Genomic DNA, 144,179 nt, shown 5'->3' on the forward strand with positions numbered 1-144,179 from the left:
AAACCTCGTTGGTTATGTCTCTGTGTATGCTGCCTGTGTCCAATACCAAACCAAGGACATTACACTGTCTATTCTCCAGAGAAATCTGGGAAACATTGTTATTTCCCAAGGCACAATGTCTTCTGAAACTGTAATTGGACATGGCACCCCTAAGCAGGAAATCTCCAGAAAAAGACAGTGTCAGGAAAGGAGCAGAAGAGGTGTTTCTTTCTTGATAATCAGCTCCTTGAAGGAGTTTAATCTGACACTTCCTTTTCCAAAAGAGCTTCCCATATAAATTGATTTTTCTGGAGATATGCAGCACAGTCTCCTATGTAATACTGCCAGCAGTGAGAAATAAGTTAAAAAAAAATCCATCTTCTTTTACCGAAGGCTTAATATTTTATTGCTGATGGCTGAGAAGCAGAGCTACATTTTACAAACAGAGCAATTTTCATAAATTCACTATTTATACTACTGAACTACGTGTGCTACATTGACAGAGTGGGTAAGCAGAAATTGGCCACAGAGAGTTCCAAATTCCCACCCCTTACCTTGAGGTGAAGATCACTCCTACTGCCTTTGGGAAGAAAGGAATTCACCCAGAAATCATCCCAACATCATTATCAGTAACACACACCTAGCTTTATTAGCAACAGTTACTTTGACCAGCCAACAAGCAGTGCCTCCTCAGCATTACTTGCCAAACATGGCCTCCTTCCTTAATGACATGCTAAACTATATCATAGGGAGCACTTTATGTATACTTTGTGTCACAAAAGGTTGGAAGGTATGGGTTTTGATCTGTGTTATAATTTTGGAACTCCCACACACAGGGGGAATTCAAAAAGCAGAAGAGAGATCAAAAATGCTGATTTGACCCAATCACATGATTTTTAAAAACTCTTGGCATTCATGATACTGCTGGTGATATGTTAGATTATGACAGTTGGCTGGCAGAACTTTGCAAATGAAAATTGTCGGAAAAAAATTCAGCTCTTGCTTTCTGTTTGGGTGCAGCAAAGTCAGATACTTTATTCTGTTTAGCAGCTACAGCAGGAAGAAAGTGCACTAGGTCATAGGGTTTCCCCTTCCTAGACAGGTCTCTCAACAGGTAAACAATTACAGCAGCATTTATATTTTTGTTACAGACAATAATAAGCAACAGCTGCATTATGTTTATACGTAGGTCATCCTGATATCTTGTTTTTCTCACTTAAGAGACTCGTGTCTATGTTTCGTATTATCTACACAAGGTTGAAAAACAACTTCTCACACAGTTCTTTTTCCACTCGCCTCATACAATCCTCGCTTCTGCAAATCTTGCGTTATTAGGGTTACAGTTAGCCTAACTCTTGCTAACAAAGACTGTCATGCATTAAGATCCCCTACAAATCCCTGTCAGTTCTTTCTGTACTTCCACACTCCTCCCTTTTGTACTTCTAGTACAACAAATATTTTCAAACCTCTATTTGCATTAAGCCATGGATTTCAGATTTTACATCAGATGTTTCAACCTTAGGGGTTTTAATTGGATGTAATTACAATGTGTGATTAGCATGGACATGAAAGGTATCACTATTATCACGTCTTTTACAACAACAATAACATAATCCTAAACTAACTAACAGCAATACAAACAATAACATTCCCATAGCGATAATATGATGGGGTTGTACAGTTTTGATCACAAAGCACACATCATACTTAGTACACAAAGTAGACATTCTATAAGCTGTAGGAAAGACATACTTTTCAACTTGATATATATTTTGAAGCATGTAAATTTGCCCTTGTATTTCAGAGATTCTTTGAACCTCTGGTAACAATGAAAGCAAATTTTGAAATCGATCAGGTACTAAGCTGGTCCAATTAAAGGTTATCTGGAAACTAAGGGCTACTTGCAAAATTCTATCTGCACGCCAGTAAACAATACAATTGCCTGCAGTGGTAATCAGATTAAAATGTATGTCTTGCAATGTGGTGGTTTTAACATACACACAGCTATCATTAGCTTGAAAAAGTAGGTGTCCTGTCAGGATAGTTCCTTGTCCTCTACCCTCCCAGATAACGCAGTCATGAACAGTGACAACTTCTCCTGGCTTCAATTACAGATACACTGAAGTTGTGGAGGTTCTAATAGGCAAAATGTCCATTAACTCCCTATTCCTATCCAAAATGTCAGGTGTTATTCTAGGGGCACTGACTATAAATTAGTTAGGTATACCAGGTGGTCTAATCTCCCAGATGTCACGGTGAATAATCCAGTCCCACATGCATCCTCCCCATGGACCCGGCAGGATTCAGTATGTGGGAGCCCACACCCCCCTAACCGGTCCATATGCTTGGAAGGAGCACTGTGAATGTCCACACTTCTACCCAGAAAGTCTCCAACTATGTCTCCATGGCCACAGATCAGATGGTACTCCTGATGTGTCTGTAAGGGCAGTGGGCCAAGTCTGTTGCTCAAGTTCACTCTGAATGGCCATCAACTGGTCATTCAGGAAATCCTGAATTTCTAAACATACTAGATCCCACTGCAATGCCTTCCCAGCCTCAGTGATATTCAGCACCATCTCTGTCAGCAACTTCTGGGTCATTGAACTAAGGGTGGAAAAAACATGTAACTCACCAACTCCAGCCTGTACTTGGGTTAGCTGAACTCCAGAAATAAGGCTAGTGGCCTTTTCTAGTTGGCCCAATTTCTCATCATGTTTTTGCTTTTAAGAATATTCCAAATGGCTGCTGCACTATTGGCCCCATCCCATAGGGATCCAGTCAAGTCTCTCTTCTTCCAGAGGAAATAACCCCGGCCCTCTGTTGTGCTAATCTAATGGCAGCCCCTTGTGAGCAATTTGGGTATGTAGAGGTGATCTGGAAACTGGATAAGGGCAATGTAAATTTGACAGTCCCTAGTGTTATATTAATCATAGTCCATTGATTTCCTAATACATCTCTCTTTGGTGTAGTACTATATCACATCTGTTATTTAACTATTCTCAGGTACTTTCAAAAGGCATTAACATTAATAGCATAGGAGGGGGTGTATTGCAATAAGGTACAGGTTACATTATTAGTCACTGGAATGGTTTCAATATAAGTAAAATTTCCAGTGGCAGAACAAACTCTTTGGGTATTCATTTGATTAATCACTAATTGGGTGACCAAATAACAATAAGGGCCTCTTTCATGTAACACAGTACAAATTCCAGGAATAGCCAGCATATCTACTTCACTATAGAACCCATCAGTTTCAATTAAAGATTCTTGGAGTTCATTTGTAATGATATCATAGATTTCTATTTCCACTGATCCATTTATTCTCCACTCAATTGTTTGCTTATATGGGATATCCTGAACTTTAAACATATTTTTTTCCAAGCAATCTTTAAATAAATTACTAAAGTGTGAGGGCCTTGGCCATTGGTTTTATCAAATAGATGGCATTGTCTGTATTTGGATGTATTACAGGGGTAATAGTGTAATGGAGGAGATGGCAGGGGCAGTGGCAACAAAGTGCCTTTGGTACTTGTCATTTAAAATCCAATTAGAGAGAGCAATACATGCTGAAGGATTTATCCAAAACACAGGGTGCAGCCTGTAGAATAAACCCCCAAATCCAGTCAATACCACATTCCCAAGCATAGGTCCCACAAATTTCTTCCTGCCAGTGTATAATTCTTTGTTTCGTCACCAGGATCAGTTCTTAATGTCCTTTTTAGTCAGGAATTCCTGGACTTTGGCAATTTCAGTGGAGTGAGTGTTCCTTCTTCTTTCCCAAAACAGTCGTGGTTCAGCATCCTACAGGGGAGAGGTTACCAGCACATCACCCTGTAATGGTTTTGCTGCTTCTAGAAAAATCCAAAGGCACAGTAGGTCTGTCAGTGGACAAGGGAGAGGTTACTAGCATTTCACCTTGTTCTTTTTCCCTGCTATCCAGAAGTCACAGCAGAGCTAGAAGGAGAAATAAGCTAATCATCAGTAGGAGAATCCTCCCGAGGTGGAAGGGTCTTTTTGCAGTGAGAATCATGGGTCCAAGCAGTCAGTCTTTGGCACTTCACAGCGGTATTGGAAGTCAGCAGGACTTAATAAGGGCCTTTCCAGCATGAAGCCAAAGCAGTCTTTTGTTGGTGGACCTTTATATAGATCCAGTCTCTTGGTTCCAGGGAGTGGCAGGGCTGCTAGGGTCTTTGGGTAGCGCTTCTTTACCTGTGAGAAAAGAAACCTAACACATTTCATTAGTGCCTGGCAGTGTTTTGCAAATCTCAAAATTCAAGGCCCCCTTTTTCTTGGTTGTCAGCCAAGTCTTAGCTGTGAGCAGTGTCCTTGAATGGGGCCAGTGTCTTATCTTTAGACTGAGCATGCTAGCTATTTTTTCCCCCCAATTAATTCATTCTGTTCTTTTTCCTTCTCCCCTTTTTGGGTTCTTTTAACCTACAAAGGAAACTTCCATTCTTCGCTCATACACCTTTTCCCAACCATGAACACATAAACGTTGCCATTATACAGTACATTAGCCTTATTATTCAATGTATGCCACATACACCCTTCCACTAAAATAACTTTATTACAGAGCTTTGGAGCAACAAGCCAGGACAAGCACACCCATTTTGAGGAGTTCACTCACTACAACCTCTAGTCCAATAGCTTTCTACCCTCCCCAACCCTCTGGCTAGAAATCTGAGGTAGCCAGAAGGATCCCATGTACAATATGGGGAGTGGGTTAGCTTTTCATGTCCTTGCTTCCAAAGACTGTTGGTATGCAAATTTTAAAAACAATTTTTTCAATTACAATCTGGCCAAGGCAGTTTCTTTTTCTTACTTAAGCAAATGTATTAGACTTTAGTATATCACATTTTTCTGATTTATCCAAACACTTTGTATTCCAAGTTGAATAAAACAAGTATCTAAAACAAGTATCTGCATTTTAATTTAACCCTTCTGTTTGATTTTAAACTAGCTTATCCTATGAAATTATTAAACACAACAATTCTGGCCACGAGACAAACACCACAAGACAGGACATAGAACACAAAACATAATTCCTATTGTGCCAGTAAATGCATGGTATGTTGAATGCTGTTCAGCTGGCATCAGTTTTCTCTGATTATCTGAAAGACAAAAAACAGAGGTCTACCCCTTCTGGGCAGTCAATCATTGCTTAAAATATACAAATACCCCATATTTTCTTGTATTTGTTTCATAGGCAGTCCAGGTTTCAGTGGCTCTTACCTTATCAGTTAGATAATTTGCATTAATAGAGATGCTTTCTGGCTTGCTTCTGGATCCAAAGCTATTCACAGCTTAAAGATTCTTACCTTAAAAGGGACATAATTAACTTTACCACAGTTTTGATGGCTTTTTACTTCTAACTCCTGCTTTCAATCGCTGAAAGAAAAACACTTCTTCTAGTGCCCCTTAGAGCCTAATAGGATTTCAATTGCATAGTACTGTATACATTCTTTAGCTAATTTGACTAAATTGTTCATAGCCAAATAATTGCAATCTAATAATTTCTTGCCTGGATTTATTTACAAACATTTCAAAGACACCAAGAACTTTCCTCTTTAGCATTTTTACAAAGTTCAACTGCCGTTCCCTCCAGCAACTACAGAGTTAACTTCTCACTTCTTTCCTTAAATCACTTGCTTATCTCCCAACAGTCACTTTTATCAACTCAAATCACCATTTCAAGTATTTCTCTTTATCTCTGGGCCAAGATGAATTTCAAATTAACCCGTTCCTTTCCTCAATAGACAAATTACTCACACTGTGTCAGAGGCTTTTTGGTGATTAAAACTCCTCTGAGATGTATGATCTTATCTAGATAGAAGATACCTTCTAATGGGCATTTTTTAGATGGATTTTCATGCGTATAAAGATTCCAATTCTCTAAATACCTGCAGGTTGTTGGACCATAATGCATGTACATGTAACATGGGGTACCCTAAGGGGGTGAGGTGCAATGTTTAGACTGTCCCCCACCCATTTTCCAATCACACACACATAGGGGGGATGTCATGTCCGCACTAGCAGCACATAAACTAAGGGTCTCTCCCTACAGAGTACTCACACAGGAGAGACTAACGAGGATAGCCACGACTCTCCTACATCTCCCTTCAGCAAAGATCATCGGCTAGTCTCAGGGAGACGGTGCCGCTTACTCTAATTGCATCCAGTGAGATGATCAGACTATCAGTAGCCCACAAGGAAAGGAAAGGGGAGGAAAGATGGTTTCACACGCTCCTAGACCCAGGTAGCTTCCTCGCTGGACGATGCCAGGCTGAGTCAGCCCACCATGGGTCGGATCTTCTAAGATCCTCTAGTTACCAGGCTTGTGTTAGAGTAGTCCTGGTCACGAGCTTTCGCTTCGCAGAGTACTCTGGGCGTCTTCCGGTAACAGTCACTCACACTGGTGTACACACACCGAGGCCTTTATTTCCATATACCACGATGCATCTGTACCTTACATCCAGACCCAATACCATGAAGCGGTATAACAACTCCTCTTGAGGCGGTAAAAAACCCCTTAGCACTGGTGCATACCTAATGCCTTTCCCTATGCATTAACCTTGTTGGCCAACCAAGCAGTTCCCCAGTACTGCTTCAACCTAACCTTGTTGGGGGTGGCAAAACTGTTCCCCAATACCACTCTGCCTGATCTTGCTGCACAGTCAGTAAGTTCAGATGACTTAAGCCCAACAGGGACAGAAGGCCCCACGGACAGTCCTCCTCCAATACCCCAATAGAGATTTCAAAAGGTCTCATACCTCTCTTGTGGCACCATGGGTTCGAAGGGGAACGATCCGTAGCAGCTGCCTGTGTCTCAGTAGGCGTTGCCAACCCGGACGAGCCCCCAAATTGTCGGAGAAAAACTCAGTTCTCGCTTTTTGTTTGGGTGCTGCAAAGTCAGATACTTTTTTCTGTTTAGCAGCTACAGCAGGGAGAGAGTGCACTAGGACATAGGATCTCCCCTTCCTAGACAGGTCTCTCAACAAGTAAACAATTACAGCAGCATTTATACTTTTGTTACAGACAATAATAAGCAACAGCTGCATATTGTTTATACATAGATCATCCTGATATCTTGTTTTTCTCACTTAAGAGACTCCAGTCTATGTTTCGTATTATCTACGCAAGGTTGAAAAACAACTTCTCTCACAGTTGTTTTCCACTCGCCTCACACAATCCTCGCTTCTACAAATCTTGCGTTATTAGGGTTACAGTTAGCCTAACTCTTGCTAACAAAGACTGTCATGCATTAAGATCCCCTACAAATCCCTGTCAGTTCTTTCTGTACTTCCACAAAATGCACTTTCTGCTGCAGATATTTGCATTGGTTGGATATAGGATTTAAATTCTGTCCTTGATGTGCATCAACCAATAGTGCTAACACCTTATTACCTTTTAAAAACGTCACTTGTAGTTGAAGCTTTAGACAGATTAGATAAAGTTACCTGGCAATATTGCTTCACCACTATCTGCTTTGCTTTCAAATTAAGGGCCTGATCCCAAGAGATTCTGAGCATCTGCAATTTACATTGGCATCAATGTGAGGTGTGGGTGCTCAGCACTTCTCAGAATCTGGCCTTCAATCAGCTTTGTTCAAGCAAGATGTTCATGGTTGGTTTTCTAAATCCTCAGGTTTGTTAGATATACACTATATATTTTAAGGTCATGCTACCAACTCAGCCCTTACCAGGTAGCAATATTTCTTTCTTTTCTGCACTTTATTTCACTCCCTCACAACCTGGGTCACTTTGCGTCTGACCATTTTGAATGACCAATGTCTTACTAACTAGTTGTATAACAATTCCCCCCATGGATTTAATATTGTAGTCTAAATTCATAAGAAAAAGCAGAATTGAGCCTGGGTCTGCCAAATCCCATGTGAGTGACCTAATCACTGAGGTATTGGCTATTCTGGGCTGAAAAGGGGTGTGTGTCTACTTTTTCTTTAAATTTTTTTAAAGGTTTGGGTTTTGTTCCACATCGGAACAGAACAAAATATCAAAACTGATTTTGTTGTGAAACTAAGCCAAATTCAAGGCCGTTAGCTATTGTTCTTGAACCACAAAACACATTAATTTCTGAAATATTAATACCTGGCATTTACCTTATTCTTTGTTTAGACATTTTAAATGGTGAATTTTAAGACTCAGAGACTTTAAGGCCAGAAGGAACCATCATGATCATCTAGTTTGAGTGCCAGTACCTTGCAGGTCACAGAACATCACCCACCTACTCCTATAGACTACTCATTAATACATCACTTCCTTCTCATCTTTCAGAACTGTTCTTATTTCCAATCCTCTTGACTAGTTTATAATACAAAGCTTGCTTGAGACTTCCTTGTCTCCATTCCAAGATAACTAGGATTTTGTAATCTCAGAACTCAACATTATAATTTCAACACCTTTAAAAAGAATCTTTCTATACTTGCAGTTCATTATGGATGTTTCATACTTACTTTGGTAAGTTTGTCAACATGTATTTCTACATCTGTATACATCTTATGGGAAAGTGGTGACAATGTTTCAAAACTATACATATTTTTAACAGGTTTATACTCCACATTTATGGAATACTTTTTAAATGCAAGAATTTGTACATTCTTGATGGTGACTAGAAATGTCTTGACTAATGTTGTAATTAGGTCTGGGAGGAAAGCAAGAATTCCAGTTTGCAAAAAAAAATTGAAGTTTTGATATTTGTTTTCAATCTACATCAGAACAAAACTAGAACCTTTCAAAAATTTTCATGAAATCAACCTATTTCAAAATAGTCTCTCACCTTGAAAGTGGGAGACCCAGGTTCCAGTCGCTGTTCTAAATCGGGAAGAGGGACTTGAAGCTGCATCTCCCACATCTCAGGCCCTAAATGCTTTGGTATGGGTCCCTCTCTCCCTGGATTTGGTGAGAAATTCCATCCTGGACCATCAAAACAAATAGATTTCCACAAAGTTTTGGTTTTGACTTGCTGGATTTTTTGGATGAAAAAATGTCAAAATATTTCCACTGTCTCTATTGTAATCTATTTCTGTTTCCCTAATCTTCTCTGTATAGTCATCTATATATCTCTCCTGCCTGTTATCACTTTTCAGGTGTATATTATTGGTGATAATTGACCATTGAGCCCTAACCTGGATAGTTCTATTGAAAAGTATAGAACTATATGAGCTCAGAGTCATTGTGCTCAAAGATTGTTTGTTTAAGAGTGAAAACCTGTCTCAGTAATGTCTGGCAGAACTGCCAATAATATCACTAGGGCTAGGATTTCACCCTAAGCACATTCTAAGCTTTGTTTTAATTCCTTGTCTTTTTAAATAAGTTCCTTCAATGATATTTAGTTCTGCCTTAATTAAAGTGAGAATCACTGTTCATAATTATACTCAAGAACCTAGGTAGCACCCTTCACCCTCTTGTTTTTGCATATTTGGATTGTCTCATTTCAACCCTGCTCTGGGAGCACAGTATGTCCTAGACTTAGGTAAATATAATTGTACACTTTCAGATTCAGGACTCTGACCAGAAGTGGATTTTTATTTTTTTTCTTTTGCTTCATATATATGTGGCTTTCCAGACACATCATCTATATGCTGCAGAATTTGATTTGAATTTCTCTGATGCCTTCAAAAACTTAGATGAATGATCTATGGAAAACTTGTGTTGCCACATTATTCTAAAGGCAGTTGAAGTTGAAATGTAAAAACATTTTTGAAATTGTTACTTAATATCAGCAGCCAAATTCATGAGCTCACAGCAAGGAAGCATAAAATAACCCTGGAACATTTGCTAGTGATTTCCTCAGCCAGTTATGTTGTCTTTGCAAAGCAGAAGGTTGACGTGTGGGATTTAAACTGACCTTCGCGTTTCTTGCATCCCCTTAGTGACAAGTGGGTTTGCCCATTTTATGAGTTGTTGTGTATCTTGGATCCCCTTCCAAGCTTCTTCCACTTATTTAGAATGATTTCTGTTCTGTTTAGTTCCTTTTCAAATTTTCCCTCAGAATGACTAGTAATTTTCCATGGGAAATATACTCTGGCTGGAATTGATTTGTCATTTCTTCTGTCTAGGGACCCAGTACTATGGAAAACCTATTCATTTAGGCTTAAATACACCCTTGTTTAGAGGGCTAGGACAAAAGCCTTCTGTCCCAGTCTTAAACTGGACACAACTCTTGCCCTGGACTCTGATCAGTCTTTGGCTTCTCCTTGTTTGCTGGGTAGCTGTGTTCCCTCACAGAGAGAAAGTTGAGTCTGTTCAACATCTAGCACCATGTGGGGTTTCTCCCCAGCTCCAAAGCATGCGCTGTCATGCCCAGTCTTTACAAGGAGGTTTGTTTCCTTGACTGAGGTAAGCATACAAACAACCAAACATTCTTAACTCATTCCTTAGCCTCAGGCTTCTGGGCCACCGCTCCCAGAATCTCTGGCACTACAGCTCCCAGTCTCAGTCAGCTCTGCTTCCCTTCTTGGAGCAATAGTCCCAGGGCTGCTTCCCTGAGCCCCTACCTCCTTGCTTCAGAGACCCACCATAGGAGTTAGTGCCACTCCTCTGTAGTTATCCCTCCCCACGGCACAGCCTATGTCAGCCCCTTCCTCAACTGCACATTAGCAGCTCTTTAATTGGCTGGATTGTATTCACCTGCTCTGATCCAGAAGAGCTGGGTTCAGTGTATCCACAGGGACCAATTATCCTGTGACATACTCTCGCCTCACATTTCCAGGAGAAAAAAATATATATATTTTTCCTTCTATGAGATGCCTTTCAAGGCTACTCTCACCCCCTCTCAGCGTAAAACATAATATCATTTTCCACAAGTCCCACCCAATCACCCAATTCTCTGAGTCCTAGAGACCATAGCCAGGGTTCCCTCAGGTAGTTCTACCTGGATTCCCATGGTACCCTTTTGAATTTGGGATTCTATTTGGGTCAGCATCATGTTCTGCAGGGCTTATGATTTCATTTTGGCCTACCCAGTGTCCCGCCAAATCGGGGACTCCATCTGGGTCTCTGTGGTATGCTGCTGAGGCTGGGATTCCATCTAGCTCTCTATGGCACCCTGTTGAGTTTTCTCTATCTGGGGCTGGGTCAATTCTTCCTGTAGGGCCAAGTATTGTTGCTTTTCCCCCCTAGTCCTCCCCTGAACCCAGGCCAACTCTTGTTCTACCATGACCAGCTGGTTGACGATTTCCCCCTGTGAAATGGTTATATTGTCCAACTCTTGTTCAACCTTCAGTCCTTGGGAAAGATTATAATTTCCCTCTTGGCATCCCTTTGCCATCCTTACTCTGGTCTCTACCCCTTTCACTTCCTTTCCTAGTCAGTCCCAGACCGTCTTTGGTTTTGGGTTGTTATTCTAGCCCTTTTTTGTATGAGGGCTGAGAAACCCACCCAGTTTATGGGCCAAGGCAGACCGTTGACCATCCTGACTGCAGTCAAGCTCTTTGACCCTGAACCTCCAGATCAACTTCTGCAGTGGGTAGACTTGGGTCTTACTTTGGATACAGGAGATGTACTGGAAGATGTTAGTCCAGGCTATTTCCCTCACCTGAGCTTCCTGAACTGGAGTGAACCCACAACTTGAGTCTACAAGAGCCTGAACTATGTTCTGCCCACCCTAACTGCTACTACAAACAACAGGACACCTCCAAATTTTGGAGTTGGCCCCAACTGCCTGATCCCATTGTAGTAACAGATTAGGTAATCACATTCCATAACTTGGCAATTCCTTTTAATATGTTTGGACTGGCCACACCAAAATGATGAAGCAAACCACAAGGCCCTTGATTGCCTTCCACCACTATCTCCACTGAACTGCAGGACTACTCGGGACCCTTGTAGGTCCTGTGTATCCCCTGACTTTTGGCCACTCAAGGTCTTTCTCCCTTGAGAGCTTCCCTGGGTTAAACGCTGGGGAGCTCTCCTTTGTTAACTGCACTGCCCTGGCTTCTCATGTCCTTCAGCCTCAAAAAAGTCTTCATCCAATTCCATAGCTTCTCCCACTGAGGCTGTCTAAAAGCAGCTTACCTAGCTCTGCATCTCTCTGGGTAGAACCTTCAGGCACTACTCCAGGATGGCTTGATCCAGGACTTTCTCAATTGAACTGGTCTCTGAGCAGAGCCACTGCAAGGCAAAGTCACCTAATTTCTGGGCCACTACCATGTGTGGGCCTCTCACAGGAATGGTTCTACCTGAAATCTCTGTCTATATGACTCAGGAATCAGCCCTAAAAGGCCACGGTGGTGGCCTTTTGTCATAAACAGATAGCTAAGGTTTAATGTTCTTTTACCTGTAAAGGGTTAACAAAGGGAACCAAACACCTGACCAGAGGACCAATCAGGAAACGACTTTTTCAAATCTGAGTGGAGGGAAGTTTTGGGTGTGAGTTCTTTGTTCGTTGTCTTGGTTCGGTGACCCTCTCGGCTCTGAGAGTGATCATTCTATCTCCAGGCTTTCTAATCTTCTGTTTCCAAGTTGTAAGTACAAGGATAGTAAGACAATAGGTTTATATTGTTTTTTTTGTATTTACATGTGTGTAGTTGCTGGAATGTGTTAAATTGTATTCTTTTTGGATAAGGCTGTTTATTCATTTTTTCTTTTAAGCAATTGACCCTGTATATTATTACCTTGATACAGAGACCATTTTCATGTCTTTTTCTTCCTTTTTATATAAAGCTTTCTTTTTAAGACCTGTGGATTTTTTTTTTAGTGGGGGCTCAAGGGGATTGAGTCTGCAGCTCACCAGGGAATTGGTGGGAGGAAGAAGACGGGGGGAAGAGAGAATCTCTTTGTGTTAGATTTACTAAGCCTGACTTTGCATACCCTCTGGGTGAGGGGAGAGAGAGATTGATCTCTCGGTACTTGTGTTTCAAGGACTTGAAGCAGGGAATATCCTAGAGTACCCAGGGCGGGAAAATCTGGGAGGAGGTAATAAGATATAAGATCCAAGCTGGTAATTAAGTTTGAAGGTTTCATGCTAGCTTCTCATGTTCTGAACTCTAAAGTTCAGATCTGAGTAGGAGAGTTATGACATCTTTACACTGGATAAAAGGTGTCTATTCATTACTTATTTTCCAGTAAGTTGCCTGCACCTTGCCCATCAGTAACGGTGCTATGTGAACTGTTTAAGTTGATTCCTCTCAGTCTGCTGCCTTTGCCACCCTCTCAAATGTATAGGATAATCTTCTGGTCAAAGCTTCACCAGGCCTGGAACCAACCAGCCTCCAATCTGATCACCAACCACATTACCAGGCACGGCTCAGCTCAACTGCTTCTGTATCCACTCCTGTTGTTTGGAGTGGACATCTTGCTATTTCTGTTGTGCAACAACTGGGCCTCCTGATGTTTTTGTTGATTTTCCATCAGTTGGGTCTGGGTCTGCTGCTGGTGCTCTTGTTGGTGCTGCATAGCAGCCACCTGCTGGTGCTGTCCTGCTACTAACAGGCACATCATCTCCTCTATCCTTCCCCTTATTCTGGAAGGCCAGAATCCTACTTCTGGTACCCCGTGTCACCAGCATGCGCTTCTCCCCAGCTCCTAAGGATCACTGCTATGACCAGTCTTTTGCATGGAGGTTTATTTTCTTAACAGAGGTTAATAAACAAACAAAAAGAAAACAGCTATTTAACTTGTTCCTTATCCTCAGGTGTCAGGCCACCCATCCTAGGGTGTCCTGCTCATGGCAATTTCCCAGTCATCTTTGCTCCCTTCCTGGAGCAACAGCCTCAAGGCTGCTTCCATGAGCCCCTTGTTCAAGGAACCCACCATGGGAGCTAGCTCCACTCCAGTGTTGGCCTCTCCTCCCCAGGGCACCGCTTGTCTCATCCTCCTCTCAACTGCCCATTAGCAGCCCTTTATAGGCCTATGTGCAGCCTAGCCCTCTTTTGTTGGCTGGATTGGGCTAGGGTGACCAGATGTCCAGATTTTTATAGGGACAGTCCTGATTTTTGGATCTTTTTCTTATATAGGCTCCTATTACCCCCCAACCCGTCCTGATTTTTCACATTTGCTGTCTGGTCACCCTAGATTGGGCTCACTTGCAATGGTCCAGAGGAGCTAGGCTTAGTCTGTTCACAGGACCAGGTACCCTGTGACAACACCTTACAAACACACTCCTCTTATTTTCTCCACATGCGGTGGTGAACTAAGTGTAGCACAAGTGCAGTTGAGCCCCAACTGTAGAAGCCTGTAGAAGTCACTAGAAGTCACTAGCGAAGTTTGGACACACGTATCTAACATCTACTATAATGACATGAAGTTTTGCCACATAGAAATGTTTTTGTAATGTTGATAATTATTCGGATCTCTAATATCTTAACTTCACTGTGTGAAAAATATGGATGCAGTGTCCTCTATAGAAGGCCATCAAGTTTGGCTCATTTCTGCTCCATCAGGACCTCTGTTTCCACATTGGAGGCATCTTCCTTAGGTTAACAGGATAATCTCAGTGCTTCGGCCTCCTAAACAAAGCAGAAGTCCTTTCCTCCTAGTGCAAACCAAGAATCTAAACAACACAAATCCAAACCATAAATGAAACTACATAACTTTGAAAACATTATTAATGTTGCAAAGTCAATCATTCAAAAAATAAGAAATGCCCATGCAACTTTCTCATATATCAAGCCCTTTATTTTGTGATACTGTGCATTAAGTAAGAGTGATATAAATTCATACATTCTAGGTCTCCTGCTAGGGTAATTTTCTTCATAGTTTCTTATTAAAGGTATACTCTAGGTTAAAAACAATCTGTTTCTTTACCTACCTTATAAATAACCCCTTAAACACTAAGGACTCTTCCAAAAAATTCCCATTGTTGCTAACACCTACACCAGTTTAAGCAATGTTGATAGCTGTAGTGCATATGGTTTTCTCTGTCTTTGACAGGAAGCCAAAATTCTCCCATACAAACACGGAGTTTCTAACTCATTTTGTTTCACACACATGCACCACCATGACTCAGCAAGAGCAAAAGTTATCCAAGGAACTTAAGTGGAAGCAAATGATTTTTTTGGACAGGGAGGGTAGCAGTTAGTTAAAGTCAGACTTACATCACTTAGACAAATACTAGATTTGCATATATTAGGAAAGCTGGAAAACCCCTCAAAAATCCCAGTTACTCCTACAATGATGAAAAGTAAGAACTGCTGTGAATTTCATCTTATTAGTTAGCTATAGGGCAACAAATAACTCTAAAAGCGTGAACATTTTGAGTGAAAAACATACAATATGGGAATGAAGTTGCAGTTAGAACTGGTCAAACGATACATCTTCTCAAAGAAACCCAGCACTAAATTCAGTTTTTTCAATTTTATTGGAATACATTTCCATGTACAACTAAGCATTCAGCATATGACGGCTATAAATGTGAATATATGCAACTAATCCAGAACATCCTGGAGCATGCTAGGGAAATAAGAAGCCAGGTAACTTGCAGGATTGGTACAGAAATCGCTATATGATCTTTGCATTCTTAAATTTGTTGTACACTTAACATTTACATCAACCTAGCTGTGTCATTCAGGAGTGTGAAAAATTCACGCTCCTGAATGCCATAGTTAAGTTGACCTAACCGCTGGTGTAGACACAGCAAGGTTGATGGAAGCATGCCTCCATCGATCTCACTACCACCGCTTGGAGAGGTGGATTGCCTACAGCAATGGAAAAATCCTTTCTGTTGGTATAGAAAGTATCTACATGATGGTGATACAGTCGCACAGCTACAGAGCCATAGCTGTGTTGATGATGGGCGATCACTTGTTACCGAGTATGATCATCTTCCAGAGTTATGGGTCCTCAGGTGGCGAACAAGGCCCATCTTTGAACCACAAGTTCTATTACAATGAGGGCAGAAGTTTTCAGGCTCAGCAGGAGGCTGGTGATCATGACTGGAAGCCAATCTCTCCTTCCTCCTATGCCTCTTGTCCTATTCAGTTTGTCGGCGAGCAAGTTCAAAATGCAGGGACCATCACATAGGACTTCACTCCATTTTAAGTGATCCTGGGCAAGTATCTCCCAAGTATTAATGTCAATATTAATATTATTATTATTGCTTCATGATAACATGAAAGCGACTGTTTTGAGCAGCATTGGCTCCCAGAGTGAACCTTTTAAAGTACACACATGAGTCAAACAGGGCTTTATCATTGCTCCAACAGAAAAAAATGTGCTGCTGTAGCATTTATTGTATAGACATGGCTTTAGTTTAACTGCTTTTCTTCTATTTTGAAATTATTTTTTTTCCAAACTAGAAAAGCCAATGCTCTGCTTTGCAGGGCCCAGGTCTGTAAATTAAGAGAATCTATTCATAGATCCTGTAATTCTGAAGGTAGCAATTATAATATAGCCACATTCTTAGGTCCATGCATCTGTCTAATGAAGATTGGAATGCTCCAGAGCATAAAATTCTACAGCCGTTTCACAGTCAACCACTAGATGTCACGTATCTGCAGGTGATACAAATTACTATTGTCCTCAATCATCAGTTACTGTTTGGTCAGACTGAACAGAAAGAAATAAAATAATAAATACTCCCCACCTCTAGTGAAGACAGTGAGTGTGTATTGGAGTAACTAGCACCTTCAAGAAGAAGTGAAGGTAATTAGCTCTTCTCTATAGACTTGTTTAATAGATTCACAATTTCAAAGACAAATATGCTGTTGAACTTTTTCTGTAAATGAAAAATCAAGGACTATATTAAATGAATTGGGTTCTGTGTAGTTAGCAATGAACTGACATATAGATCACAGAAAAGACCACCATACTTTACATAAATGAAAATGCTGGCAGACTCGTCTGAGAAGCAAAAAACTGAATGGGCATGGGGCTGTGCTCAAGGTCAAAGTGAGGCACATTTGTGAGGAAGCTTGTACACCTGCTACTCATGCTGTATCTGTTCTGTGAATAAATGCAAGACTTCATTTTTCCAGGGTGCCAATGTGGCACCTTTTGTAAGTACAAAATTTCACACATAAAAAGCAAAAAAGTAAATGTTGTGGTAGCAGGAAGTATGCTATTTTGAAGAGCAACCCACGTTTCCTACACAAATGGGAAGAGCACATGAAAAGAAAGAAGAGAGTATTCACCACTACTATCTTGAAATAGAAGGATAAACTAAAAATAATTACATTGCTCTGGTTAACCATTGAAAAAACATAACTTTTACCCCGCTGTGCATACAGAGCCAGATTTAGCACCGCTGCTTTGGATCAGCATAGCTAGCACGATTAGGTTCCAGGCCAGTGTAAGGCCTTCACCATCCTGGTGAATAGCATGGGTACAGGAGACCTCTACACTAGACATGCAGCCATCTCTGTGCACCTGGTGCAGGGATTGTTCTGAGGTGGGAAGGATAGAGAAGGGAGGAGACATGTCGTTGTTTCCTCTATGAAAAATTTAAAAGTACATACATAAATTAAAAGATTTACCAAAAATGTGAAACAATTCAAAATATAAGTAATAAAACAAAACAAACAAAAACAAAACAATGATATGAAGAACTAAGCGGAGGAAAAGAAGGGAAATAGAGAAGGAAGAGAATAATTGTGACAGGATAAATGGAAGAATATGGGAGTAAAGAGCAGGCATGACTGACATTACTAAGTTGTATGCAGTGCTGTTGTAGTCGTTAGTCCCAGGATAAGAGAAACAAGGTGGGTGAGGTAATATCACTACTGTTGCCAGTACTGCAAAGCAATCCAGGCAAACCAATGTCTGCTCTCATGAGGAGTTCCATTGAAACCAATGGGACTCCCCACACATCCGAGTGTAGACATCCAGTTCCATTTGCAAGGTCAGGCAGTACTTTGGAAGAGGCAGCAGTAGCTGTGTAATATCTTGTACGAGATTCCAGGTAAAATAGAATAAATTCAGGGTATCATTTCTAGTTGGTGTAACTTTTTCTATTGTAAACGTTATGTGATCCAATATTTCCAATCACTGTGAGAAGAGCAGTGACAAAGGAGGATTCTTTTTAAAAGAGGTAGCACTGTTAAAAATGGCTTTGAAAGATAATTTGGAAAGGGCGTATGCACATCTCAATCCAGAAACTGAAAATGATGTAGAGAAATTTACTGCAGTGGAGATAAGATTACATAGAACATCTCTATCCACAGAGAAGCGATTTTATCATAGTGCCAAAGTATAAGAGATAAATACGTAGAGGAATGTTGACATTTGAAACCCAGCAGAAATTGAAAGCCTGCCTGAAAAGTGTCTTGCAGGAATCCGGTAATATCTTTTCAGGATCTTATTTTGTAGTAGATGGAGAGAGGATGAAGATGGTGTTAACAATAAATTGTGCCAAATGCTTAGTCAGCTTCAGGGTAGGGTGAGATTGAGATCAGTATTTCATTTGACTCTAGAGGGATGAGAGGGTGCTATAGAGAAGTGTATTTGTTCAGTCTGACAGGATCTCATCTAAAAAGGGTATGTCTTCCCCAAAATCCTACTTGCTAAAGGCCAATACAAAGTAGTGGTGTAGCTTCTCTGCAGTTGTCTTGTCTTCCTTAACTACTCCCTGTACTACCCAATAGTCAAACAGCTCTCAAGTACTCACATAGGTTTCAGTCAGTCCAACTGAAATCAGAGGGACTATTCAGTGACTAAGGAAGCAGAATTGGGCCCTACATGATATTTAACAAACAGGCATAAATGCAGAGGGATGTTTAGATGAGTCTGTGAGGCAGGTGAAGGGATTTACTTTCATGGTATCATACTCTGCCTTGGTCAGGTAATGGTATGGTGACATCCACCAACTGTCACTCTCAACTGCTATGGAACAGTTTGACTCCAACGTTCCATCTGACTTCTAAAAACGGTCCTTGCTCTAAAAAAGTATTTTCCTTCTGTTTCACAATCCACTGCTCTAGAATAGTTATGCTGTCTTTTAAAGCAAAAAGAATTATGTTCTTTTACTGCTTTGAATTGTCACAAACCTTCTCTATTTTAAATTGTCCTCTTGCTATGTGCTTCCTTGAGTTGCTAGGAATACTTGAAACTCCAGGCTGCTTGCTTAAGGGAAAGAAATCCTGGTTGGGGAGTCAGACATATGCCCTGAGACTTAACCAAGGCCTTTTCTAACACCTGCTGGCTTGATTTTATTCTTTCCTATGAGTCTAAACTGTTTTGGACTCATGAAAGGGGATGGAGGATCCCTTAGGACAAATTTGTACTGCCCTGTGATGAGCACCCGCTGGTGATATTAAGTCATCCCTGGATTCCTTCCAAAGTGTTCTTGTTCAGAGGGGTAAGGTGATTAACTCCTATTCTTTCTAAACAAACTGGTACTACCACTAAACACTTGATGAACACCCACACTGGATGCCTCCACAAAAGTTGTAATACCGCTTCCTTGTTCTGTGTCAGGAATATATTTATAGGCTTATGAGATGCAAGTATCTATCAGATCCACCATACAACCAGTCTCTGTGAGTCAACACTGGAAAAACTGTTCTCAGAAACAACATTTGGACAAATGTTTTTTGGTCAGAAATTGGATTAATGATTCAGGATGGGTTTCATCCCATCGAACTTTCTGGGCATGAGGAAGGACAGCACTGGGAATAACTACCCTCTAGCTTTTTCTATCAGTAGCATTTGATGTTCTGAAAGTTTCAATTCTGTTCAGGAGGGGATTCTTTCAGGTACTTGATTTTTAAAAATACAATGGGATTTCTGTCTGTCCACCTACAGTCTGATTTCATGGCTCTTTGCAACAATGCCAGTCGCTCACATCCACACCCGCTGTGTGGTTGTAGAGCCTACATCAGTCATCCTAGCTGGGATCCAGGCTAATCCCATCTCCACTGGCTGTTTTTTCCTGACTTCGTGCACTCTGACAAGCTTAATTACGTAAACCATTATGACTCCAGTAACTAAAGGAGAACTGGGTATTGAGGCATAACCATGAATTTGCAAAACGCTTCCAGTGGCGGTGCGCTGTCACTTTGCAGGTTTCTTGGGTAATGATGCCTTGGTAGGGCTAAAAGCCCCCGTGTAGAAGAGGGGCAAGGAGGTAGAAGGCAGGCCGAGAAAAGGCGGTTGTACAAAGTTTTCCTTCGAAGGCGAGAGGGCTGCTGGCGAACGGCCCGGCCTGGGGCAGGGGTAGCTCCCGAAGGCTGAGGTGCACGAGGCCCCGCCCCTGTAGCGCCCGCAGCCTCCCTTTAGCCAGGGCTGTGCTGGGCAGAGCGGCAGGTGCCGGGCAGCAGCCGGAGCCGCCCCCGCTCTTCGAAAGCGCCCGAGCCGGCTCTCCCGCCGCGGCGCGGCCCCAAGGGAGGCAGCAGCCACCTCCCGAGTATTTAGAGGGGCCGGTCCCGGGTGAGGCTGCCCCTGGCCGCAGCTGAGCGCGGACGGCATCGCTATGAAGCAGCAAGGCATCGCGAACCTGGCTTTCGAGCCCTCCAGCCCCGACCTCCGTCTCCAGTCCAGGGTGAGCGTCAGCCGCCCACGCCCGGCCCTCGGCCGCCCCCCGCCGGAGTGTGACGAGGGGCCGTGCGGCTGGGGCAGCTTCACCCCTAGGGCTCTGCAGCTGTGCAACAACCCGGAGGGCTACCTGAGCGCCTACAGCCTGCTGGCCGTCTTCCAAGGTAACCCTCCCCTGAAGGGCGATCCCTGGGGGCAGCCCTACCGTGCCCCGGGGGGGGGCGGGAAGGTGGAGGAGAAGGGTGGGATGAGATCATGGGCTAGGGAGGCTGTGGAGGGGACTTTGACTCTTGGGATGAGAGGCACCCGGGGGTGTGAGCTCCAGCAGGGTTGGTGTCAGCCTAAAATGTGACAATCTTGTGACTTCATCAGGCTCCATGTTATGCATATTCAGGCTCTGAACTAACGTGACCTAGATAATGCCAGATTCTCAAGTGATTTCCCACTACCCCGCCACCCTTTTCTTTACTTATTCTGAAACTTGTCTGAATCCCTGAGTACCTCTCTAGTCAATCGGTTTCGCACCCTTTCTTGTGCCACTTCACTATAATACTGGGAAAATGCTCCCACCTTTTTTTTTTAACATGGCAAATAAATGGGGTACAACTTTTACTTTATATGACTTTATAAATAAATCAGATGTTAACTCAACAATAAATGTGTGGTGGTTAAGCCATGGATAATGCAACTAGCTCTGTTCCAAGCAAGTCAGCCACTATTTTTCATCAGATTGGTTAGTTTAGCTACAAAATTAAAGTATATTTTCAGACCCTTGTATTTGTTATTCTAACAATGGTTTAGTACTGAAAACTTCCAGCAGTCAAACCTGAGAGCCCAGTGCATCAGTGAGTGTGCAGTCATGACTACACACAGGCCCTGATCCTGGAAACTCTTAAGCAGGTACTTACCTTTATGCATGGAAGTTATATACATGTGTAAATTTCTGCAGAGTTGGGACCATAATCAGGATAACTTAACTTTTTTTTACAAATTTTTTTTGAACAAATGTTTTCTAGGTGTCACTGATTCCAGTAAAACAATTTTTCCTGTTGCTTGAGTCCAGTAATCACTGAGTTCTAAGACTAAATCATAAAACAAAGAAATAGCTGAAAAACTTGCAACATGCAAGCTTATTTTGCTTGTAATGTTCACAGTGCAGTTCTAGAGATCAAGAATCACCTTCGGAGATGGCACCAGCCTCTTCCCAATTGGGGTGGGGGGTCTGAGGCGACAGAGCCAGGAAGTTGGGGTATGTGCGTGCAATACATCTTGTGGGCACTGGTCACCCTTCCTTCTGCAATTCTCTGCCACCAGCAGCAGCACATAAGTAAGAGTGGCAATACCATACATGCCACCCTTACTTCTGTGTAATGTTTGACCTTTGGATTGGGACAGATAATTTTCAGTCAGTATTACATTTCCTTAAAACGCATTTGTGGAATTAATGATAATTTTGCCTTGATCCTGCAGAGAGCCATGCCAGGTAGCTGTGTGAATAAATGCTCTTTCACTTGATTGACATGCTTACCAGATTGCACCTTCCCCTGTCCACTAAAAAGAAAGCAGGAGGGGGCACTAGCCTCTTGCCCAGTATTTCAGTGGTTACAGCAGTGGTTCTCAACTGGTATGCAGAGGTTTTCCAGGGGATACAGCAACTCATCTAGGTATTTGCCTAGTTTTATAACAGGCTACGTGAAAAGCACTAGCAAAGTCAGTACCAACTAAAATTTCATACAGACAATGACATGTTTATACTGCTCTATATACTAAAGCAGTGTTTCTCAACCCCAGGGCTCACAACTTATTTTAGACTTGTATGGTAAACATGAGAAAGTAAGCAATTTTTCAGTAATAGTGTGCTGTGACACTTCATATTTTTATGTTTGATTTTGTAAGCAAGTAGTTTTTAAGTGAGGTGAAACTTGGGGTTATTCAAGACAAATCAGCCTCCTGAAAGGGGTACAATAGGCTAGAAAGGTTGAGAACCACTGGGTTAGAGCACTTGTAGGACAGTGGTTTTCCACCTGTGGTCTGCAGACTCCTTGGGGACCGCAGACAATGTCAAAGATTTCCAAAGAGGTCTGCACTTCCACTCAGAATTTTGTAGGGGTCTGCAAATGGAAAAAAAAGTTGAAAACCACTGTCCTGCGGGATATGAAAGGCCTGGGTTAAAATCTATGCTCTTTATAATGTGGAATAGATCTTTCATATCCCAGGTGAATGCCCTAAATGCTCGGCCATAGAGTGTCTTTCTGGCCTGATGAATTGTCAATTATTTTATACAAAGTGGAACAACTTCAACAGGAGCAGTCAAGAGAAACCCCCTCCAAAATACTCCCACATCTTCAGTGAGTGCTTTAGCCACTGGGCTTCTGGATAAAAAGGCATCTAAGCGCAGTGGTTCTAACTCTAGGAGAGGGTTTCTGGCTGAATCCTAAATGTAGGGAGGTGTCTCTTCACCTGGACTTGGGCACTTAACTTCCTCTTCTCAACATTTCCTACTGGCTAGCTTCAGCAGCACCCCTTCAGTGTGCTGGCATCAGTGAATTCCTTTTTTAGGTGTCCAACTCTCCCTATGCATTGTACAAGGAGTCTAGGCCAGGGGTTCTCAAACAGGGGGTTGGGACACATCAGAGGGTCATGAGGTTATTACATGGGGGGGCATGTAATCCACCACCCTCCTAGTGAAATAGTGTTTCCTAATATTCAACCAAGACCTCCCCCGCTGAAACTTGAGATCATTGCTTCTTGTTCTGTCATCAGTCACCACTGAGAACAGCTTAGCTCCATCCTCTTTGGAACCCCCCTTCAGGTAGTTGAAGGCTGTTATCAAGTCCCCCCTCACTCTTCTCTTCTTCAGACTAAATAACCCCATTTCCCTCAGCCTCTCCTTGTAAGTCATGTTCCCCAGCCTCCTAATCATTTTTGTTGCCCTCCGCTGGACTCTCTCCAATTTGTCCACATCTGTTCCATAGTGGGGGAGACCAAAAGTGGACACAATACTCAGGGGTGGCCCCAGGCCCCATTGGGGCAGCATGCCGTGGGGGGTGCTCTGCCGGTCACCGGGAGGGCAGCAGGCAGGCAGCCTTTGGCAGCATGCCTGCAGAGGGTCCGCTGGTCCCGCAGCAGGCCTGCCTGAGGTCCACTGGAGCTGCGGGACCAGTGACCAAAGGAGCGCCCCCCACGGCATGCCGCTGTGCTTGGGACAGCGAACTGTCTAGAGCCGCCCCTGACAATACTCTACGTGTGGCCTTATCAGTGCTGAACAGAGGGGAATAATCACTTTCCTCGATTTGCTGGCAATGCTCCTACTAATATAGCCCAATATGCCATTGGCCTTCTTGGCAACAAGGGCACACTGCTGACTCATATCCAGCTTCTCATCCACTGTAATCTCTAGGTCCTTTTCTGCAGAACTGTTGCTTAGCCAGTCAGTCCCCAGCCTGTAGCGGTGCATGGGATTCTTCCTTCCTAAGTGCAGGACTCTGCACTTGTCCTTGTTGAACCTCATCAGATTTCTTTTGGCCCAATCCTCCAATTTGTCTAGGTCACTCTGGACCCTATAATGCTGCTTGCTTCTTGTTTTCAGTGTCACCTGAAAGTGAGAACAGGCATTTGTATGGCACTGTTGTAGCTGGTGTTGCAAGATATTTGCATGCCAGATGCATTAAAAATTCATATATCCGTTGATACTTCAATCACCATTCCAGAGGACAGGTGTCTGTGCAGATTACAGGTTCTGCTCAATAACTACCCAAAGCAGTGTGGACTGACGCATGTTCATTTTCATCATCTGAGTCAGATGCCACCAGCAGAAGGTTGGTGTGTGGCTGGTTTTTTGTTTTTTTTTTGGTGGTTCGGGTTCTGTAGTTTCAGCATCAATGTTGCTTTTTTAAGACTTCTGAAGGCATGTTCCATACCTCATCCCTGTCAGATTTTTGAAGGCACTTCAGATTCTTAAATCTTGGTTCAAGTGCTGTAGCTATCTTTAAAAATTTTCCATTAGTATATCTTTTCATTTTGTCAAATTTGCAGTGTAAGTGTTCTTAAAACAAACAACATGTGCTGGGTCATCATCCGAGACTACTATAACATGAAAAATATGGCAGAATATTGGTAAAACAGAGCAGGAAACATAGAATTCTCCCCCAAGGAGTTCAATCACAAATTTAATTAACACATTTTTTTAACTAACATCATTAACATGGAAGCATGTCATCTGGAATGATGACCGAAGCATGAAGGGGCATATGAATGTTTAGCAAATCTGGCACATAAATACCTTGTAATGCCAGCTACAAAAGTGCCATGTGAATGCCTGTTCTCACTTTCTGGTCTTGTAAATAAGAAGTAGGGAGCATTATCTCCTGTAAATGTAAACAAACTTGTTTCTCTTAGCGATTGGCTGAACAAGAAGTAGGACTGAGTGGACTTGTAGGTTCACATTTTGCATTCTTTTGTTTTGGAGTGCTGTTATGTAACAAAACTACATTTGTAAATTGCACTTTCATGACAGATTGCACTACAGTACTTGTATGAGTTGAATTGAAAAATACTATTACTTTGATCATTTTTACAGTGCAAATATTTGTAAAAAATGATATAAAGTGAGCACTGTACACTTTGTATTTTGTGTTGTAATTGAAATCAATATATTTGAAAATATAGAAAACATCCAAAAGATGTAATAAATTTCATTTGGTATGCTATTGTTTAACATTGCGATTCATTTTTTTATCATGATTTTTTTTTGAGTTAATTCCATGAGTTAACTACGATTAATCGAATGTCCTAGTAAAAAGTTAAAATAGTAGTGACTAGCTTTAATAAAGTAAGTCAAAGATTAATGACTTGCAACTAACATCCTAGTTCTTTGGGGCAATACCTCTTGTGGACCACATTGTGGACTAGCCTTCACATACTGTAGAAATTCAAGTAGTTGAAACACTGTTCTTTAGCTAATATTTACTCGGGTGCTAAGAACTCTTGAAGTAAGACCTGGGAGTTGCCAACAGTATAGTGTCTGGATCAACAGGCTTCCATCTCTGCTAAAGCAACTGTGTTGCTCCTTTTGTAATAAGGAGCCATTGACCATTATTTTGCCAGTAATTACATTTAGCACTAAATTATTATTTAAACTCTTATAAATGAATTTGCTTGTTATTTTAGTCTGTGATTGAACGTAGGTAACTAAACCAATGACCAATTACAATAAGAATGTTTAACAGTTTTTTGTAATCAGTTACTGACCTACTTCACTTTTGTGGTGTACAGGTATATAACTCTTGTGAGCTAGTTTCCCATCTTTAAAATATAAAGATGCTTACCTACTTCATATGACTGCTCATGAACCTAAGTAGATGTTTGAAGTGCTATACATAGGCCAAAAAAAAATGACAAAAGCAGAAAACCAGCTTGATATTTGCTCATTCCTTTAGGTCATTAAGGCCTCTAGTCACCACTGTGTTTGGTGTACTCCTTCCCCCCACTCCCTCAAGTAAAAAACAACCCATCACGCCAACAGTTTGTCATAGTGGCCTTGAATACTGGAATTCCTCTCCCGTCCCCTCAGTACTCCAACATATTAATTAAGTAGCTTGGATATTACAGTTCATAGGGTGAGCCCTTCTCCAGGCCTTTTATGCTAGGTGTGGCAATTAAGTTGCTCTCCCTGGCCCAATACTAGGCTTTAAGGATTTCCCTCAGAAGCCTTGCAGTAATGGATATGCTGGGTGTGGGGCTAGCAGCAGGAAGGGTATGCTGCAGATGGTCTGAGTAGTGTTTCTGAATATAGGGCATTCTTGAGAGGCTGCTATAACAAAAGTTTGTCTATGCTTACAGCTGTGTGTAAAGTACAGACACTGCATGCCTAGCTAGTACAGGTATAAATCACATGTAGATGGTGAAGCACTGTTTAGGCAAGTAGAGTACAAGCACTCCTGAACCTTGTGAGTACATACTGGGTAAATACCATGGGTATATAATCACCGAAGCAGTATCTCCCCACCTATCCTGCTACAGGAGTTTTTCCCTGCCACAGGGAAAGGCTTCTGTAGCTCCCTGCAGTGGGGAAAGGCTCTGGCATCTCCTTGCTGCCCAGCCGTTCCCTGCTGCCTCTCCCCTGCTAGAGCCTTTCACTGACTTGTATAGCTACACACAACAGTGTGGATTCAGCCTGCTTTTCAAACAATATATGTTGTCACAAGAGGTGTGCAGTATAGATGGAGCCTTAGGACATATATCCTATATGGCTCTCTACATGCTGGAGCAGCACCTCCTCTGTGTATGCTGCTATTTTTAGCAATGTTACTGTCCTGCTAGAGCCCTTACAGTGCCATGTGTAGCTACACAACACACTGGGGATGCAGTCTGCCTTTCACTGAAACATGTAGCTACACAGCTGTGTGCTGCTGCAAGTAGAGACAAGACTTAAAGCAGTCCTGAGAGTTTCTGCAGCTCCAGATCTAGAGGGCACAAAGGTGCCTTGAACCTGAATCTGGATCTCCCACATCCTGGATGCGTGCCCTAACAACTAGGCTAAATACTAGATGGAGGGTGGCAAAATCTCCTCTTCGCTAGTAGTTTCAGGTCAGTCAAAATCTTTCTGTAAACTGTTCATCTGCGGAAAAAAAAAATTGCCCAGTGCTAAGGTCTGAATTAAATTCTTTGCTGTCATGATCACTAAACTCTCTCTCAAAAGAGCTGAGCGATTGAATGGCAAGATTGAATTTGAACTAGCACATGATCCAGCGGTAAGATTACACAGTAGTTTTTCAAGAAAATAATACTTATTTGGTTTGTCTAATTGTCTTTCTCTCTCTCTTTTTTTTTTAATAGGTATTGTGGTGAATGGCCTAATAAATGTTAGTATTTCCACTATTGAAAAACGTTTTGAGCTGAACAGTTCCCTCACTGGTGTCATCTCTGCAAGCTATGACATTGCTTTTTGTGTATTGTCACTGTTCGTATCTTTCTTTGGAGAAAGAGGGCACAAACCAAGATGGCTTGCCTTCTCATCATTTATGATAGGATTGGGATCACTTGTATTTGCCTTGCCACACTTTGCTGGTGGAATATACCAATTTGGATCTAAGCTTGAAGGTAAGCTCATATTAGTATTTTTGGTATTTTTCTAACAAAATGAATAGGATAACTGAATGTGCACAGAGTTGTGTTAAATAGATTCCTATGTATTTGAATATGAAAGTGCATTATCTAGATTAGGGTATCAAGTGCAGAGGAAGGTGTGGGATATGTTCCCTTTTTTTGTTTTGTAGCCACATAGTATTGCTTACTGAGGCTTTGGGTGTGCTTACAGTTGTACCCATCTCATAGGTGTGTGTGTTTTTGTTTATTTATTTTTTTTTTGCCTTATTAAGGTCTCTGGACAGACTCTTGGGCTCCCTACCGATGTAGATCAATGCCTTCTTTATGTGCTGCAAAGTATGAGGCACGATTAAATTGCTGGTGGTATCTTCTCCATTAAGGTCCCATCTTGATGTTAAACTTTACTAACTGCTACCATATCTCAATTTTCTGTTTTTTAGTAGGGCTGTTGATTAATCATAGTTAACTTGTGTGCTTAACTAAAAAAAATTAATCACTATTAAAAAAGTAATTGCAATTAATTGCACTGTTAAACAATAGAATACCACTTGAAACATATTAAATATTTTTGTATGTTCTTCTATATTTTCAAATGTATTGATTTCAGTTAAAACACAGAATACAAAGCTTACACTGCTCACTTTTATATTTTTGATGAGATAGCATTTTTCAGTTCACCTCAGACAAGTACTATAGTGCAATCTCTTTATTGTGAAAATGCAACTTACAAATGTAGATTTATTTATTTTTTGTTACATAACTGCACTCCGAAACAAAACAGTGCAAAACTTGAGCCTACAAGTCCACTCAGTCTTACTTTTTGTTTAGCAAATCGCAAAGAGAAACAAGTTTGTTTGCATTTATGCAAGATAATGCTGCCTGCTTCTTATTTACAAGATCACCAGAAAGTGAGAACAGGCGTTTGCATGGCACTTTTGGAGCTGGCATTGCAAGGTATTTATGTGTCAGATATGGAACACTTATTCAGCCTGTTTGGGAGTACTTAAATTGCAATCTCTCTGCACTGTTTCTTTACAGCATCTAGCACAACAGGGTCCTGGACCATGGCCAGGTCCTATGTTAATAGAACCAAAGTCTAGGAAAATTTGGCTTCTAACAAAGTATTGGAAATTGACTTCTGGCATGGGTCGTTCTTACAACGTTGAGGAGGGAAAAAGGCAAAGTGTTTGTTTGTTTTGTGCATATGTGGATTTGTAATTTGATCTGTCTCTGACACTACTGCACTGGAGATGGTATTGACCTTTTCTGTGTGTGACTTTATCCCTTCAGCAACTCTGCTCTTTCCTTCTAGCAGGTAATGCTGGGGAAACGTCTTTCAAAGTGTCCATCATTGTTGAAGTTCCTGTTCTGTGTATATGTGATACACTTCTGTCACCTCATTAAATCAAGATTCTGCACTTGATGCTTTCTCAGTGCTTGCTGGAATTACACATGACACTTGGTGTCAGAATACCTAGCACTGTGAAGTGTCAGGAAAACCTTCATGTCATGTTTCTAGGCTGACATGCAATGTGGCTCTGCCATTTTTTTTATTAAAGTGAACATATCAAACAAAATGATTAAATCTTTCCAACCACCACACCCTATCATGTATTCTCCATCATAAAACTGATTTGGTTGAATTTCCACTTCCTTCAATTCTTACTACTTTTGTAGCGGGGTCTAGTGGGCTTGATGGACTATACTGTTGCTTCCTTTAAAATATGCTGTAGGCCTAGTTTTTTCACTTAAAAAAAATTCTATACTAAGTTACCATCTATAACGCTGTGCTGTTGTCTGGCATGTCATATCTTGCAAGGTGAAATGGCTGCAGATGCTGTGCACAGGCCATGAAGAATTTCTTAATTCAGGCTAAGCAAATGTTTTGCAAAATCTGTATTTCTATTTCATGATGCATGTGTCCTTAAAAACTCTACCCCCCCCCATTAGTAACAAAGGGCTGAAGTCCCCCATCATTTGCCTAGTACTCTGGAAAGCCACTTAAGCACATCTAGGCCAATACTTATCGGGCAAAAATGTTCTGTGTAGTAACAAATGATGCTTCTTGCCTTCAGGGCTGAGCATGCTTCTGCCACAGTGTTCCCCACACCTATTGGCTTTGAGAGAGATATGTGAAGGGACATGTGCAGACATGGCTTTACTCTAAATTATTTGACTCAGGAAAGCGAAGTACTAAGGTAAACATAACAGTGCGATTAACATCAAAGTTTAGTTATGCAAAGTTGTTGAAAAACTTTGATGGTGGCATTCATCATGATTCATGGGTAAGACTAGAGGCTATTGCACATTAGGAAGAAATCTAAGACTGCAATCACACTAGCATGAAACTGTAGACCTATTTTTAAACAACTTGTATTTAGAAGATCTTGTTGCCAAAAATATAAGCACAGCACCTCTCCTCTCTGACTTGACTCTTTTTTTTCCCATGCTACATTTCTAGTAACCCACCTCCGTCTTTGGTGTGCCCTACTCAAAGCTAGAGAACCTAGGATATGAGGACCCTGAAGCCAAAAGTCAACTACCTCTGTGGGTAGATCAGCCCCAGAAATAGTTGTTCATCATTAGTTTGTCCACACTTAATGCTGACTTATACCATCTCCTACTGATATTTTGGAAGGGAGAAAGATAGTAGAAAAGTACTGTTTATTTTTTCTTAAAATCTTTTGTTTTCCATCTTTCTAAGACTTTTTTTTCCCCCCTATGCATGTCTTGACTTGTGTGCACCAGAACTGTTGATGTCTTGATGGCCTTTTTGTTTCAAGGAAAAAATCCAATGTTTGTTTCTAATAACTCAGTTATTATATATTTGTTTTATTCATCATTTGGAATTTTTACTATAGAGTTCTGACATTAATTTGTATATCCATACTACTGCTAATTATTCATTGTATGTAGACAGCGGATCTGTTATAGGGTCACCAGGGTCTGAAATGCTTTTTAAACCAGTACAATCATCCACCCCCTGGTTAAGGAATTGGGATTAAAAAGTTCCCAATGGCTGATATTAAGAGTGATTCTAATTTCACCTGCAAGCCAGTGCTTATAGCTTGTTTGCTCAGGAAAATATCTTTTCTCAATGTACTTTGAGCATCTGAGGTTAGAATAGAATCTGGGTTTAAGCAACATATACAAGACCTGGTTTGAGATGACTCACTGCCATAGTGGTTACATCTTGTTTAGGATTCTACTTAGGCCTCTTCTTTTCTTACTAAAAACATGAATGCAAAAGCAAACACTGATCCAAAGAACCCAAATTGATAAATTGGAGGGATTCCAAAGAAGTGTGACTTTAAAAACAAAGGATTGCATGCACGTTTACTCAGGAAATCCAGCACTTCAAGCTGAGAGAAACCAAATGTGATAGCTGTGTGTAAACTTAGGTAATATATATGTGTTTGGATGCCATCTGAAACTAAAATAGAAAAGAGAAGTAGGCTAGATGTTTAAGCATTGAGTGAAATCAGTTAGACACTAACTAACTTGTCAGAAAATGCTGTGATCATATCTCAGGAAGACATCACCAAAAACTGGTAAGAAATACTGGGTTAATGTAAGAGCAACCTTGTCCTACTCAAAGGGCCAAATTTATACTCCTAGTGATGGGTGTGTAATTCCATTGCCTTTGTTGGGGTTGCTAAACTATAACTAACTAGAATTTATTACAGTAGAGCCTGGAGGACCCAGCTGAGATGGGGGCATTACTGTGCAAGATATTATAATAGCTCCTGCTCCAAGTGCTTATCATCTAATTAGAAAAGATTGAAGATATGGGAGAAATGACTTGCTAAACATCAGAACGGGAAATGGAATCCAGTTCTCTTGCTAAACCTCTCTCTTGGTAAACAGATCTTTGAAACACACAGAATAGAATCTAGCGCAGGGGTAGGCAACCTATGGCACGTGTGCCAAAGATGGCACGCGAACTGATTTTCAGTGGCACTCCTACTGCCTGGGCCCTGGCCACCGGTCTGGGAGGCTCTGCATTTTAATTTAATTTTAAATGAAACTTTTTAAACATTTTAAAAACCTTATTTACTTTACATACAACAATAGTTTAGTTATATATATTATAGACTTGTAGAAAGAGACGTTCTAAAAATGTTAAAATGTGTTACCAGCACATGAAACCTTAAATTAGAGTGAATAAATGAAGACTCGGCACACCACTTCTGAAAGGTTGCTGACCCCTGATCTAGCACCTTCCCTCACTGTTTTGTTAGACTGCAAAGATCACAGGAGTAAAAGCAGTAAACATCCATTTTGTCAAAGCTGGTAGGATATGAGTGCATACAATCTCTGGTAATAGCTATGTTCCACTGGAAAAAACTGAATGGTTATTAAAAGTGCTTTCTGGCCCATAGCTGTGGAACTTTCCTCTGAAACAGATGGGAAGGTCTTGATGTTCATGGTCACTTCTGAGCAATATGTAAACTGTCTTTACATCTGTGTCAAGTATCGGGGGTAGCCGTGTTAGTCTGTATCCACAAAAACAACAAGGAGTCCGGTAACACTTTAAAGACTAACAGATTTATTTGGGCATAAGCTTTTGTGGGTAAAAAAATCACATCTTCAGATGCCACCGGACTCCTTGTTATCTTTATATCTGGGTTTTGATCAAAATTACTGCCAAAATCACTCTTTGAAAAAGGGACTACCTACAGAATAGTGGAAAGAAAGTGAGTTACTTTCATGTTCATAAATACAACATAACTGGAAATGTGGTCACTGATTTAATAATATCCATATTTGAGAAAAGGGACTAAATGTACAGTTGCTTTTCAAAGTAGAACCATGCTTTAAGGAAGCCACTGCATAATACTATTTTGTCTTTTAAAACCATTACCAGGTTGAGTGAACATTGTTAATGAATTACTTAATGCCCTTCAGAAGTTTCATTAAGTTCCTCTAAAGTTGATTAGAAATATGGTTTGTACAAAAAGGAAACATAACTTCTTCTTTCTTGGAGTACACAGTGGTAAGAACTCTCAAAGTGAGTATTTAGCTCTGTGTTAGGATTTAACTTGGTGCTCTTCAGTACGAAGCACAAGGCTAACCACTGGGGAGGACAGGGACGTGACAAGTAGGGGCATGCTTCCCAATAATAATTAAGGGCATAGAGCTTCTCTGGCCCTGGGGTCACAGAGGCAGGGAAGGGAAACCTCCTGCTGGGGCAGGGGAGGTGAGGGGGCAGCAAGCTCCTTCCCAGGTTAGGTGGGGAGGGGGGACAGTGAGCTCCTTGGGGAAGAGGCTACATTTAAATTCCTATATATGCCCCTTCTAACCACTATACTTACTGTGAATACTTACAATGTGCAGTGTGATATGTAGTTAGTTGTAAGACCATGAATACAATTGTCTGCCAAACTGTTTGATCTTTGAGGGCCATCTTAGGTTTTATTACAGTATTTTGTTAACCATACATATGTCAGGTGTAATGGGTTGGGTTACAGACCCCCCCTTGGGACTCTCAAGTGGTGTGTTGAGACTACCTCTGAGCCTGTTTTTCTCTGCCAGTTTGGTCCTCCAGAACCCTGCATTGTTCAGCCAGACACGCAAGCCTGCTGCAACACAGACCCAGGGCCTGAACGCGCCCCCCGACCCCCCAAAGCTGCAGACTTAACTGAAAACAACTTAGTGTTCCTGTCTCCAGCACCCATACACCTGGCTCCCAATGGGATCCAAACCCCAAACAAATTCATTTTACTCTGTATAAAGCTTATACAGGGTAAACTCATAAATTGTCCGCAACACTGATAGGGGAGCAAACAGCTATGCATATTTTTCTAAGTATTAATCACTTATTCTGGGTTCACTAATAAATAAGTGATTTTTATTAAGAATAAAAAGTAGGATTTAAGTGATTCCAAGTAATAACAAACAAAATAAAGTAAGTCACCAAGTGAAAGAAAGCAATAACACACACGTCTAAGCCTAACACATTAAAAAACTGAATACAGGTAAATCTCACCTTCAGAGATGTTTCACAACCTAGACTCCTCCTTAGTCTGGGCCCAATCCTTTCCCCTGGTACAGTTCTTGTTAGTTCCAGCTCAGGTGGTAACTAGGAGGTTTTTCATAACTGCAATCCTCTTTGTTCTGTTCCACCCCTTTTAATAGTTTTGGCAGAAGGCGGGAATTCTTTGTCTCTCTCTGGATTCCCACCCCTCCTTCTAAATGGAAAAGCACCAGGTTAAAGATGGATTCCAGTTCAGGTGACATGATCACATGTCCTGTGAGACTTGATTACCCCCTTGCTGTGGCACACATACGTATGCAGGAAGTCTTACAAGTAAACAGAGCCATTTACAACCAGTTGTTCTGGTTAATGGTTGCCATCAAGATTCCAAACCACCATTAATGGCCCACACTTTGCATAATTACAATGGGACCACAGTTATATTTCATATTCCTAGTTTCAGATACAAGAATGATACATTCATACAGCGAGGATGACCACACTCAGTAGATTATAAACTTTGTAATGATACCTTACAAAAGATCTTTTGCATAAAGCATATTCCAGTTACATCATATCTACACTTATAAACATATTTTTATAAAAATGTGGAGTGCAGTGTCACATCACGTATGGATAAACAGGCTGTTGCCTTAAAGCATATTAAATGACTTATCTAAAACCAAAATTATTAGCTAAAAGCAGTTTGAAACATTCCTAATACCTCTGGGCTCAGCAGGAGCATCTCACAATAGAATGACTTGAGTTACAATATTGATCATGTCACATTTTTCAAAGCATGGTAGAGACACTGACTAATCCTTAAATGTCTTTGCTAAGATGTTATCCCCACTTACCATGTGGGGAATCTGAGACAAAGCCAAAGAGCAAGGCAGGGGCAAAACTTAGACTAGACTATTAATTGCCCCCTGAGCTCACTAGATCATGCTGCTTTTAGAAATATAAGGGAGTGAAGAGGGAGGTCAAGGCAGGAAGATAAAGCATCTGAAAAGCTGAATTTTTAGGAGTGCTTCAGAAATCACTCAGTCAGATCTGACTTGCTGAAAAGCATGAGCACAATTTGCTTTGCAGCTATAGATACACAGCAGCATATTTTTCCAGCAATTTGTCAGATTTCCTCAAGTGTCCTACCTGGAATAGAAAAAATAAGGTACTGGGGCTGGGAGGAACAGATGACATGCTGAGGCAGTTTCCACCTCTTCCATAACACTTGAATGTCACTGTCACAACCATGTATACATCTACAATGACCTTACAATGGGGGCACTTGATAGCACACAGTAGTTAAAGTTGCACACTAAAATGGGGGCAGATACTTGCTTCCCTCCCCATCCCTGTCAGTGTCAGATAGGGTGACCAGACAGCAAATTAGAAAAATCGGGACAGAGGTGGTGGGGTAAAAGGAGTCTATATAACAAAAAGACTCAAAAATCGGGACTGTCCCTATAAAATTGGACATCTGGTCACCCTCGTGTCAGATGACCTGTCAGTATAAAACTTCATACAGCAACACCAGGATCCAAGTTTTACAGGCAAGTTAAATCTTCTACTTTGTACACTGCTTAACACAGATGGTCCAATGTAGAAGACTAACAAAAATGACTCCTTCAAATGTGATACCGTTTTTGTAGTTACTGTGACAAATTTTCAGGATTTTGTTAGTTAATATTTACCTGAAAAAGTTTGCTCTTGAGATTGGGAGTCAGATGGGTTGCACAGAAGAATAAACATGTCAAGCCTTGTCTCAGTGTTCTAAAGTGTTTATTGCAGAAAAGGGGATAATGGGAATGCATACAAGAGTTTGAGGATGATTTGTGACAAGAAGAAATGCTACTTAGCCAAAACTGACTTGAAAGAAAGGACATCAGTCTAAGGAAGCAAACTTTGTTTAATATAGGGATAACTTGCATAAGTAGAGTTTTCTAGGTATTATATGTGTGCATAGTGGAGTCATCATTTCTTGGTCAGCAAATAGCTGTGAAATCATGTGGCAAAGTGTGTCATCCCCCTTCTGGTCTACAGCAAGGCTACTACTGTGCTAATTTGCTTTATTACCTCAAGTGTCAGAGGCTAGTATAGTAGATACAAAAAGTTCCTACACTGCCAATGAACAATGTGAGTGTCAGTATACCACATGATGGAATTTGTTTGCTTCCTTTTAAAAACAGCTAGGAAATCACACACACAAAATGTATCTAAAGAACATTAAGGCAGAAAAGTGAAGCACAAAGTTTAAAAAATGCTAATATATGCTTGCTTGCGCAACCTAATTCAGTCACCTTGTGCTTAAAGGCTATTTCATAAGGTATACACATGTGATAACACTGGGGTCCTCCCTTTCAGAACTTTTCAGTATATGGAATGAATGGTGTTCACTCCTTGTTTTCTCCTGGTTCAGTGTTTGATCCAATGCCTAATTTATAGCATACTAGTCAAACCCTGCTCTGACTATAATATTAACTTCTTCATGAGGTTTTCTGGGCTCCTCCCTGTAGTACAAACTAACTTTTGTAACATCCTTGTGACATGAGGATGTATTACCTCTCTTTTACAGATGGGGAAATGAGGCTTGAGATTAAAAGCAGAAGTATCAACTAATTCTCGTAGTGCCCAATTTGAAATGGCTAGCATTATATACCACTTTATATGTTCAAATCACAACTTCCACCGACTTCAGGTGCAGCTCAGCATGTCTTCAAATGAGACTGTAGGATATCACAATAGTCACTTAACTTGAAAATGAGGAATGGACGATCTTTTCTGTTCTTCAGAGGTGCCTTTATCTGCCCTACTCATGAGACATTATTTCTTTTCCTGCACTCTAATGCCTATTCACTGAAGACCTTCCAACTTCTGCAACAAATGAAGTAGTGGTCCTTCAGCCAATAGTCTCCCTTATTACACAATCTGATCTATCCCTAGAGCAGGGTGAGCCTGTGCACTGAATGAAGCAGGGGCTCCTGTGGTGATCATGTTATTAAAAACAGTAGTATAATGCATATGGAAAAGGGAGCCAAACTAAAACTGGTCTTGCATGTCCTAACTTTTGAGTGTTTGACTTTGCAACTGTAATGATTTCTTAATATAGCCTTTTTTGCATGTGTAATTCACATACTACCCAGAGCACATCAGTCAGATATGAAAAAAGAAAAGAAAATGGATTAATTAATTTGCATTAATTATAAGTATTCTTCATGTATGTGTACCTATACAAAGACTACAGCTTATTGTGCTATAGTCCTACTTACATTTACCCTTATAGTTTCAGAGTGATTGTAACTGCACTTTGGGCTTTAATGGACTTGTGGGGACTATGAGCCCAGACACTTAGGTGCTGACATAGAATCATAGAAATGTAGGGCTGGTAGGGACCTCATGAAGTCATCAAATCCAGCCCCCTGCACTGAGGCAGGACTAAGTAAACTTAGACCATCCCTTACACGCTGTTTGTCTGACCTGTTTTTAAAAACTGCCAATGATGGGGGGTTGCACAACTTTCCCTGGACCCCTTTTCCAGATCTTAACTATCTTTTCAGTTAGAAAGCTTTTCCTAAAATCCATTGCTGCAAATTAAGCCTCTTACTTTTTGTCCCCCTATCAGCGGAGAGAACAATTGATCACAATCCTCTTTGTAACAGCACTTAATAATTAAGACCACTCTCTACCTGCAGCATTCCACTCCTCCATCCTCACAGTCCAGCAGTCTGGAGTCCCAATACCCTCTGCACACAACACCCATCCATCTGCAGTTTGGCCCTGCTGAAGTATAGCACCCACTGCATTGTACTCCAGAGGAGAAGGTTGGGTATGATCCCTGGATATATATAAATCTGTAACCGTCCCAGGACCCCTCCTCCTCTTCCATTCCTTCCATTTCCCCCCTCTCCCCCGCTGGTAAATTTTTTCATTTGACACTCTTCTCTGGTTGTTGTTTTTCAACAAAAGAATTGTGTTTCTTTTGAAAGCAATCTTTATTCTATTAAGTGAAAGCAAAAGGAGCACTGCAAAGCAACATACCATTATGTTAAGGCCCTTTCTTGCATCATGTGCACCAGTCACCTCCTAGCATTACAAGCTCTGCAACCATGGGCCTCCTGATCCTTATGGCCTGGCACTGTGCCTCTCTAATAGCCCTGGTTTCTGGCTGTTCAGACTTAGCCTCCAGGTGCTGAGCCTCTCTGGTCCAGCCCTGAGTGAAGTTTTCACCCTTCCCTTCACAAATATTATGGAGCACGCGGCTATAAGCATAGGAATATTGTCATTGGCCACGTCCAGCTTTCCATAAAGGCATCGCCAGCAGGCTTTTAAATGGCTGAATGCACACGCCACAGTCATTCTGCACTTGCTAAGCCTGTTGTTGAACCACTCCTTGCTGCAGCCTGAAAGAGGCAGGGCAGGCCACGCAATACACAAACTATTGAAAGATGGCGCCAAATGCAGATGGAAGCACAGGGATTGTTGGGATGCGAAGCAATTCATCACGGGGTATTGGTACAGGACTCAGGATGCCCCATGATCCCTTCTGCCTTCCCACAAGTCTTAGTGGCAAAAGAGAAAGAGGTGCCCTGTGGAATAGCTGCCCAGAGTGCACCGCTCCGAATAGTGCCGCAAGTGTGAATATGCTATTGTGCAGGCAGCTGTCAGTGTGAACACACAACAATGGGTTTCTTTCGGCACTCTCTGAGCAGCACTCTAACTGTCGGTGCTGTAACTTTCCCAGTGTAGATGTGCCCTAAGGTTCTCCTGTCTAGCCTCAAGCTGACTGTGAGGAGCACTCCTGTTATCATTTACCTCTTTCCCATGGCTGCTGCAGCCCTACTGAGGTTATCAAGGGGTCAGGAGGATGGCAAAGGTCATAATAGAGTGGCTCTGGTATCTTCACAGGCATATTCCGTCAGTCATGCTCTATCACTACCCCCCATCCTAAAAAACAAAAAATAAACCAAAAAGAAAAGGGAAATTCACTATACTGAACTCCATTACTAACAGACATATTGGAGCAAGCTTATGCTCCAATATGTAGCAAAATGCTACACCATGTTTCTGCTTCATATATACCTATTGACCCTCACTGTATCAGAGGAAGCTACAATGATCAGGGGGCTAGCTGCAGCAAGATGCAAGAGCTTGCAGTGTCATCTGATGACAGATGCAGCTTTAAATTAGAGATCTCTCTGGGCTGTAGCAGGCAGGAGCTCCAAGTAGATGATCACAGTGGCCTTTCTGGCTCCAAAATCCAGAAATATGAAAGGCTTTTCAAAATGCCTGTGGAGTTTTAGGCCTGCTAGAAAGCCTCTGGAAATAGCAGCCAGACATTCCACTAGGTATGTCAGGAAGATGGGAAAACACAAGTTTCGTCCTCTCCTAACACTTGCATAATCTCAGTGCCCTTCAGAACTCCTCTGCACCAGCATCCACACAGTGCCATGTACCCTCTATTTGATGGGTTGAACCACTGCCCTTGTGAGTTCTGTTAGTGTGGTACCACACATTGCTGTGCAACCAAGGCTAAGTAGGGACTAACAGAAGGTGACACCCCAGAGGAAATTCTTAGGACATGGATGTTAGTACAGGGGTGGGCAAACTTTTTGGGCCAAGGGCCACTTCTGGATGGGGAAATAGTATGCAAGGCTGGGACAGAGGGTTGGGGTGTGGGAGGGAGTGTAGTGTGTGGGAGGTGATGCAATGTGCAGGAAGCGGCTCAGGCAAGGGATTGGGGTAGAGGAAGGGTATGGAGTGTATGAGGGGGCTCAAGGAAGGGGGTTCAGGAGGGATGTGGAGTGAAGGAGGGGCTCAGGGCAGGGATGCAGGAAGGATGTGGACTATGGGAGGGTGTCAGGGCAGGGGGTTGGTCTGCAGGGTGTGTTGGGGCTCAGGGCAGGGGGTTGGGGTGCAGGAGAGGTGTAGGGTGTACAAGGAGGCTCAGGGCAGGGAGTTGGAGGGTGGGGTACAGGAGGGGTTTGGGATGCAGCCCTCAAGAGTCTCTGGGGTGGCAGCTGCACGCACAAGGGCCAGGGCAGGCTCCGTGTATACCTGTCCTGTCTCCGGCCCCGCACCATTCTAGGAAGCTCTGCGGCCCCTTGCAGAGGGCTCTGTGTGCACTGCCCTTGCTGCGCCTCCAGGTACCTCCCTTGAAGCTCCCATTGGCCACAGTTCCCCATTCCTAGGTAATGGGAACTGCAAGGGGTCGTGCCTGGAGGCAAGGGCAACGCACGGACCCCAGTGCCGCTCCCGCTCCGACCTGGGGGCCACAGGGACATGGTGCCGGCAGCACCATGGGCCGGATCCAAAGCCCTGAGGAGCCGGATCCAGTTCACGGGCTGTAGTTTGCCCACCCCTGTGTTAGTATCTAGCAACTCTTTGGCCTGTCTACTGTAGATAAAGTGGTTGTGTGTAGGTTGTGGGTAGCTAAATCCTGTTTGCTATGGCTGATGTCAATTCTACCTTTAATCTAGTAAAGACAAGGCCTAAGAGTAGTGGATGTGTGTAGGGATTCTTGTACAATTTTCACACTGCCCTCTAATTCCTTGAGGATACAGATGTCTCTCATGGGCTCAGGGCTTCACTCGGGGAAGGCGGAGTTAAGATTTTCTAGGGATGTAGAGTGACATTGCCTTAGCTCTATTTCTTAGTTTTCAGAAAATTGAATATAGGTACATTTGAGATTCTGAAAGGATACAAGGCACCGACTGTCAACTTTAACTCTATGTTAATGAAGTTTTTGGGTAGTGAATTGTATTTGCACTATACCTGGATTTGGAAGATGAGGTTAGGTTCCGATTTTTACTGAATCAGTTCCCACACCCATTTGTGATGAGTTATTTTAACCCCAGGGGCTCTTATTATATTACAATAAAATATGTTCTCCATACTACATGAGTTAGTGCTTGCAGTTATAGGTAATTGTTCTCTCTGGGGGATGGCATTTAGCTGCCACAAGGAAGTTTATGATCAATGAACTCTGTGTTCCATGAGCTCTGCTTGAAAGCTTTTGTGAACATTTGTCTCTTAAGGTCAATTTCCTTGTTATGCTGCAGTAGTTGTCAAATAACTCTTTCCCCCATCTCAGAAAGTCCTCCCCAAATTCTGCACATGTTGTGGGGAGATAAGAGAAGAGGTGCATTTCTCTGGGACCTTTAACCATTCCAGCTCCTGCAGTGCATGCAAGTGTTGTGTAAATCTGTTTTTGATTTATTGAATTGGCCAGAGCTCTGACACAGAGGCAGGGATTTTTTGTGGCCCAAGTTGTGAAGGATGCAGTCATGTGAAGCCTCGTACAAAAGAGGTGTGTGAACATGCCAAATCGAACTGTTAATGAATAACTTTCCCTTGTACTTGCCCAGTTCTGGTGGGCTTTCAGAGAGTGAAGAAATATAATTAGTTTTGAAATTGTGCATATGTGTTTGGAGGTTACTCCATCTCCATGAAAACCTTTCACCTGCTCAGTGTTTCATTTCACAGTAAGGGTTAATGAGAAAATGTAGTCAGGAAAGCATTGAAGCATGCAGCCTTATGCAAAATTTTAATTAGATGTTAGCTACAAAAAAAGAAATCCTTTCATGGGTTTTCTAATTCTGAGAAGTAAATACAAAGCCCAAATTATCAAAAGAATTTTGTTTAGAATACACCCGCATTTTTATTTGCAGAACATATATTTGTGTGAACATATCCAGTGGTTAGGTTCAAAATTATTCCAGAGTAGATCTGCTGACTCTAGTCTGTAAGAAAATGGGAGAATATACCGACTGTGAAGATGGATCTCTTTCAAAGAGACCATTTAAAAAAATGGAGACTATAAAACCCTTAAGTGACTTGAGTGAAATCTCTACATGTTTCTTCTAGAGCTACTGATTTTTGTGACTGTAACTTTCCTGAGAAACTGACATAGGAAAGGAATGGAAAAGTGAAGACTAAACAATAAAGAGATGGCAGTGCAAAAATTAAGGGAACATTAAAGATGATCAGACAAAAACTAAGCATATAACCTTTTATCTGATATATACTTTTTAAACATTTGTTAGCTTTGAAACCAACCAGAAAGAATGTAACTGTGTCAAAACACCCACATCCATAAGATGTTATGTCTGACACACATCTCACCCTTGAACAGGCAATATCCATTCTTACTCATATTCTTAGTCCAGTCCAGACCACAACATACACTAACAGTGGGGAAACAAGAATTTCCTACCCTTGTGCTTTCAAAATACTAGTTATGCTTATGTATTTACAAAGAGCCAAACTTATGTGTTCAAATAAGTATAGAATGTATTTCTTCTTTTTTAGTTGCTGGCATGTAAGTGTCAGAATACTATATTGTATGCATTTGCAAAATCTTGGGTGTTTCATGTGGCCAATGCTGCCTCATGAAGCAAACCCATACTATGCTCCCTATCTCAAAATAAAGAACAGAGAAATTTTGAATGATGCTAGAGAGATTATAAGGGGAGTTTTGAGAGGGAGTTCTCCAGATGAAAGAGGAGTCACTACTTTACCCTTCAACTATCCCCATATTGAGTGGTATAAGTCATCTCTGCCTCCTGTTGTGAGGTAAAATTTCTAGACACCATTAATCACTGCTTCTTGGAGCAGCTAGTCCTAGAACCCACTACGGGAGAGGCAATTCTTAGTTTAGTCCTAAGCGATACACAAGATCTGGTCCAAGAGATAAATATAGTTGAACCACTTGGTAATAGCCACCATAATGTACCACATATACTCGTTCATAAGCCAAATGTTTTTGGTAAAAAAGTGAAGCATCAAAGAGCAGGGGTTGGCTTATCAGCGTGTCTACACCAAAATTTGATGATTTTAAGCTCTATGGAATTATTGAATTGAATATCTAATACAGCGTTTCCCACTTCCAGCAGTTCCCTTTAGCCAGTGGGAGCCACGATTGTCCAAAGCTGCGGATGGGGCAGGTAAAAAAAGCCCGGCCCACCAGGGACTTTCCCTACACAAGCGGCATCCCAAGTTTGGGAAACACTGATCGAATACATTGTCATTTTGTTTACCTGGAGCATCCAGAGGCATGGAGCCCGTCAGTTCCCAGTGGCCATGGTTTGCCATTCCCAGACAATAGGAGCTGCAGGAAGTGGTGGCTAGCATGTCCCTCAGCCCGTGCTGTTTCCCGCAGCTCCCATTGGCTGGGAATGGCAAAATGTCTCAACCCGCCAGTGGCTTACCCTGCTAGGCTGGGAGCCAAAGTTTCCTGACTCATTTATTGATGTCAATATTGCAGCCTTTTAAAGTTGCAAGGGCTTTATTTAGTGGACTAGATTGGCTTGAAATGAATACTAAAAGAGCATTGCTGCAGATCTACATGGTATTTGACCCATGCATTTCACAAAATGCTACATCTTATAAGACAATCAAAAAAATACAATGAACAATAGTGCTACAGCACTGGCATCAGTATGTTACTGTGTAATTTGATCTCTTCATGCATTTCTACCAATGGACTTTGTAAGTCTCAAGCCAATATGAAAATATAATGCGCAGAATCGATGGAATCTCTAATAAAATTTAAATAGCCTGTTATTGCCACAGACATGACAGTCTACAGGGCTGCTTTGAAACAAAGAATAATAATAATTTGACAGTGATAAAGCAGGTGACATTCCTATATAAAGTCCTACAAAATCTATAACTATAACAATAATAATAATAATAATAATCTATTTTCTACTAGTATTTAAAATGAATGGTGAAATGAAAAGAAAACAGTCTGCTTATCACGCAGCGTTCAAACTTAAGGTTGTTGAATATGCAGAAACAATAATTTAAATATTGACTGTAATTTTGAAGGTGAATACCTATTCAGTTATTATAAGAACAACAGTTTTTTTGTTAGATTACATTAAAATAATTCTAGCAAAACTTTTGAGTGTTTCTTGTGATGCCAACTTTTAAAATATAGCAGGGGTCAGAAAACTTTGGCCCATCAGGGTAAGCTGCTGTCGGGTCAGGATGTTTTGTTTACTTGGAGCATCTACAGGCACAGAGCTCCTCAGCTCCCAGTGGCCGGGGTTTGCCATTCCCAGCCAATGGGAGCTGCGGAAAGTGGTGCCATGCCTGTGAACGTTCCAGGTAAACAAAACATTCACGCTCGCTAGAGGTTTACCTTAACAGGCCAGGAGCCAATGTTTGCCAGCCCCTGAAATATAGGGTTGGCTTATGAAACAGTCATGCAGTTTTTCTATTTTTACCTATCCATCTCGGAGGATCAGCTTATAAACGAACAGGCAAATCAACGAGTATATACGGTAATTAGATTTAACATCTTTGTGGTGACTGTGTGTATATGTGGGGAAATACCAAAGGAGCCCACTACTGTAGCATTTAACTTCTAAAAAGGGGGGCTACACAAAAATGAGGAAGCTAAGTAAGTGGAAATTAAAAGGAACAGTCACAAGAGTGAAAAGCTTGCAAACTACATGGAAACTTTAAAAAAAACCCATCATAATAGAGGTACAAATTCAATGTCTGCCCCAAATAAGGAAAGTAGGATGGGTTCAACGCACATGTGGAGAAGGGTGATCCATTTGATATAGTGTACTTGGACTTTCAGTAAGCTTTTTGACAAGATCCTTCACCAAGGGGTCTTCTGCAAAATAAGCAGTCATGAAATAAGAGGGAAGGTTCTCTCATGGATCAGTAAGTGGTTAAAAGATAGGAAGCAAAGGGTAGGAATAAATGGTCAGTTTTCTCGTGGAGAGAGGTAAACAGTGGGGACCCTTGAGGATCTGTACTGGGATCAGTGATGTTCAACATATTCATAAACAATCTGTGAAATGGGATAAACAAGTGGCAAAATTTTCAGACAATACAAAATTACTCTCAAAGTCCCTTTAAGTCATGTGATTCTATAATTCTACTCAAGATAGTTAAGTCCAAAGCAGACTGTGAAATATTACAAAAGGGTCTCACAAAACTAGGTGACTGGGCAACAAAATGGCAAGTGAAATTCAGGGTTGATAAACGCAAAGTAATGCCCATTGGAAAACATAATTCCAACTGTACATGTAAAATGATGGGGTCTAAAATAGCTCCAATTACTCAAGAAATAGATCTGGGAGTCATTGTGGATAGTTCTCTGAAAACATCCGCTCAATGTTCAGAGGCAGTCAAAAAAGCTAACAGAATTTAGGAACCATTAGGAAAGAGATAGATAATAAGACAGTAATATCATAATGCCACTATATAAATCCATTGTGTGCCTACTCCTTGAATACTACATGCAGTTCTGGTCACCTCATCTCAAAAATATATATTGGAATTGGAAAAGGTACAGAGAAGGGCAAGAAAAATGATAAGGGTATGGAACAGCTTCCATCTGAGGAGAGATTAGAAAGACTGGAACTGTTCAGCTTGGAAAAAGGATGACTAAATGGGGATATGATAGAGGTCTATACAATTATGAGTGGTGTGGAGAAATTGAATAGGGAAGTGTTATTTATCGCTTCAATAACACAAGAACTAAGGGTCACCCCAATGAAATTAATAGGCAGCAGGTTTAAAAACAAAAAGAAGTATTTCGTCACACAACACACAGTCAACCTGTGCAACTGTAATTGGGTTAAAAAAAGAATTAGATAAGTTCATGGAAGATAGGTCCATTAGTGGCTATTAGCCAAGATGCAACCCCGGGGATACAACCCCATGCTCGATGTTCCTAAGCGTCTGACTGCTGGAAAATGGGACGGGACAACAGGGGATGGATCACTAAGCCCTGGTCTATACTAAAGAGTTAGGTTGAATTTAGCCACATTAGGTCGATTTTATAATGAATGTGTCTACACAAGCAACCCCGTTCCATCAACCTAAAAGGCTCTTAAAATCGACTTCTGTACTCCTCCCTGGCGAGGGGACTAGCGCTAAAATCCACCTTGTTGGATCAAATTTGGGGTAGTGCGGAGGCAAATTGATGATGTTGGCCTCCAGGAGCTATCCCAGAATGCTCCAATGTGACCGCTCTGGACAGCACTTTCAACTCCCATGTACTAGCCAGGTACACCAGAAAAGCCCCGGGAACTTTTGAATTTCATTTCTTGTTTGGTCAGCATGATGAGCTCAGCAGCACAGGTGACCATGCAGTCCCCCCAGAACTGCAAACGAGCTCCATCATGGAGCGAACGGAAGACACTGGATCTGATTGCTGTATGGAGAGAAGAATCTGTGTAGGCAGGACTCCAATCAAAAAGAAGAAATGCTAATATATATGCCAAAATCGCACAAGTCATGATGGACAGAGGCTAACCAGGGACACACAGCAGTGCTGCGTGAAAGTCAAGATGCTCAGGGAAGTCTACCAAAAGACAGGAGAGGCAAATGGTCACTCCGGGTCAAAGCCCCATACATGCCGCTTCTGTGTTCAGGTGCATGGCATTCTACGGGGTGACCTTACCACTACCCTACCACTGTCTGTGAACACCTGCAAGGGGGGAGTCTCACACAACACAGAGGAGGATTTTGTGAATGAGGAAGAGGAGGAGGAGGAGAATGCGCAACAGGCAAGTGGTGAATCCATTCTCCCAGCAGTCAGGACCTTTTCATCACCCTGGAGCCAGTCCTTCCAAGGCAGGATCCCCAACTCTGAAGGCAGAGAAGGCACCTCTGGTGAGTGCACATTTGTAACTACAGTACACAGTTTAAAAGCAATAGTGTATAATGTTTGGTTTTCCATGAAGACTTGGAATGCATTCACGGCCAGTACAGCTACTGGAAAAGTCTGTGAACATGTCTGGGGTTGGAATGGGAATCCTCCAGAGACATCTCCATGAAGCTCTTCTGGAGATACTCTGAAGCCTTTACAGAAGGCTTCTAGGGAGGGCTGCCTTATTTCATCCTTCACAGTAGGACACTTTACCACACCAAGCCAGTAGCAAGTAGTCTGGAATCATTGCAGCACAAAGCTTGGTAGCAAATGGTCCTGGGTTTTAGTCACATTCAAGCAACATTCAGTCTATATCTTTCTGTATTAGCCTCAGGAGAGTGATATCATTCATGGTCACCTGGTTGAAATAGGGGAATTCTTGGAACAATAAAAAATGCCATTCATGCTGGGCTGTTTGTGCTTGGTTAAAAGGGATTGTCCCTGAGAACAGCCACGTGGCAGGGGGGAGGGGTGAAGGGATCATCCCAAATAGCCACGCGGAGAGGTATGGGGAGATGTGTACTGCACATACACCTGAAAACCGCAGCCCCTCCTTTTAAATGGCAAACCCAACCAGCATTGCTTGCTATGGGAAAGGAGGGTATTGCAGTTTGAAAACCTTCCCACATGTTATCAAGGCATTAGAAGCCAAACCTGAATACCTTTTGGCTTACCATGGCTGCCTGGAAACTGAATTCTGTTGCCCAACCATGTGTGATATGTCACCATACTGGCAGGCACTCAATATAAAAGGCAAAATGCAACCTTGTACCTAAAACATGTGCTGTCTGCTGTGAATTGATTGATTCACTGTGAAAGAGTCTCCCTTTTGTTCTCAGAAACATATCATCTTAAATTTTACTCTCCCTTTTTATCCCTCCACAGGTGCAAATGTTTCTATGCTCCCCCTATCATCTCTGTCCCTGAGCTTATCGCAGATTAGAAAGTGAAAAAAATGCACTCACAATGACATGTTTTCTGAGCTCATGCAGTCCTCCCACACTGATAGGGCACAGCTGAATGCATGGAGGCATTCAGTGACACAGTCCAGGAAAGCATTAAGTGAGCATGATGAGAAGAGGCAGGATGCAATACTGAGGCTAATGGGGGAGAAAATGGACATGCTCAGGCATCTGGTGGAGCTGCAGGAAAGCCAACAAGAACACAGATCGCTGCTGCATCCACTGTACAACCGCCTGCCCTCCTCCCCAAGTTCCATATCCTCCTCACCCAGATGCCCAAGAACACAGGTGGGGAGGTTTCAGGCATTCAGCCACTCCACTTCACAGGATGGCCCAAACAACAGAAGGCTGTCATTCAAACAATTTTGATTTCTAGTGTGGCTACAATAAGCAGTGTGGCCCTGTCCTTCCCTCCTCCCAGGGCCGGTGCAAGGAAGTTTCGCGCCCTCGGTGAAACTGCCACTTGTGCCCCCCACAAGCCCTGCGGCAGCTCCGACCTGAGGCATCCCCCGTGGCAGCTCCCTCCCTCCACCCTGAGGTGCCCCCCCCACGGCAGATCTCCCCTTCCTCCTGGGGAGCCGTCTGGCATCTCTCCACCCCAGTTCACCTTACAAATGGTATTTTTAATGCCTGCAATCCTGTAACAGCTTGGGGATGTTATTTTGGGCTTAGTAACAGGAAACATTGTCATCTAATGTTTAAAGCAAAAGAGTTGGAAGATTTGGACTCTGTTTTCAGCTTGGTCCCAGTATTTCACTGATCTTGTGCACATAATTTGGGTCTCCATTTTCCCCTACCCCCAAAAGTGATGAGTACTTGCAACTTCAAATAAAGAGAATGGAGCAGCTGGTGCCCAGAATACCTTGGAAGAGAAAGCCCTTAATTTCTCCATGCGTAGTTATTTTGACTTGCAAAACAGTGCTATTAACCACAGTACCTCACAGTAGAAGTGCAAATTGTTGTGTGGCATATGCAGGGTGGTATTTCCAGAAGCATTTAGCATTGACCTAATTTTGTTAGTATTAAAATCTGTAGGAAAATGCCTATTGACTTTAGAGGGAGCAAAGTTAGGCCAACATGGAATATTCTGGGAAAATCTCTTCCCCCGTTCCCTCCCACCAGTGTATTATTCATCCTCTGAGCAAATCCCCCTTGCTGATTCCTGAAGATTCCAAAAATGTGATACTCCCCCAACACAGACACAGTTTCTCCCATCTTCTGCAAAAAGTGTCTCAATTTAAACATTATTGGATTATGAAGCCTGAACCACAAATTCTTCTGACCATCTAATTGTCTAGACAAATAGCCTAGTCTACCTGCTGCAGCACAGGAGGAGGCAGATGTCTGAAACAAAAAATCAAACAAATTTTCTGTTCTTTCCAAGTCATGCTAAATAGCTGTGCAGATTTCATATTTTGGATGCATGTTTTCTCCCTTCAAGGCTCTTCTGCCCCAGTCTGAAATCTGCCACCATGAACATATCACATCAGTCTGTTGATGCTTCCCAACTTCTGAATTTGGTATATAATTCACCATTTTATGTAAATAATCAAATGCTGACAAACTCCTCAAATAAAGTACCCCTATAGACAACTAGGCCTCTTTCTTCCCTACCTCTAACACTAAGAAAATAACATCACCGGGAGTTCTTCTGGAATTTTAGGAGGCAGGTAAATGGAGTTCATTGAAACTCTTTCCTCCCCAATCTGATTCAGGATCACATCACCAGGCTTCCATTAAAAGCATTCCTTTCTCTTGCTGTAAGTTTATGTTTTATTGCTATCTCCCAGCCAAAATTAGGAACAAACTCCCTTTCAGGAATTGGAAATGGTTTTTACCTACTCTAAATTAGCCAGAAGGGATACCATAGTAGCAACAAAACATTCTCTCAGGTGGGCTGATAACATCACCTCTGGGATTCTTCCTACTTCTTTAGGCTAGCAGAGTCAAAAGGTTGATGATCAGTTCAAATTCTGATCTTGATGGTAGTGCAATGAGGTCTTCAAACCACAATTTGAGGACTTCAGTAACTCAGACATAGGTTAGGGGTTTATTACAGGAGTGGGTGGGTGAGATTCTGTGGCCTGCATTGTGCAGGAGGTCAGACTAGATGATCATAATGGTCCCTTCTGATCTTAAAGTCTATGAGTCTAATGTATAAGCTGACTTGAAATCATAAGTCAAAACATCATAACTCATAACTGTAATCCACTTCATTGCAGTATCAAGCATCATAAAGTCTAAACTAATTGTCCTAAGTCGAATCAGGGTGTCAATTCAGAAAGGTCATAAGTGCCGTTCGTCATAAGTTGAACATCGTAAAGTCGACGACTGCCTGTATTTTCAAGTAAAAAATTATCTGTATTCTATGTAATGAGACTTTTCACAAATGTAAAAGCATGGAGGCAGCTAAAATCAAAGATGCTGCAAAATGAGAAATATCATTGTTAATACAGCTTGGATCCCTGAGAATATTCACTTCATCTCAAATCCCATGGTTTGCAATAAAAGAAGTGTGCGTATGCAGCCTTCCTGAAATTGGGCTCTTTGGCACTTGCTGAGTATGTAAAGATCTATTGTTTGGGACAAAGGGTCCAAAAACGTTTGGATTTTTCCTTGTATGTGAGTATTACAATTTTATCTGATTCAAAAATGAAAGACAGCTCTTTAATTTCAGAAAGCTGGAGATCCACTGTTCTAATAAAACACTTCTCCTCCTCCTGGTTGGTGGTGGAACATTTTGCTGGACTTCTTCAGTTTCCTTTGCTGAAGACCTGATGCAAAGCTCATTGAGGTTGAGTGTATTTCCATCAATTTCAGTGAATTTTGGATCTGAGAGATATACAAGCCCCACAAGGCACTTCTTCAAACTTATATCCCCAGACAATGTGAGGTTTTATTTATTTAAAAAGACTTTTAATACTTACAGCAAATTTTTGATTTATTTCTTTAAATGTCTGTATATCATATTTGCATTTGTATGCTGAATTAATCTTCACACTGAAATTAAATCTGGGCATATTTTAACCAACTGCAGAACACATTAGAGGACTTTTCAAGGTAATATGTTGTTACTGTAGCAAAACACAGGCTCCTCTAGTTGGTTTATAAATAATTCTTATGCTTTCTTTTACAATAGCAATAATGTTTATACTGCTTATATAAAGCTAAAGAGAAATAAAATACATAATATACTTTACATGAGTAAACACTTGATACAGTTTAAGTGGAATTCTAGGAATCAGGAAACAATCTATTTTGAAAAGTAGCTAAAAAAATAATCCAACACCCAATCTAAAACTCCTGTTGCTAAGTTTGCAAACTACCTCAGGGTATGTCCAGACTACCCGCCGTATCGGTGGGTTAAAATCGATTGCTCGGGGATCGATATATCGCGTCTAATCTAGACACGATATATCGATCCCTGAGCACGCTTATATCGATTCCGGAACTCCATCAACCCCAACGGAGTTCCGGAATCGACACGGAGAGCCGCGGAGATCGATCCTGCGCCGTCTGGATGGGTGAGTACTCCGATCTTAGATATTTGACTTCAGCTACGTTATTCACGTAGCTGAAGTTGCGTATCTAAGATCGATTTCCCCCCCCTAGTGTGGACGAGCCCTCAGATTTGATATTAGATGATCAGAAGTTTGAGTATTCCTTGCCTGTGTGTTTAACAGGGGGAATATGTGTGTGTGCGAGAGAGAGAGAGAGAGAGAGAGAGAATATAAAGCTAATAGGATCTATTAGATAATCTATCCTTCATACTTACATATTGTATATGGAAATGGATTAAAACAATTTCTTAACTCAAAGTGAAACTAAAATTATAAACTTCAGCTTTCTATAAATAGGTGCAAGAAAAGAATTTCTAGATAAAATCCAGAATCTGTCACCTTGTTTCGAAGTTTTCAAACAAGTAAGCTTTAAAATGATCTAGAGTAATCGTTTTTTTTAATTGGAATAGCTGGTTTAAGTTACCTGGGTCTGAAGCATGCCAAAAAAAAAAAAAAAAAAAAAAAGGATGAGGACGGTGGGGGTTAGAGCCGAAGTTACAGATATTGATAGACTAAGTTAGGAGCTCCCTCTAGTGGCTTTTCGTATTGTAAGTTGTTTCATTTTACAGTTAAATAGATTCCAGTGATTTGCATCATGTCATTCCCTGATTAATGTAAACATTGCAATATAAACTATACACAAATTTAAATACAGGATTAAATATATTTCTAAAACTCTATGTCAGATGTCTCCCTTGTCATCTGAGAAATTTAAAATATTGGAATTTTAGATATAATGTATTTAATAGTCTGTTCTGGTCAGTTAGTTAAAAAATAATCACTGATGCCAATTTTCCCAATCTCTAGTCTTCCCAATTAATTATGTGTGCACTTAGTGTGATGAAGGAGTTCAATGGTGAGGGTACTAGCCAGGACCATGGGAGATGAGGGGTCATGTTTCAGCTCTGCCATAGACTTTCTCTGTGACTATGGGCAAGTCACTTAGCCTCTCTGTGCATTAGTCCTCCATCTGTAAAATGGACAATAATGCTCCTCTACTTCTTAGGAGTGTTGTGATGATAGCTAAACTTAAAAAAAATTGAGATACTCAAACACTGTGCTGATAGGCGCAGTATAAGTACTTTAGAACTGTAGTTCTCAAACTTGGGCTGCTGCTTGTTCAGGGAAAGTCCTTGGTGGGTTGGGCCAGTTTGTGTACCTGCCACATCTGCAGGTTCAGCCAATCGCAGCTCCCAGTGGCTGCGGTTCGTTGCTCCAGGCCAATGGGGGCTACTGGAACCGGCGCGGGCCGAGGGATGTACTGGCCGCTGCTTCCTGCAGCCCCCATTGGCCTGTGGATGTGGCAGGTAAAGAAATCGGCCCAGCCCACCAGGGCCTTTCCCTGAACAAATGGCAGCCCTAGTTTGAAATGCTTTAAAATGCCTATAATTGAAACTACAAAATTCTAGGTTAGCTTTTCTTGTCTTCGTTACTAAATATGTGCATGCTGAATCAAAGAGCATAACTTCAAATGAACTAAGTTACCCATCTTCAACATGGCCAAGTATTTAAAATAGTATTTAATTAATATTAATATTGTATGTGGCTTAAGTCAAATTTCTCAGATCTCTTCCTAGTGGACAAATGTCTTCATTCCAAAAACTACTTCTAAAACTGGCATGAACTGATTACCTTTTTAGAATACTCAACAAGGACACCAAGAACTGAAGGGGAATAGAGAATGAACTATTCTCTTGCCCCTCATCTTTTCTTACCCCAGATACTGTGTTGGCTGCAGTTTACAGCTGGGATACTTTGGAGTGGTGTATCTTTTCTATGAGGGTTTTTCTACACTATGGGATTATTTCGATTTTAAAGAAACCAGTATTTGGAAACAGATTGCATAAAGTCGAGTACACAGGGCCACACTAAGCACATTAATTCGGAGGTGTGCGTCCATGTACTGAGGCTAGTGTCGATTTCCGGAGCGTTGCACTATGGGTAGCAATCCCATAGCTATCCCATAGTTCCCACAGTCTCCCACACTCATTGGAATTCTGGGTTGAGATCACAATGCATAATGGGGCAAAAACAGTATTGCGGGTGATTCTCGGTAAATGTCATCAGTCAGTCCTCCCTCTGTGAAAGCAATGGCAGACAATCATTTTGCGACTTTTTCCCTGGATTGCCCTGGCAGACGCCATAGCAAGCAACCATGGACCCCGTTCAGCCTTTTTTTACTGTCACCATATGTCTACTGGATGCTGCTGACAGATGCGGTACTGCAGTGCTACACAGTAGTATCCCCTTGCCTTTGCAAGTTAGCAGAGACAGTTACCAGTCCTATTGTACCGTCTGCTGCTTTGCAAGTTGGCAATGATGGTTACTAGTCATATTGTACCATCTGCTGTTGTCATGTGTGCTGCTGGCTGGCCTCGGTGAGGTTGGCTGGGGGCGCATGGACAAAAATGGGAATGACTCCTCAGGTCATTCCCTTCTTTATGTTTTGTCTAAAGGTAGAGTCAGTCCTGCCTAAAATATCAGGCAAGCTTACAAAAGAACCAGAGAGGCAAACGACCGCTCCAGATCAGAGCCTCAGACATCCCGCAGAAACGATGAGCTGTATGCCATTCTAGGGCGTGCCCCTGCAACACCCCCACCCGTTGCTTCCCTCCTCCCACACCCCTCCTGGGCTACCATGGCAGTTATCCCCCCATTTGTGTGATGAAGTAATAAAGAATGCACGAATGAGACACAGCACTGATTTTATTGAGATAAAACAGGGGAGGCAGCCTCCAGCTGCTATGATATTCCAGGCAAGACTGAATTTCCATTAGACATTAAAGTGGGAGGGAGCGCAGCCTCCAGCTGCTATGATAGACTCATAGACTTTAAGGTTAGAAGGGACCATTATGATCATCTTGTCTGACCTCCTACACAATGCAGGCCACAGAATCTCACCCATCCACTTCAATAACAAACCCCTAACCTATGTCTGAGTTACTGAAGTCCTCAAATTGTGGATTGAAGATGTCAAGCTGCAGAGAATCCTCCAGCAAGTGACCCATGCCCCATGCTGCAGAGGAAGGCGAAAAACCTCCAGGGCCTCTGATATTCTAGGCAGAACTGAATCTCCAGGAGACAAAGCTTAAAGAAGGGAATGACTGGGAGTCATTCCCAATTTTGCCCTGGGGCCCCCGGCTGACCTCACTGAGGCCAGCCAGGAGGACTCACGGGGTGATGATGACAGATACCAGTCCTATTGTACCATCTGCCATCAGCAAGGGAAGGCAATGGGATGCTGCTGTGTAATGCTGCAGCACCACGTCTGCCAGCAGCATCCAGTAGACATACGGTGACATTGAAAAAAGGTGAGAAATGATTTTTTTCCATTTTCTTTCATGGGGTGGGGATGGGGATTGACGACATATACCCTGAACCACCCACGACAATGTGTTTGACCCTTGAGGCATTGGGATGCCAAGAATGCAAATGATTTTTGGAAACTGCGGGAACTGTGGGATAGCTAGAGTCCCCAGTCCCCCCTCCCTCCGTGAGCATCCATTTGATTCTTTGGCTTTCTGTTACGCTTGTCCTTCAGCACTGTGTTGAGTCTCAGCTGTGGCCTCTGTCTATCATAGCCTTGGAGATTTTTTCAAATGCTTTGGCATTTTGTCTATTGGAACGGAGTTCAGATAGAACAGATTCGCGGGGCTTTTCCTGTCTACCTGGCCAGTGCATCCAAGTTCAGATTGCTGTCCAGAGCGGTCACAATGGTGCACTGTGGGATAGCTCCCGGAGGCCAATACCGTCGAATTGCGGCCACAAGTGATATAAAGGGCTTCATTGTATGGATGGATGCAGGGTTAATTCAGTTTAATGCTGCTAAATTCGATATAAACTCGTAGTGTAGACCAGGCCCGGCTGTGGGACTTCAAATTTCTGTGCTCTATATTATAAATACCTTTCAAAAGCACTAAATTCACAGATGTGTAAAAAGAAAAACCTAACAAATCTACCAAATAAAATAAAAGATGGGACTGAGGATGAATGATTTCAACTCTTCTTTCTAATCAGTGTTTTTATATATAAGAAATTACTTGGAACATATTGTGGCAGGTGCTCTGTAGTGTTAGTTTTTTTTTTTCATTTTTGTTTTGTTTTGTAATGAAATGCTGTGATAGCTCTGTTATCAGACATTGCATTTTGCATCTATAAGTCATTTAGAACTCTGGATGACCTTCCAAGGGGATATCATGAGTTTAAACATAAAGAAAGTGTATATTGAACTATTCCATGAGGCAGCACTGTAATCTCAAGAGTCTGTTTGCCTTTTCAAGATGTAGGTTTAGTGCACTGATGATGGTACTGCTTTTGAATTATTAGGGAGAAAAAGAGATTTTATGGAGAAAAGGCAGTAAAAACTGGCAAGTAAAATTAGTGGTAGGATTTTCACAAAGGTTGGCTAATTGCTTTAAAATAAGTAATTTATCTTGGTTTAGTCTCAATTTTAAATTCTCTCTTCTGAATACAATCTATCATCTGTATTCATTATTAACTATTCAAGGTGTGTGTGTTAACTCAGTGATTTACTGATGAGTGCCCTGTGACATTCCTGACTGAATAAATATACAAGCACTTCCAGCACACATACCCTCTTGCAGATTTTTAGTCCAGACCTTGCCAGCAAGCTGAGTGAAACGTTGATGGTTGAGTCACAAATAATTCCTATTAGAAATGCTGATAACCTTAACTATGAAGGTGTAAATAATATCATTATAACGTAGTCTACTCCTGTGGTTCTGAAGATACAAAACTGGAGTACTGAGACTAACAGTCAAGATAAAGCATCCTGGGGACACTGAAGTTCAGAAGAGCCAATCGACTGTGAAGAAGATATGTTCCTAGTGAGTTCACAATAAATGAAACAGACCATATGTCATTAGATTGCAGCATTTTTACTTATCAAGGATGAAGGTGGAAAAAGAAACTTACATGCAGAACTCAGTCCTATGAAGAGCTCAGAACCACAATTTAAAATACAATCCTTGGTTATTATACAATAATATATGCATTCTGAAATTATGCACGTGATTCAGTGAGCTTTGTTAAAGGATGAAGGCTACTAAAAAAATTGCTAGTAATAGCTTGTCATATAGTGGCAAAATACTTACTGATGTTGTTTACATTAAGTACCTTTCAGCCATCCACACTGTTTGAATATCTCCAGATCTCTAATCATCCTCACAGCTGATGGACTTTTTTGTATTCTACTGTGCTTCATCAGTTTTCTGCTAAGGAATCATTTGAAGCTGAAGGCCATGGGTTTAAAGATGTGAGCTTTACTTCTAAGCACCAGAAAAAAAGTATATAGAGTAGTACTAGATTGAACATGGTTGGTTGAATATCTATCCATAGCCTTAAATATTGTATAGCCTTAAATATTGTATAGCTTTTTTATATTATGAGGCAACAGAATTACTTGGGATAAAATATACTGAGTATCCACGATTTATTCTAGTTAAAACCAGCAAGTGACCCGTTTATGCCATGTCCCATGTTGCAGAAAAAGGTAACATCCCCCCCCCCCCCCCCGAAGGTCCCTGCCAATCTGACCTGGGTGGAAATTCATTTTTGGATTGTTTAGTGGCCTATGTGAAATCAGTTTAGTAAGGTTTTAAAATCATAAACAAAACTAGTACCACATTGTTTTAAACCCTTTCCCTCTGCCTCCTCTCCATTTCTCAGCAGTGTCATTAGAAGAGCCACAAATTCATAGAAGCAGGAGAATGAACTCCCTCTTAGCTTCATGATGGCCTTTCTAGAAAAGGGATGAATCCTACTGATTGAGCATTGTGGAGGAGCTTGCACTAGCTTTGCCTACTCAAAGCTGTGTGTGAAAGGGAGGGCTTCATTCTCTCAGTCTCTCAATGTTGACAATCATTAAGTTTTTTACAAAAAGAAAACAAAACCAAATGTTAGTGAAAATGACTCCCTGCTTTACTCCTAATCACACCCCTCTTTTTCCCAGTCTTCATTCTCCCTAAATAGGAATGGTACAGTCCTGCTCCTAAAGACAAGTTTCTAAATGCAATTAGATTTAGCGTCAAATTGCTAAACATTATGTAAGCCTGATTGTGTGAAATAAGTGTAGGAGTTAGTTACCCATGAAAATGGTTAATGTGCCTTAAGATATTAAAAAAGCTGCAAATTTTCTGTAAAATAGTTCCATTTAAAAAAAAATGATTTCAGGGTAAATTTATTTAAAACCAAATAACTGCAGTGAATTCATTTGGGTGAATGTTCAGGACATGCTAGGCACAAAACTTTAATTTTTTTTAGCAGTATCCCATAAATAAAAAATGTATGTCATTGTATGGCAGATGGTTGCAAATAAAAACACAGATTTTGATATAAGCAGAGTAATCCAAATATTTTCCTAAAAAAACCCAGGACCTTGGCTCTCCTTTTGTAAATGTTTTAATAAATATCAATTTAGATTTTACTGATAGATTAAATATTTTCATTGCAATAGTTAATTGGATATATTTAAAAGCAGCAAAGAATCCTGTGGCACCTTATAGACTCACAGACGTTTTGGAGCATGAGCTTTCGTGGGTGAATACCCACTTCGTCGGATGCATGGGATGAAGTGGGTATTCACCCACGAAAGCTCATGCTCCAAAACGTCTGTTAGTCTATAAGGTGCCACAGGATTCTTTGCTGCTTTTACAGATCCAGACTAACATGGCTACCCCTCTGATACTTGGATATATTTAGAGGTATTGTGCATTGCCAAGTAGTGAAATGTATATGTTGCTTAAACTATTGGAATCCTGGGTATTCAAATGGAAATTGTTCATACTATAATGAAGATCACAGCTTATGATAATGTTCTTTAAAGGCTTGACCACAGAACAGCGTCTGTAATGGACGAACAGTGTACTTAAGACAGAAAATTGCATTTAGATATCCCTGTTTGGCTGGGTTTTGGCTAAACTGACTACATAGACAGTTCTCCCAAAAGTAAAGAAAGCAAAGAACAGATGTGGTGTACTTTCCTTTGTCCTGTTCACATAGAAGTATTCTGATGCTAGGAACTTTAGGCATGTGAATCTTCGAAAGGGGAGAACTTGTCTCCAATTGCTAGTTCATGGTGTAATAAAAGTTCCGTTTAACTTTTTTTGGCCAAAATGTATGTGCACGCAATGGGAAACCACATGATCTGCAGTCTTTTGTTTATCTCTCTTGTGCACAGCTATAAGTATTGTGCACTCTAATGTGCCTTCTACAAATCTAAATTTAATGATTTTTATATCCTCTCTTTTATGTTATTTTTTGATGTTAATATAACTATATCAAACAATGATACCAGCATCCCTTTGTGTCCTTTGCCCGCTCCTGTCTTTGTGGTTTTCTCCTATCTTGCCTTTGTGTGTGGAATGATCTAGTCTCTCTCAGGCCCCATTTTTTCATTAGTCTTCCATAAGAAGCTACTTCTCCATGACATTCACACATGGATGGTGGAGGTTGGGGAAAGAAGGAGTGAAAAATAGGCCAATTTTTTTTGTTCTTTTGGATCTCTGAGGACATCTTGTGTCTCTTAGGTCTGACTTCTAGATTATTAGCTCTCTCTGAGTCAAGGACTGTCTTGATTATTGGTCTTGAGTAATGCCAGACACTATCTGCTGTTCATATATATAAAATAATTCAATTGGCATACTAGTGAGATATCCGTTTAATTCGCTAGAACTTGGATAAACTTTATCTATTTGCTATGTTTATCTAGCATTAATGTATAACTACAAATATATTCTTGGTCATCATGTATTAGGAGATATTGCAGTACTTATGAGCTGTTAATGCATACTGTAAAAGTAAAATCTTTACAATGTATCATGCCATAAAAACAACACTTCATGTACTACAGAATAAAGTTGTAGAGACTTGTATGTATTCATTTTGTCTAAGTTAGCCTGATGTCAATTGGACTTTAGATAGAAAAACTACATATACTTCCATAAAAAAAGGCTTTGAAACATATTGAATTTTATTCGGGTGCTGTTTCTAATATCTTTTCAAATGCCAAAAGAACACAAGATGTATTGCTTAAAAACCTGGGTTATTCTGGGTTAATTAAAGGGCTAAAAATGTTTCTAATGCTCTACTCCTGTTCAAAAATACTACTGGAGGAGAACAATAACATGAAATATGGATTTCAGAGCAGCAGCCTTGTTAGTCTGTATCAGCAAAAGAACCGGAGTACTTGTGGCACTTTAGAGACTAACAAATGTGTTTGAGTATAAGCTTTCATGGGCTAAAACCAACTTCATTGTATGCATGCAGTAGAAAATAAAGTAGGAAGATTTTATTTATATAAAGATTTTGTGTATATATATATATACACAAAGAGAACATGAAACAATGGGTATTGCCATACACACTATAACGAGAGTGATCTGTTAAGGTGAGCTATTACTAGTAGGAGAGAAAAAAAACTTTTTATAGTGGTGTAGTGAGGTGGTGTGACTCCTCGCCACCCCAGAGGGGGAAGAGCCCATCCGGAGGCTGGAATAGGCGGAGCTAGGGAGTCTGAGCCTTCCCCTCAGAGGGTTAGGCAGTGACCTGGAAGTATAAAGGCTTGCCCTCAGAGCTCAGTAAAGGCCCAGCTGCCGGAGAGACCAGATGCCTCTAGCCCAGTCTGTGACTGGGAAACCCCCACGACCCAAGGCAACCACCCATACTTACCAGGTTTGCCCTGCGCCCGCTATCCGGAGGAGTTGCCGGGCCTGCCGATCAACCCCTGCCCTGAATAACCCATGGCCCTGGATCCCCCAGAGGCCAACACCAGGACCCCAGTAGGCCCTGAGGGGGAGTGTGGAAGTAGCCTGGGGGCAGCCGACCCCAGTCTGGCTGCAGCACTGCCAGCGCCTATGTCGGTGTGTTGCGGCCAGCATCCCCACTGACAGCAGCAGGTCTTCTGCTGCTGCTAGGGCCCCGGGCTGGGATGCAATGGAGTGGGAGGGCCTGCGTCCCTCCTGCCACCCAACTCATGGGTGGCAGACGCCCCCTCTCCCTGGCCTGAGGAGGCTGGGACCTATTGTTGTTGCTCAGCCCTGCCCGAGGGCCTGAGCTCCTGACTCAGTGTTTGTTGCCCCGCCCTGACTTAGGGCCTTGGCTAGCTATGGTTTGTCCCACGATTGTTCAGCCCTAACTGAGGGCCAGAGCCCTGACTTAGCATTGTTGCCCACCCTGAGCCAGGGCCAGGCTTACCGTGTTTCTTCCGGTTACAGCAAGGGCTGCCGAGGGAGATCCCATGGCCGGACTAATTCCCCAAGATCAACTGTGGGTAGTGAGCGGGTGTAGCTTCCTGCTATCCTGGAGAGGGCTGAGCTTCAGCAAACCCTTGTACAAGTGGTAATCAAAATGGCCCATTTCCAGCAGTTGACAAGAAGATGTGAGGAGCAGTAGGGGGGAAAAATAAACATGGGGAAGTAGTTTTACTTTGTGTAATGACCCATCCACTCCCAGTCTTTATTCAAGCCTAATTTAATGGTGTCCAATTTAATTCCAATTCAGCAGTCTCTCATTGGAGTCTGTTTTTGGCCAAATTGGACAGTCTCTATGTAAAAGAATAAATGGACACAAATCAGACATCAGGAATTATAACATTCAAAAACCAGTTGGAGAACACTTCAGTCTCCTGGTCACTTGATCACAGACCTAAAAGTCGCAATATTACAACAAAAAAACTTCAAAAACAGAAAGCTTATGCTCAAATACATTTGTTAGTCTCTTAGGTGCCACAAGTACTCCTGTTCTTTTTGCTAAAATATGGATGCTCACTGAGGCCTGATCTGCACTAAGGGGGGAGATCAGTGTAAGTTATGCAACTTCAGCTTTGTGAATAATGTAGCTGAAGTCAATGTACTGAGATCTATTTACTGCGGGGTCCACACTATGCTACGTTGACGGGAGATACTATCTTGTCAACTCCCCTTGTGCTTCTCATTCAGGTGGAGCACAGGAGTCGATGGGAGAGCTATCTGCAGTCGATTTAGTGGGTCTTTACTAGACCGACTAAATTGACTGCCAATGCATTGATCGCCATGTGCTGATCTCTCGGTCAGTGTAGACAAGCCTTTAGAGAAATTGGTGCTGAATTTTTCCCTGCAAGCACAAGGATTTGCCACTTCAAAGAGGGAAGAGCCAGTTATTCCCAGCCCCCCCTGAGGTTTCCTTCCTTTCTGCAGCATGTTTTGAGGGACCGTCCCCCTACGGCAGTTTCCTTAAGAGCCTTACTGCCATTGAGTACTCTACATCCTTCCACCATACCTCTGCAGCTCTACCCTAAGGAGATAGGGATGGTAACACCCATGCCATTTTTATTAATGTTAACTTCTGCATGGGTTTCTGCTCAGAAACCTGCCATGCCCCAAGAGCTCCTGCCCCTCTCCTACAGTGTAAATTGAAAGGAGCATGGGGCACAAAGTCTGTGTAGGTTTTTTTAGTAACAAATTCTTTAAAAACTGAAAAATTGCCTCACCTGACTTAATGGAAAATTTAATAGGAAAATACTGCTCATTGACCAGACTAGTGTATGAAGTTTCAATCTGAAGTGAATTTATATGGCAACTTAAACTCCTTTTTTTTTTTTTTTTTTTTTTTTAAAGAAAGGCGTTTATAATGGAAAGGATGACAGACTTCATTGTAGTAGCTTTTTCTGCCTAACTCTTCAAGAATTCATGCTAGGTTCTGAATGATCACTAGATAATTCTATTCTTTTCTGATGCTGAATATATGGCTTGCTTATTAGAGAAATACTATGCCAGCCATATTGCTCCTTTGCTAGCCCTGGTAGGGTCAAAAAGTACCATTTGGCTTAATTCATAAAACACTGCTGTAGAAATTGGTATTTATTGATGCTTCTGGAGGGATGATTCTGAATGTTTGTTCTGTATTCTGTGGACAAATATAACCTACTTGTATCACTTTCTCTTTACTGTAAGTGTTCTAAAACATTTTTTACAATAGCTGAGAATTACCCAGTACAGCCATTCTGTCAAATGAGTGGAATTTTTTCTCTTCAGCATTGCACATGTGTACAGACATTTGCAAAGAATGCTGCACATACTTTTGTTCTATTCTGTCAAATAAGATTAAGGCTGTTTGATGTCTGTAGAAAAGCAGTAATACTCCAGAGGGAAGGAAAAGGGGAGAGAATTCATTTAAGCAAGGAAAAGCTAACTATTACTTGTAACTAACTTTTAGGTATCTGAAAAAAGTTGCGCATTAACACAATTCCTTCTTCTGCCCTGTGTGCATGTGTAAGAGAAATACCAGTAATGTCGTTTCCTCATTCTAGGAGTTAAATCCATGACATTTGTTGTCATGGGGAGATTGCTAGGGTGTAACATATAAAATAGGAACACTTTCTTTCAAACCTAATTCTTTTTTTTTTTTTCAGGGGAGGAATAGTGGGTGTTTGAATCTTTTAAAATGGATTTTTCTTCTATCTCCTATCCTCAATCTCTAAGATTTTTAGTTAAGCAGTGGAGGGCTTGAGGGTGTCTTAGTGCCTATCAGTATTGCTCCATATCAGCTGGAGCACTGATTAATAAACAATAATATCTGTTTTAAACTATACATTTCTCTATATTTTGTTCTTTAATTTGGAGTATTGTAGGTTACAGTGGTATCAGAGAATTCTGTTAGATATATTGTTGCATACAGAACTCATCCTCTAAACAAGAGTTTTAATTCAGGGTATTTGGGCAATCAAAAATTAAAAAGCCACTCATTTTTATGAGCAATTTTCCCACTTTCCCGTGTCTGGTAGAGAAATATCCTCATTTTTCATATGGGAATATTGTGACACAGAGATGCTCAGTGACATGTCTGCTGTCTCACAGGAAATCTGTATGAGAGCTGGGATTAGAAGACTAGGAGTCAAGCACTCCTGTGCTATTAACTACAGAATGCATTATATACAAGGTGCTTCCTTACCTTTATAAGCACAAACTATATGATGAATCAGTCAACTGTATTTTATTAATGTCTCTATAAATGTGTTTTTTAGATACCTGTCAAGTATCAGGAACTAGCAGTGCTAACTTCACTTGCAATACAAGCAAAGAGTCTTCACTCTCCAACTACCTCTATGTCTTCATCCTGGCGCAGCTGCTACTGGGAGTCGGAGGAACTCCCCTGTACACTTTGGGCACAGCCTTCATTGATGATAGTGTCCCAAAACACAAATCTTCTCTCTACATAGGTAATATTGTTTTAACATTTAAATTGGTAGCAAATGATTGCTGAATTAACATTTTATAAATATTGTAATTAAAAAAATCTGTTAGTAGGAAGTGATCATAAATGTTGTAAACACAACACTTCTCATTAAATAGCTGAAGTAATAGATTTGCTTGCTGACAACTTTTTTATATAGAAATCATTTCTGCAGTGGTTGCTGTAATGGTTGGCATGTAGATGTTTTGGAAACAGACAAGTCTATGCTTATTATCTCAGCAGGTTGGAAATTTGCTGACTGGCTTTTTATTTGTTTTATAGGGTGGGTCAGGATGAACCCCACAGTATCTTGAACACTTCACCCAGATTCTTATTTTCATATTTTACTGTAGTGGGGCGAACACCTGCTCCAGCCGGCAGGGGTTGGAAAAGCCCTGCAGAGGGCTAGGGTTGGGCAAAGGAGTAAGACCCCGGCTGACTGGGTGAAGTGGCTGCAGCTGGGACCATGTCCCAATCTAAGCAACTGGGCTTTATAAGAAGGCCAGAGAAGTCAGAGGGAGCAGTGTCTCTCTGACTTGAGAGGGAGACAGGCCTGGCTGCTGGGGAACTCACCCAGGGGACGGACGGATGGGCAGGCTGGCTGGGCTGGGCTGGGCTGGGGAAAGACCTTAGGAGCTGGGAAGCCCTAGGCCAGTAACTCCCCATGCTGCAGGGCCTAGTTTTAGGCCTCCTAGGTAGTGGGCTTGTAGGAGGGCAGCTGGAGGTGGGTAAAGGCATCCAGTCCAAACCCCTTGTTGCCTGTGATGATCATCTGATAGACTGCAGGGCACGGGGGCTAAACAGAGACTGGCAGTAGCCACAACTGAGGCGATGTGAGGATAGAGGGTGGGGATTCCCCTGGGATGGGGAAACTCAGTAAGATTGTGGGGTACTGCAGGAGGCAGAACCCTGAGATAAGGGCACTGGAGTCCAGGGAGGAACACGGGGGCCAATGACAAGTGGATCACTGGCCTGCAGAGGGCGCTCCTGGGTCGAAGAGCTAATTCCCAAGGACGACCTGCTTACCCTGGCGAGCTGCATGCTAGAGGTTGCCGAACCCTCATCTAGACTTCAGATAAACATGTGAACTTGTAGGAGAAAAAAGTAGTGTCATCTTAAAAAGCGCAGCCTATTTTAATAACATGACAAAACTAGAAGGGAAATATAACAAATAGCTAAGTAACTAGGTTAATCATTCCATGTTTGAGCTGATAATTTATTACTGTACACAAGAATGCATTAATGTATTACAGGATGCCTACAGGATATTTTTGCTTTTCCAGACAGATTTAGTGTATGTTTTTTTTATGCATTGTGTGTGTTTTTGAATTAAGGCATCTGTTTTTAGTTAAACCTTTGTTAGGCACAAAAAGGCACTCAAGCATGATTTTTCTTTTTTAGGTATTTACCAAATTTATTTTAAGAGTTAAATTACATTCTTTCTTTTCCATTTGCACATTTAAGTGCATTCTAAAACAGCAAAACCAAAGTTCTATCTGGTATGAAAAGGAAAATAACTTGATTGCTGATATTTTAGGATGTAGTCCAGCAGTTATTAGGCAGGTAAAACTCCCCGCTCCACATGCTCAGAGTTTAGAGTGAGTTCCCATTCATGATCATAAGTCTTTAAAATCTCATCCTAAGTCTCCTGGATCCAAGGGTCCTACAAACTTGGGGAGAAATCCTGATCCAACTGAAGTCAATGGAAGTTTTGCAACTGACTTCAGCAGGACCAATATTTCACCCTTGTTATCTAAGGAGATACTCAGATAGTGTTGAATAGGTAAGAAATCCAGTCCTATCCCTAACAAATTCAGTCCAGAAATTTCAGCCTACAAGCAAGTTGCACAGCTGGGCCAGATCACTGATGCAGCAAAATTGAAAACATTATACAGAATTTTAGCAAAAATCCTTTCTATGTAATCAGTCATGAATATTTGGTTGAAAGTTGGTGTGTGTCTCTGTACTCCCCAGTGGCTATGTTTCTCTGATATTGTGGCTATTAGGCCTAAAAAAGACTAAGGGTATGCTCAGGGGCGGCTCTAAACATTTTGGCGCCCCAAGCATGGCGGCATGCTGCGGGGGGCGTTTTGCCGGTCGCTGGTCCTGCAGCTCTGGTGGACCTCCTGCAGGCGTGCCTGCAGAGGGTCCGCTGGTTCCGCAGCTTCGGTGGACCTCCCACAGGCATGCCTGCAGAGGGTCCGCTGGTTCTGCGGCTCCGCCGAAGCCGTGGGACCAGCAGACCCTCTGCAGGCACGCCTGCGGGAGCCGGGAGGTGCACCGGAGCCCTGCTTGCTGCCCTTCTGGCAACCAGTAGAGCACCCCCTGCGGCATGCCGCCCCAAGCACATGCTTGGTGTGCTGGGGCCTGGAGCCACCCCTGGGTATGCTTATACTTAGTAGAGGAAAAAGTGTGTTAACTCAGATTAGCTAATTTTGGTTAAAGTATCAGTGAAGACATAGTAACTTGGAGACATCAGAACAGCTCAAGTTAAAGTATATAGGGATAAACTAGAGGTGCTGATACAAGTTAAAAGAAGAGTTGTTGTGTCTTTACAACTATTTTAATCAAGCTGACTAACATAGGTTAGCTAACCTGAGTTAAGAAAGCATCTCTTTACAGTGTAGACCTGCCCTAAGGCAAAATCAAGAAAGCATGCTGCTTGTTCTTCTCCTCTCTAGCTTTGCAGGGAAAGAACTGTCTGTGTTGCTTCTCTGGGTGGACAAAAGAGCTCTCTTCAGTGAGACTAGCTACCCCTGCCTCTGCTTCCTCCCGCTCCAATGACTTAGCAAGATGTGTTGAAAGTGTACAGTGTCATTGCTCTTGAATCAATCAGACCTAAAGGAAACAGGGAGCTGTCGTCTTTACTGTTCTTCAAGTGTTAGGGATATTACAGCTGCCAGAGCTGCTAACACAGACACTTGACTTCTGGTCATAGTAGATTTAAAAAAATAAAGTACATTTTCATTTTACTTATATAATGCTTTTATTTAGAATTTCCAGGCTACAGGTGTGTTCTCTTAATAATTTAAGCACTCAAACAGACTGGTATTTTTTTTTACTTTAAAACATTTACGTTTAAGGCTAAAAGTAGTAGTCATGCTACCTAACATGTCAAGGTTCAAGTGCTTTGAAACACACAGAGAGAAGTAGCCATATAATTCAAGCGCTTAGCTATTTGCTATGCAATTCTTTCAGTAGGGATGCAAGCTTTCTGTTCCATATAACACATATCTCTTTTTAGGCAAAATGCATGCAGTAATGTAAATCTGGTATTGTGTAAATGCAAAACTACTTTTACAGATTTGAAACTATTTGGAGGAAGAAGAAAGCCTTAAATAATAGATGCGTACAGTGTAGTGTAGTTATAGCTGTATCAGCAGGGCCGGTGCAACCATTTAGGCAAACTAGGCGGCCGCCTAGGGTGCCTACTGGTTAGGGGAGCCTAAAAGCCCCCTCAGGCGAGGAGGTGGAGGTGAGCTGGGTGGGGGGGAACACGGAGAGGGTTGCCTGCAATAACGAGAGGGGGGGGCGCACAGGGGAACCGCTCCCTGCCCCAGCTCACCTCTGCTCTGCCTCCTCTGCTGAGCACACAGCCCAGCTCTAAGTATCCTCCAATCAGCGTCGCAAGCCTGGGCAGGGAGGAGAATTAGAGCAGCGCCAACGTGCTCAGTGGAGGAGGCAGAGCTGAGGTGAGCTGGGGCGGACTACTCAGGCAGGCCTAGCTTCCGCAGGAGGTCTACCCAGGCAAGGTTAGCTGCCGGGGGAAGGGGAGAAGTCTTCCCAGGCAGGGTTAGCTGCCGGGCGGGGGGAAGGGGGAAGGTCTCCCCAGGCAGGGTTAGCTGGTGATGGGGTGGGGGAGTCTCCCCAAGCAAGGTTAGCTGCTGGGGGGGGGAGGAGGAAAGTCTCCCCAGGCAGGGTTAGCTGGCGGGGGCTGGTGGGGAAGGGGAGAAAATCTCCCCAAGCAGGGTTAGCTGCTGGGGGCGGGGGGGGAAGTGGAGAAGTCTCCCCAAGCAGGGTTAGCTGCCGGGGGGGAAGGGGAGAAGTCTTCCCAGGCAGGGTTAGTTGCCATGGAGAGATGTGGGGGAGAGGGGTTAGCTGTCGCAGTGAAGGGGATAGCTGCTGTGGGGGGAGTGCTCCCCGGGTGGGGGGCTGAGTTAGCTGCTGCTCCCTGGGTGGGGGGCGGGGTTAGCTGGGGAAGGATGCAAGGTGGAAGTTTCGCCTAGGGCACGAAACTTCCTTGCACCGGCCCTGTGTATCAGTCCCAGGATTTTAGAGAGACAAGGTGGATGAGGAAATATCTTTTACTGGATCAACTTCTGTTGGTCAGAGACAAGCTTTCAAGCCACACAGAGTTCTTTAGGTCTGGGAAAGGTACCCTGAACATCACAGCAAAAGGCAAGGTGGAACAGATTGTTTAGCATAAATAGCTAGCACATATTGTAAGGGACAATTCAAGGTAGAATGGCCCATTAACACCTCTGCAGTCATGGAACAAAAAGAGAAATTTAGTAAGTTACAATGGGGGCCTCATTGTAGTCCTTAACAGTGATGACTACATTAATGAGGCCAAAAGACTACTCTTTGATACTACCTACTCTAAAGAACTCAAAGTGACTCCCACACCACTATTTACCCAGGAACTTAAGGATATCATCAACTCCTTCCCCAACCAACTCCAAGAGAAACTATACAAACTCATCTCCTGTGACCCACCCCAGGGACCTTCTACATGCTTCCCAGCATACACAAACAAGGGAACCCAGGCAGACTCATCGTATCTGGCAGTGGCACTCTTACAGAAGGAATATTGGGACTCCTAGAAACCATTTGCGAACTACTCATCACACAAGTGCCAGTTTCCTTCAGGACACAACTGTCTTCCTCCACAAACTGCAATAATAACAGCTTCCTTCAGAACATCATCCTTGCCAGCATGGTTGCCACTTCCCTTTACAACAACACGTCTCTCAATGTTGGCATAGCTGTCTGGCTCAAATATTTACAAGACAATGGACAACCCTCAGATATCACCCCAAACGCATCACCAAACACATCCATTTCATCCTCACTCCTAACCATTTCACATTCACTAACAAATATTTTACCCAAACCATGGGAATAGCCATGGATACAGGATGGCTCCCCAATAGGTCAACCTCTTCATGGACCGCCTTCAAGAAGAATTTCTGGATAAATGCACCATGAAACCAGTGATCTACCTGAGATATATCAATGATATTTTTATCTTCTGGACAGATGGTTTAAAATCCCCTGTAGATTTCCACCACAACTTCAACTACCACCATCCATTCATCAAACTTTCTCTAGAACACTCCCACACTAGCATCAAGTTCCTGGACAAAATGATCAGTTTCAACAGTGGAACCCTACTGACTATCATATACAATAATCTCAAAGGTCATCACCTACCTTCATTGATCCAATAACCACCCCAAACACAGAAAAATATGTTATTTACAGCCAAGCACAGAATATGCTCTGAGGAGAAAGTCTGAGATATACACCTTAACACACTTAAAACCGTCTTCACCAAATAAGGACACTCCACCAGAGAAGTAGATTGCATCATGGAACGGGCCACCCAAATACCCAGAAGCTGATCCAATAAAAGCTATTACTTCACCCACCTTGTCTTGTAAATAGTAGTTGTAAAAGATCATGTTAAAGATATTAATAGTATAATGGACAAGTGTATATTTTGATTTCTACAGATCTTTGATTTCTATAAATCATTACACTGAATGTATAAATATGATTGTTCCCTCCCATGAAAATGCCATGGAATTTATTTTTTGTATTTTATTGTGTGTCTATGAATTTTTACTGTTGTCTACACACTTAATTTTTTCTTTAACCTTACAGTTTAGTACTGTATGTCCTGCTGAGATGTGACACGGAAAACATTTCTTCTTTTTCTTTCTCTTTAGGAATTGGCTATGCCATGTCATTGCTGGGTCCTGCCCTTGGCTATGTATTGGGAGGGCAGCTGCTTAATATCTATATTGATGCCCCTCTTCAAACAAGGCAAGGCAATGTTCTGGTTTTCTTCTGTTCAGCCGACAGAGTGCTATTTTTATTGATTCCTTGTTTCTAATGGTAATCTACTAAAATATTCAGGTACTTCCTATGTCTTCATTGAGGATTATTGATTTTGCCATGAGAGGGGAAATAGCTGAGCTCCACTCTATATAATAGCTCTTTCCTTCAGAGAACATAAGATTGTTCCTGTGGACTTTTTGAAACACTTTCTGACCTGTTAGGCAACAACCTAGTCTTCCCTAATGACTTCCAAGAAAAGAGACCTAAACTCTAATCTTTTCTATAGAGAAAAGTTACTCCTTGATAATCAGGAACATGAGTTTAGTTCCAGCTTTTGGAGATGGTGGTTACTACTTCTTTTGTTTATCAACCTTAAAATAAGACCAAACCTGCATTCTCAGCACACGAACATTTTCTGTCTAGAAACTTCCTTTAGTGGTGATATGAGGAATGGGATCTCACTTCTTTCATTTCAGGGGTTATGTTGCAGGATTCCAACAGTAACATTAGATTAAAAAAAATCTGTATGGGTTATCATTCCTCAGTGATTTAGGACATATACCACTAACTTCTTGGGATTAGGAAGAAACCTCTCCCATGGGCATGTAATTGCATAATTTTCCATTTCGGGGGAGTGAGGAGTTCTTTGAAGAATCTATTATGGAAATGCAGTAGGATACAGGACTAGATGATCATTGGACTGATCCAATATAGCTATTCTCACAATCCTGATTTGGCTGAGTTATAGTTGCTGTTTGCTTTTTCATTTTCCTGACTTTTGTGACTTCACTTATGCAACTTCAATGTGATGGGACTAGTATCTAATTCACATTTACCTTGTGTAAAAATCCACTAATGGTAAAGATATTCAGAATTGTTTTGAATAGTATTAGACATATATTTAGTGGTCAGTGATGTGGTGGTGACATTGCACCTTACCAAGACCTGTTTTTTCATTGTTCCCTTATTAGTCAGTCCAGTACATTCTGTTTCAAGGATCTCCATTTTGACTTGATTATGTTTATAATGTGCTGAATGCTTTATTGTACAAAAAAGTAAAACAATAGAATTTAATAAGTCCCAAAAACAATGAGGAAAAAGCATGGTACTGGGAGGCTTTCTCCTAGTGCCATGGGAGAAACTGAGTGTATAGCTTTTAAAGCCATAATAATTTGGGGAAATATTCTGTGTGACTAGTAAGATGTTTGTGTCATTATTAAATCTGCATTTACCAAATTAATCTTTTCTAGCACAGAGATTGATCCAGATGACCCCCGGTGGCTTGGGGCATGGTGGATAGCATTTCTCTTGTGCTGTTTTGGAACATGGCTTCTGATAGTACCTTTTTCATGTTTTCCAAAGCACTTACCAGGTAAATGTTAATTATTAATCAACCAACTATTAGAAGGGAGATTGGGCTTGTGGCTAGAGCAGTGGACTGGGAATGGGCACTCTGAGGTTCTGTTCCATTCACTTGGCTTACTGTGTGATGTTGAGCAAATAATTTAATTGCTCAACATGCATCTGAGGAAGTGGGTATTCACCCATGAAAGCTCATGCTCCAAAACGTCTGTTAGTCTATAAGGTGCCACAGGATTCTTTGCTAATTTAATTGCTCTGTGCTTTCAGTGTACCATTGGTAAAAACAGGCATACTGTCTTGTAGTTAGGGTATTAATTAAGCTTTGTGTAACAGGTAAGCAGTGAAATCTTAGAAAGCTTGATGGGCAGGAGGAAGACAATTGACTGTGGGAGGGTTTTTGAAAGGTCTGGGAAATAGGACTGGCGGGAGGATTGAGGGTCTAGTTGAAATAGGCTGAGGGCAAGGGGAAACGGGAAGTAATTATATGGAGATATACATATCTCATAGAATTGGAAGGGACCTTGAACGGTCATAGAGTCCAGTACTCTGCCTTCACAGCAGGACCAAGTACCATCCCTGACAGATTTTTGCCCCAGATCCTTAAATGGCCCCCTCAAAGATTGAATTCACAACCCTGGGTTTAGCAGGCCAATGATCAATGATGTGGTGGCTAAAGTTTTCCAAAAGAAAATGTGCCTCACATTAGGCTCCCAAGTCCATATTAGGTGCTTAAATAAATAACCTGAGTACCCAACATCTCCTACTGACTTAATTAGTCTTGCATTGCAGCCTTTGATTCAGATTCAACCTCCTGTCTTGCTGTATAGGCAGAGCAGTGAGGCATGTCCGAGTATCCTAGGACAGGGTTATAGATCTCAGGAGCTTTATAAAGCCTTTTCTGTTAGTACAGCTAGTATGACAAAAAGAACAGGCTCTTCCCAAAATATTTTTTAAAAAACATTCTGTGTGGGGAATGACAGAAAAAAGGAGAGAAGGAAGAGGAAAGTTATAAGTATGGGTGCAGAAAGGTGATATGGATAGAGTAAAATGACCAGGACAGGGTTCAATGAGTCTGAAATATCTTTTGATGGGCCTGATAACACCAACAACTCTCATGCTTGCCGTTGATGTTTTTACTGTGATACACTCAGCAGAGCTCTACTTTCCACAGAAATGCATTATAGATCTGCTTTTCATTCTGCATTGTTGCAGTGTCTAGTAAAATCTACATGATGTCTCCTTTTTTGGGAAACGGAGCATTTGTTGTAATACTGCACTTTAATTAAAGATAAATTTGTTACAAGCTCCTTGTTTTCATTGTGTAAAATAAACTTGTTTTTCTGTAGGTACAGCAAAAGTACAATCTGAAAAAATTTCTGAAACTCATGATGATGGAAGTGAGGCATTTGTTGAAGACAGGAATATTGGGAAAAATTTTAAAGATTTTCCAGTGGCTCTTTTGGTAAGGTAAACAATAAAGTCAATGCAAGATTTTTAGCTGTTCTTTGCATATTACGGTAGTTTACATAATTTTGAGATACTTTGACCCACTTAAATGAGCTAACAGCTTCATAGACATGTAGAAAACTCAATTCTGTTTACAGAGGGGCTTGCATGGGAAATATTCCAGTACTATCTTGGGACAAGACCATACGAATAGATACTGGATAGTGACAAAAGTATCCATGTTACATTGTGATCTTCTGTTTGTATCATGCAGTATAATTTTAACCACAGTCAAGTGGTGTTTGGGGAGCTTCCACCCCTTCAAAACATGGAGTTTTGAATGAGCTTCCAAGTCTGTCACTGAGCCATGTAAGCAAAGTATCTTGTTTACTCTGGGGGAAGATTGGAATCTTTGAGTCATGTTTAGAAAACCTCACCCTGAAAACTTTCTTCCAGTCAAAACAATTTTTTGGGAAGAAAGGGCAGTCAATAGTTTAAAAGAAAATCAAACATCAGATATTAGCTACAACAGAGCTTTTATGAACTATGAAATAGGAGAATCGATGTCTAATGATAAACCATGCAAAGACTTTCACAACACATACAGATAGCAAACTGCCTCTGTAGTGCAAAGGCTTTTATATAAAGTGGGTTAAAATAGTACTTTTTTCCCCAAAAGTAGTCAGGCTTATGTGAACCATCCATGTATATCTCTGGTTACTTCAGGAGACTAATTTTAACATGGCATGACTATAAGGTTAGACTGACTATACTTTTTCAAAGCATTATTCTTCCATCATACATTGGGCATGAATCCAGGTTTGACCTTTCTGTTACAGATGTACAGCAGCCTATATACCTTAAATTATGGGATCTCTCTCTAAATACAACATATGTATTTTGGATGTACTATGCTTTGGAGTTGCCAAAAGAGTGTTGTTACTGTTCGCTTCTGTTACTACTGTATCATGAGGAATCTTTGTATTTAACTGACCTTTGGCTAGATACTCATATCTGAATCTTTTGTCCTCAAGAGTGAAGACTGCAACTAGTCTGTTTTTGGAGACAGACAACTATTAACTTGTTCTCTGAGGATGAAAGGTGTAATGGATCCACACTCTACCACCCACTTTCAGTGCAGAGGTGTGGGTACAGCTTTAAAATGTTTTTAATGCTTTCCCCCTTTTGCTCAGAATAGGAATAGATAGAGTAGAACAAGGATAGTGTGTGGTAAGAGTGGCATTTAAGCATCTTGTAAAAATATTATCTGAGTTCTCACTGCCCTTGAGCCAAATATAATCCCAAATCTGTAATTCTTTTGCAGATTAGACAACATTAGATATGTAATAAATCATTAGACAACAACATCAGATATGTAATTTCTCCTTCCTGAGACTACTACCTATGATTTGCAATCTCATTCTTGCAGCCTGAGAGGGGAAACATGTTAATGAGTTCTAAGAGGTTAAATAAGAAATGGAACTAGTTAGACACCTTTTCTGTAATTCAAAAATGATTTTTTAAAGACAGTTTCGTAGAGCATCTCTCAATATTGCATTATTTGACAAGATGGTGGATTTTTAAAAAAACTCATAGATAATGCTGTTGTCTAGTTACCTTTAGTGATGTGTTTTCTTTAACAAAAAAGATATGCCTTAGACGGGGTTTCATTTCAATTAAAAAGTTCATTTAAAAAATTCATTTAGTGAAAGAACTTGAGTTGTTCTTTGTTACTGCACATGTGGATCCCACTTATTGTGTCCATTGTTCCCCTCACAGAAGTTCAGAATGTTGACTGTAGCAGTATCTAGTAGGGCTTGTGCATGCTTATGCTTCCGCCGTATATCCCCCTGCATTCCCCCATTTTAAGTCATAAAGGGCACAGTGACCCCAACCGCCATGCAGTTCCTTTGAACTGCCATAGGAAGTGAGTTGAACAACATAGTGTTAGTCTGTAGGAACCTTGTTATTTAGTGAGTAAACTGATTGTTGATTCTTTTTTTTGTATAAATAAGAGTGAGTGTTCTGGTTAAAAATAGAGAGAGAGAAGCGCACAGTTTATAGCAGAACATATATTTCTGGGTTTCAAACCATATCCCTCCTCCGGGAGGATTTTTCTTCTAACAGCCGCAACAAATATCTTTACTGCCTGGGTAAGGAATATATCATTGCTAAGTGTGCAATTTGCAAGTCCTTCAAGAAGCACAAACCAAAGGAGAAGCAGCCTGGACTGACACTTTTTTTTATAGAAAGGTCCATGATAACAGAGGCTTCTTTTTTCATAACTGATCCTTCCAGCTCTCCTATGACCAGAGATGTGACATCTTATTCAGGAGCAGTTAAGAAGACAAAAGGAATTCAGAAAAATCCATCAAAGCAGTCAGGGATCCTTGCTGCCTTAGGACTGAGTGGCTCTGACTTTATGCAGAGTTGTTGTAGCTGTGTTGATCCCAGGATATTAGAGAGAGAGGGTGGGTGAGGTAATACTTTTTATTGAACCAACTTCTGTTGGTGAGTGACACCTGAAAGGTTGTGGCTCTGACTCTGTACTTTTCCTGGTACTGAGCCCTGTCTTTGGGGCCAAGACTCAGGAGTACAGAGGAGGTCTTCTGAGGAGCCCTTGCAGCCATTGAAAGGGAAAATAACCAGGACCTGGGCAGGTGGTGCCACACTGTAACAGAAAGCCAGTGCAGACACCTTCTCTGTCTTTGGCAAGGAGATCAAGAAGATCATCTACCTTATTTAGTAGTACTGGAACACTCAGGATGATCTTCATCAGTGAGTCCTTTGTTGGCACCATGGCTTTTATCAAAGCCTGCATTGAGTTTCAGCCACAGGACAAGCTTCAAAGCAGAGAGACGTAGCCACAGTGTCCTCAGTGATGGGAACTTTTACAATTAAATTTGAGCTCTAAAAGGTTCTTTTGCGCCTTCGCCAGATATCAGCATCACTCCAGAACCCCAGTCATCTTTCCTGAAGGTTTCTCCAATTTTGGTGCCAGACAGATTCCCTCCCTGAAAAGATGTGAGGATACTTGTAATGAAAATCTCTTTGAATCAACATACAAATACAATTAAGGATATGAGTCCCATGCAGGTCCTTCAGTCTTCTGTCATGTCTTTGGTGTTAGAAACTTTTTCATCCAAAGACTTTGACTCCTCTTCAGATTGATAGGAGTTCTCCACAAAAAAACCCAAAATCTGATTGACGGAAACAAAATAATCTAAGGAGGCATATGGGGAAGGACCTCTTAATAGATCTGAGGATGTTAGTTCTCACTGTGCTCCTTGGTTTCCTCCATATTGGCCAAATGTCCCTTTCCCAAATGGTCTGTAACCATGGTCTTATTGGCCTTCATGGATCACAGTTTTTGTGAAACATTGTCCCATAATATACGAGATCTATACTTAAGTCACCTGTGGCAAATTCTCATAGTTTTATCATTCTCCTTTTCATGTTTAAGAAATGAAGGAGCAACAAATTGTTAGTGATGGTGAAATATCTGGTCATCAAGAGAGTCTTCCCAATTCACTTGGTCTTTCTCCCTTGCTTGATTAAACTATTTAATGATACACAATTTTCAGCTGATGATTTAAACCCTGTCAGGAATTATTGAAGCATATTGCAAAAACACTGGAAGTTCCTTTGGAGACCATTCAGGAGAAAGTGTATAAATTGTTTGATATCCTAGAACCAACATCCCAAAGCAGCATTGAACTACCAATAATGAAGAGATGTTGCACCTATCAAAAGATCTTTGGGTTACCCCTGCTGTGAAGCAAACCTTCAGCCAAACCAGGGCTGCTCGCTCAGCTACCCCTCCAACAGAGCTGAGGTGAGTAACCACTCAGGCATGCAGGAACAATCCAGCTTCACTGATTTACCCTTCCAACAGAACCTGCAGTGACTTAGCCCTCTAGCATGAGGCAGCAACCTATCCCTAAGCCAAGACGGGGTCAGATGACCTCCAGGCTCAGGTATTTCCCCAACCCTACTAAAGCTGCAGATCAATCTGTGCAACAGTACTACCTGGCCAGGAATCCTCTTGCTGCCTCGCACTGTATCATATTCTTGAGATTCCCAGCCTGCTCTTGATCTTGTTCCTGCCCCAGCCTTGCTTGAGTCCTGTTCCAGTCTAGTCCATGCCCTACTCTGACCTTGCTGCAGCCCTGTTACTGATTCTCTTTAGCCTTGCCTCTGCTTCCTGACCCTTCCTGTAGCCTGGATTTGACCTGGACGTTGGCTTTGACCCTCTTTGTATCTGGACCCTGTCTACAATACTGACTTGGTTTGTCTCTGGATCCTGACTACCCAGCTTTGACCCCTGGCTTACATCTCAACTCCAGCTACAGTACTGATTCTGGCTTGTCTACAGACTCTGACTTGTTCCTGACCTTGGCCTGTCCCAAGATCTTGATTCCAGTGCTACCCTTGACCCAGTCCAGACCCTTCCTCTGGCTTTGACCTCTATCCCAAATACTAGGCCTGATTAGTGGGAGGTGGTGCCTGACACCTTCTTCCATTTCAGCCACTTCAAAACACACTGATTGTTGATACCAGGTACCATGCAAGTGTTATGAACATTCTTCTACCCATCTGGCTTTATCATTATTGGTTATTGCTGCTGCCAATGAGAGATCTAAGCAATTAAGAAAGTTTACTCATAAGGAGAAAGCATCCTAGAGACTGGATCTCTATGGGAAGAAAAGCTACATTTCAGCTTCCTATCAAGTTATTCTATCAAATATGATTACCTACAGTGGGATAGATTTTAAGGACAAGTTACCATGAGCATCTAGAGATGAATTTAAAGCTCTTTGTGAAGAGGGTCAACTGATTGCTAAAATCTTTCTTCAAACTGCATTACATGCTGCAGATTGTGGTGTTTTGAGCAGTAGCCACAGGTATTATGATGAGATGCTCATCAGGTTAACCAAGAGATGTACAAGCAACCACTGAAGATTTACCATTTTTGGGCCACAATCTATTTAGTACTAAAACTGATGAGTCTCTGCATTCATTACGAGACTCAAGATCAACATTCAGATCACTTGGCTTATATACTACTATGTTTCAAAAGAAACAGTTTCATCCTCAGTCTTCATTCTTTAGATGTAGAAACATGTAGAATCATCTCCTCCTCCTCCTCACCAGAGGCCTTCTGAGCAATTCAGAAGGAGACACAGATATCAGAAAAAGAACTTAGTACCACTTTCTTTTTCTATAACTGATCAGTCAAGCCAGGCACATCAAACATCAGATTTGATGCATTGGTTAAGGATTTTGGACTAGTCTACAAGGATCTTTTACCCTTTTACTCCAGCATTTGGTTTCCATCCTTCTGATTACCAGGAGCCTTGGATGATGGTCATCACAGATCAATGGGTCCTTCAAGTCATCAGTGAAGGTTATATCAATCATTCATTTTCAATCCCTTCATCCTACCCATTCTAGTCCCCTTTCAGGGCTACTGTCATGAGAGTGTTGTTCCGGGAGATAGATGAACTAATTCAATGGCACTGTCACTCTTTACAGAGCATGGTATAAGCACCAACGAGTTCTTTGATGGCTGCTGAGTCTGATGCACAAGTGACAGTCCACAGGTAGGGCACACCCATGCACTAGCACTAGCAATGCTCTGAATCCAAGCAGCAGATTCTTTCCTCCTCTGATGCCAGTCATCACAAAGTTTGATCCAGTACACCTCAAGTGCCTCACTCTATTTACAAGTTGACTCTGCCAACCAGAGCAGCATTCTTCCCTTCTTTCCCAATCATCAACAGAGATTCCAAAGGGTTCTAAATCATCTTTGCAAGCATCCTGAAATCTGCGCAGTGGTCTGCCTCTCTTTCTAGACCCTTCATGAGTGTGAGAGTACAGCATTAATTAAGTTGGGGCAATAGAGTTAGTGCCTTAGGAATATATTGGGATATGCTTCTATTTTCTTTATTTCCGCATACTGAAAAAGAAAGGAAGTTTGTGCCTGATTCTAGATCTCAGGATTTTCAGTTAATACATTCAATGTGCCAAATTCCATATGGTAACTTTCATTTCTTGTTATCGCTGCTGTAGATCCCATGGATTGGTTCATTACCCTCAACTTACAGGATGCTTATTTTCATGTGTAAATGTACCCCCCACACAGCAAGCACCTACATTTTCTGGCTCTGGAGAATCATTACCAATTGAGAGTGTTTGAATTTTATTGGCGCTGAGGGTATTCACAAAGCATCAGAAGTACCAGCCCATCTACTCAGCCAAGGAATCCACATTTACCCATACATAGATGTGCAGGGGAATTCATGAACACAAGCGTAGTTTCAGGAAAGAAAAGGATTCATTTAATTTCATCCATGGGTTTGAGGATCAATTTTAAAAAGTCAGCTCTGATTCTGTCTCAATCTACAGAGTTCATTAGAGCTCTCCTGGACTTAGTAGCAGCAAGAGCACTCCTCCATCAGATAGATTTCAAAAAATAAAAACAAATATGATTTCTGTACTTACCCTCAAGCAACAATAAGAAAATGCCTCAAATTTCTAGGCCATATGGCTTCATGTACATTTGTAATCTGGATAAGATTACAAATGTACATCTGAGACCATTTAAACATGGAACAAGTCAGTTTATAGACCAACAATCCATTGTATGTCACTGAAGAAGCTGATTCCAGATCAAATTTTATCCTTGATGGAAAGGTGGATGATATAGGGAGAAGTATGTGTGGGAATTCAATTCGCCCTTCCAGTCCCTTCCAAAAGCACCTCAACTCCAGCTACGGTACTGATTCTGGCTTATCTACAGAGTCTGATGTTGGTTCTGACCTTGGCCATTCCCCAGATCTTGATTCCAGTGCTACCCTTGGCCCAGTCCAGACCCTACCTCTGGATTTGACCTCTACCCCAAATACTAGGCCTTACTAGTGGGAGGAGGTGCCTGACACCTTCTTCGATGTTCAGACTTGTGGCCTCTGATCTCATCTAGAATCCATGATTCACATACATGCTCCAGAACTAAGAGCATTGAGATTAGCTTGCAAAGTGTTTCCATCTAGCATTAAGAATTCTTCAATCCATATACTCATGGATAATTCCATAGCTGCTTATCATCCAAAAACTAAAGACAGGGAGGTTTGAGATCAGACCTTCTTTGCCAAGAAGCTATAAAAGTAAGGGACTGGAGCATTGAGAATCATATCAGTCTGACAGCTCTCATTGAGCAGGAAAATGTCCTTGTCCCCGGAGTGGGAATTAAAAAATGTAATAGTAAAACAAATTTTTCAGCTGTGGGGACTTCTCCAAATAGATTTATTTGTGTCAGTTCAAAACGGGAAAAGTCTGATATTTTTTTCTCAAACAGGAAAGAGTTTGGGATCCCTAACAGATGCCTTCATGAGTTCTTGGTCATGTCATTTGACGTATGCTTTCTCGTCATTTCCCCTAATCCTAGAGGTGTTACAGAAAATAAGACAATTGAAGGCTTAAGTTATAATGGTGTCTCCCCTTTTGCCTTACCAATTTTGGTTCTCAGATCTAATGCTACTGTCAAATCATCAATTTATCACACTCCCAGTTCAGAAACATTGTTCTCATAGTGTCACAGTCTGATCCTCCACCCAAACCCAGCCTCTTTACATCGCATGGCCTGGATAATATCTGTATATTGTCAGTAGACAGAGAGTGTTCTTCAGAGATACAGAACATTCTTCTTCAGAGTAGAAAATTATCCCCTAGGACTACATACACTGCCAAATGGAAATATTTTTCTAAACATTTTTCTTATTAAGCAAAGTCTAAAAATTGCTCCATGTCAATATTCTGTTACAATTATATATTCCCTGTTATCTTTAAAGCATTCAGGACTATCTTTTGCTTCAGTTAAAATCCATTTGGCAGTGATACCTGCATTTCATCCTCCACTAGAGGGAAGTACAGTTTTTTTCTCATCAATCAGTGAAAAGACTTATCACAGGGCTGGTTCATATTTTTCTTCCAGTGAGAAAGATCATTACAACATGAAAATTAATTTATTTGCTCATGGACCCCCTTGCTGAACTTCTGTCGAACTGGTCAATTCATCTACTAGAAAGAAAAGTGGAATCCCGGGTGGCAATTACATCAGCTCATATACAGGACCTGTCAAAAAATCTCCAGGGGTTATAGGCTTAGGCCTTCCACTCCTACAGCTTCAACTCCAGCTCTGGGCCCTTCAATACACCTGGGAAGTACAAAGCAGCCATTTTGAGGGGCTGGTCAGGTTGGTGTACCAGTCTCCATCTCTCAAGACTCAAACTCCCTCACCTCTGCAAACCATCTGTCCCACTTCTGCGGTGCTTGGTCGCAAATTACTTCGGACCCATGGGTCTTAAGTACTGTGGAGGTGGAATATACTCTCCAATTTGCTTTTACACCTCCCTTCCGCACTCTCTCTATCCCTCTTCAGAGACCACTCTCATGAAAAACTCCTTATCCAGAAAGTACAATTGAACCTTTGTTTGGGAGCCAAAGAGGAGGTTCCATGTGGTCTGAGAGTGAAGGGGTTTTATTCCTGCTGTTACCTAATCCCAGAAGCAAAGGGGGAGAGAGTCTCAGACCAATTTTAGACCTACATCAGCTCAACAAATTCTTAAAACAGAGAAAGTTTCACATCATCACCTAGCTTCCCGAAGCTTCTCTCTGGGTCACTGGGAGCGATATAGTGCCCTCTACTTAAAAGTTGCCTACTTCCATGTGGCAATCAATCAAGTTTACAGGAAGTATCTCCGATTTCTGGTAAATTAAAATAATTACCAGTTCAATGTACTACCTTTTGGCCTGCCAACAGCTTCCATGGTCTTTACAAAAGTTATGGCAGTAGTAGCTGCATTCCCTATGAATTGGGATTTCAATTTTATCCCTACCTGGACAACTGATGCATCAAGTGCCAGTCCAGACTGCAAGTTCAGAGCAGTGTTGCCCTGATCTAGTCAACATTCAAAGCTCTGGAACTGTTAGTCAACACAGAAAAGTCTCTCCTCTCCCAGATCCAGAGGATAGAGTTTATAGGGGCTGTATTGGACTCATCTCAAGCCAAGGCCTTTGCCTGGAAGTCCAGAAGAATCTGATCAATTGTTATAGATTTGAAGACTAACCTGGTCACAACAGCACAAAACTGTTTGAGACTTCTGGGATGTATGGCCTCTTGCACTTAGGTGGTTCAGTATGTCACACTGAGCCTCAGAACTCTGCAGGGATGACCGGGATCAGTCAACTTACCAAGCTACCATGAGCTTGACTTGGTGGAGTAGGTGTTCCATTTACCTGTCTGCAACTGACACTCATGCTGGTGGCAGATATATCTGCTCTGGAATGGGAAACCAACCAATCCTCTAGTAATGCAGGGTGTATGGTCCTCAGAAGACTTAGCTTTACACATCAGTGACAGAGAACTGAAAGCTGCCAGAGTGGCATGCCAAGTATTTCTATTGCAGATCAGGGGAAACAGTCCTTACAGACAACAAGGCAGCAATGTTCTAACTCAGCAAGCAGGGGAAGCCCACTCTTCTTCACTCTGTCAAGAGGCAATGTTGGGAGCTCTGTATTGACAGCTCAATAGATCTAGAAGTATCTTATCGGCTGGGTGTATAAAACAACCTAGCTGACCACCTGAGCTGATTGTTTATGAGTTACTATGAGTGTTTTTTTCAACCAGATGTGGCTCGATACATCTTCCAGCTGTGGTGGTTTCCCCAAGTAGACATATTTATGACAAAGTCCAACAGAAACTGTCAGCAGTTCTGCTCTCTATGTGGTTACAGCCTGTGTTCTGTGACAATTGCCTTTTTAACAGCTGTGGTCAGGCAGACTCACCTACTGTTTGTCACCAGTCCTGCTCATTCACAGGTTATTACTGAAGATGTGAGAGGAGTAGGCCAGAGTCATGCTTATAGATCTGTCAATGAAGGTGGCATTTTTGATGGCCATTACCTTAACAAAAGAGTAGGGAACCTGCATGACTTAATGCTGGGGCCTTCATATCCAATCTTTTTTTAAGGAAAAGATTTACCTGTGTCTTCATCCAAAGGTCGTCCTAAAGGTGGTTTCATTTCACCATATAAACCACCCCATTTATTTGCTTGTATTCCATCTAAAGCTTCATACAAGCAGAGAGGAAGAACATTTGCATACCTTGGATGTCAGAAGAACTCTAATGTTCTACCTCGACAGACCCAGGTGCTTCTGTAAATACTCTCAGCTGTTCATAGCAGTGGCAGACAGAATAGGAGGACAATCAGTTTCCAGCCAGATAATTTCTTCCTGGATGGCATCCTGTATATGCCAGAGTTCTCTTGCCAGCAAAATAAAACCACCCCCAATGAGGAGACATAGCTTTGTTGGTAGGAGAATGTCTTCTGCCAGCAAAGCACTGTCCACACCAATGCTTTTTGTTGTTAAAACTTTTGTTGGTTAGGGGTGTTTGTTTTTTCACACCCTGAGTGACAAAAGTTTTAAGGACAAAAGCGCAGAGTAGATATAGTCTATCTCCTTGCTTCTCCCTAATCACTCATAAACTTTTGGCCCCCAAATTCCCCCCTCCCAATAGAATATAGTTAGACATAAGAGGATGCAAAATAAAGTAAAACTTTGCTTTCTCTTGTTATTTAGTCTCCCTGGCAATATGATCTTTTCCTTTGGGAGGCTTTAGCACAGTCTAATTGATGGAAATCGTATCACTCAAACATCTAAAACTAGAATAGACAATTCATGTGTACTGGAGAAAAATAATCATTTGAGACTAATTTATGATAAATCTATTTCAGTTGTGGAAGAGTAGAAAATCATATTCAGAATTTCAGGGTTTGTAATACTTTGGTTTAAAAGTCTTGGGAATCAGCACACATTTAAAATGTTATTTTTAAACACATTCAGTAATAGTAATACTATAGTGAAGAAATGTACAGAATACTAAACAAGCTTTTCTTTCCCAGATACTGCTGAAGAATCCTGTGTTGATGTGTTTAATAATAGCTGCTTCTACAGAAGCTTTAGTTGCCACTGGCTTTGCCACATTTCTGCCAAAATTTATAGAAAATCAGTTTGGACAGTCATCCAGTTATTCAGCTACACTAGGAGGTAAAGTGACTTTTCAATTTTTTAATTTCTTTAAATAAAAATATCTTGTGCTATATATATTGTGCTGCCTATGTTAATTAGCTGGTAGAGGAGAGAAATTAATTTGGGATTGGTACGTACTTGCAATTGTAGAGTTTCTCTAACTTTTAATATATACATATTTTTAGCAAAAATTTGTCTTTTTATTACAAAATGGTAACTTCAGAGCAGCAGTGGACTCTTTCCCACACTGTTCCACTCAGTGCCCTTGCCTGCACTGGGACATCTATCACCTGTAATTCACTAGTGTTGCAACTCTACCAGAAGAAGCTATAGCATCAACAGAACTCCAGGCATTTTTATCACTCGTAGGGATAGATAGTGTTGTGATAATTTGGCCTACAAATTTACCCTAAATGTGAGCTCAACTGTAAAAAATGAGTGTAAATTCATAAATGTCACAATAACCTGTAACAACAAACATTGATGGGAAATGGTGCAAAACAGAGACAGACTGAATTAGTCAAAACAAAAAGGCCTGCTGATCCTCAAGTACAGTGTTAAGATCATGCTTGAGGAACAAGAAAAGTGTGGAACCAGAAATCAGTGAATCAAAACTGGTATGTTGGAAATTAAGCCTATTGGTGGCCAAAATAATGGGGGGATTGTCTATTCTAACCACCACTCCATTTCTGGGTCCTTTGAGGAAGACTTTGGGAAGACAAATTGGCCACTGACATGAACTTCACCAGCTTAGTTGCCACCTCCACCATCTCCAGTGACCCTGGATCATCTTCACCCTAATGCTGAATGATGTCCTGAGCAGGTCAGGTTGGAGGGAAGGAGTAAGATGACACTGCTATCTCCAGCAGCTCTGGCTGATTCCTAAACACCACCTGGAATGTGAGACTTTGTCTCTTCCACTTCCCCCGAACTGTATTCTTTTTCCTTTTCTACCTTATTTCTTCTCTTTCCAGTCTCTCTCCTTTTTACTTCTGTCTAATTAGAATTACTCCTTTTTACTTCTGTTTAATCTGGCTTAGCTGGCCTACACTGCTTATTTGGCAACACTGCAGCAAGCCTGTGACCAGAAAGAGGCAGCTAAAAGCAACACATTAACAGCTTGAAGCTGTTACAAATTTGACAGATCTTAGAGTAGCTGATAAAACTGTGTACCTTGCCTGTGTTTTTCCAGCTGTGAGGTTGTAAGTGAAAGACAATCAGATTTTCTATCTTTACTATTCTGTTTTCTCCCTTTCTGTGTGAGCGTTTGTCTTATTTTGTCATCTAGGAACTGGGACCAGACTTTAACAACATGAGCAAGAACAACAGTTCCAGCCCATCTCAACTAACTGTATCTCTTTTCTCTAAAAAGGGCAGTTATTATCATCTTTAATACCATCTAAGTCACTGTCAGACAAGGTTTTTCTTCTTCCTAAAGGCCTCAGTTGGCACACGACCAGGATTTATCTCCAAATTTGGTCCACTGGTTAGATCATTAGCTTTCCTGGCCCATTCCGGGTACTGATGAGAAGTGCAATGTGAACACTGGTTCATGCCCCTCCATATTAAGTAGGATGAAGTATCCATATATCAAACCCTGAACCTTGTTTAAAATTAATGTTGAACAGTAACTGGGTTATAGTAACACCTTTGATTCTTTGGCCCCATATATTCCATCTAAATTAATTCAACAGACAATATATGAATAAAAATGTCTTGAGTCATGCTGACAAAACAGCTTCCACCTTTGCTGCCTCTGGTGAATGCCGTTTATGGTTTTCTTAGGATAGACTCAGCTAAAGCATTAATCCATAGGAAATTAAATAATAATCTGAATGTCACTTGGAGTTTGTTTAACTTCAAAGTTATTTTAGGGTAGAGGGGAAGAAATGGCAATTGGGGATTTTGTTTGCGGTGATTATCACTTTTGTTCCCCCTCCAACTGCCCTTCACCCTATATCCCCTGGCCTGGCTGCTCCCTGACCCCTGTTATTGGCTCTCTCTTTCCATGGGACACTCATCTTCTGTGCTCCCAGCAGTTGTGGGGTGTAGAATTCCTTTGTGATAGAAAAGAGAAGTGGAATTGGTGTGGGGTTTATTTTATGCCACCACAATTTTCTGTGTTAAATCTGATCTTTAATACCAATATGTTCATTAATGGCCTAGAAAAGGGATTAAACAGCATCTTAATGAAATAATCATATCAAAGTGGGAGGACTGAAATAATACAGAAGAACTTGGGTATACAGATTAGAGAAGGATGGAAAATAACAGTGAATGAACATGTTGAGAAAAATACAAGTTAAAATACCATGCAATGAATTAATTCAAATCAGATATTCAGTTGCATGGAGCAATCTGAAAAGCAGTGTGGTTAGAAAAGACAATTAGGCTTCTGATGCGCTGAGTCCACTGCCTAATTGTTAAGATTTTGTGGGCATTACGGAAAAGCAGAGATTTAAGGAGGTTAATAAAATAGTTTTGCATATGTTGATGGGAAGCTCTTATAAAACATGAGGGACAGAATGGGAGAAAGCACAAAGGTGCTTGTTTGAAAATTTAACAAGTGTGTGATGGTGGCTGGCATCATGGGCTGAGCAGAGGGGAATTGGACACTCTTGGTTATCAGTGAGCTACCCCACACCACAATTACTGCCCTTAGAACCTTTCAATCTGTTGCTTCTTTGACCATAGTGAAGGAGTTCCCTGCAGGAGTTGTTACCTCAGTTGTTACTGTGATTCCACTTATCCCATTTAGCTATCACTGCTGAAGGTACTTACTTCTGCTGCTTCCTTGTCTTCCTGGCAGGTCTCATCCTTTTATTTCTTCGTTTGTTTTTTTTAACCCCAGAAATTCCTCAGAAAATGGGGTAGGGAAATTGACAAGGGGTTTGGAGGACCAAAAACGCCCAGTATCTGCACATCCTTGGAACTCATAATGGAAAATCTTGTGCTTAAAATAGCAGTAAACTGTGTGGAGGAAGGTTCTAGCTAGGGTGACCAGATAGGAAGGGTGAAAAATCAGAACAGAGTGGCGGGTAATAGGAGCCTATATTAAAAAAACACCCAAAAATCAGAACTATCCCTATAAAATTGGGACATCTGATCACTCTAGTTCCAGCCAGGGCCGGCGCTTCCATTTAGACGACCTAGACGGTCACCTAGGGCACCAGGATTTGAAAGGGCGGCAGACTGCTCCGGTGGACCTCCCGCAGGCGTGCCTGCGGATGGTCCGCTTGTCCCGCGGCTCCAGTGGACCTCCCGCAGGCACGCCTGCTGCAGGTCCACCGGAGCCGCGGGACCAGCAGACCGTCCACAGGAAAGCCTGCGGAAGGTCCACCGGAGCTGCGGGACCGGCGAGCCGGCCCTGCGCCTAGGGAGCCAAAAACCCTGGCGCCGCTCCTGGTTCCAGCTGACTGAAGGGTGCATTAAAAAGGTGCAGACTTTGAGTGTGTGAGGAAGTGCTATATTAATTTGATGTGTCTACCACAAAGTCTAAGATTGGGCAGTGCCTTTGGCAATAAGAAGTTTGAAACAACAGCTAAATAATGAGAGGCCACAGATGCATGAATATAAATCTAAAGAGAATAATTTTTGTTATTTTTCTGAGAACTGTTATAAAAGTTTAATCATGCCTTTTGAAATTCCAGTAATATAGTTTGAAAATGACAAAAACTCAGGATAAATAAAATTTGATTTTTCAAATATGAAATTATCCTAAATTGCTTAATTATGTCTTACATTTTTGTGTAATTGCTGGTGTCTAATTTTCCTCTAGGGATTGTTTTAATTCCAGGAGCAGCACTAGGCCAAATCATAAGTGGCATCTTGGTTTCCAAGTACAAACTGGATTGCAAAAACATAATCAAGTTCATGTTAGGCACTTGCTCAGTGGCTCTACTACTGAACACAGTGTTTATGTTTTCTAAATGTGGGAATGAACCATTCGCAGGTGTCTCTGAAACATATAACGGGTAAATATATTTTAATGTACACTTGGGCTTGGTAACAATGTTCAAAATGAGTAAACTGTTTTATATTGCATAAATATACTTTTCAAATGGTCTTGTTTAATTTTTTTTAATGTATGAAAAACATACTTTGAGAAAGTTGAGAATCCTCTCCATGCTTGAGTCCTGCTAGAAGTAGATGAAAACAGGAAAAATTCAAAGTTCTTGTGATGTTATACATCCAGTAAAAGGGCCTGGCAGGCTGACTCTGCTCAGCTATTATTTCTCTGTCTCTTGCAGATGTGGGCAGCTGTTGTAGTTTCTTAGGTTAGATGTCTGTGTTTCCTTGGAGAATGTTTTCCCTCAGCCCTCTTCTATTTCTGTCAGAGGTTGGTTAATTTATGCAGGTTTCTTTCTTGGGGGAGATTCCCATCCCCTGCTCTTTCACTGAGGAACAATGAAGGATGGCACAGAGGTTGAAATCCTAACTTTGCTGCTTTGAAAGTGAATGGTCTGCAACCAGTGGCCCTCCAGTTCTGTTGTGTACCATTCTTTCTTAAAGGCTAGTAGGCTTCAGCTCTCAGAATAGAGAGAGACTTAGCCCTGTAGTTTTACATTTCCACACACACCTGCTTCTTAGCTGAAAGGCATTTTGAGCCCAGCAACTTAACTGGTAAATTGATCTTATTCTAGGTGGAGTGAGGTAGGCCTCATCTGAGATCAGGTAACATTGTGTCAGTCATTTATGCCAGTCATGCAAAGGGCCAGGGCTCTGGCCTTCCTGGATAAAGAACATGAGCTGCATCGGTCTTGCCTTTTTGGCCAGCAGGACAACTCTAGCTGCTGAAATCTAGACAAGAGTGGTTTTGCTCACTTGGGGTATATCTACACAGCCCACAGGAGCAAGCCTTCTAACCTGGGGCGACAGACTTGGGGTAACATGTTTCACATTAGTGCTCTAAAAATATGTATGTAGACAGCACTTGGAACTTGTGGCTTGGGCTGGAGCTTGGGCTCCAAAGTCCATCCCCCCTTCCTTAGCTTCAGAGCCTGAGTGTCAGCCTGAACTGCAACTTATAAGTGTTGTCTTCACAGCTATATTTAGAGTGCTAGTATAAACCCTGCTAGCCCAACTCTGTTAACCCTGGCAGGTGGTCTTGCTCATAGGAGCTGTGTAGATGGTGTCACTCTCTCTGTGTATCTCCCTTATTTATCTGGACTGCTTTCTGGAGACAGAGCTTTGTTAAGCCTTCCTGGCCCTGATTTAGGAATTCTTTCATTTGTTGAAGTGTCCATTCCTCCTGTGCAGCTAACATTTTACTTCTAATTTTATCAACTGTTTTTCTTTAGTTTGGGATGGGTGCATCAGTGAAACATGGTCTGTTGGGTCAGATGCTCCTCTTGACTTATTCTTCCTCTCTTTTATTCTTGCATATCTTCTAATGGATACTGTCCTGTAGTATGGTCAATGAAAAATCCAGGTATTAGAATGCTAAATGCTAAATTCTGTTCAAATCAAATGAGAGCTACCTTTTTCCTACTCAGATTAGGCAAAAATCTCACCTACAAGGGATAGAATTCTAGTTTTAATGTGGCTTCTTCTGAAAAAAAAAACTACTGAAAAAAAAAGTATGGAAGAAAAAGGATCAGTCAGAACAGTGTTAAACACTAAAAAATACATAAAGTTATATTTTAACCTTACTTTCAGAACAACTGGTTCCAGAGAGTATACTTATAGGAATTGTTTTAAATTCCAGTGGGTAAGTAAATCTACACAGGTAGATATTGATAGCAGTATTTTAGTACACTTTTTAATTGTGCTTGGGGAGTGTGTTCACAAATAGGTAGAGAATTTTTGTTACTTATTATTACAGTAGTGCTTAGATACTGCAGCTAGGATGGGGCCCCATTATACTACAAGCACAATAGGAAGTGATAGCTCCTGACCCAAAGAACTTTCATACTGAGTAGACCAGACTGACTCTGTTATGTGTTGGGGTTGGAGTCGGGGAGTGGAACAGAGGTGGAGTGACTTGTCTAAATAGAGTCCCACTCAAGTGGCCTATCTACTGGACTACAGTAGTTTTATTTGAAACTTTCAATTAGTCTGATTCTATGCTTGTATCTATAAGGATTCTGGTCTCTTTCTGTTAATGGATTTGACTTCTTGAGCAACTTCAGCATTTCCATTTGACACCCAGTCTCCATGCGGCCCTTCTATAAGGATAATCAGCTTGCCCTTAATGTATAAGAAATTTTGTTTCATTCTCAAATATCTGTGTGTGTGTGTGTGTGTGTGTGTGTGTGTACACATATATACACACACACACATTATTATGTGCAGGTGTTCTGCATGAAGTGAAGAGAAAGCAAGTGGTGTGTCCTTGTGTGCTGGACTACTTCGATGCTAAGCAAAACACCTCAAAATGATCATCGTTGATGATATCTATGTTATCCATCTTGTCATTGATGCATTTGTATGTGAACAAGTTTAATAAATTCCAACATAGGATAAGGGAGACAAAAGTTACAGTTTACATTGCTGTACTTGAAAATTACTTGGTTTTTCTATAGCTTTCTAACTTTATATTCTAACTCTGTTGGTCTTTATAAAAGTATAACATATGATTCTTCAGAAGAATACTTTTATTATTGTTACTATTTAAATTTTCTATTCAGAAGGCCCCTTTAAAAATGCAGTTATTAGATCAAAAAGCTATCCATTTAAAGAGAGATTTTTAAAGGCACAAATAGGAGATGAGAACATGAGACTGGCCATACTGGGTCAGACCAATGGTCTGTCTATCCCAGTATCCTGTCTTCAAATAGTGGCTGGTGCCAAATGCTTCAGATGGAAAGAACGGAACAGGGCAATTATTGAGTGATCCATCTCTTGTCATCCAGTTCCATCTTCTGGCATTGAGATTTAGGGACATTTAGAGCACTGGTTATGTCCTTGAACATTTTGGCTAATAACCATTGATTGATCTGTCCTCCATGAACTTATCCATTTTATTTTGTGAACTCAGTTATAATTTTGGCCTTGGGGAATGTAATCTAACAATGCTAAAAGTAAACGAAATATCATCAGCATAAAAATGTACCACTCTTCAGTAAGAAAATATTTCACTTGAAGTAAAAGCAAGTATCAGGCAAGATGTTATAGGATTATCAGTGAAAATGCTATTTCTTTGTGTCTGGTTTGTTCACTTTGTATGCTCAGCATTTACACTGATATTTTTTGACATTCTCTCACTATCACAACATCGCCTAGCATTGAGTTCCACATGTTGAGTGTATACTGTGCAAATAAATACTTTGTTTTAAAATTGTTGACTATTAATTTCATTGAGTGACCCCTAGTTCTTATGTGAAGGAGTAAATAACACTTCCTTATTAACTTTTACCACACCATTCATGAATGTATAGACCTCTATCATATCTCCCCTCCTTCGTCATCTCTTTTCTAAACTGAACAGTGCCAGTTTTTAAAATCTCTCCTCAGATGGAAGCTGTTCCATACCTCTCATCATTTCTGTTGGCCATCTCTGTACTCTTCCCAATTCTAATATATCTTTTTTGGGATGAGATGACCAGAACTTCACACAGTATTCCAGATGTGGTTGTATCATGGATTTGTATAGTGGCATTATGATATTTACTATCTTATTATCTATTCCTTTCCTAATCATTCCTAACATTCCATTAGCTTTTTTAACTGCCACCGCACATTGAGCAGATGATTTCAGAGAACTATCCATGATGATTCCAAGATCTCTTTCTTGAGTAACAGCTAATTTATAACCCATCGTTTTGTAAGTATAGTTGGGATTGTGTTTTCCAGTGTGCATCCATAGAATCATAGAATATCAGGGTTGGAAGGGACCTCAGGAGGTCATCTAGTCCAATTCCCTGCTCAAAGCAGGACCTAATCCCCATCTAAATCATCCCAGCCAGGGCTTTGTCAAGCCTCCAAGGAAGGTGATTCCACTACCTCCTTAGGTAACCTATTCTAGTGCTTCACCACCCTCCTAGTGAAAAAGTTTTCCCTAATATCCAACCTAAACCTCTCCCACTGCAGCTTGAGACTATTACTCCTTGTTCTATCATCTGGTATCACTGAAATAGCCTAGATCCATCCTCTTTGGACCCCCTTTCAGGTAGTTGAAAGCAGCTATCTCTTCTCTTCTGCAGACTAAATAATCCCAGTTCCCTCAGCCTCTCCTTATAAATCATGTGCTCCAGCCCCCTAATCATTTTTGTTGCCCTCCACGGGAGTCATTCCAATTTTTTGACATCCTTCTTGTAGTGTGGGGCCCAAAAACTGGACACAGTACTCCAGATGAGGCCTCACCAATGCCAAATAGACAGGAATGATCACATCCCTCGATCTGCTGGCAGTGCTCCTACTTATACAGCCCAATATGCCATTAGCCTTGCTGGCAACAAGAGCACACTGTTGACTCATATCCAGCTTCTCTTCCACCATAACCCCTAAGTCCTTCTCTGCAGAACTGCTGCCTAGCCACTTGGTCCCTAGTCTGTAGCAGTGCATGGGATTCTTCCATCCTAAGTACAGGACTTGGCAATTGTCCTTGTTGAACCTCATCAGATTTCTTTCGGCCCAATCCTCTAATTTGTCTAGGTTCCTCTGTATCCTATCTCTATCCTCCAGCTTATTTACCACTCCTCCCAGTTTAGTGTTGTCTGCAAACTTGCTGAGGGTGCAATCCATGCCATCCTCCAGATCATTAATGAAGACATTGAACAAAACCGGTCCCAGGACTGACCCTTGTGGCACTCCGCTTGATATTGGCTGCCAACTAGACATGGAGCCATTGATCACTACCTGTTGAGCCTGATGATCTAGCCAGCTTTCAGTCAACCTTATAGTCCATTCATCCAGCCCATACTTTAACTTGTTGGCAAGAATACTGTGAGAAACTTATCAAAAGCTTTGCTAAAGTCAAGGAATAACACATCCACTGCTTTTTCTTCATCCACAGAGCCAGTTATCTCCTCATAGAAGGCAATTAGGTTAGTCAGTTATGACTTGCCCTTGGTCAATCCATGCTGACAGTTCCTGATCACTTTCCTCTCCTCAAAGTGCTTCAAAATTGATTCCTTGAGGACATGCTCCATGATTTTTCCAGGGACTGAGGTGAGGCTCACTGGCCTGTAGTGCCTGGATCCTCCTTCTCTTTTTTAAAGATGGGGACTACATTAGCCTTTTTCCAGTCATCCGGGACCTCACCTGATTGCCATGAGTTTTCAAAGATAATGACCAATGGCTCTGCAATCACATCCACCAACTCCTTTAGCACCCTTGAATGCAGCGCATCTGGCCCCATGGACTTGTGCTCGTCCAGCTTTTCTAAGTAGTGCTGAACCTCTTCTTTTTCCACAGAGAGTTGGTCATCTCCTCCCCATACTGTGCTGCCCAGTGCATTATTTTGCACTTGTCTACATTCAGATATTCAATGTTCGATGTTACAGTTTAATTACGATAAACATATTTTCAGTTTGAAATGCTGCTTTTAACATAAATACTCTTTACAATTTTTTTTCCAATTCTTAAAATATTTGGAATTGATACATGTTTTAAGAGAGTAGTTGAGGACCCGCTGTAGGAAGAAACAGTTTGTACAAATGTTTGTGGCAATCTGCATATTGTACTGATGATTAGCCAAAATAATCCGAATTTGATTAAAGATGGTACCAGCAAAGGGACCTTTTAAATGTGCAGGCTTTCACAGAAAGCTCAAGTGGTAGTAAAAGCACTCATTTCTTTCACACAGAGCCTCTGAAGAGATTTAAATTACTCCTGTTTCATAAACAGATAAAAGGACACACATTGCTGTGAATCAAGCAGAATAAAAAAGGAAAATATCAGCTATCCTGAAACTCAGACAACTCATCAGCAGCCAGTTATTCTATCATGGAGTGACAGAGCTAGAGGCAACTCCAATTGTTTGAGGGTCTGCCAAAGAGCCAGATGGTGTTGTGGAAAATAAATTCCATGCTCTGGTACCTAGGGATTCTAGCTTCCATTTAAAGATAAGCATAAATATCAGTTATATGCAATGCAACTGGGTAAATGACTTCTCAATATTTTGTTCCAATTCCCCATCTTTAATTTTAGAAAAGGGCTTAATATGTTGTCAGAACAATATGGTGACAAAAATAGGACCTTTAATTTGATTAATAATTAAGAAACTGCTGTTCTAACTTTTCTGTCTTTTGCTCTTTCTGCCATAAATTGAACACTTTGGTGGCCCCAAGTGGCTCTAAACCAAGTACATGCAAGTGAACCCATGCGCTTCCTACAATGTGCATGAAAGAGGAGTTTGTGTCCTAAATGGTCTGGGAGAGCCGGGATCCTAAATATCGGATTTAGCCACTTCTGATGTGCTGAGGAATACCCAGGAACAATGTCATGTAACTGCAAAAAGTGAACAGTGAAGAACATCAAAAATTGTAGCATAAGCTGGAAACAGAGAAATTGAGATACATTAATCTAGGACAAATATGTCTCATTCACTTTATGTAAATTATCAGATGGAGTTCACTTTATGTGAATTATTTTGGGGCAGTTCTTTGGCCTCTGGTATATAAGACCTGATGATCATAATGGTCCCTTCTGGCCTTGGAATCTATGAATCTGTCTGTATTAGTATTCATGAATTAAAGTCAAAACTCTTTCTCTCACACATATAATAGGAAAATGAAACAAAACATAGAGTTTCACCTGTAGTCTTATACAACTTATAATAGAGACAATAACTAGATTCATAACTGAATATATCAGATACTTTGAGGATACAGTAGTCTAGTGAAATATTTTTTAATATATTAAAACATGAAATAAGACACACAGCATGAAATGGTGACTATCCCCAAACTCCTAAAGAAGAATGTGAGAATAAGAGCTAAACATTTTCGTGTGTCTTACATGGTTAAATGCAAAAACACAATAATGCAAATTTAAGGTTACACAGTTAAAGCCATGGGCTAGGATTTTCAAAGGAGCTGAAGGGAGTTAGTTGCCCAATTGCTAATGAAATTCAAAAGAGTTGGACACCCAACTCCATCTTACTACATTGAAAATCACTGGCGTAAAAGTCATGAAGTGTCCTTTAGGGTTTTAAGGTTAAAAAACCTTAAATTTCACATAACCTGCTTCCCTGCATGTATCACCATAATATCTGAGTACCCCACAATCTTTAATCCTCTACACCCTGTTAGATAGGGAAGTACTACTATCCCAATTTTACAGATGGGAAACTGAAGCAGAAAGAGACTTGCCCAAGAACACACAGGAAGTCTGTGAAGGAGCAAGGGATTGAAGCTAACTCTCCCAAGCCGCAGACTAGTGTCTTGTCCACTGCAAGGCTGTTCTAAAAACTCTAACTCACATGTTCTGACTTTTCAATTCCTAATTATAGAATCTTAATGCTGCCTCAGTTTACAGGAGATTTGAAGTTAATAGTTCTTTTGAATATTCATTTTAAAATCTTTTTATATTCACATAGATCTAAAGTAAAGAAAACCACTTCAGTGAGCCAACTTTAAACTTTTTCTTCAAACAAGGCATTTTGCTAGTCTTGCTAAGATCTAAAATGAAGCCAACTTCAAGGAAAATTAGTACAGAAGTTTTAAAATTTTGAATATCTAACATAAGAAACCTGGATTTGGGAAGTGCACACTTAGCTACGGGAAGAGATTATACATAGAAAACTCTAGCCCAAAAGGAAAAGAGAATTTTCTTGAAAACTCTGAATGCGTGAAACAGAACTATACTGGAAAATCTTTTGTATCCATAACTCTACAGTATCTTTGCACTAAAATAGTGAACTGCTGTGGACAACAGGTGCAACTGAACCACTGCCGATGATGATTAGCAGCAGGTCTATAAAAAGCCATGCTCTCTTCAGCATCATTTCAGCAACTGTGGTTGAATCCTGCATAGTTGTTGCAATGATGTCAAAGACTTCTTGTCTGTCTCAACCCTCACAGCTAAACTTATCAGCACCATTTCAGCTGCACTGTTTTCTGGCATCCATTGGCAACAGTTCATTTTTATGTTGTCAATCATGTTACCTGTCAGAGGGCTTGGTCTGACAAATGACATACAAAATGACTGGGAAAGAAAAGGGAATTTAATAAAATAGCACTTCTTCATAGGTTCTTTGGGAAACTTTAGAACAATACACAGCTAAATCTGTAGACATGGTAACTGGTAGAGATTCTATGAGCTTGTGGGAATTTAATCACATGACTGACACCTACTTTGAATATGGTGTGGCTAAATCCCTAGGTACTGAACTGATGACACATTCCTCTGAGAATCTCTCTTTACAAGAGTGTTTTGACTGATGCTTGAGTTGAAATTGAATATAGTTCCCTGAAGTTGTGAAGTAGGTGTATGTTTGTTGTTTTGTTTGGAAATTTTGAAGGCAGCCATCATAACACTACCTCTTTGTAGAAGATAAAGATACTTTTATGCCCTTTGCCTTTGTATCAGTGTAGTACCAATCTTTCTGCACCTATTAATGCTGAAAATAATTCATTGTAAAATTTTTGAGTTCAGACACGTAGAAACAATCCTTGACATGGTGCTGATATCATTTTGTGCTCTGATTCTCACCAAGAAAACTTAATTAGCATTAGTGGTGATTTTGTACAGTTGAAATGTCAAAATGGTTCACTTGAGACCATGGACGGAACTAATGCATTGTGCATTCTCGACTCTATTATGATAGTATCTCAGGAGAAAAACTTGCCCCACCAACAGCCCCTTCACCTCCTTGAGAATAAATGTGGTGAAATCACTGCTGTTCTGATGGCACACTGAATGCCAGTCTCTGTTTTGCAAAAACTACACTTTCCCTATGAGGATTGTTAGGGTCAACCAGCTGGTTCTACCAGTCAAGTTTCTCTGGAAAAGTAGTGGAGTAAAAGCTTCTCCCACTTGCTTCAGTTGCATTAGAGTCCACGTGCAACAAATAAACACAATAGTCTTTTCTCTATGTGCCTGGATTTGCTCTTTGATAGGAGAATTGCTAACTCAGTTTCCAGTATACTTCTGAAAAATTTATGTCTGCAGAAAATTCTTTTTGTATAACTATAAAGAACAAAGACATATTACCATTCAGTAAAATGACTGAATGCTTCTAGACATAGTACTTTAATGTAGCCTTCCACATGCAGTTTGACTGCTGTGCATAATAACTTAGTTTTATAGCTAACTGAACAGTCACTGGCAGGAGAAGTGAATTTCCCTTTTAAAGATATGCATTTATATTTTTTAAGAGCCTACTTCTAGGAGTACATAATAAAAATAGAAGTTTATAAACTGACCCAAATTTCTCCCAATTGAAATTGGAGGGTGTTTAAGTGATAGTTTGGACACTAACATTGTACCACTCACTTTACAATATAGCTTGATTTTTAAACTACTGATATTGCAGCATTCCCTAGTTTCAGTAGAACTAGTTGTGAAACAGCTTATAATGCAAAGTTGTTTAATGTGCTGTTACCCTCAGGAAATTCAAAATCATTGTCATCCTGTCCCATCCTTGTGCATTGGGGGAAAGTTGTTCTAATTTGCTTCTCATATAACTTTTAACAGTTTAATGTTATAAGGCTGTGCATGAAGTTTACTTCAACTATAGATGTATAGTAACTTTGCCACTCTGGAGGTGAGAAGACTAAACCTAGAATATGCATCTGTAGTACACAGGAGTTAAAGAACTCCTTTATCTATGTTACCAATTCCCAGAGCCAGAACAGTTGTGCAGCTCTGGAAGAGAGCTTAGGTGTTATCTTGCCGCTATGCAGTTAGCACATGTAGCCTTCTTTGTGTTTGAACAATCCAGTTGTCATCTGGCTAAGGGACTAATAAAACAGTAGATATCAGAGAGATGGATCATGAGTCAGACTGAGTTAAAGGAATAAAATCAACAGGATACTTGATCAATAAAAGCAGTTAAAATGGCTTCTATTTTACAATATAATTTTCTGCTTTATCTTTAAAATGTGTTTTTTCTCTTGTCTATAGCTGTGTTAATGATCCAAAAAACAGCTAGGGAAGCTGAATATACAGAGTATATAATAAAAATCACTAGACAAGTGCTGTCAAATGCACTGAGTATACAAACTAGAATTTTTCCCTTAATTTTTCAGTATAGTAATTTTAGGTATTACAATAAGTATAAAAATTTCACAGAGAAGTGTGATCTTTACTTTGTAATTAGTTTGAATGTTATTATGGTAGTAATGTATGTTTGTGTAGAACTGTAGATTAGGAGCATATGAGCATTCGATTACTGACTCATGTCTCTCTATTCTCTATTGTAAATTATTCTTAAACTGAGTTAATGAAATATATTGTTTACTCATTGCCTGTTTAATCTTTACCTTACAGAACAGGCAAGTTACAGAACTTGACTGCACCATGTAATGCTAACTGCAACTGCTTACGCTCCTTTTATTACCCAGTTTGTGGCAGAGATGAAGTCCAGTATTTTTCTCCCTGTTTTGCAGGATGTACATCTTTTACTGTTCAAAAAAGGAAAAAGGTATTTTTATGCTATGTCTTTAACATGAAAAAAATGCACAGTTTATTCTGTATCTTGTTTCTTAGCAAAATTTGTATGCCATTTTCAATTATTATTAAATGAAAGATATTTGTTTCCATTACAACAAAACAGTGAATCAACATTAGCTTTATAATACATAATTGTTAATTAAAATAAGAAAAAGAAAAGAAAACCCAAACGAAACCCCCTCTCTGAACCTAGAAGTGAATGTGGGGTCTAGTGTTTCATAGTTGTTACATGTCTGCAGTGTTTTGTTGCAAATGTAGTTCTCTGTGACAATTCCAGCACTGTACTCATTCCATAAAACAATAGATGGACTAAACAGAAGATGCTACTATTGGTAATTTTTAGTGTCCAAAACAGCCAGTGGCTTTAAATCAACACCTGGATTTTGGGATTTGCTTATGTATCTAGAAATTATTTTGAATTTTCTTTGCTGACTTGTCAGAAAATTATTATTATTATTATTATTATTTTTGTCTCTGAATCAGGCTGTAAACTGAGAGATGAATTCCAGCACAGGATTACTTGATATTGACCCATATACCTTAATATAAGTTACTGCTGTTTTAACAAACTTCATCCCTGTAATATAGTCCAATAAAATAAAATTGTGAACTTTGAACAGGATGGATTAATTAATCTGAAATTATCTAAACTCTTTATTTGGGGCTCAGATGATGATAGGGCTCAGATGCTTGGGTAAAAAAATCATGTGCCTCCAGTCAGTGTTAAATTGATAAATGGATCCTTATCCATGATTATACAGTAAGGCCCCAAATGCATTATCAGTTCATGCAGGTTTGTTAGGATCAAAATAATTCCAAAAGCTGCTGGCTTTCTGTGCAAGAGTGCCAGAGCAGTCTCGGAAGGTTGGGGCAAAAACGTTTTGCTTGTGCTGGACTCTTAAGAGTAATTATTTTGTGATCCACTAGAGAATAGCCTTTCAAATGTCAAGGTGAGATGAGAGGAAGGAACTTGGGATTTCAGCAGAGGTGGCATTAAAGTTATTTCCTTTAATAGGCAGTGTTGCAGAAGTGCTAGTGAGCAAGTTTACAGACGTGCAAGTAGAGGAGAATTCGGAGGCAAGGATAATGCTATGGTTACAGCCAGAAAAAGTGAATTTCAGGGGGGGAGAGAGTTGTGCTAGCGCATGCTGCTCTTGCTCCAAAGCAGTTCTGGTTCTGAGAGTTAAGTCCTGCTCTGCTGAATTTCTTTCACTAAATTCATGCAGGACTTAGTTCTGTAGGTGGGTGCAGCCTGGGGATCAGGGAAAATACAGTGCTTCAGTACCAAAAGGATGCCTGCAGAAGATGGCAGCTACACTTAGCCAGGTAGAAGTATAAGAACTGCACCACAAGAGAAGGAAGGAAGCTGTTGTGTGGAACTTTTAAGACCAATACATATGGAGACCTGCTCATGTTTGGTTTATAAACTCTGGTTGGCAGTTGCTTCCTCCTGATCTCCCCAAAACAGTGCTTCAGGCCCTTTGCCTCTAAATCTGAAGCAGGCCATTCTTGTCCATGCTGTCCTGAATTGAGAAGTATCATCATCTTGCCATGTCCTCAGGCACAGTAAACTCTTAGATTCCCCTGCTGTGGAAAATGCTGAAAAATGCACAGTGGGAGAAGGCAGGCAGAATAGCAGCCAGTCAAGGTAAGCTAGAAGATGGCAAGAAAATTGCCTCTTTCATGGCTTTACCTACCACAGAGAGACCATGTAGAATCTGAGTAAAAAGGTAAATTGGGCCTGGTCTGCACTACGCATTCATACCAAATTTAGCAGCGTTAAACCAATTTAATCCTACACCCGTCCACACAACGAAGCCCTTTATATCGATATAAAGGGCTCTTAAAACCGATTTTTGTACTCCTCCCCAACGAGGGGAGTAGTGCTGAAATCGGTATTGCCATGTCGGATTAGGGTTAGTGTGGCCGCAATTCAATGGTATTGGCCTCTGGGCGGCATCCCACAGTGCACCATTGTGACCGCTCTGGAAAGCCATCTGAACTCGGATGCACTGGCCAGGTAGACAGGAAAAGCCCCACGAACTTTGAATTTCATTTCCTGTTTGCCCAGCGTGGAGCGCTGATCAGCACGGACTGTACGGGTGATACTGGATCTGATCGCTGTATCGGGAGACAAATCTGTTCTATCAGAGCTCCGTTCCAGAAGACAAAATGCCAAAGCATTTGAAAAAATCTCCAGACAGAGGCCACAGCAGGGACTCAACACAGTGCTGCATGACAAGCGTAATGGAAAGCCAGAGAATCAAATGGACGCTGATGGAGGGAGGGAGGGAGGGGGGACTGAGGACTCCAGCTATCCCACAGTCCCCACAGTCTCCGAAAAGCATTTGCGTTCTTGTCTGAGCTCCCAGTGCCTGAAGGGTCAAAAACATTGTCCCTGGTGATTCATGGTATATCTCGTAAATTTACCCCCCCCCATTTCTCGCCTTTTTTCAATGTCACCATATGTCTACTGCATGCTACTGGTAGATGTGGTGCTGCGGCACTGAACAGCAGCATCCCCTCCCCTTCCTTTCCTGATGGCAGACGGCACAAAATGGTGGAAAACCATCCTCATCATCCTGTGAGTGCTCCTGGCTGGCCTCGGTGAGGTCGGCCGGGGGTACCTGGGCAACAATGGGAATGACTCCTGGTCATTCCCGGCAGACAGTGCAAAAGGATTGAAAATCGTCCTCATCATAGCAACTGGGGGCTGAGCTCCATCAGCCCCGCCCTTTCATGTCTAATGAAGAATCTGTACTGCCTGGACTATCACAGCAGTGGGATGCTGCCTCCCCCTCATTTTATCTCACTAAAAAGTCATTGTTTCTTATTCCTGCATTCTTTATTACTTCATCATACAAATGAGGGGGACACTGCCATGGTAGCCCAGGAGGGTTGGGGAAGGAGGGAAGCAACGGGTGGAGTTGTTGCAGGGGCACCCCCTAGAATGGCATCATCGTTTCTGTGGGATCTCTGGAGCTCTAACCCAGAGCAGCTGTGCTCTCTGGTTCTCTAGTACACTTGCCCCATATTCTGGGCAGGACTGACTCTATTTTTAGACAAAACATAAAGAAGGGAATGACCTGGGGAGTGATTCCCATTTTTGTCCATGCGCCCCCAGCTGACCTCAGCGAGGCCAGCCAGGAGCACCCATGACAGCAGCAGACGGTACAAAAGGACTGATAACCATCATCACCAATTTCCAATTGCAAACGGTGCAAAATGACTGATAAACGTCATCACCAGTTTCCAATTGCAGACGGTGCTATAGCTGGTAACCGTCTCTGCTACCTTGCAAAGGCAAATGAATGTTGCTGTGTAGCACTGCAGTACTGTGTCTGTCAGCAGCATCCAGTACACAGATGGTGACAGTGACAAAAGGCTAAACGGGCTGCCTGGTTGTCATGCTATGGCGTCTGCCAGGGCAATCCAGGGAAAAAGGGCGTGAAATGATTGTCTGCCGTTGCTGTCATGGAGGAAGGATTGAGTGATGACATTTACCCAGAATCACCTGCAATGCTGTTTTTGCATTGGGATCTCAACCAGGAATTCCAATGGGCAAGGGAGACTGCAGGAACTATGGGATAGCTACAGGATAACTACCCACAGTGCCACGGTCCAGAAATCGACGCTAGCCTCGGTACCTGCACGCACACCGCCGAAATAATGTGCTTAGTGTGGCCGCGTGCACTTGACTTTATACAATCTGTTTTAAAAAAATGGTTTATGTAAAATCGGAATAATCCCGTAGTGTAGACATATCTTTAGACAGGAATTTGCACAGCCATACAACCTCATTATACACAGGGATCTGTGTGAGGTTGTGGCTATTCCTTGTTGAAGAAATATTAATCTCTCTCTCTCTCTCTCTCTCTCTCTCTCTCTTTTTTTTGAAAGACTGAAAAAAATCTGGAGGCTCTGTTAAACTAAAATACATCTAAAAACACTCCATGTGTTCACTTGATTCTGAAGGCCTCTGATAGTTTACTGTTAATTACATCTCATTCTCCCATTATTTCATTAAACATTAGAATATGCTTGCTAATGCAGGAAGGTTGATGTGGATAGTTAGCTGACTTCAAACTGAATGAGTTAATTGAGTCCACGTGAAAGTCAGTCATATTACCTCTTTGATATCAGTTCAAGGTTATTTGATTCTCTTTTCAGGGTATTATGCCTGACTTGGAGTGCTGTCAGACATGAACAAAACAGTTTGTCATAGTATCATTAAAGTAGCAGTGTGGGATATATCTAATTCTTCTTAGTTAGACAGTGCTGGGACACACTGTCTTCATCTGTTTTTATTGTTTTGTTTTTTGCAGGGAGATAGGAAGGAAGGTTGAAATCTTGTACCTCTTCCTGCAAATGGTGCACCTCCATTGGAGATAACAATGGTTTGTGCTAGCGTAGGCAAAGGATGCTATTGTGATACTGCCAGTCATCTAGCCCTGCTCACCAGTACCTTACGTACAGTAGGGCTAGCAATGATGAAGCTGCTCTAGTGGTAGTGGAAAGGTTGGCTAATGTAGTGATAACTTTTTATAGTAGGGCAGTCTTCCAGCTTTTCATTTGATATTGTAGTAGTGATATACTCATTCTAGCTAATATGGGAAAGCTGCGTGAATGTTTTTCCTGGAGGGTATGCCTTCAAGTTGTTATTTTTTACTTTTGTATAAAGCAAGTAGACAAGAACTGGCATGAGGGAAAAGAGTATTATGTTTCGATTAAAGTTTATATGACAGATGAAGCACTTGCTAGACATGTTTGGCTGGAAAGGTTAATTCAAACTGCTCTTTGGGCCAGAGTAAGTGGCAAGCCTTGAGGCTGGAAGACCATGAAGATGACAAGGCTGGATCTAATCTCATCTTCATAAAGTACACATTTTCTTTTCTTTTCTATATCTGTTCTCCATTTTGTTCCAAAAGATGAGTGTACTATTCTTTGTACATTATATGTTTTCTGTGTTTTAGAGTTATACAGTTATCACAGTGTTTTATTATAATTTTCACATTCTGTCAACTACTTCTTCCATCTCCAGGCTGCTGTAACTTATGCTGGAGCAAATGCAGCTTGTGAGCCAGGAAGCCATAACTGTTTCTTCTAGTAGCTCCACCCATTTCTGTGCCAAGGGCATCACTAATTCCCCTGCTTCCCTCAGATCCTTCAATTTTGCGGAAGGGGTAGCTCAGTGGTTTGAGCATTGGTCTGCTAAACCCAGGGTTGTGAGTTTAATCCTTGAGGGGGCCATTTAGGGATCTGGGACAAAAAATCTGTCCGGGGATTGGTCCTGGTCAGAGCAGGGGGTTGTACTAGATGACCTCCTGAAGTCCCTTCCAACTCTGATATTCTATGAATTTAGCTTGTATTTGCCATGTAAACATATTTAAAACAAACAGCACTCACCCTACCCTCCTCTCCCCACAAAATAGAAAATGGAAATAGGGGAATTGCCTTAATATAGTGTGTGCCAAACACAAGTGCCTAGTTCCTTTGCTTCTGTATCTTACCTTTTCCTCACTATCCTGCCCGCCCCAACACACACACGCACTTTGTGTATTTAGATTGCAAGTTTTTCAGAGGCTTTGCCTTCCTTCATTTAAGTTGTGCACTATGCCCAATAATAGTGCTATTTAAATAAGGTATAATACATTATTGACCTCACTGGAATGTACCAACAACCTTCTGAGGAATAGGAAGCTATATTAGAAAGAGCATTCTACAGTTTCTAGCCCTTTCCATTGCTAATGAGTGGAGAATATGGAAGTCGAGACTGAGAAATATGAAAGTAATCCAGTGAGTATTGTACTTGAACAAGGACAAGATATTTAGATTAAGTTGAAACAGGACAAAAAGCTGAATAGGCACAACACTGGAGAAGAGGGTACCACTGCAATAATACTATCCTTCAAGTGCCATATGTGATATTATCATTATCTTTAAAATACAGCCTGGAGGTGCCAGCTGAGATTAGTGTTTCATTGCCCTAGCCGCTATGTAAACAGATGATAAGATACAGTTTTTGATTTACAGTCCAAATAGAAAATACAAATGAGGGGGAAGTTTTTGGCAGACCTGAGTCCCAGTGCAGTGCCTTAACTATAAAAGACCATCCTTCTTCTCTAATCTACCTTTGGGAATTATATTAGTAGAAGTGGAGAGGTTTGACCAGAAATTTTATTGAAAATATTAATACTAAATCAGCCAATGCTGACAGAACAAGTGGATCTTTAGAATCTTGCTGGATAAAGTGTGTGTATGTGGGAAACCTTCCAAGTTATAGACAGACAATTGTAATTTAGGAATAAGGGTTTGTTAAGGCAACTGTTAATTTTATTAGCCTATAATGAAAAAGGGTTATTTAGAAATTAGAACTAGCACATGAAAGGTATCCAGACAAAAAAGCATTCATACTTTCAGAATTTTGAATAGTTTCATATTGCTACTTTGTAACAAGAGGGTATATTTATGGGAGTACAGGACTGTCCTCTTTTGGGTTGTTTATTCTCAGCTTTACTTTTTTCTGTAAAGTGCTTGAAACTATCCACTGATGAATGGAGGGGACACCAGAAGAATATTTAACTTTTCATGTTCTCAGTTTACTTATTCTCACCCTGAGGTTATGTTTAGTGCAAAATGAAGTAATGCCTAATTAATAATAAAGGGGAAGATTTAAATTAAAATTCATCTAATCTAATAATTAGTCTGGCAAAAAAGGTTTAATGTCTAAATACAAAATATCCCAGACAGCGTTCAGGAGTAACTGTTGTTTGGGTAATTGGAGACCTCTTGTGGTAGCTTACCAGCCCAGGAGGAAAGCAAAGTAATAAGTGGAGGAGAGAGTTAGTCTTTACAGTTGGAGGCATGTAAGTAAGTATAGTTATTGTCAAAATTAGGTGGAATAACCAGGATAGTGTGGCTAAAAATATCACAGAATAAATTAAGGGTTCACTAAGTCAGGCACTGTCATTGAAATAAGTATGTGTTTATGTGTGGATATCTGATCACTACTTAATCTCTATCAATTTCTATAATTTACAATTTTACATATTTTGAAATAATACTGTTTGCTGTTTGCATTACTTGTAGACTTACCAAAACTGTTCCTGTATTGGGCTGCCAGAAAGATTACCTGACACAGAAAAGGTCCCTTTTGAGGCTCTGGCTGGGAAATGCCGAACACAATGCACATTCTTGCCTCTATTCCTGGGCTTTTTCTTTTTTGCTGTTGTTTTCACTTTTATGGCTGTTACTCCAACTACTGTGGCCATCCTCAGGTATTTGGTTTTTATACTTTTCAATAACATATTCCTGGCTTCACAGCAGAGTATAAACTTAGCATGGCATGATTCCTTCCCCAGACCTGGAGAAGAGCTCTGTGTAGCTCAAAAAGTTGTACCTTCCGCCAACAGAAGTTGATCCAATAAAAGATATTACCTCACCTACACTGTTGCTCTCAGTGGGAAGGAATGTAACTATTCTGACAATTGCAAAATAAATATTTTAAATAGTTTTTATTCTTTTTATACAGGATCAGCTCTATAATCAAAATGTGTAAGGAGGGCTTTGCACTTGTCTGCTACTCCCTAGACTCTAATAATCATCGTGTAGTGTATAACCAATTTTAAGCAGGTTAAGCCCGTTGAACATTAGATGAAGAGATTACTGTCATCTGTAGATTATCTACTGTTTCACAATCACTTTTCTCCTGTAAAAATAGAAATAGTTTCCTTTCCACTTGGTGGCACTACTTGTAGCACAAGATTCCTTTTTAAAGGGGCAGATCACACTCTACCAATAAGAGAGAGGAAAGCTCATCTGTTTATCCTTACACCATCCATAATCTCATTTTTGATGAAGCAACTGGCCTTGCCTGCATCACTGAGACATGGTTCAGTGCCACCTCCAACCCTATCTTAACACAGCTAATCTTCTCATGTGTATGTTACAAGCCAAGACAGTATCCAGAATGCACCAGATAAGAGAAAGTGGAGTAACAATCCTGTTCCCCTCCAGCCTCTGATACTGAAGAAATCCTATACCCAGAAACAAAAAGTGCATTCATGTAGTCTGTGAGGCAAAAGGACAAAAGGAATTTAAGAATTATATTGCTTTACAGACCTCCAGGTGAAAACTTCAACAACTTCCTAGATGAACTCTCAAATACATGGTCGAGGATGGTATTGGGATCCCCAGATTACTTGTCTTCAATTATCTCAACCTTCACATGGACAATCTCAAAGATATGGTAGTACCTTGATCTCTGACCTATATATGTCACCATATGTGGTATGTATGTTGAATCCTGTCTTCCAGCTAGAACTGCATATTGGAGATATCACCAACATACCACTCTTCTGAGCTGATCATGACCTCTTCTAGGCAGAGATCAAAGCCTGCCTGCCTTCCTTTCTTCCCATCAGGATAGAGAGCAATCAAAACTGATTTGCCCCCAAAGACTCCTGAACTCCCAAAGTTTTCAAATCTCCTTAGAACAAGTAACCCAAATACAAGGCCAAGGTCCTGATGAGTTGGTACAACAGTACGATCACCTGTTGTCCTTTACCATCAATGCTTTGGCCTCTCCTCCACCTTCCCACACTGACCAAGAAGAATACTCTGCTTCACAGGTGAACTACTGCCAGTGAAGTGCATAGGTGGAAAGTTAGAGTACCAGTGGTACAAAAGACACTCTGAATCCCTCTGCTAGCACACAAACTGTTCTGAACGTCACCACTGACATAAAGGAGGCAAAATGAACCTTCTCCTCTTCAATCCGCATGAGAGAATTGGGGACAGAAGAACTATTTCTCATATTGAATCAGCTAATCAACCCAGATTGCATAACTCAGACACCAGACCGAAGCATCAACCACTTCGAACAGCTGCCAACATACTTCATTGATAAGATGGAGTGGAAGATGATTATATTCATGCTGTCCACCCTGTTAAGTGAGAAACCGTGACTAATATAATCAAAATGGTGACCAAACATTGATTGTCAATCTCCCAGGCAAAAGACCAAAAAAATACACCTACCGCTTCAGGGGCAATGTACTAGGCAGATTGAACCTGGGGTAGAGATCTGCCCATTGAATGTTGAAGGCCTTTTACAGTCCATGTGCAGCTTCTTGGAGAAAGCGCTGAAGATGATTAACACCAACATCCTTGCCCTCCAGGAGACCCATGTTGCAAATGAAGAAAAAGACCCATTGCTATAACATCAACAGCTGTAAACTTATAGCCAGCAATTAACACCCAAAATATGGGTTGGCAATCTACATGAAGCAGGAGATCAATGAATATTTGGTCCTACCTCCTACAGAGTACGAAGAAACAACTAGAATCTGTGTGTATTTTGGCAAGCTTATTGTCCTTAACATGAGTACTTGTGGCACCTTAGAGACTAACAAATTTATTTCAGCATAAGCTTTCATGAGCTACAACTCTCTTCTTCGGGTTGAAGTGTTCTCCCACTGGTTTTTGAATGTTATGATTCCTGATGTCTGATTTGTGTCCATTTATTCTTTTGCGTAGAGACTGTCCGGTTTGGCCTATGTACATGGCCAATGTACATAGGAGAACACTTCAGCCTCTCTAATCACTCAGTGACAGACTTGAAGGTGGCAATTTTGCGGCAAAAGAACTTCAAAGACAGACTCCAAAGAGAGACTGCTGAACTCGAATTAATATGCAAATTAGATACAATTAACTTAGGTTTAAACAGAGACTGGGAATGGTTGGATCATTACATTAATTGAATCTATTTCCCTATGTTAAGTTCTCCTCACACCTTCTATGGATCATCTCAATTATCACTTCAAAAGGTTTTTTTCTCCTGCTGATGATAGCTCATCTCAATTGATTAGAATCTTCCTGTTGGTATGCATACTTCCACCTTTTCATGTTCTCTGTATGTATAAATATCTCCTGTCTGTGTGTTCCATTCTATGCATCCAAAGAAGTGAGCTGTAGTTCACGAAAACTTATGCTGAAATAAATTTGTTAGTCTCTAAGGTGCCACAAATACTCCTGTTCTTTTTGCAGATACAGTCTAACACGGCTGCTACTCTGAAACCTGTCCTTAACATATATACATCAGCTCTGCCAACTGCACAAGATCTATGCAGCAAACAAAGCAAGCAAAGAACTGACACACTGGGCATTGGCAAATGATATGCTCCATCTTTTTGATGCGAAACAATATTCACTTTCCACCCTGCAAGATGGGGCAGAGAATACTGCCCTGACCTGATGTTCATCTCTAAAGATGATCCATGTCCCCAATGCTGAAGACTTTTGACCATTTTACTGTGCACCTAATCACCCCTGCAAAGAAGAATAACTCCCATGGACACAGGTCATTATACACCAGTGTTTCTCACCAGCTGGTCCATGGATTGGTGCTGGTCCCCAAGATGACCCTGATATAGTTTAGGAAGTCAGCAAGCTGGTTCCTGGTATCAAAAAGGCTGAGAAACACTTTCATACACTCCTTGCTGGACTGCAGAGATCCAAGATCTCTTCTGCAACTGTGGTGAGTGTAGGGACCCAGAAATTAGAAAATCTCTCCTAGTATTACTGGATGTAGCAAGATGGAAACTGTGGCTCAAGCAGACATGCCTGGAATCTGCTGAGACACCTGGGGGCTGCAAATTCCACACATGTCACTAGGTCGCAGTTGAAAGTCAGTGCCATTGCTGCTAAACTTTTGTGGACATCAAAACAGCCAGTGGATAAACAGTATCAACTCCAGCATCAACTCTAGCAGGTGTTGTTCACATATGGTTCACTGTCCCAATGGTCTGGACTATTCACAAGTAAGGAGATTGATCCAGTCATTTCAACCATGTAACTGGGAAAAGCAGTGGGAAAAGATGGCATCTGCCACAAGTTCCTATGTAACCTGAGTTCAGTGGCATGGAATTGGCTGATGCAGCATTTCACCAACATCCTGGAGACTGGTGAAATTTGCTGTTTGTGGAGAGGAGCACTCCTAAAGCCTGGAAAATCTGCAGATGACCCTTCTAGTTATAGGCCAATTTCCCTCTTGAGCACCAGCTACAAGGTGATGGAGCGTATGATTTTGAACTAAACTGGGCCCACATTTCAAAGCCTTCCTCTTTTGAGAAATCCTCCCACCATAAGTAACACTCACAATTTGAACATCCCTCTTGTTCCCAAATCCCTGCCATACACACAGTCTTCCTCTCTTACTCCAAGCAGACTCCCGATCCCATAAAGGGAGACGTGCTAAAGACTCCTAGAAATCTTCTGAGGATTTTGCTGTTGCTATTGGTTTTTATGTTGAAGGTGCTCTGATTCTATGATGATGAGTGGCAGTATAAAATTCTAAGAAAGGTAGGCGCATGTTAACCACAACTTAGTTGTCTTGCCAATGTCTGAAACTCAGATGGTCTTTGATCCTGAACACACTCTGCTAGAGACACACTAGATTCCAAATTAATATGTAGACCTATAAATGTGTGGGACTTACCTTCCCATTGAAATGAGACTTCATTAATACCATGTTAAAGCAGCTGTTCACCCATGCAGAGCTACAATATGGATGTTAATAAGTGTCATAACATTCAGAGCATGATAATTGCATCCCTGTTATACAACTTGTAAAGCCTCATGGCCAAATTTAGAAACAGTGCATTAACATTTTTACTATTTAAAGCTTACAAGTTACTTGAAAAGCACATCAATTTATAGAATAACTTTATATACCAGAAAAAGTACTATTGTAAAACTGAGATAGTGATTTAACATACTGCACTGTACTGTATTATCATGCTTCATTTCATTGACCTTCTGTTCTTGGTGCTCCAGTGTGAGTCCACATGAGACTTGCATTGACAATTTGATTGTGTTAGTCTGGAGGGAGAGAAAGGGCAACTATGTTTGGATTAGGGAGGATTAGGGGAAAACAATATTTTGTGTTTGTGTCATCATACTTCTTAAAACTTACTTGAGATTGCTCAAAGCCTATCCCTTTTCAATTATCAGTGGCATAGATTTTACTGGGATGCTGGACTGTTAGCAGTAAGGTTCAACCAAAATAGTTTATTTATTATGCAAGCTGCTGCTTGTTGTATTACCTTATGTAATGCAATATGCTGATGCAAGACAAAAATCTACAAATAAGTGCAATATCTACTGATTATACATTTGGTCCAAAGCATTGAAAAAAAACACCTCTACTGTGTGCTTAAGCATAGTCCCCTGCCACATCTCCACTTCATAATGATTAACCAAGACATAAGTAATGTGCGTGATCTTGAACTGAATCCCTTGCTTTGAATATCTTGTGAAAACACATTGGGAAAAAGACTATGATGATTTCTCCTGCCAAAGCTGTCTATGTTTTATTGCAGAAAACTAGTATCGTATATAATGCATAATGATATATTAGGGAAGTTGATTTTTGTCTCTTTTGTGAAGTAAATTCCATTTAAAGTTTTTAGGTTGCTTTGACTCCATATACAGACCAAAGTATTAACAGATAATGCAATTTTTCAAAAGCCCAAGTGTAACTTACCAAAAAAACAAGATGAAAAACATCAGTTTAAGTTAAATTTACATTTGATAAAACCCTTAAACTGCAATTTTGTTTGCAGGTGTGTGCCAGATAAACAGCGTTCATTTGCTCTGGGAGTGCAGTCAGTATTTCTACGATTAGTAGGTAGGACATTTATTATCTTTTGCTTAAATACCTGTCCCAGCATAAAATGTCTAATTGGAAGACTTCCTTTTCAAATACCCAGACCGACTAATTTTAAAGAAAATGTGTATGAATGAATTTGCTGCAGTCTCTTTGTCTGAAAGATTAGGCCAAATTCAATCTTGAAATAGCTTAGAATTCATCATAGGAATTCAAATATGGTACTTTACTTATTTTTTAGTATTAATGCTGTCTTCTCTATAAATAGTTATGCAAAGAGGCTAAATGGGTATGCCAAAGGAAACAAATCCCAACTGCAGAAGAATAATATTTAAACTTGCATCCTCTTAACAAAAGCAACCCCCCTCCTCCCAAAAAAATGCAACTCCATTCTTTGAAAAATTTCAGGACTTTTAAGACTCCGCCAATCAAAAATTCTGTGGTTCTGTAACACTTCACTTGATGATATTGAGTTCCTTTAGCCACGTTTTTATTATATAATTTAACACTGATGAAAATGACAGTACTTTAGATATTGCAAGTAAAATGGTAAAGAATATATGAAAGCTGCTGCAGTGTTTTGTGTCCTTACTTTTAATGGGTACATATGTACATTTTAGAAGTCTGGCAGACAGATAATCTGCATAATTTAGTCATTCATTTCCAAACCCCTTTTAAATGGTTTGTGCTGACTTTCTATTTTCTTTATTAAATTATTTTTGGGGGTAATTGATGTGGATGCAGAAACAGTGAGACACGCATGCCAGAGTATGGTTAAATGTGAAGGACGCAACATTTAAAAACTATTATACAGCAAAGAACTTCTCCAAGTATGAGCAAGGCCATTCCAGTATGGAAGTTAACTAATGGTCTCAAATTCTACAAACCTGAGGGTGGGTATGAGCGCATTGTTTCCCTACACTCTAGGCTTGCATGGGGACCCTGGGAGGAAGCTAATGTCCCAACACATTTACCTCATCCACACTGGAGGTAGGAGAGATAACATGAGGGGAGCCCTACCCTGCACAAGACATGGAGCCATAGTCTCTTACCATGCGATGTTGTACTCAGGGCCTGTTGTAATAATTGAGCCTACAAATTTACCTTAATTATAAGTTCAACTGTAAAAAGTAAGTGAAAGTTCATAAAGTGTTGCAACCTTTCAAATTAATGTTGATGGGAAAAGTTGCAAAAGGGAGATGGAAAAAATAAATTAGGGCAAACAAAAAGACCTAGTAATAGAATTCAAGGACTGTGTTAAAATCATGCCGAGTAAACAAGACAATGTGGGACTGGGAATTAATGAAAATTGGAAACTAGTTCTAATTGATGGATAAAATAATGAGGGACTGGACTATTCCACCCACCACTCCTTTTTGGAGTCCTTAAAAAAAAAAGAGAGAGCGAAATTCTAGAGAGAAAAACTGGCTACCCAAGCAAGCTTCATCATCAGGCTACCACTCCCAATGTCTCCTAGGATCCAGGGCCTTCATCATTCTGGTCCCAAGAGATGTTCTGACCAGACTAGCCCCTTCCAAAACACCCCCCAGATAACATCACTACTGCTACCAGCTCTAGTTAAATGCTAAATAGTACCTAGAATAAGACAAAATAAGAATTTAACAGCCACAACAGTTCCAGCCTATATCAGCTAACTTTTCTTTCCCCCCCATCCTCCCAAAAAGACAGTTGTTATTATCTCTAATACCATCTAATAGACTTATTAGCCAAGGAAGTTTTCCCCCCCAAAAAATCTGTGCCTCTCTGAGAATAGGGGAGTGAAAAGATGTGGTAGAACTGAGATGGCTGGTAAAAATAGCCCCAAGGAATTGAGAGCTTTTCCCTCCTTGGCCGACAGATAACTGTTTACTGAGCTGCATTTCTTAAGATCAGTACACCAGGTCGTTTGGAACTGGAGTGACAGTACATGTGTGACACAGTGTTCAGTTATATATTGTACTGTTTATCATCATTTAGGAAAATCTATTCTAAAATCCCTGTCCACGTCTATCATGTGTAAGGGGATAGCTTATGTTTCTACATGAGCACTGTCAGGATTTATTATATAATTTAAATACTAATTTACATAATGACTGAAATACCTGAAAGGGCTTAAAAATTGTACATATTGGATCCTTAACGTATAGCCACCTCTTGGGTGGGAGGTGACAACAAATGAGCACACAATACTGCAATGGGAAAGAGAGTAAATATTGATCCAAGACACTAGGGCAAACTCCTGTTCCTATAAAAAGTACTGTAGTATCTTTAGTGTTCACACGGAGCAGATGGTACCTTAGTATTTAAGGTGTTCTTTGCAAGAACGTACAGCAAGTTGCATGGTCCTCTATCTCAGAAGGACAAAGGGCTAAAATAAGATGATGAGATTTGAATGTCTGGTTCTATAATCTAGCTACACAAAACTTGATTCTTCAATCACCAACCTGGCCTCTCACTCTATGAATTCTGTTGATTCAGTTAAGACTCTTTCAATTATCTTTGTACACTTGTATCTCTTCTAGGCACTATTCCTGGACCAATTTTGTTTGGTGTGGCAATAGACAGTAGTTGTACTCTGTGGGATATTAATAAATGTGACATTAAAGGAGCCTGCTGGGTCTACGACAACTCAAAAATGGCCTACATGCTGATTGGTATAAGTAAGTGACTGCATATTTGATATGTACATAACACAAATGAGTGTTAAAATCTTTAATAGCAAAAGGCATAGCTATTTTGAATTTCACTGCCAGGTGACAAGTGAGGAGTAAGAAAATAGCCTAATAAGACTATGTAATAAGTTTACATAGTACTCAGCACTTTGCAAAGAGATAAGACAAGTTTCCTCTTCTGAAGGAACTACTATTTACATAAGACATGACAGTCAAAAACCAGGCAAGACACAGGTCCACAGTTTGGTAGAAAGTTTGTGGGGACTCTTGACAATTGAAAGAAACAAGGAGGGATTGTTTGAAGAGTTAGGTCTTTAAAGATAACCTAAAATGTTTTTTTTCTTAGGTGGCTTGTGCCCTTTATAGCTTCCTTATAGATGAACAAGAGCCTGAAATATAGTGGGATTTCTGTGGTTGCCCTCCACCGTCCCCCCCAGTTTTTTGAGGCAGGAGGGGAATTCCTCTTGCTGACTTCCCTAGTTTGGCTGGAAGATTTTTAGAGGTCTCACATAAATATTGGCATTTTCTCACCCTGTAGTTATAATTAAACTTTTAACAAATACATATTTTCTCCCCAGTGTTAGTTTAACATTACAGTTGAATGAGAGTTCCAAAGAAGAACAAAAATAGACCTTCAAAGATTCTGACTAAAAATAACTTCCCCTCTCAATTAATAAGTTTTTCATCTGATATTTTTAAAGGTACTCAGGTACCTTTTGACTTCAAAGATAGACGCAGGTGACCATCTCCTTTGGCAGTGAGGCTACCTATTAAGGTGTTTAAGTTTAGCTACCAATGTTTGAAAATTAAACAAACAAACAACCCCCCAAACAAACAAAAAACAAACAAACCCTCCCCACCAGCTTTAACAAATACCTTTTAAGCATTATCTTTTTAAGCTGTTGATTTTATTTAGGAAGTTTATCAAGTTTACAAATCCATGCCATATAAATAACAGAAACAAAACAATAATTACAACAGCTAGCTCTTGTCTTTATAATGTCTATTTAAACATCAGATCTTTCTATTTAACAAGGTATTACCATCATTATGACATTTAGATCAGGCATATCTATCAAGTTTTAAGTAAAAAAAAAAGGATATGTGGTTTTTTTGGGGCAGGTGAATATACTTTGAATATTGAATAAAAAATAATCAAATATCTAAGTATCTATCAGTTCTCTGCTATTTTTCTGGGTGTATGACTAGTGTGTTAATGTATGTGTTTCTGTGACTTCCACCTCCCATTTTTTTAAGCCATTCCTCTATGGTTCGGCTGTTTTTCTTTTCCAATAAGATGCTACCAATAGCCAACCAGCTACCAACAGATGACAGAATAATTTTTCATGTCTTCTAGTGTGACCATTCCCACAGATCATTTGGCATTAAATACCCAACGTTTGATATTTGATTACGGATTGTATCCCAGGACTCTCTAATGAATGGACATGCTCACCATAGATGCATAAAATCTCTTTCGCCACAATTTCTTAGACATTTATCCCTATTCAGTCTATCTATATTTTTTAACCTGACTGGTGTGAGGTACCATTGAAATAGTATCTTAAAGACAATTTTTTTATTGTGCTACAAACTGAGGTTGCTGGTCCTCTTTTCCAGATCAAACCTCATTCCTTTGGGATAATTTCCCTATCCAGGTGCTTTTTTCCAATGTGTCATATATGGACTTTTTTTGTTAGAAAAGTTGTCTGCAAAGATTAATATAAATTAATTTTTGTTTTTTCCCTAATTGATCAGTTGCCATTGCTTCTAAAGTTAGCTTTATGTATAAAACAGGTTTTTTAAAAAGTGGAGAAACATAAAGCCTGACTTGACAGTAATGGTACTGGGGAGAGTGAGCCAGTTTAAGTTAGTTTTGATCTCTAAACAAGTTAGAAAGTTTCTCTACTGAATAGCTGGCCAATTTTGTGTGACCCATAGCTCTCCTAATATTTGAAGCTCTCCGCTTCATGATTTGGACTGAGAACTGGATTACATTGTACATCAGGAGGAGAGAGGAAAGAAAAAGAGCATAGACTCAATAGTTTTCCCTTTGCACATCACCTTTAAGGAGGGAATTGAGGAAGGATATAGAGGACATTTGATGAATGAGGACATGAAGGTAAGGATTGGAAAGCACGGTGAGCAGGAAGTCAAAAGAACTGTGAAGAGTGTACTTGAGAGGAGGATGTGTATTCAGGAAGATTATTCAGAACATCTTAAGTGAGGATGAAGAGTTTCAGCACAGTGCAGCAGGTGACAGGAAGCCAATGAATGAATATAATCTGGGGCACTGTAGGTAAAGCAAGAAGAGAAGATTATTTTATTGTCTTGAACAGCCTGGAGTGGAGGAGAAGAACAAAATTCTAATGAGTATTATAGTTCTCACAGCAAGTGAGAACCAGAGGGCAGATGTGGGACCTGATCCAAAGCTCCTGGAAGTCAATGGAAAGACTCCTGCTGTTTTTAGGGAACTTTTGATTAGCTTTATGGATAAGCATGCTTTCTGCCATTAATGGGTACCACAATATGGAGCTATAGTATTGAACCAAGTTTACACTAAGACTTTCAACTTAGAAGTAAATATTTTTACTTCATTGCTTTATACCTTTGTGGCACTCTTACGAACTATGGGGTCACATATTTATAGCTTCTGTGGGCCAAACTCATTGCACTCATCAAGAGATCATTACGTCCCTGCATTTCCCCTTACATTCCTCTGTGTCAGCGGCTTTTTATCCCACTCACCCCCCATTATTATTTGTTTGGGAAATAAGTCATTCAAGTGTCAACATGTTAAACTCTATTGGGAGGATGAACTGTGATGAGACAGGTATTATTATAGGAATTAATGGGTGCTGTGGACAAGGTGTTTGATCTGTAGACAGTTGCAGAGGTGTTTGAAGCTGGGGCTGTGCTAAAGAGATGATAGGGTCTCCATATGTCCCCCCATTTTCTCCTTTTTGGTTCTCTGATTTACCCCCCAAATCAATAATTTTGTCATAGATGTCTAGATAATTTTGAAATTGATCAAATGGGATGTTTAAAAGTTATGGCATGACAGACAGACAGATGCCATCAAGTTGAATGTAAGGCTTTCACAAGCTCTGTCAATTAAATAACTATATGTATTGACAGTTGATCTTCAACAATAAACAAGTTCACTTTTCTTCATATAAAGGTGCAGCTTGTAAAGTCATCACTATTCTTTTTATTGGCACTGCATTCTGCTTATATAAACCGCCACCAGACAATTCTGCAACTTTGCAAAAGGATGCTGAAATGGCGTCTGCTGTTCACATGTAAAACTGCTATGAGAAAACCAGGAACTTTAAAAGAAACCAAGAAGAATATAGACAGCTACTGAAAGATAAGCTGTGTGACAGCTTTAAATGCAGCGTTATACGAGCATGATTTAGTTCTTAAACAGCTTAAAATGATTTTAAATATTTGTGGATATTTTGTGTAACATTAATTCAAAGTCAGGAAATTTTATATTTCACCAATGTACCTTTAAATATCACAGGAAAGAAATTGGGTTATTAACACTTTTATTTTTAACTTTCTATATACTCAATCAAAAATACTGTAAATATAGGAAATGTCTTATAATTCATTGAGTTAAGCAAATTGCAATATTATCAGTAGAACACAAGAAAGATGACATAAAAGCTGAACTGGAATACCAAAAAAAAGCATGAATAAACATGAATAATTGTTCCTGCCTATAAAGACAACATTACACCCTAAGAAGGCAGACTTTAGGACAACAAAATAGTAAATGGGTATTAAAGGGAGCTGTAAATGGGGACTGTAAATGTTTACTTTAAACTGGCAGGAATAACATGTATCAATGTTTTGGGCTACTAAATAACTTTTAAGATTTGATTGTTGTAAATTTATTTATACCATAGTTTCTTGAGTAGGAAGAAATAGAAAAAAACATGCACTTCTGTTTTCTCTATCTATTTTGAACAAGGTAGGTTAAAAGTTTAAATTGTGATAACTTTTTGTAATCTTAAATATATTTGTAGGAAAAAAAGTAAAGAGTAGTTTTCTTTATAGGAAAATTAACAAACTTATAAATAATAAATATTTGTTCAACTGAGTGCCTTAGCATTTGAATTCGGACAATATCCAAAAGGATGGTGTCAAATATTCTTGTTATATTTTTTTTAGAAAGCTTCATTTCTCATGATATACACTCTGGAAATTTTGAAAATAAAATCTGTTTTCTTAAAATGTTTTACTTGTTAGATGTGTGCTAGCTCATTATTCTGAGGTTACTCCTAAGTGCTTCTGCACAAATTATTTTCTAAAAAAGGGATTTAATTCTGTTTGCTGAATACAAATGCACAATGAAAGACTATGCAAACACATTGATAGAAAAAAGTACATCCAGCTGGGACCTTGCAACCTTGAGTAAACCTTTAAAATAATAGGGTATGTATCTGTAGAAAACTGAAAATAAGGTGTACGTGTCTTAGTAAACACAATTTTTTAGCATTAAACATTTTATTACATGAAAATCTATTCACTTTAAATAGCTATGGTGAAATAAATCTATTTTTAAATCTGGTATATAATGCTGTCTTTGTTTTTAATGCATATGAGATGTTATTTGCTTTGTGGGTGGGCTTCAAAGTTTCTGCTTAACTTTGAGGTACCAATAATGAATTACATCTTCATCTTCTACCTAACCCATTTGTGTCTATGTGCATTCTGTGTGTTGGTACTATGATGGGTACACTGACTGAGCCTTTGGGATTCAGAAGAGGAACACTTTTGTGTCAACAGCCCCTACCACCCTGTGCTGGATCCTGGGGAAAGAAATCCACTTACCCTTTCTTATAGGCCTTTATCAAAGACCAATACTAGTCAGTAAACAAGAGGGTTTGTTTGGCAGATGGTTCCTATTAACCTGCCACTGAGTAACGACGTAACCTGGGACTAGCCAGGCATCCACAGCTAAGGACTGTAGCTCAGATAACTGGAAATCATAATTCTCTGCTTGGACTACCTCTTCCTTCTAACTGCAGCTCTTAAAGACACAGAAACAGAGTCTGGAATCTAAGAGAGAGGGTCTCATGGTGGAGCTTCTGTTTTTTTTGGACTATTCTGTTAACATAAAATAAACACAGCAACCAGGATTGGCGAAGATACACTTCACACCATTTATTGGCCACAAGCATCCAATGTCTTCATTGGGGGATGAGAGAGTGTTTTTGGTCTAATACTTGCCCACAGGATAATGTTTACATAACTTTTTGATTTGCATAATTATCAGTGTGATCACATATGGTCCCTATGTTCCCATGCACATAATGTATGAAGGAACAAAACTAATTCTGAACAGAAAAGGGAGAGGAAAGGTTGTGCTTGTGGTTAAGACATTGGATTGGGACTCAAGTTCAATTCCCACTCTGCTATGGACTGCCTGTGTGACCTTGGGCAAGTCACTGAATTTCTGTGTTTTCTAATCAGTAAAATAGAGATAATGCTACCTCTCTCCTTCCTGTTTGTCCTGTTTATTTAAGCCGTGAGCTCTTTGGGGGCATGAACTGATTCTTACTAGGGATGTGCATAATGCTTAGCATAATTAGGGACATGGCAATTCAAGGAATTAACAATAACTAAAGGACGAAAATGCAGGTGGCTGGACTAGATAACTTAATCAAGGTCCCTTCCAGTTCTACATTTCTATGATTCTATGAGGCATATAGGAGAAAGTGGATTGCACCTTATGTTTCCCTTCTGAAGGAGCTACCTGCAGCTTCAGTTGCCATTGGGATGAGGTGCCCAGGAGGAGAAGGAAGGAGTTGTACTGCAGATGCACAAAGACTCTTTCCTCTCAAAGCTGTATAGCTTGTTGAATATGTCATCATAAGTTGCAGTAAGTTCCCAGTACATCATGTGATCGACCAGAGGCAGTGCATATACACTACAGAGGACGAATGAGTAGTGCCTGAAGTAGCATGGAGACTCAAACTCCATGAGATCCCCTGGGTTTAGCTGTGCTTTCCCCTTTGATCTTGGCTTTCCTGGCCAGGCCCTCTTTACACTGATCTACTTACATAGTTACAGCTCCACACTTCTCGAGGTGACTGTAAAGTTAGCACTCAAAGTTACACCTCCTTTGCTGTGTGTGTTTGTGGGGGGGGCAAGGATGATCCATTGTTTGAGCTGAGTCATTCTTTTATGTCTTGCTGTAACTCCCATCTACCCTTTCCCCATTTTTCCCACTATGATTTTATGTGTTGTATCTAAACGTAGATTGTAAACTCTTTGGATTACCCTATGTCTTGCTATCTGTGTTACAAGTCACCTAGCATACATTTTAGATGAATTGAACATGAAATTTCAATTTTAACACTTCACAGATCTTACTAAGTGTCCCCTCCTGGTAACTCACTAGGATTGCTATGAAGGGAACACAAACCTCTGTTCTCTGGCCCCCAAGGTGTTTCAAGCTCCTGGTGCCTGAACAGAGTCCAAGCACTGCCCTAATCTCAGGGATCCTCGGCACATTCTCATGGTACAGACCTTTTTTCTGGCACCCCCAGCCTCCGAGTGTTGGAGCCTGCTGTCAAACTGCATAGCCCCACTGGGTGCAGTGCTAACCCTTCAGATTCCCCAGTACACAGACACACCCCTCTCCCAGAACACTATCCCAAAAGTGTGAGACTTCTGGCTTATAGTTTAACTCCCTGGAGCATGCAATAATTCTGAAGCAATCAACACCTATGCACTTTTCCCATCTTTTGTATTTAATCATGTAAAGCACAGGAAATTAAAAATTACATAAAGCTATATAAAACATCCTAAGTATAAAGTTCCTCACCAGCTCACCTTTCACTGGGGAGTCCTTGGGGGAACCCTCTGTATTCTACCAGCCAGGCAGGCAGAGTCCTCCACCCCCTTTGCTTCCTTGCTACTGCAGCAACCTCCCTCATCATAATCTGTTGCAAAAGACTCTTCCTCAGTTCGTCCCTATGAGTCCCTATATAGAGTCTGCTGGGATCACCTGCTTCATTTCTTCCGCTCTAGGTAACTTTCCATTACTCCTCTCCCCACCTTCAGACAAGAGGAGGAAGTGTCTTCTCCCATCTAGAGTGAACCCATTGTCCCCAGGTGTTATACTTTGAATAGAGAGAGGATCAGTAAGTGCTGTTCACTCATCCTTGTCTATGGCCTGGCAAAGACATGACACAACGCTGCAAATGCATGGTGGATCTACATACATATATGCTTTCCATGACAGTAATTTCATGATTCAATTTAATCACATCATCCACAATTTTGAAGTGTTACAACCAGAACTTCCTAATCATACTATATGTCATACAGCAATTGACACACTTGTGTGGCTTGTAAAAGCTGCTTGAGGTATAGTGCTTTTTGTTAAACTGCTTTGATCCCTGAGAAAGGTGAAATCTGTCAAACTACTTTTTTTGATATCTGGAACTCTCAAAGGCCCTTAATTTTTGATATATCGGTTTTTGACATAAGATTGATTAATAAAATAAAAAGCTATACTATCTTATATATTTTTATATAGTTTTGTTTTTAGGGGCTCTCAAAAATTGTCCAAAATTTGCTTAAAAAATCTATGGTTATAATTTCTCCAAGCTGATATCTTAAAATTCTGCACAGACCATCTGAAATAGTTCTTGATGCATATAGTATTTTCCGGTGAAATAAGCACTGTCTTGTTTTTCCTTTCCCTAAAGCAGAAAATAAATTTGTACTTCACAGTGTACAATTCTGCACTCTTAGCTCAAGAAAAACCTAATTACAATCAGTGGAGATTTTACCTGTTATGGCTCCTTATCACATAAAAAAACCCTTTCAGTTTTGCAAAAGCCAATCTAAACTCTTTTGTACAGTAGATAGAACTTAATCTATTGCAGAAATGCAAGTTGGTACCTGCTGAAATTACTTAATATCATTTTGGACACCAGCTGGATATTTTTTAAAATATTGTTCCATTTTTATGGTGTTTGTTTGGCATCCAAAGTTACACTTGAAAGGACAGTAAAACTGAAAAATAAACTTGGAAGTACTTGTAAAGTCTCTTGTTCAATTTGTGGGATAGGGCACCACCATCAGGAATTTTAAATGGTTGTGATACCTACAGAATGGGAAAAACTTCTTACATTTTAATTATTTGCGGAAAAAAATCAAACAGAAAAAACCCACACAAAACAAAGTTCTGTAACATTTTACTTTGGAAAGTGGTCTTCTGACTCAGACCTGTGAATACACACAGGTAGAAATTTAGCTGTGTTTGCTCTTCAGAGCTAATGGAAATGCTAGCCACTTCTGCTTCAGTTGCAGTAAACAGTCATGCACTTGGTTGAATTCCCAGAGGGATTTTGGGCAGCATAGGCTTGGGGTGTTTGAGAGGTATTGAGTGTTCACAGAAGGATATTGATAAATTGGAGAGGTTTCAGAGAAGACACACACGAATGATTAAAGGATTAGAAAATTTGCCTTATGTTGAATAGATTGAGCTCCTTGAGTGTATCTTAACAAAGAGAAGATTAAGGGGTGACTTGATTACAGTCTAAATATCTACATGAGGAACAAATATTTAGTAATGGGCTCTTCAGTCTAGTAGAGAAAAGGTACAACAATCTAATGGCTGAACATTCAAGCTAGACAAATTCAGACTAGAAATAAGGCATACATTTTTAATAGTGAGTAATTAACCATTAGAACAATTTACCAAGCATTATGATGGAGTCTCCATCACTAGCCATTTTTAAATCAAGCTTGGACATTTTCCTAAAAGGTATGTCCTAGGAATAGTTTTGGGGAAGTTCTGTGGCTGTTATACAGAAGGTCGCACAAGATGATCACAGTGGTCCCTTCTGACCTTGGATCAGAATAGAGACTCTTTCAGCAGTTTTAACTTCATACAGGTCAAAAACCTGGGCAGGATCAGCCCCTTCAGCATTGATGTGGATGCTAAAATTCCATAATTAGTGACTGACAAAGCATTAGTAAGGAAGCAAATTGTGACAGGGTGTACAAACCCCGCACCAATGAAAAAGGAGTAAAACAGCAGTTTTGAGCTCAAGTAGAACCACACTGCCACACCTGTGAGGTTTGCCAGTCTTGGAAGAAGAGATTTAAAAAGGAGAAGGCAAGATTAGAGGGGCCCAGATGCTTAGGGCTGGGGTAGATGGAGGATTTTTTGATCCCAAGTAAAATCATTCTGGAAGAAGATGAGTCTATTAGAGTGGGAGAATGGATACAAAACAGGAAAAGAAAAGAGTAGAAGCACAATCAGCAAAAAAGCAAAGCTGAGAAAGAAAATAAACCAAAATATTATAATTGTAAGCCACAGAAATAAGATTAGGCAACATTAACCCTGTGAAAAGTGGCTAACTGCTTTAAAACAAGCATAGAGGTACTGTAAGAGCCAAGAGGCTGCAAGCTGAGGATCTTTTAGTTGAATGTAAAAATGAAGAGCAACCTGATAAAGTGCTAAAAACTAAAATGCTGGAGAAAGATAAAATAAGTTGCCAGCTATCAAAGGATTTGACTGAACTGAAGGGGTTACTATATGAAGTGCTCTTAGAATTGACCAATGATGGGATAATCAAAAGCATAGGAGAAGGTAAAGTGTTAGCAAGTAAACTATTTAATTAGTAAATGAGGAGAGAAAGCAAGCATTTAACAGCACTGCTAATTACAATTAAGGAAGGGACTCTACCTGAGAAAGTAACACTAGGGTTTCAGATATTCAAAACCAAGCCATATATCCTCCTCCCCTCAGGTGTAAAGTGCCAACACTATGAGCACATAGCAACTGTTTATAAAGAGAAAACAAGATGTTGTAAATGTTGGGGAGAGGATTCCTATGAAAATTGTATTGAAGAGACAAAGGTCAAATGTATTCACTACAGTGGTAATCTCAGTGTGGCACAGGGAGGATGTGTTTGTCAAGACAAGCTAAAGAGATACAAAAGACTGAAATTGTTAACGTATCTTACGTGGAAGCTGTAAGGAGACTCACGCATCAGGTGGAGAAGGAAGAGAATCGTCACAGGAAAAGGGGAACAGTGGACACAGCCTCATTCTATACGAACTATGATAAACACTGGGAGAAATAGGTGATAATAAAATGAAAGAAGTAATGAAGAAAGTTTTAATGCAATTATTATAGAAGTGATAAATTATACAGAACAAATGGAAAAATCAGAAAATTAAAATTTACAGTGGAAAATACTTATTAGCAATTTGTCAATGGACTGTATTCATGCAATTTTGAATGACGTTAACGTTGAAATATGACTAGTATGGAGAACACAATCTTTTGTTGGAATGCTCAGAGTTTGATAGCACATAGACAAAAACGAAAAGAAGATATCCTGGAAATGAAAACTAAACCAGATATCATGTATATTCAGGAAACATCACTGGTTGAAAAGCCTATCTTTAAAATTCCAAGGTTTGTGTCCTTTAGGAAAGTCTAAAAACTAGGAAGAGAAGAAGTCATTTTTACTTTCACAAGGAAAAAATTAGAAACCAAAGAAGTAGCAAATGAAGAAGTAAGCCTAGAATATAATGCTGTTGAGATCCCAATGCAGAAAAGAAATATTTCTTGAAAGGATTTATATCATAACCTGCGTGGGGAATTAAAAAGTTCAGAGCTACAAGAAATAGTGAAGAATGCTAAAAACATATTATATGCAGTAACCTAAATAGTCATAAATTGTGGGGAAGGAAGATAACTGATAAAAATGGCACATGCTATGAAAATCAATCAATCAGTCAATCTAGTGATTTTAAACCATGGCACCCCAACTAGCTTTAATGCAGTAAATAGTAGTTTTTCTGGCATAGACCTGGGAATTATGACAGCAAATATTGTAAGTAAACACAACTGGGAAATATGTAAAGAAGGAATGAAGAATGATCATTTTCCTATACTTCTTACTTTTCAAGGGCCAGGTAAAGTTGAAGGTAATGGAAAATTGCCTACTGTGACGGGTTTACAGACTCCACGGTAAGGTAAGAGAAGTGGTGAAACACTATTGGGACAAGAAAACCCACACCCCTTAGCAGCTACTGGGCATGCACCCCATGGAGCATCTACTTAAAAGTGAGCTCTGGCAGGAGAGACTAGCTGGAAGAAGGCAGTCAGGCTTCAGTTGCTGAGGCAGAGCACTCTACAGGGGAAAGACTGGGACTATGAGTAAAGCCTGGCTGGAATCCCTCTGACTAAAGAGGGACAAGTGAACTCTGAGGGTGAGCTGGGAAGCTTCCCGACACTCCTGGCTGAAGCCCTGACACTATTGAGATGCCCCTCATTTTTCTCCCCTTAGGCCGTGGGACAGGACCTAGGGGAGAGTGAGACCCCATATCTCCCTATCCATCCCCTTTTCTCCAGCCTCCTGAGAGATCCTCGGGGCCTAAGGGAGTGATAAACTGTGGCTTGGCTGCCAGGCTCCTGGACTGCTCAAAGAGCCACCTCAGGGTTTGCAGAGAGTCTTTGGCTATGGCCTGCCTGCCTGCCTCTGAGCTAAGCCTGCTACACCCACCTGTAATTTTAAGAAAGCTAAGTGGGAGCTATTTACAAGAAAATGGACTGAATTTGTGAATACTCATTGTGTGAGTGATGATAGAGAATTTCAGTGATAATATGATAAAGGGATTAACAGCAGCAGCTACTGTAGCTGTATCCTATGACTACTGAAGTACTTCAAAACTAAAAACTCACTTCCATGGTGGAATGAGGAGTGAAAAGTGGCAATCAAAGAAAGGAACCAAGCCTATAAAAGAGCAAAAAACATACAGTGAATACTGAATATCTAATGAAGTATAGAAGAAGAAAGAAGAATTTAAAAAAAATCAGAGTTGGAGGAAGTCCTGTCAGGGGTAAGATAGAGACATCAGAAATATTCAGGCACATTAAACAAACGAATGACATTCAGACAGAGTAGCCACATTTTAACATGGTTAGAAGTTTTGATAACAAGAAAGCAGAAGTTTCATAGAAACTTTGAGGGGTGAACTGGAAAAATCGAAGTGCAGTTTTCCACCAGATTAAAAGACAATTAGTTGAAGAGGGTCATGATCTATTATGTAGTTGGGGTAAACATGAAGATACTGAACTGAATGAATGCTATTGTTATCAGCATGAATACTTTCCAAGGTAAAGTGAATATCTATAACAATATTTAAATATCTCAAAGTAGTTTGAAGATTCTTTTGGAATTATGTAACACGGGGGGAAGATGGGGGCATCGGGGGGAGGAGGAGAAGGTGCATTACCAGTACAATAGAAACATGAAGTAGTAATTTCAATACCAAAACCAGGAAAAGCAGCAAAGAATCCTGTGGCACCTTATAGACTAACAGACGTTTTGGAGCATGAAAACCAGGAAAATTATCCACAAAAGTGGATGCCTATAGACCAATAGATATCCTGTCTGGGTAAAATTATGGAAATAATGGTAAATGAAGGATTGGTTGCCTCCTTGGAAAACAATGAAATTATAGATAAGGTGCAGAGTGGTTTTAGGAGAGGAAGTTGCACCATTGATCACATCGTTAAATTAGAAACAAATACAAAAAAGTATGAGGCACACGGGTTTCATGACAGCTGGCTTTCTGGATATTGAAAAGGTGTAAGACATGGTATCAAGGGAAGGCTTATTGTACCAAGCAGGTGCACTAGGGATAAGGGGATGACTGTCTGACTGGATTAGGGAATTTTTGAGTAAAGGACCGTGAAGGTCAGAGTTGGGAAAGTTATGCTGACTATATACAATATTTAAAAGGGTACAGCACAGGGAGTTTTATCAGCCCAGCCTTATTTAATATTAAACACTCTCCCAAAACAAATAAGCACCAGGGTTGGTTGTCACTCTATTCATGTGAATGTACTCTGTGGTTTAGGTGCAGGACTATTGGGGTGGTGGAAAAGAGAATCAATAAAGCATTACGAGAGATCTCTTAACTGGGGAAATGCATGGGGTTTCAAGTTCTCCATTGCTAAAAACAAAGGATTGATATTTACAGAAAGGAAACTTACAAAGGAGGGTAAACTGTATCCACATGGAGAACAACTAGATACAGCCAAAAGGCTAATTTCCCAGGGATAATATCTGATACTAAGTTACTTTGGAAAGCTCATATGAACTATGTTAAAAATAAATGTACAGGAAGGATTCACCTGCTTAAAAGTCTTCCTGGACTAATTGGATGGGAGCAGGGGGGAGAGAGAGAGAGAGAGAGAGCACCAAATGCTGTACAGAGCCTTAATTAGACCAGCTGTTGACTATGACTGCCAAGCTTTTGAGTCAACATCAAAATCAGAACTTACACTATTAGATGTAATACAAGCCCAGGCCCTATGAAATGAGTGTGGTGCATTAATTACAACACCTAAATGTGCAACATATAGCTTCTAGTGAAATGCCAGTTGCACTACAAATGAAGCTATTGGACTTAACTTTCTGGGCCAAATGCGAACTGTAAGAAAAGTACAAAATCTGATTAATACATCAATAAAACATTTGTAGGGCATTTGACTTGGTACTGCATGAAACTTGGATAAAACACTAAAGATATAAAATGAATATGGCACACATTAAATGGAGTAAAACATGGCTAACTGATAGGTCCCAAAATGTAATTGTAAATGGGGCATCATTATGGAGTCAGGGTTTTTTCCTAGTGGGATATTGGGGATTATTCTTGGCCCTATGCTGATTAACATTTTTATTAATGACATTAATTTATGATGAAAACATATCATCACTGATTAAGTGTGAGGATGACACAAATTAGAGTGGTAAATAATGAAAAGTCAGGTCATTGATACAGAGCAATTTGAATTACTCAGTAAGCTGTGAGCAAGCAAAAATATGTGTTTTAATATGGATAAATATAAATGTATACATCTAGGAACAAAGAATATAGGCCATAGTTGCAAGATGGGGGTCCTATGCTGGGAAGAAGTAAGTCTGAAAATGATTTGGGGGTCATGGTGGATAATCAGTTGAACATGAGTTCCCAGTGGAATGTTGTGGCCTAAAGGGCTACTATGGTCCTGGGGTATATAAACAACCTCTCTATTCCTGCTCAAGAGTCCGTTGTTTATATTTGGCACTGGTGTGACTGCTGCTGGAGTACTGTGTGCAGTCCTGATGTCTATAATTCAAGAAGATGTTGATAAACTGGAGAAGTTTCAGAAAAGTGCCATGAGAATGATTAAAGGATTAGAAAATGTGCCTTATAGTGATCGAGCTCCTTGAATCTATTTAGCTTAACTAAGATAATGTTACATGGTGACTTGAATACAGGCTGCAAGTACCTACATGTTGAATAGGTATTTAATATTGGGCTCTTTTCATCTAGCAGAGAAAGTTATAACATGATTCGATGACTGAAAGCTGAAGCTAGACAAATTCAAACTGGAAATGAGGTAAATTTTGAACAGTGCGTAATCAATCATTGAAACAATTTCCAAATGTTGTGGCAGATTCTCCATCACTAAAAATTTTAGAAAAGCATTCAATCTTGATTTAAAAAGATCTGCTCTGGGAATTATTTTGGGGGAAGTTCATGGCCTGTGTTAGACAGAAGTAAGACTAGATGATCACTATGATCTCTTCAGGTCTTAGACTCCATGAAATCTTATTGCAGTTGGCAAGGTCACTCTTCTTTGGCAATTTTACTATAAGACCTCTTCCACTGAGCTGGGTTCTTTTGTTCATTCCATATTCTATCCAAAAACATAAGTGAAGTCTTAAGGGCTATTTCATCACTTGTTTTAAGCATCTCTCCCATAATATCCTTTCTAGCTGCTTTCCCATTTTTGAGTTTACTGATGGTTTTTCTAACTTCTTCCATTGTAATATCTCTTAAATCAATATCAAGCTCTTGTTGTTCTTCATCACATATTTCTAGCCATTTGATTGGGCTTGGTCTATTTAAAACAACCTGCCAATGTTCTGCACATTTTTTCTTTTGTTTTGCTTCTGTTCTAATAGGGCCTCCAGTACTGCTAACACTTTCTGTTAGCTGTTTTGGTTGTCTTACGCAAGGTTGCAAGGTCACCTCTTTGACTACTGCCTTCAGCCTCTTGAGATTTTTCTATGAATATATGCCCTTTCATTTCTCTTTAGCCCTTCTGATTCTATCTAGAGCTCTGTATTCTTCTTGCCACTTGCTCACCTCTTTATGTCTTAGCATTCATGAGTTTTTGCTTTACACTTCTTCTCTTTTCTACTGCTGCCCAAGTAGCATCACTAATCCATTGTTTCCTTTTTAGATTGTTTTTATTAGAACTGCATTATACTTTCTAGACAGTACCCTCCATTTTCCCAAGGAGTATCAATTTTTTGGTTTTCTTCAGTTGATTCCATTAGAACACTGGTTTTCAGCCAGAACACAAGGACGGGTTCACTTTTTTTGTTTGGGTCTTTCAGTTTTGCACTGTTGATGCTTAGGCTTTTAACCTTTTTATTCTTTTTAACTTGATCATCAATTTAGTAATGCACAGGTTATGGTCACTGGCCACGCTATCTCCTCTGTATGCATGTACATTTGCCAATTAGTTGTGATACATGCTCAAAATGGAGAATTGATCTGTTGTTTTTTTTTTTTAAATAATACCATCTGGGGAAATCCATGTTGCATTGTGGACTTCTTTATGAGTAAATATTGCTTCACCTGTCACTAATTTGTGCACATTGCACATTTCCACTAATCATTCACCATATTATTACATGTTCAAAACCCTGCCACACTTTCCTATAATTTTATCCAACCCATCATTGTTACTTCCAACTTTTACATTAAAAATCACTTATCGTTACTATGATATCATGTTTCTGGGACCTCTGTGAACACATCCTGCAACAAATCATAAAAGATCTTCCTCATCTGTTTTTTGTTGGTTTGTGCATAGTATTGCATTACTTTGAAGAATCTAGTCTGAAAGTGAGCTTTGAATTCTTTCATTGACTGACTGATTCCCACTCAGTGCCTGCTCTGCATCATTTAGGATTGCTGTGCCAACTTCATGTCTACCAGCTGTATTTCCAGAATAGATGGTGGTTCTGTTTCTCTAAAGGGTAGTTTGTTCAAATTTGTCCATCTACATTAACTGATTCCAAAGACATCAAGATGGTGTCTTTCATTTTTTCTTTAATTACTTAACTGCTTAAGTAGTTTCATACATTGTTCTCATGTTCAAAATCTGATTTTCATGACTGACCTTGAGCAAGGGACTTTTCAGAACATGGGCTTCTTTATGGATTTGACTGATGCCTGTTATATTCTTCACTTGAAGATGTTCTTTTGTTTGAGGCTTCTGTATACTGATAGGACTCTTGACATTCAGTTCTGTAGTAAGTTTGTTTTTTACATGGTGAGTTACCAGGCCCAAGCACAACCTTATGGCTGCTTAGTCAGTATTCACCCACTGGGAGACACTTGGTAGCTTTGGATGCCCTGAGTGTTTACACCTTCCTAGCTTGAAATGGAAAGGTGAAATTTATGTAGATAACCACGTAAGTTTCATGGTGGTCATTTTTGCTATGTAAATAGTAAAACTGTTTAAATATTCCCCTACACAGACAATGTAATCTTTCAGGGCGTATCAACCCTGCTTTGTGGTTCTCTCATCTTTTCTACAGCCTCACTATTTTGAATCTTCAATTTGTCTTTGCCTTTCCTTCTCTCTTCAGCTACTTGTGTTCCACTCGCTGGTTTTTCTGCAGCTCCTCTTTTTTTCCCATTCCAATCCCTTCCTTTTTCCTGCAGGTAGCCAAACAGTAACTGTATATGTATCCATGTGGATATGTTTTCTAGGAAGAGAAATATTGCTACAAGAATAGCATATCTGGCTGAATGCCTAAATAAAGGATAACAAGTTGTGCTGAACTAGAAGAATGGAAACAATGTGATCTCAAAGGAACTGCCTTTCAGGAATGCTAGAACTTGCCAGCTGGTGTTACACACCAGAGGTCTGTTGAAGGACAGTAACTTGACTCAAGAAACATGTTTCAAACTGATTCTTAGTCAAAGTTCTATGTTGGTTTGGTCTGATAAAGTATAAGAAGCATGATGGGAGTGTCCAAATTGCAAAAACAAAGTAAATAGAGTTTCTACTATGGAGGCCTGGAGAAAGGTGGTTATATATGAAGCAGGCCTACTCTGTGGAGAAAGGAACCAAAGTGTAGTACCCTGATACTGGAGAGCAAATGTGAAGTAATCTACTGAACTTGCAATCTTTTGTCCCAACAGCAGCAGACATCCTTGATTAACAGTTTACTACCTTTGCTGTTCCCTTTGGTTTGCCAATAGATGGCTCTGTTGTTTCTGCTAAAAACACAATCTTATTCTGCATTGGATGGAAAGTTAAGGTCTTTGGAACTCAGAGCATAGACTGCAGCAGTCACAAAAAACAAAACAAAAAAAACTCCATTATGAGAGGTAGGACTATTGTCTTTTTTCTGGTTGCTTTCTATTCTTGCAGTAGTAGCTGCTTTTTCCTTGCAGCAAATATAAATATACTTGGTTATATGCTTTTTCTTATTATGCCTCTCTTGCAGAATTTCATCTCTCAGAAAAAGCACACGTGCACATCACAGTGAATTTTAACCATCTTCATATTGTTTAAACTTAGTAGCATTTTTATACAAAAATCCTGGGGCGTATAGGTTCAGAATTCTAAATATAGGCAAGCATGCATACTCAAACCAGAATTTATACTGGCAAACTGGAAACTGCATTTTTAGGAGCTTGCATTATAAAGAAGTTGACTTTTTCTATGAGCTAAAATAAAAGTTTGAGGGAATTAAGGAACTGTTATTTTGCAATGAAAGACAATACAAAAACGTAGATATCTTTTGCCTTGATGTGCACGTATAACTTGCTTTTGTGAATTTCCTCATAAAACGACAGTTAAGAACATACTTGTAAATAATAGGGGCCAATTTACTTAAAAAAAATTGGAGATCCATACATACCTGTACAATAGCAGGCAAGCACATGCATTCACCAAAAGGTCCACATGCAGGTAAGCCATATGTAACTGAGGTCTTGGCTACACTAGCGCTTTACAGCACTGCAACTTTCTCGCTCAAGGGTGTGAAAAAACACACCCCTGAGTGCAGCAAGTTTCAGCGCTGCAAAGTGCCAGTGTAAACAGTTTCCCACTGTGCTCCCAGCGCTGTAAGCTAATCCCCACGGGGAGGTGGAGTACCTGCAGCGCTAGGAGAGCTCTCTCCCAGCACTGGCGCCGCAACCACACTCGCACTTCAAAGCGCTGCTGCGGGAGCGCTCCCACGGCAGTGCTGTACGGCTGCAAGTGTAGCCATACCCTGAGTTGAAAACACCCACCCATGGCTGCTTCTCCAATTTGCAGACATGCCTCTAGTAAGTAGGTGCACAAAAACAGAGACTAAGGAACACATGCAAAATGTGACTTAGGCCATGGCTACACTTGCAGCTGTAGAGCACTTTGGGTTAAACCAGCCTTCGGAGAGCGCACTACAGAAAGAGCTCCAGTCTGTCCACACTGACAACTGCAAGCGCACTGGCGTGACCGCATTTGCAGCGGCATTGGGAGCAGTGGATTATGGGCAGCTATCCCAGCATTCAAGTGGCTGCAATGTGCTTTTCAAATGAGGGGGGTGGGGTAGAGTGTGTTGTGTGTATGCGGGGAGAGAGAGAGAGTGTTTTTGGAGTGCTGAGAGTGTGTCAGTATGCTGTCTTGTAAATTCAGATCCCCCTAGTCCTCTTGCCTCTCACTCACTCACTCAGTAAACATTTGTTTTGCCCCATTGCAGGTAAGCAGCCTCCGTCTGAAACAGAGCTCTGAAAAAGCACTTCCACATTCCTCAGCCAATTTCACAACAAAGAGAAGAGAAGAGAGGTCACTTGACTTAAGGGGATCATGGGACATTTCCAGAGGTCAATCAGAATGCCGTAACGTAACTCCTCATTCACACTGGCCCTGGGGCATCTCAGCCAATATGCAGCAGCTGTTATCCCTCTCGTGGAGGTGGAGTACCAGAAGCGCTCTAGCCAGGGAGTCAGAGTGCTCTACGTGCCTTGCCAGTGTGGACGGAGAGTAAGGTAGAGTGTTCTGGAAGGCTTTATTGTGGTATAAAGTGCCAGTGTAGCCAAGCCCTGAGGAACACATGCATCATTAACCTTTAAGACCTTCCCTAAAATATGTGCTTGTTCAGAACCACCCTCAGAACAAACACTTGGTTAAAGTTAGAGAAGGCCTTATGTATAAAGGAAGTGTAAAAAACAAAAACAAAAACAAAAAGATCATGATATTAGGTCCCTAAAATTAAGATTCTAAAGCCTTAGTAAGGCAACTAAATATGGATTTAGGATGCTAACTTGAGACACTTACTTCTGAAAATCTAGGCCTTTGATTGTTTTGTCTTGAAATGAGCAGGATGAGAGAGAATTTAATTGAGATATTTAGGATAAAAAAAACCCAAAAACACAGAGAAAAGCCTTTCATTTGTACACTATCCCATAATAAAGAAACAAGAATATTTAATTTAATGTTCAATTGGCCTGATCCTACTGTCACTGAAGTCCAATGGAATTTTTGCCATTTACTTAAATAGGAATAGAACTGGGATTTAATGGGTAGGTGTGTTTTAAAACCAGTATGAGGATTTATGCTACCACTTCATATGGCTTTATTCAGCCAGTGGAATTCATTGCTGCAGGAGGTTGTAGAATCTAGTTCTATCACCTGTTTTTAAAAGAAGCAAGAATTTTTTCATTAGCTTATAATTATGATTCAGGAATGCTTTAAAGAATCGGTTGGTTCAGCACATGCTATAGACCAGTGGTTCCAAAACTTGTTCCGCTGCTTGTGCAGGGAAAGCACCTGGCATACCAGGCTGGTTTGTTTACCTGCTGTGTCTGCAGGTTTGGCCAATCGCAGCTCCCAGTGGCTGCAGTTCGCTGCTCCAGGCCAATGGAAGCTGCTGGAAGCGGCAGCCAGTATGTCCCTCGGCCCGCGCCACTTCCAGCAGCTCCCATTGGCCTGGAGCAGCGAACTGCAGCCACTGGGAACCGCGATCAGCTGAACCTGTGGACAAACCAGCCCGGCCCACCAGGGGCTTTCCCTGCACAAACCGCATCCCAAGTTTGGGAACCACTGCTATAGACCATTAAAATACAGGGAGCCTTGTATCAGAGGTCACTGTTAGTCAGATTTGTCTAGTATCCTCAGACATACTTCACTGCATCATCAGTTGTAGCTCCGTTGAAGGGATCTGGTGATCTATAAAATAGGCAAAGCATGATAAGGGTGTGACAGAACTCCACCCTAGGGTAGATAAGAGTAAAGGAGAAGCATTCTAAAAAGGGTATCTACATTTTTTTTAGGTTCATAATTTTTTCTGCTAGGCCAAGAAGTTGGGCCACAGATAGGAGAAGCAGTTTTCCACTGCCAAATTAGTTGTCACTGCTGAAAAATTGACGGAAAAAAGACTAAAACTTTTGCACACCAAGAGGGACTAGGAAAATCGCATCAGTTTGGCATCAGGAGGAAAGTTTCACCTGTGGTCAATGTTGCTGAATATTTGAGAGATTTTTATATCGGTAAATTAAAGATGCAGCTTGAATTGAAATATGTCAGGACACTAAAACCTGAATTCTACGTGAGAAAAAGAGACTTCCTAATGTCTTTCAATGGCTGCTTACGATAATCATCCCAAACCTATTCAATTCTAATTATGGTTTATGTCATACTCCCACCATACAGTGGTGTGTTCTCTTCACTACTTCTCCTGTTATATCACTTACCTGCCCTTATTAAGCTTTATGTATTGATTTACAGAATTTAAACAAGGTGATTTTTTTTAGACGAGCATTGAATTGATTACTTCATGTAGCCATTTTGTTCAGGTCCATATGGGACATCTACAACTAATTAGCTCTAAAACAAGAAATTCAGACATACAAATATGTACTAACACATGCAGCTCTGATATCAGAGGCAAAGATTCAACCTCTAATTTATAGACTGGAGACACAGAATGTCACAATCTATAATTGTTTTCTTATGGGCTCATGTAGTTCAAACAGTGACTCAGAAAGCTCTTGAGTTAGGAGAGTTTGAGCTCAGGTTAGTTCCAAATTAATATGCTTAGGGTTTGTTTGTTTTTTTTGCTGTTCAACATATTTTGTTACTCACATGTATGATGTATACTTGCCTATCTGAACTCCTACATTTTTTCTGATTTGCTTTGTTCACGACTCTTATAGGTCACCTGCCACCAAGTTTGTTTCCTTTTCCATGAGTGAAACAGAACAATGAAGTGCTTAAAGTTAGAGCTGAGAGAATAATGGATTTTTTTGCTACATTGGAAATTATGAATAATTGAAACATTCTGTTACAAAAGTTTGGACAAACTTAGAATTTTGGGGATTTTTTTAACTGATATGATTCTGTTAAACTGACAAGAATATGCACAATTTTGTTGTTGCCAAATCTGTATTTTTCTGCTGAAATTTTTTTTGCATAAAAAATGTTGCCTAGATTTACTTAAAATGACAAACAGGCCAAGCTCCACAATACTTAGCAGACATAGATCTTGTCCTGGTTCTCTTTTTAACTGTAGACTAAGCAGAAGAATAGCAGTAAAAGATTCTGCAGCAAATGAAACAGGCTGAGCTACAGATAACGCAGACTTCAAGACACCAAGCTAATTACCCACAGTAAGTGAATTGAAGCAGTTCCAGTGAGATATTGGTGAATAAGCATATTAAAACTGCTATAATAGGAGACATGAAATGAGACAAAAGAAATAAGGGATAAAAATGTAATGCATGAAAGGAAATTCATACAAGAGATTAAGGAAGTATACATTGCTATTGTGTCATTCTGAGAGTGAATGACCTTCATTTGAAATGTTTTAAGGCAGTTATTTGTACCTAAGGGAACATAAGCAAGCACAGTTGTTGACTGCACTGAGGCTTAATCCCCCCTGGAAATACATTAGGTACGGTATAGATATCATAGTGCATAATGTGATAAGTAGGAGAGAGAAGAAGCTATAGACTGGATTCACCAAGATGTTTCATTTTCTGGTGCTGTAAAGGCGATTTAAAATTTTGTAGTGCTTCATTTTTCATAGACACACATGTTCTAAGTTAATATTTCAATATTGCCACCAGGTGATGAGTTTACATGGTGGATTTTTCTGCTAACACAGCCTACTTTTTCTGTGTATTTCTCTAGAAATGTTTAGGATTTTCTTGTGGGTGTGACTGCTTGTGTTTTTCTTATAATATGAAGCAAATATTCTCCCCTCTGGCTGAGTTCCTGTGCTTTCCTTCCTTTGACCCAGAAATGATTTCTGTTTATCCTCTTGTGCACCCATTAGAGTCTCTCTGTTGTTGTCGTACATTCTTGTATCTTTCTTGGCCAAATGCATTTTTCAATACCTTTTGTAAACAGCAAATATATCCATACACTTGCAAAACTGTTTCCAAGGAACTGGGTGCCAGATTTAAAATTTCTGTTTTACTCATTGATATTACAACCACTGCCAGTTTAGAAGATGAAAACAAGTTTTAAATCTAAAAATCTCCACTCAGATAATACAAAATTTGAAACTAAGCTGCTTAACCTGAATTCAAAATGATTCTCATTTACAATCTACTATTTCGCTCCTGGTAAAGTTAATACTATTAAATGAACAGACAAAAAAATTAGCTGGACGACATTTTTATTAGTACTTATTGATGGTGGCTAATAAATAAAATTGAAGTCCTTCTTTTTATCCCTCAATATAGAGAGACCATCACAAGCTGCAAGCCTAATGGCCTCCTTTCGCACTCCACGAGGAAAGCAGCAGCCTTGGGAAACCCCATATGCAAACAGAATGTTGGGAATCATTAAGAAAGGGATACATAAGATGACAAAAAAAATCATATTGCCTCTATATAAAATCTATAGTATTCCCACATCTTGAATACTGAGTGCAGATGTGGTCACCCCATGTCAAAAAAGATATATTGGAATTCGAAAAGGTTCAGAAAAGGGCAACAAAAATGATTAGGGGTATGGAATGGCTGCCATATGAGGAGAGATTAATAAGGCTAGGACTTTTCAGCTGGGAAAAAAGATGACTAAGGGGAGATATGATAGAAGTCTATACAATCATGATGGGAGAAAGTAAATAAGAGTGTTCATTTACTCCTTCACATCACACAAGAACTAGGGGTCACCAAATGAAATTAATAGGCAGCAGGTTTAAAACAAACAAAAGGAAGTATTTTTTCATACAACGCACAGTCAACCTGTGGAACTCCTTGCCAGAGGATGTTGTGAAGGCCAGGACTATAATGGGGTTCAAAAAATAACTGGATAAGTTCACGGAGGACAGGTCTATCAATGGCTATTAGCCTGGATGGATAGGGATCCTGTCCCTAGCCTCTGTTTGCCAGAAGCTGGGAATGGGTGACAGAAAATGAATCACTTGATGATTGCCTGTTCTGTTCATTCCCTAGGGGGCACCTGGCACTGGCCATTGTTGGAAGACAGGATACTGGGCTAGCTGGACCTTTGGTCTAACCTAGTATGGCTGTTCTTATACTCACTATTTCTTTCCCAAAGAACAGGGTCTAGGGCAGAAAAAGCCCTCATGTATTCAGAGAGACCAACACTGAACATAGCAGCTTCCTATCCTCATTGGGAACAGTAGCTGGAAGGAGCTTTCTGAAACATGGACTGTAGACTCTCATTTGTTCACAGCTTTACTCTCCTCCATCCTACATCCAAATTCCCTCTCCTTGCCTACTCTCATCCTACTTTTCTGTCTCCTTTCCTATTTTTTTCTTCTGATTTTACCCACCCTCTTTCTTCCTTCCTCCTCCCTACTGTAGCCTTCAGTGCTCTCCACCTCCCATGTCAGTTTGATTGAATGAAAAAAACAAATATCCAATCAAAGCTTTAAGCTTTAACATTTGGGACTAACATGGCCCGTATCTGCATCCCCGTGTTCACTTTGCTTGTATAAGATGGGAGACCCTCCATCTGTGTCTTGTCCTTTCAGAGTTTAAGCTTTTCAGGTCAGGGATTTTGCCTTCATATATCTTTGGGTCCCTGAATCTTCGGCTTCTGAGAACTACTGCTGTATACATGATAAATAATAATTCCAGCACTTAGGAACATATTGGGCAAATGAGCATGTTCTTAAATATGTAAGCAAAATAGCTCGGATTCTCTCAAGCACTGAGATTTACTTGGCATTGGAGTAGCTGGAGAGACCTATGAGAGATACAGTTGTAGTTCCCTGATTTTCTGGCTCACTGGCCCTGACTCTGAGCTAGGTTACAGCTGCCTGAGGAAGGGACTCACAAGATTATAGAAACATATTTCAAATGAGGGCCTCATATTCTGGCCATGCCCAACCCCTCTCTACACCAGGGCCAGATGGGGGCTGTTGTGAGAATCAGCTCCACATCAGCTGAGAGTTCATCCCTTGAGGGTAATTCTCACCTGGCAGTATCCAGATACTTGCTAGCCTTTTGTTCTGCCATTGTGGTACAAAGGGGCCAGGATACTAGACAGATTCTGGCCCAACCATACAATCGTTCCAGTCAATTTGTAGCCACCCCCAAAGCTGACATTGATACGCAAAAAGTGCACGTTGAAGAGGATTTGTCCATTTTGTTACTTTGGTTTAGTTTGTAAAATCTAGCAAAATGACAAGTTCTGGGATAAGAGATCATTTTGAAACTGTAAAGCGACAATTTTTAAAAGAGGCTTTATGTATCTATTTCATCACAGAGAACATAGTCTCTGTTGACAAATATTCCTAATTAGATCATTAGTTTACCAAAGGAAATTCGTTGAACTTATAAAATAACTCCTCTGCATGGAGGAGAAAAAAACCTTGTGCTCTCAGACTTAGTTTTCCTAACAACAGATTATTCATTTCCCTTTTGCTGTTTCCTAATAGTTCCCAGTCATCTTGATGATTTCTTGCATTTTTAAAGCTTTTTGTCAGTACCATGAGGTTAAATTTGTTTTTTAAATAGCTGATACCAAAATGAAGAATCAGTTTAAAGAACTTCCCCCAAACAGCCCAGCAATTTTGGTAGAGATATTGGTATCGTTTCAAAATAAAATATTTTAAGGTAGCCTGGTTGCAGAAGTATATCCTGACTGTTCTGTTATAGCATTCATTTTCCAACTAATATGATTTTGCTCTGCAGTAGATTATCTAAACTTAGGAGGGGGTCAAATGTACCCAGCTTTGGTCTTTTGCTTGACTAGCATTTTAGAAATGCATAACTATTTTGGTGAGAAGGAAAGAACCGTCAACATAGCAGATTGAAAAGTAAATTCTATAAACTGTATGCATAGAAATGCATGTTTTATGTAGTAGTGTTTGGGCACAAAAGAGAGCATTACAATGTCTTCCTGCAATAATTTAATGTTGTGCACAACAAACTCTTCCTATTTAACTGTTTCCACAGGATTTGATTTTATTTTTTTAGTCCAAATTTGTTTTAACAAATAATCTTCCCACTCTAACAGAAGAATCAGAAAGTGAAAATTGACTAAAAACTTGTTTATAAAGCTAAAGTGGTCTATTTGTCCAAGCTTGAAGAAATACATTAAGGCCAAAATATTCAAACCAGAAAGCTTAATATTAATATGTATTTCAACCAAATTGTACTTTCCAATATATCAGTGTTAATGCATACTAGACCCATTTAAGTTATATTGTATTGAAACTGATGTTACAGAAAAGAGAATCTGTCCCGTTGACTTTAATGGAAACTGCAAGTGTTTCGCAGCACTTCTAAAAAAACTAGACTCCTTCGATTCCTTAGGCAGCCAAGCTTGAAAAATTTGTACTTGGTGGGGAAAAAAGCCAGTATACAAGTCAAAAAGATAATACAATATTTAGAAATCTTTCACTTTTAAAATCTAATATACTACTTTTTTAAATGTGATTTTTTTTCAAATAGGACAGTGTCTCTAATTGTCATTTCTCATACATTATACATGGTTAGTACTTCCTTGATACAGTGTTAAGTAAAAGAGTGATCATTGATTTTGTTCCATACACTAAAATACTTCATTAATGACAGACCAAATACATCACCACACTAACGATACTAGAAATAACTGGAGGCTGAAATCTCTCCAAAGAGAGCCTCCCATTGAGAAGCTCCTCAGAGATGTGGCCATGCATTTTCTCATGTGCCTTTTGAGTCTTCTAGTCACCTTACTTCATCATGCTTTCACCAGTCCCCAATTAGCTAATCTGCTGTACATGAAAACTGGGATACTGACTGATGTAGTAATAATTATCTTCCTGACCATGTGTTTATCACATTGGCATTTTGTCCCTTCTGAGTTAGTACAAATTGAAAAACTGAGATGATCTGTATAAAAAGTACAGAAAACAGATTTCCTGTATATATACTCAAATATTCCAAAGCATGCTATTAAACAACATGAAAGCTAATGTTTGATTTTAATCAATAAAAGGTTTTAGACTAAACCTCATGCTAAAGGCTGAATAACAAGTAACAGAAGATTCACAGTCATCTTAAAACTTGTATTAATGGTGTAAAGCCAAGAATTATAATCAGTTATCTGAGCTTGTATTGTTTGCATGCCATGCTAAAAATATACTAGATTTAAAATAATGTTAAGCTTTTTGTAAGTCAAGTTCGAATCCTGTGTTGTAAATAATTATTTATGACCAATTCACTCAGAGTGATACTTGAGGATATGTAGCACACACAATATTATTTAAATAATAGACTGATAACAGAGAGCTTTGTATTCTGTTCTCTATCCTTTATGTTTACATTAATGCCTGCATTAAGTAAAATGGCTGAGGCTGAGGTAATTTGTATTACCCGACAAAAAGGGATTAGCATTTTTTCTTTAATCACAGTAACCAACATATAAAATACTTTGGGACTGTGTGGGGCCTTCTTTCTAAACTGTCTGTAAAACTCAAAAGACATAGGGAGCAGCTGCTGTAATCATTGCTTGAAATATTTATGGAGGTATCACTGCTGAACTGGAAACTTTGTATCATGTAATGGGATAATTTGATGTGCACACTAAAGCCCTTAAGTTACAGTGCAACAGTTTGCTGACAATAAAATGTGATGGGAATTAATGGTGGCTGGAATAGAGTTTGATCCAGTAGAACGTCTGTCCTGCATTCTGAAAGACTTACATGCTCATGCCAGTGTCAGTGGACTGTCATATAAAAGCTATATGAACTAAAGACAGAAATTTATGAAGTTAGAGATAAGGAAGATACATGTTAAGCAAAGACCTAAGATCAGGAAGTTCATTCAGAGGGAAATGTGATTAAATAAGCAGAACAAATTATGCACATTTATGAATTAGTTATTTCATTCAACTAGCTGTATGCTATGTTAGTGATGCTTCTTATTCAACTGGAGTGTGTTATTACTGTTCACATAGGCATATAGCACCATAAATGTGAAATTCAACAGGAATCTTAAACACAGACCACTGGAAAATTCTACACACTGCAATGGCATGTTTTACAGGATAAACTTTGTGGTCACATTTAGATTAGATCCAGCTAGGTGTGCCTACATCTACACTACAGGTTAGTACTGTTTTGTGCATTACTTATATTGCTAAACAAAAACATGTCAAGTAAAAATATACTATAGATTTTAAAAACAAAATCTAGGAATTAGTTGTGGAAAAAGAAACAACTATTACCGGAGCAAAACTGGAGACTCTAGGAATGCAGTGGGTTGAAGTGACATGCTGTGCAGTATCTTGTATGTGGAACTGATGTGCTTATGAAATTTACGCTTGCAGTGTCTGAGGGAATTTTAAGTTTTATTCATTGTCTTATGGCATGGTAATGAAATAGCTACAATTCAGCATGATCTCCCTTTTTATATAAACAGTGCAATATCCCTCCCACCCCAAAATGGACACAGTGGTCAAGACTTCTTCAGTCTAAAAAATGGACAAATTGAACTAAACTGAAAAGGACTTCCTAATGAAATCCTTCTTTCATTTGATGGATTATATAGCTTGTGCTTGCACATGATTACCTCTGATTGCTTCAAAAGAATTGAGTTCACAATCAGCAGTGCATACTGATCATTGGGGATCAATACTGTCATTAGTATTTGGTTCTTAGGGAGAAGTTGGAACGAAAGGTGTCCAAAATCTTTTATATTCTAAAGCCAGCAGTTTATAATTTTCTAAATCATGTAACTGTTATTTGAATAGGTTCAGAGCCGCTATTATTAATGGTATTTTATTGGATTGTGAACAACAGTGTGCATAGATTAGTTCTAATGCATCCATTATGTATTTTATCATTCCTCACTTTCCTGTTGAAATGAATGAAGCAGAATGCAATGATTCCTGTTTTTGTCTCCCAGCTTTTCCACAGTGACACTATAGTTGCCAGAAGAAATATTTTGAATGTTTAGAAAAGAGGGGTGGAGGAAAATGTCTTTGTCATAAACAGATAGCTAAGGGTTAATGTTCTTTTACCTGTAAAGGGGTAACACCAGTAACCTGAAACACCTGACCAGAGGACCAATCAGGAAACAAGACTTTTTCAAATCTGGGTGGAGGGAAGTTTGGGTGTGAGTTCTTTGTTTTTTGTCTTGTGTCTGACCCTCTCGGCTATGAGAGGATTTTTTTCTGCCTCCTGCTTTTCTAATCTTCTGTTTCCCAGTTGTAAGTACAAAAGATAAAATAGTGATTTATAGGGTTTTTATTTTGTATTTACATGTGTGTACTTGCTGGAATGTGTTAAATTGTATTCTTTTGAATAAGGCTGTTTATTCATATTTCTTTTAAGCAATTGACCCTGTATTTGTCACCTTAATACAGAGAGACCATTTTTATGTATTTTTCTTTCTTCTTATAAAGCTTTCTTTTTTAGACCTGTTGGAGTTTTTCTTTATTGGGAATTCCAGGGAATTAAGTCTGTAACTCACCAGGGAATTGGTGGGAGGAAAAAGTCAGGGGGAAAATCTCTTTGTGTTAGATTTACTAAGCCTGACTTTGCATACCCTCTGGGTGAAGAGGGAAGTACTTGTGTTTCCAGGACTGGAAACGGGGAGGGTGGAGTCCCTCTGTTTAGATTCACGGAGCTTGCTTCTGTGTATCTCTCCAGGAACCCAGGGAGGGAACACCTGGAAGGGAGAAGGGGGGGAAATGGTTTATTCCCCTTTGTTGTAAGACTCAAGGAATTGGGTCTTTGGGGTCCACAGGGAAGGTTTTTAGGGGGACCAGAGTGCCCCAAAACACTCTAATATTTTGAGTGGTGGCAGCTTTACCAGGTCCAAGCTGGTAACTAAGCTTGGAGGTTTTCATGCTAACACCCATATTTTGGACGCTAAGGTCCAAATCTGGGAATAGGTTATGACAACAGTTGCAAGAAGCAGAAAAATGAATGGATCTTTGATCTTCAGTTCTACACTCAGCATGGTGTATGAGCGAAAGGTGGCTTTAGTATCTCCCATATGCTGGAGTGGTCAGGGGCCATTTTGGCTCTGTTGCAGGCTAGAGCAGCCTGAGGGAGTAGCTGAGGTTTAGGAACCCTTAAGCCACATCCATCAGTTCTCCAACACGATGCCTTGTATCCCCCCTTCACTGAAGGATGCTGCAGGAAGTGTTGCATAGGCAGAGTGTAGCCCTGGCCCCGCCGCTCCCACCTCTGCTAGGTCCAGAAAGTCACTCTGAGACCTTTAGCCACCGCTGGTGCAGTTTATTCACAGGCTTGTTCCCACCACTGTTTCACCATGTACAGTTAGTCCTTCACCATCTGCAGGGGGGGGGAGGGTGTCTACCTCCCTGCTTTTCCTCTTTCTTTATGCTCTCCCACTAGCTTCCTTCCCAAGGCTTTTATACAGCACCCAGGATAATTAGGCAACAGCTGTCTCTGCTTCCCCAATTAGTGCCAGGTTATCTCCAGCCAGCTAGAATGTATTCCCCTAACTGGGAGCCATCCTGACTGAGGGATGAATTAGCAATCCTTTGCTCAGCACCTTGTCACACAGAGCTTATGTTAAGTAGCCACAGGACAATGCGTAAACTGTCTACTTAGCTCATGCCTAATAAAGCCTATGTTGATAGACTCAAAAGCGTGCTTTGGTTGACGTTTGAATACTTTGTTCTGAGGAGTATCAAAACCTCACAGATGTGTTTTTCAGGCTGTTTCCTTTCTCACCAGGAAATATAAAGGTTCACAGGTTTTATTTCAAGTTAATCAGTCTTTTCTGAGTCTCATTAAACAAATTGAAATAGTGTCAGTGCAAGTGGTGTGTGTGAAGCTTTTTATCACCTTAGCATTTTACTTTTTGTGAGGTGCATTTTGCACATCACCTATAGCAAGAACAACTAAATCTGACAAGAACAAAGATACTTGAACAGATAGTGTTTTGTGTATGCCCTCTTGGCTGCCAATCTGGGGATTGCCAGAGCTCCTACAGCTTCAGCTCAAGAGCCAAGGCTCTCTGTTTGGGGTCAGCCACAGATCAGACCAGATCCTCCGCTGAGCAGCACATGTTCACCACTGGGTTGCAAGTACATTAGAAATTTTTTTGTTCTATCTTATGTCATGAACTTTTTTCCAACCTGCCTTTGCCAAGTATGTGGATTCAATACATATGTAGTAGTAAAATTATAACCGATGTAATGAACACACTATTAATCATTAGCTTAGATCTCTGCATTGAAGGAGGTGAGGAAAGGCACAACACCTCTCAGGGCAAAGGGGTGCACAGGGAGAACGTCACCACTGCTATGCACACTTTCATTTATGGTCTGCTAGCTCTGCTGACTGGTATGGAGTTATGGTTTTACCTCTCTTAATTTAGATAAGGGTTAAAGGTATTAACATAACCTATTCACTGTCCAACATTAAACAGTGTTAAACCAGGTCCAGGCTTTGGTAAACAGAGACCTTGGCCTGCTTAGTACCAGGGCAAAATCACTATTAAGAATTTTAAATCTTTTTATTAGAGTTGCTAAACTATTCAAAATGTATTTGTGATTGATTGCACAATTAAAAAATTGCAATTGATCATGTTGTTAAACAATAGAATGCCATTTATGTAAATATTTGTGGATGTTTTCCACATTTTCAAAATATATTGATTTCAATTACAACACAGAATTGTGCAGTGCTTACTTAATAATTTTTATTACAAATATTTGCACTGTAAAAAACAAAGAAACAGTATTTGTATTCATGTAATATAAGTACTGTAGTGCAATGTCTTTACCATGAAAGTTGAATTTACAAACGTAGACTTATGTACAAAAAATAACTGCACTCAAAAACAAAACAATGTAAAACTTTAGCCCCTGTAAGTCCACTCAGTCCTACTTCTTGTTCAGGC

The 144,179-nt window shown here is 40.4% G+C and overlaps 1 protein-coding gene across 1 annotated transcript; it reads left to right on the forward strand.

Moving 5' to 3' along the window:
* The first annotated feature begins 20,219 nt into the window (after positions 1–20,219).
* On the forward strand, positions 20,220–117,345 carry SLCO4C1 (solute carrier organic anion transporter family member 4C1). Its single transcript, XM_030567869.1, has 13 exons — positions 20,220–20,566; positions 27,240–27,503; positions 62,704–62,898; positions 68,864–68,960; positions 70,226–70,347; positions 71,684–71,799; positions 82,748–82,892; positions 86,653–86,848; positions 97,251–97,404; positions 104,523–104,710; positions 110,057–110,121; positions 112,623–112,760; positions 115,954–117,345. The coding sequence occupies exons 1-13, from the start codon at positions 20,341–20,343 to the stop codon at positions 116,076–116,078; spliced, it is 2,031 nt and encodes a 676-aa protein (XP_030423729.1). The 5' UTR covers positions 20,220–20,340; the 3' UTR covers positions 116,079–117,345.
* Positions 117,346–144,179: the final 26,834 nt, after the last annotated feature.

This window comes from Gopherus evgoodei, chromosome 6 (genome assembly GCF_007399415.2).
Source record: "Gopherus evgoodei ecotype Sinaloan lineage chromosome 6, rGopEvg1_v1.p, whole genome shotgun sequence".
Classification (NCBI taxonomy): Eukaryota; Metazoa; Chordata; order Testudines; family Testudinidae; genus Gopherus; species Gopherus evgoodei.

Coding starts and splice junctions, on each gene's coding strand:
- SLCO4C1 (XM_030567869.1), top strand. CDS start 20,341: ATGAAGCAGCAAGGCATCGCGAACCTGGCTTTCGAGCCCTCCAGCCCC. Junction 27,504..62,703: donor ATTTGGATCTAAGCTTGAAG/GTAAGCTCATAT, acceptor TGTGTTTTTTAG/ATACCTGTCAAGTATCAGGA. Junction 68,961..70,225: donor GATGCCCCTCTTCAAACAAG/GCAAGGCAATGT, acceptor AATCTTTTCTAG/CACAGAGATTGATCCAGATG.